This window comes from Leopardus geoffroyi, chromosome B4 (genome assembly GCF_018350155.1).
Source record: "Leopardus geoffroyi isolate Oge1 chromosome B4, O.geoffroyi_Oge1_pat1.0, whole genome shotgun sequence".
Taxonomy (NCBI): Eukaryota; Metazoa; Chordata; class Mammalia; order Carnivora; family Felidae; genus Leopardus; species Leopardus geoffroyi.
In genome coordinates this window covers 40,250,581-40,372,476 of record NC_059341.1, presented here as the reverse complement: position 1 = coordinate 40,372,476, position 121,896 = coordinate 40,250,581, and the positions used below count along the sequence as shown (strand labels likewise).

The 121,896-nt window shown below is 45.1% G+C and overlaps 1 protein-coding gene and 1 long non-coding RNA gene across 5 annotated transcripts; one reads left to right on the top strand and one right to left on the bottom strand.

Annotated features, from left to right (window-relative positions):
- Window positions 1-8,777: 8,777 nt before the first annotated feature.
- On the bottom strand, window positions 8,778-76,488 carry NTF3 (neurotrophin 3). Its single transcript, XM_045463049.1, has 2 exons — window positions 76,149-76,488; window positions 8,778-9,891 (listed from the first exon to the last, which is right to left on the bottom strand). Exons 1-2 carry the CDS (start codon window positions 76,164-76,166, stop codon window positions 9,097-9,099), a joined length of 813 nt encoding a protein of 270 aa, XP_045319005.1. The 5' UTR covers window positions 76,167-76,488; the 3' UTR covers window positions 8,778-9,096.
- Window positions 74,743-85,947, top strand: LOC123590169. Of its 4 annotated transcripts, none has more exons than XR_006708640.1 (7): window positions 74,743-75,439; window positions 76,190-76,362; window positions 76,782-77,040; window positions 77,818-77,952; window positions 82,451-82,508; window positions 83,007-83,093; window positions 85,218-85,947. It is a non-coding gene; the product is annotated as an uncharacterized LOC123590169 (long non-coding RNA). The 4 variants fall into 4 exon arrangements; XR_006708639.1 differs by having other exon boundaries at window positions 78,609-82,508; XR_006708641.1 differs by lacking the exon at window positions 77,818-77,952 and adding an exon at window positions 77,675-77,745.
- The last annotated feature ends 35,949 nt before the right edge of the window (window positions 85,948-121,896 follow it).

Here is a 121,896-nt window from a genome sequence, read left to right as displayed (position 1 = left end):
CCCCAGGACTTTCAGCATCTGGAAGGGAACCAGAGGGCCCTCCCTGGCGGCAGGAGGGAGTGACTGAGTCTTGTTTCTCTGGAATGGAACAGGTTTGACAGGGTGAAAAGTCCCTCAGAGCGAGGGGAGGCTGAAGAAGACCCTCTGGCGAAAAGCAACACTATGCAAACAGGAGAATGGGGTGCCTAAGGTCTCTGATAAAAAACTTTGCCCAGAGATGATTCATTCATTGGGCCCTGTTTGCACTTCTATTGCCAAAGCCTGACTTTTGACTTTTGGTTACAGATTCTCTGCTTCAATTAGGGCCACTAATTGCTTGGATCTAGGAAATGTGCTTGGCTTCCCTGAGGTATACCAACGTTTGAGGCTTGAAGTTCAAGCAGCAAGCCTTTTTTTTTTTTTTTTTTTTTAATTTTTTTTTTCAACGTTTATTTATTTTTGGGACAGAGAGAGACGGAGCATGAACGGGGGAGGGGCAGAGAGAGAGAGAGAGGGAGACACAGAATCGGAAACAGGCTCCAGGCTCTGAGCCATCAGCCCAGAGCCCGGCGCGGGGCTCGAACTCCCAGACCGCGAGATCGTGACCTGGCTGAAGTCGGACGCTTAACCGACTGCGCCACCCAGGCGCCCCAAGCCTTTTTTAATCATGACAATGCATGGCGTGTGAGACCACCATCCCCCTGCCCCACCTGCTCCCTGTTCATTCCTATCCTTTGCCTGTTTTGTGTTTCTTCTTAGCAGTTACCACTGCCTGGAACAATTTTATATACATATTTGCTTATTTCTTTGTCTTTTTTCTCTGTCACACCCTCCAGACAAGGAAGCTCCACTAAGGTATGGGCGTCATCTGCCTGTTTGTCATTATACTAATCAATGCCCAGGAGGAGAGCTGGCATGTTGGTAGGTTTTTATGAAAACCTGTTGACTGGATGTGTGCTTGAATGGTTGAATGACTGCTCAACCGGTACCTGATTGTGCTTTATTTAAAAAGTATTGGGGCGCCTGGGTGGCTCATTCAGTTGAACTTCCTTCCAACTCTTGATTTTGGCTCAGGTCATGATCCTGGGGTCATGGGATCGAGCCCTACATTGGGTTCCTCGCTGAGCGTGGAGCCTGCTTGAAATTTTCTCTCTCTCCTTCCTCTCTCCCTCTCCCCTGCTTATGCTCTCTCTCCCTAAAATAAAACTAAAAAAAAAAAAAAAAAAAATTTAAGAAGTGTAAACATAGCCCTGGTTCATGCCCTTGTGTTTTGCTTCCCTTAATTTATATTTAAAAGTTGTTTTCTTCCAACTCGGGTTCTCATCCCAACATTTCCACCAATGGAATAATGGAGTCTCAAAGCTTAGGACTGAAAAAGACATTATGATTGCAGAATATTGGATATTAATAAATTTAGAACTTTTGCCTCCCAAACATATTTTCCTAACTCATCATCAACATCTAAATGACTGAAGAGCAATACCATCATCCATACTAATCCACTCTCCCTTAGGTTTGACTGAAATCCTTCTTCCTGTTGTGATCCCAGTTTATGAAGGGGACTCCTTTATTCGTTTGTACTATAAATATTGATTGAATGCCTACTGAGAGCATAGTGCCCAACGTTTGGGATAGGCTGTAAAACCAGTTTGGTATCTACCTACAGAGATTACAGCCAAATGGGCAACATATCCAACAAGTGATCACATAAATAACTATGTAGCTCATTTTGGTTGTGCTATGTGGTAGGGGATAAAATTCCGGGTGCTATGGGAACATAAAACGGTGGGGAGGGCTGGGTGATGAACTCAGGAGAAGATTTCAGGAAAGGTCCCACAGGGAAAAGGAATTTACAAACTGAGATCTGAAGACTGAGCGAGAGTGAATCAGACCGAGGGAGGGGAGAACAAAAGAAGAGCATTCAAGGCAGAAGGAATGACATGTCTGCACCTCCAGAGCAGAGGGTGTTTGGCTCCTTCCAGGATTTTCCTAATAGTGAGAGAAATCTTTTATTTTCCTGATTGACCAAGAGGCTTTCAAGGAGGCATGTTAACAATTGGTAGAGGTCCTGGCCCAGAAAATAAAACCACAATAAGTCCTCTTTTGACAGAACCTTTAGATTTCAGCTTCCCAAGATCGGACTTCTCCCTTTAAAACGTACCCTGAATTGTCTGTGATGGTAGTATCCTCAAGCTGATTGCCAAGACATATCTCCAGGGAGTGACACAGCCCTGGGCCTCAGCATGTTCATTTGCTTCTCCGCAGTCATCTCCAATATGTCTGTCCAGCTTTCAAATTGATAAAGAAGGCAGGTGGAATAGAACACATGCAATGGAGCCTTGACCATAGATCCCCAGAAGAATTCAGATTCCACACCCTGATTTGCTGATGCACTTCATCCCATCCACAGAGCTTTGACTAGACCCATTTACAAATGGCTCATCTATGCTGGATTATTCCTCAATAAGTAAGAATTGTTCTTTTATAACCCCAAACATATGGCTATCTTGAAAATCAACTGTCTGTTGGCTTTCTCGATCTTGATGTCCCATGGCCCCCTCAAACTCACTGTCTATCATTCCTGCCATCAAACCCACATATCTTGCTGTCCTCTTGAATTTAGAACCACAATGCCTTGAGAACATTGTGGTCATCTTCCTTAACACCTTCCTCTCTCACCTTCCACATCCATAGGTTACCAAATCTTACTGATGGCCTTTCAAAAATGTTTCTCCAACCTGATGTTTCTCTCCAGTCCTACTGCCTTCTCCTTAGCCTGGGTTATTTATTTGCTGATCTTCCAGCTAGCACTCTATCAACCTATCTCCAGTCTGTCAGTCATATGCCACCAAATCATCTTCTTGAAAAAAAAAAAAAGCTGAAAAAGCCCTTATTGACTCCTCATTGCTTAGCAAACCAGTGATTCTCAAAGTGTGCAGCACCATCACCTGGAAACTTGTTAGAAATGCAAATTCTCAGGCTCAACCCCAGAGCTAAGGAATCAGAAACTCAGGTGACAGGACCTAGCAGTCAGTCCTAAGAAGACTTCTTGGTGATTATTCTGGGGCTAAAGTTGGGGGTACCCAAGTAATCAGATACAAATTTCATAGCCTTTCACACATGGCTTTGAGTTATTTGGTCCCAGCTTCTCCTTCCAACTTCCTATAGTCCTGAAAATTCTTGTTACCCCAAGTTATTTACTTTTCTCTATGTAGGTCAGACCCCTTCACCATCACATACTTTTGTAGGCTATTCTTCTGTCTGGAATATCCTTCTTCTCATTATTCCTGGTCAAACTCCTACTCATTCCTAAGAGCCAGCACAGAGGTCACCTCCTCAGTGAAGCCTTCCTCAATGGTCCCAAGCTACACTTAGTTGCCGATTTTCTGGGCTCTTGTAGCCCTTTTGTTGACAATTTAGTTAGAGATGTATCTGTGGATGTGGCTTTCAACATAGGGAATGGATTTCAATCAGATAATTAGAGGAGGTGCTTATGGAAAAGATGTGGAAATGATAAAGGCCAGTCAATGCTGCCATGCCTTAAGGTCCCATCCTTTCCACTCACGGCTCTTCTGGGAAGGATGACATCTCTTGTGCTGAGTCCATATGGTTGGATAGGGTGCACGACATCTCATAGAAATTCCATAAATTAAAAAGAAAAAGACTGAATGAACAAAAGAATTTTGCCTTGGAAGGGAGGATGAGAGTTTCTAACTGAATTTGAAATTCCTGTCCCCAGAGAAATAATACAGCAATGCTGATCTTTATACTTCACGGGGAAGCTGCAACCACCTTCTCCCTAGCACAGTTGATTGTTAAGCGGCTGGATGGGGGAGGGAAAGTGTGGGGTAGGAGGGCCACTCATGTTCCCCAATCTACTGAAATTCTCTGCTGCTGAGAGCTGCTGCAGGAGTCTGGCAGCTCCTTCAGGTGGAGCGATTGTTGGGGATCTCCGCTGTACTTTAGCCCTTCAATCTCCCCTGTGTGCCAAGCACATGCCATCCTCTTCACGCCCCCCACCTCATTGCGATTGAGCCATCAGGGTCCCTTGAAGCACTCAGCATCTTCTCCATTACTGTGTTACTCAGTTAAAAGCCTTGTGCCTCCAAACTACACAGACCTCTGGGGTGCCTATCTGGGTACTTTTCCTTACTAGCTGTTCAGCCTTGGGCAAGTGATAACTTTTTTTTAACCAGTGTTCTCAACTGCACAAAAGAGTTAAAACTCCCAGGTGCACACGGTGCCTTACACAGAAAGATCAGCCAGTAAATGATCACCATTACTATTATTTATTCTTTGGTCCTTATCTTCCACCCACTAAGCCTCGTACCAGCTTCCAGCGTTTTCCTACCAAATCAGAAAGCCCACGATTCCAGATCCTTCTGTTTTGGCTGTGGAGGATGCCTGATGCCTTTTCTGTCTGTAAATCCTCAACCCTGATCAGCCTGTTTTCTAGCCCCAAGAATGTTCATTTTCCATATGCTCCCCAGCTGGCTACCAGCTCAGTCTCCTAAAGGTTAAACTTGTGTTCCAGGGCATTCTTTTCCAGCATTACCTTCCCTTAAAAAAATGCAATACATCAGTGGTTAGGATATCAAAGCAGCTACACACACACACACACACACACACGCAAATGAATGCATGCACACACGCCCATCCACCTCCATGCATCTCCTTGTGAAAAACCATCTAACTCTTTAGGCTGTATTTCACAATTTCCCAGTAAACTTTTATGCTTTCTTGCCACAGAGACCTCTATTATTGACAGGCAATGTCATTAACTGAACTCTGTAACAACTCTGCCAAACTCCTCAGTGATAGCCAGCTTCTAGAAAAGGCTTCTGATATCTCTTTGCCTTCTACTTCCTTGTCTGCACCCCTGGCTCCCACCACAGGCATGTCTGTGCTTGTTTCATTGGCCTTCTGTATACTGTAGCCAAATATAGGCCAGGACTGAAGGAAACAAATCCACTGCCCCTCAGAGTACTTCTGACCTGCTCGGTGGTTCTGCTCTTCTCAGTTGGGCCAGCCTCCATCTGGAACCAAAGACCCAGGGGTTCCAGTCAACACTGAGGTGCCTGCATTGCAGCTTGTTGTGAACATGTGTGCCTTTTGAGACATCCATTCACCCGGTGTAACTTGAGAAGGTATGTGTAAGGAGTCTGGGTCTCCTTAGATTTGGGGGTTAGTCTGAAGAAGGTCCCAGTTGAGGGACCTTTCTGATTCTAGCCTGCAGTGGCTGTGGCTTGTCCTGGGTTTGTGGAACCCCGAGCACATTCAAGGACCTTGGACCAGGGTTGAGGACAGTGTCGGGGGCAGAGGCACGGGTGGGGTTAGAGTGGAAGGAGGGACCGCTGTAGGCTATTGGCTATTCTCCAGGCTTCAGAGCACCCTCCCTGGGGTTGAGCAGAGCTGGAGTTCTGGGAGGCAAAGCCAAGCCTAATCGAGGACCCAGCATTGGATTTGCACACCCAGGGCCGTCAGAGCTTGAAGTCTGGGGGATGTGTCTTCCTGGTGAAGCCAAACAAATCTCTAGGTAGCCATAAACTGACTACACAGATTTCATTTCTGAACACATGTTCAAAGGTGATAAAATAAATGCAGATGGTTCCTCCAAGCCTCAGTGGAGCGTTTTTACATTGACTAAATAAACTAAAAAGCACACATGAACACATATAGGGGAAAGGGAACAACAAAGAAATCCTCAAAAATGCCAACCCTCATTGGGTACAAGTGTAAAGGAGATGTAGCAAGAACAAGGCTATCTCAAGAATTTGCGAGAAGGAACAAAATACACACTCGTGCACATCGGAAAAGCACATAGTTGCTAGTAGTTCCACTGAGGAGGGTTAGGAATACCTTTCTTGGTTTGTCAACTGAGGATTCAAGTCCAGTTAGGAAGACTGGGCCAGGGGAACTAGGTAAATGTTACCCTGAAGACTGCCTCCTGGGAGTTGGTGATTAACATACTTTAATCAGGGTCAATCCTCCACTGTGAAGTTTAGAAATTCCTACCAGAATTCCAGAATGAGGACTCCTGCAAATCCCTCAATTGCTAATCATCATCATTGTCATCATCAGTAACACTCAGAGGGACTTACAAGCTAAGAACTGGATGATTTGATTACATTGTGAAACAATCTTATGAAGTAGGCTCTATCCTCATTTTATAGACCAAGAAACAACGGTTCAGAGAGGTTAAGCAACATGCTCAAGTTCACACAGCCTGTAGATGGAGGTAGCCTGTAGACTTATGAGAGGGCAGAGAGAAGCCCCCACCAATGGCCAACAGAGCTTCTCACCGTTGCCATCATTAAGAAAGTGAGGAGTGTCCAGTCTGGTCACAGGTCTCTGTGCAGGAGAATCTCATGATGCTGAAAGGCCCCATCAGGACAGGTGAGTTATCCATGGACATGTAGATGCTGGCAACAAAGCTCAGCCAGAGCCTGTTTCCTCCTATTCAGTGAAGTTTGTCACACTGAATCACACCTCCTTGTGTCATGAAGCTCCAATAGGAAACCAGGCAAAAAGGGAAGATGAAGGTGAGTGTAGAGTTTTCCTGGAGCCAGACACCAGCCCGCCAAGTCTCCTCAATCACAGCGATGAGTTTAACTTTGGAGCTATCTCAATGGCAAGTATTGACGCTGGATAGAGACGTGCCTCCTGGGAACCCTGAGGAAAGCTCCACCCTGGGCCCACAAGCCCAACATGTTGACTTCGGCAGCACTTGAATGCCCTCTTGTGCCAAAAAAGTTACTGGAACCAGGTAATGCTTCATTACTCTGCCACCCAGCACAGGGGAGGCAGAGCCGTTCCAATGGCCTGAAGGCTGGAGTCCTTTCTGGAAGGTTTTCATCTCATCCTCAGGTTCGCTCTCTCGCCAGAGCTGCCCTTAGCCCAGAAGCACACTGCTTCAGACTTGCTCTCGACGTGCAGGCAAACTCCTTCCGCTAGGGATCTATTGTTTAGGGATGGTGCCTTCCCAGACTGGGGTCTCTGTCACCCAAGCCCATCTCCCCAGGTGGCCAGGCCCTCTAGACAGGCTCTACACCGACTTGGAATAGCAGTTCTAGAAAAGGAGCATTAGTTCCAGCCTGAGAACTGGGCTTGGCTCAATCATAAGACAGCCACTACTCTCAACTGGTTGGTTGTGTTCTTCCTCATGAAGCAGGAGCTACAAAAGGTTTCCACGCAGGCAAATAAGCTCTCCTTTTACCTAGGGCTGTAATGTTCATTCTGAAATGGAAAGTGTTGCACAGAAGGCAGGGGCCAAGGAAGCTTAGAGAAGAGGAAACAAGACTGTGTCTTCATTCAAGCTTGGATTTACCTCTTCACTCTGCCACCTGCCTGCTCAATGACTGTGGGCAAGTTAAACCCTCAAGTCTCAGTGTCCTCATCTGTAAACTGGAGGTTGTAATGCCTACCTCAAAGGGCTTGTGACAATGAAGGATGGCAGTGTTTGCAAGTGCTTAGCAGAAGGTGGGCACAAGGCAAATTCCTCATGTCCTGCCTTCATATTTTAGGCATCCAGAACCAAGTGTAGTATAATGATGCTCTTAACCAAAGCCACTGCAATTTGTTGAATCTGTTTCAAGAGGCTCATGCCACATAAAGAACATATATTTTATTAGGCATGTGTTAGAGAAATCTTGGGGCCTGGGCTGCTCTAGACAGAGTACACGCAGGCCCTGAAGGCAGGGCAATGGAGGAAAGGCACAGGACTGGGCTCCAGAGCGGGAGAGTGGGTATTTGTGCCTCAGACAAGATGGGAGATGAGTCTTTGGGCTCTAGCACCAGGGGGAAGGTCTGCTTCCCAGTGGGGAAGGGCTTGGGAGAACGAACTGGGGGAACTCCTTAGGCTTGCCTTTGCGAACTGGTGTGGCTATCACCATGGCAATCTCTTTGGGACTCAGTAGCACCTTCCTTCCATCTCAGAATGATGAATCCACCAAAAAATGTTACAGAGGGATACAAGAGCTAAGAAAGAAGAGGAAGGGAAGGAAGATGGAACTATGTCGAATGCCTACCCTATGCTAGGAAGTCTAGTCTATAGTGGTTATTTAGCTGACCCTTCATGATAACCCTGTGAGTTGGCAAGAATCCCCATGTGGGGACCTTCTGACCCTAGGAAACAGAGGCTCGAAGAGGCTTCAAAGCCTTGCCCCCAGTCACAAGGAAGTGAGGACCTAGGATTTGAACCCAGGTCTGACTCCAAAGTGCAACCATCTTCTAATTCCTCATGCAGCTCTGGGAGGGGTCCCGATAGGAGTGGGGAGGCCATGTGCTCAGAGGATCTCTGATGAGGAAGGAAGTTTGCTGCCGTGTGTAGATTATCCATGATCCACTTCAGCTTGCTTTTGGGTAACCGTACAATTATTCTGTTACAAACAGTTAAAACATTTTTTCCTATATGCCTAAAAGGATGAAAACCACTTACAGAAAGCAAAACAAAAGGCAAAGCCAAAAACCAAAAAAGAATCCAACCCTTAACCCCAAACCCCAAAACAACAAATGTGCTGAAAAGAAACTTCCAAAACTAAAATTGCCAGGTTTGTTATTATTGTTCTGGGGCCGTAATGTTGGAGCAGATCATGATTTTAATTGGCAAAAGTGACAGCAGAGAAAGGAGAGAGCAAGTCCTTGATGGTGAACTTGCTGGCCAGAAGTAAGTGTGGAGCCCAAAGCTGCCGGGTATCATTTAAACGGACGTGGTAACAGTGCGTTTAATGAACTAATCAAACATGAAGTATACCAGAAGGGGGGACATCACTGCGTCTACACACAACTCTGACAGCATCTGATTTTAACAAGTTTACTAAAACGACAGTCATGGCCTTGACAATACTGAATGCAGAATACTGGTGTACACAGATTTTACAGAGCGGCAGAACGGCTCCTGAGAGCCGGGTCACAAAATAAGGTTTAACAGATGGGAGAGGCCTGAGGGAAGGCAAGCACACTGATTTTATTGAGAAAAAAGCTTATATACTGTAGGGTTGCTGAAGTTTAATAAATAAAGGTCAACTTATAATATATAAAAACAATATAAACATTTATATGCTACATGCATATCATATAATTTAAAGTAATAATTTATATATGGGGAGAGATGCCAATTTATGTTCTTCCAATTTTTCTCGACAAGGCACACACACAGGAGGTGTCTATCCGTATCCATCGCCAGCCTACAAGTTTATTGTTTTCTGACGTCAGTGCGCGGACGTAGGTTTGGGACGTTTTGCACTGAGAGTTCCAGTGTTTATCGTCAATCCCCCTGCAACCGTTTTTGACAGGCCTGGCTTCTTTACATCTCGTCTCATAAAAATATTGTTTGACGGGAGAGTTGCCGGTTTTGATCTCCCCCAGCACCGTGACCTGGTGTCCCCGAATGTCGATGGCCGAGGACTTGTCGGTTACCCACAGGCTCTCGCTGTCGCATACCGAGTACTCACCTCGGTGACTCTTGTGCTCTGCATACCTCTTCCTCCGCGACGTTCTGTTGGCCGCCACGGGGTTGCCCACGTAATCCTCCATGAGATACAAGGGAGGGGGCTCCAAGGGGGTGCTGTCACTCAGCAGGACCCGGGGCGAGCTGTAGCGTCTCTGTTGCCGCAGGAGTTCTGTGTCCATTGCAGTCACTGGCTGGAACTCCGACTTGGCGGGCTCTCCCTGCTCCGGCTTTCGGGGGGCTTCTGCTTTGGGCAGGGTGCTCTGGTAGTTTTCCTTAACGTCCACCATCTGCTTGGAGAGCTTGTTTTTCAAAATATCTGCCTGGATCAGCTTAATAATCAGGGAATTTAGCGAGTCTTCAGGCAAACTCCTTTGATCCATGTTGTTACCTTGGATGCCACGGAGATACGCGAGAAATATCACATAAAACAAGATGGACATCACCTTGTTCACCTGTAAGATCTGAAAAGGAAACGCAGGTGTTAGTAGCAGGCTGTGGCAGCTGAATCCATGTCATTCTGGGTTGAGTAACCCTGTGAGAGAGCAAGCAAGAGCAGGGTGTCACCTTCCAGAGTCCTCTCTGATGTCAGGGACCAGGGCTGTCAATTTCTCTCCTTGGGAAATACCATCTCAATAGGAGTCCTCTGAATCTTTAAAGTACCTTTTTCTCTTAGACCTCTCAAATCTTCCCTCCAGCATTGTGGCTGTGTGATAGGGAAAGAAGTGTGTGTGTGTGTGTGTGTGTGTGTGTTGTGCAGGTGAGAGACAGAGAGGGCAAAATAACTTTTTTTAAACCAAATACATGAGTGGTGAGATCTACAGTACACAAGAGTCAGGGCTCTCCCCAGGACCCATGTTCCTAGGAGCCTCAAAGGCAGAGGGAGGATGAGGTGAGCACTTTGGACTTCTGTCTCTGCTCTCAGAAATCCCCGACGGCATCTGCGTTTGATGTGTGCTCTATCTGCAGCCGTCTCTTCTGTGTGGACGACATCCTGCTACTTCTTTAAACATCACTTGAGGGGTGCCTGGGTGGCTCAGTTGGTTGAGTGTCTGACTTCAGCTCAGGTCATAATCTCACCATTCATGGGTTCGAGCCCCGCATCGGGCTCTGTGCTGACAGCTCGGAGCCTGAAGCCTGCTTTGGATTCTATGTCTCCCTCTCTCTCTGATCCTCCCCCATTCACGTTCTGTCTCTCTCTCTCTCAAAATAATAAATAAACATTAAAAAAAAATTTAAGTATCACTTGAGCCTGAAAAGACCAGAGTCCAATGTACCTTGGCAAATTATGAAGAAATTGAATCTAAAAATTATAAAGGTGTGTTTACATTCTTTTAGCAACAGGAGCAGACTTGCAATTGTCTCAAGGAACAGAGCTCTACTGCCCTCCCCCACACCTGATGAAGCTTCTGGGTCTCTCAAAGAAATACCTGAGGATGGGGTCAGGTCAGCTGCCTGCATGATGTAGCCTCAGAGATGGGCTCCTCCCTCGCCAGGCCATGTCTGGTGGACCTGTTCTCTTGACCTTGTAATGAACTTGTGGGCTGCTCCCCACTCTGTGAGAAGGCCTAGCCAAGCTCTCCAGTGGACATGCTTCACCAGGGTGCCCAACTGCTTCACAGAGAACCCCCCTCCCCGCAAACCCTTCACAAAGGGGAGGTCCTGCCAGAGCGCTGCTTGTAGGAGATGGAGACAGAACAACAACCAGCTCAAGTTAATGGGCTGGACTTGCCCTGAACAGCAAGATTCCCTGTGGATTCACTTTGTTTGTTTGTTTGGCCTTTTAAGTTTCTAGTACAAAATGTTTCCTTTGGTGGCTGTGTCTTAATTTTGCTATCTCCTTGTTGAAGTGGCATTTTAATCCATCCACACTCTCCTTCTGTTGCCACAGCAGAACCTCTAGACGTGGTTTCTGTCGGGTCCTTATGGAATTATAGGGCTGGCCTCAAGATACCTTTCTGGCTGGTTCTCTCTCACTAGAGCAAAGCCCAGCTTTTACGAAGGTCGGTGCTGCAAGGAGGCGCTTCAGGTGGGGAGGGCTGGCTACAGGAGTGATCTCCACCTGTACTCCATGATCCACAGCACTGCCCTGAGGTTTCCATCCCTTAGTTACCATCACTACCACCTCACTGGCCTCCAGGGCTTCGCAGTTTCCTCTTTAAGGCTCTAAGCATGGAAAATAAAAAAACCTTCCCTCGGTTCACCTTTGGTATTTGCAGAAAGACTTTACTAAATCCAGGGGGAAAATAGAAGGGAAATAAACAAGAGCGGCACAAGAAACAGAAGCAGCCCTGCTTACCAAGTACCCATGCCCGAGCTTGCCCACGCTAACTAGCTCCCGGGACTTCCAGACGCAGCCTCTTTCCCGTCTTGTCTGAAGCACTGCTCTCTCGTTCCCAAAGGCCAACAACGCTGCAAGCACTTCCCTCCAACTTCCTCCTCCTGGCCCTTGGCCCACCTCTTTGATAAGGGGACCATCTTCTTTCCATGGGAACCACTCTTTTGGGACAAATGACTCCTTCAAGGTCAAAGCCAAAAGAAGGATTCTAGCTTTGCTGCCCACCCCTAGAGACTGTCCCAGGAATTGTATTATCCTAGGAAAGTGGTTCCCACAGGATAACTGCTCTCCCTCCCACTCTGCGTATCACTGACATTTCCTTCAATACTGCAGGCTTGACAAATTGAAACTTGAGCCCAGAATGAATGGCATACGTGTAGCTAGAATTGCACGCTCATTCCCCACCCCCAAAATGGAATACAGCTGCAATAAAATAATTGGGGACTAAGAGTCTATCGAAAAACAATTTATGAAATCCTCTCAAGGCCCAGCCACTGTAAGCTAAGAATACATAGGATACCTGCTCGTGGGGAAATAGATCAAGTAGGGTCAGTGAGAGAGATCCTAGGGACAAGGAGAGTAGATGTGTAGATTAGCAAGGTAATTTACAAGGGGGAACGGACAGGAAGCAAAGTGGATGGTGCCAGTGGATGGCCTTGAGATACAAAAGGAAGAATCTTTATGGGGCTTGAACACGGAAACAAAAGGTTGTAGGAGTAGAAGAGAGATATAAAGCAAGCATTTAATCCAAGTCCTGCATTTTATAGATGAGGAAAACTTAATTGCAGTTGAAAGAGGAAGAGAAATGCACAGGGTAGAGGGATCCCCTGCACTCCTGGCCAGGTGGCCCTTTTGGTCAGATTACAGCTGGGCTCACGCTCCCAGGACCCAGCCTTGTTTGCTCTTCCAAAAGCTGCCAGGACAAGCTCTAGGAGCCGTGTGCACGTGTCGTTCCTCTCCCCTGGCACACATTCATCACCTCTCCTGTTGAAGTTATTCTCATTCTTCAGTGCCCAGTTGGAAAGCTAACTTCTCCACAAGCCTCCCTCCCCCACCCCAAAGTAGTAACCACCACTTTCTTTGCAATCTCTCAGTGTGTTTTCCAATTGGCTGTAGTACGAGGTATCACAGGCCTCAGGGCACTCCATGCTTTCCTCACAAGATTCCCTCTTTTCCAAGGCCAGGAGCCCTTTCCTGTCTGTGCCTCTCCCCTGCAACCTCTCCATGGTGAATACGAGGTGGACGTCTGGGTGCAGTGAGCCAGGAATGGAAGTGAGGGTGGCTGAAGTCAGGACAGCTACCTAAGTTGCAAAGCCTTGTGTGAAAATAATGGTGGCAGGAGGTGTGACTGTATGTGAGCAAACCCTCCCAGCCCTCAGGTGTGTGCTCCATGGTCCCACCAGACTTCACATATAAAACACAGATTTGAAGATAAAATTCTTAAGAACTTCAAAATGGTAACCATAGAGCATTAAACCGTGAGTGTGGGGTCCCCTTCTTGAGTGCAGGACCTTGTGCTATGGCACTTGCTGCACACCCAAGAAGCCAGCCCTGGCTGCAGAGATTGTTTGAAGGTAAGAGTAGCCATCCATTTTTGGTCAGGAGGGACGGGCAGAGCCCAGTCCACCAAGGACTGCATGGGAGGGTGTCCTCCTGTTCAGAGCTGTGGACGAGGGCTATAACGTCAGCTGCAATCTGGCTGGGAGAGCCTGGGGTTGTGCAGAGTGAAAAGGCCCTCATGACTACCTGTTTTCCTTCCCTGGGCAGTGACAACCAAGGAAAGTGGGAATTAAATGGGGGCAATGGGAGAAGTCAGGATCATCAGGAAGGAATATTTTATCACTGATATGGCTAAAAATCACCAAAGCATGCTGACCATAAAAAGCAGACCGACTTTTAGTTGATCTTATTACTATTTTTAGGTTCTCTCCTGACAATACTCACTGCTGTACCTGGGTGGACCTGCTCCTACCACCCCTACCTTGTTTGGCATTGCCTCTGGGAGCCCAGGGCATGGGGGGACGGGGTTAGAACACAGGTCTCCTGACTCTTTTAGACAACTCTGGCTCTCTCTCAAGTCCCAAGCACAGAAACTCAGCACAGAAAAATTAGGCCATCATGGGTGGGGGTGGGGGTGAGACAAAAAAAAAAAAAGTGCTAATATAACAAAGCTTCCAAATGCCTCTCAGCATCAGTCCTACCTCTTTCTGGAGCTCCACTGTTTCTTACCATCAAATCCAAAACCTTATGATGATACCTGGGAATACGCAGTGGGCGGAAATCATCTGCAGGCTGGTCAGTGTTTCTAAGGCACTTGCAAGGCTGCATTAAAAACCCAGGAGGAGGGGCACCTGGGTGGCTCAGTCGGTTAAGCGTCCGACTTCGGCTCAGGTCACGATCTCGCGGTCCGCGAGTTCGAGCCCCGCGTCGGGCTCTGGGCTGATGGCTCAGAGCCTGGAGCTTGCTTCCAATTCTGTGTCTCCCTCTCTCTCTGCCCCTCCCCCGTTCATGCTGTGTCTCTCTCTGTCTCAAAAATAAATAAACGTTAAAAAAAAATTAAAAAAAAAACAAAAAACAAACCCAGCAGGGTGGGGCACCTGGGTGGCTCAGTCAGTCAAGCATCCGACTTTGGCTCAGGTCATGATCTCACAGTCCATGAGTTCAAGCCCCATGTCAGGCTCTGTGCTGTCAGCCTGTGCTCCAGCCTGTGTCTGGAGCCTGCTTCAGATTCTGTGTCTCCCTCTCTCTCTGTCCCTCCCCTGCTCATGCTCTCTCTCTCCCTCTCAAAAAATAAACATTAAAAAAAGATTTAAAAAACCCAGCAGGGTGCCTGTGGCCTCCACCTTGATAATCTGCTTGTAGATTTTCTGTAGAGGGCAAGTCTAAGAATGGTGCTAATAGAACTCTCTAAAACACAGATGTTTGAAGGAAACTGAGGCGTGGTGTGGGGTGGAGGGTGTCTTCTAAGGTTCGACGCCTCAGTTAACAGTAAAGAGTGACAGAGGACACCTGGTTCCTAAGCTCAATAAAGATCATGTGGCTCGTGCATAGTCAACATTATTGTGAGAGGTACATAATGAAATCTGTATGAAAGCACTGAGCACAGTATCTGGCATGTTGCGGTACACTGGAAATGTTATTGGGACATGAACTTGCATTATCTGTGGCAGCAGAGTCGCTGCATGCCTGTCCTCGAGGCACACATACAAGGTACCGAGCAGCTGGAGTCAGGAATTCCTTTTCCACAGACAACCCACAGCAATTTGCACCAACACAGAGCTCTCTCTCAAAAGCCACCACTAGCAAGTGCTTGGATCTCAGACCAGCCACACTCGTGGTGGGAGAAGAAAAGATTATTGCGAGTTGGAAGCACAGAGAATAGGAAAATCACAAAAGCAAACAGGTATGGGAAGCTGGGAAGTGGTGTTTCTGAATAAGCCAGGGGCAAGAAGGGCCTGAATCTGAGCTCTGGCTCCTTCTGGTCACCAGAGCCTGCATTTTCCACCCCATCTTCTGGGGTGGGCTTTCCCCAGAAGACGAGTTCTCTGGAGTGGGGAGTGAGAAAAGGAAGGCAGCGCCAGCTTGACCCAGGCATGGCACGTCAGTGAATTTTTCAATTTAGAAGGATCTCTATGCTCCTTCTCTTTCGGTCAAGTATCCAAGTATCCTAGTGTGTTATCATCATCCGTATGTTCCTCTTGGTGAAGGGCCCATGTCCCCTTCATGTACACATGCCTGCTGCCTAGCACAGGGGTGGACCACTGCAGAGTCCCCATGTCTCCTTAGTGAATGAATGCCTACCACAATCAAGACCTGCCCAACACACTGCTTAGTGGCCTGAGATCCTGTATGGGCTTCTGCCAAGCCTGGTCTGGAAGCCACTCAACTCGGCCTTCTTTTCCCAAAGAAAATACAAGGCCTGGCTCTGAAGTAGGCCATGGTCCCCAGGCTCTTCTTGGCTATAATTGGAAAAAGACCTGTTAAAGACCTCAGTAAAACCCCCTTCCTACACTCTCCCCAGTGCCCATTTCCCCTGCTCAGAGTTTTCCAAGATCCTGACCAACTAGCAGATGCTATTTTCCTCACTTAGAAATGCTTTCCCACATATGGTGTTTTCTCAGTCCCCGGAGCAACATTCCTACAAGGTTTCACCATCCCTCAAAATACTCAAAAGAGAGCAATTTCTGATTCCTCCTTTCTGGCTCAGTTTACAACACACACAGAGGGTTTTTGGGCAAAGCAGCACAAATGGAAAAGAGAGCTGGGTAGAGAGCCAGGGTGGGACAGGACCTGAGCCCACAGCCAGTCATGTCTGTCATACACAAACACCTGGGGGCGCTCTCCTTTGAGCTCCAATTTCCCTCTCCAGGACTAGCTTCCCAGCACCTGCGCCTCCCCCTGAGCCAGAACCTAGAGACCTTGCTTGCTGCACATGTGTGGAGTACATTGTTAGCCTGGATGGAATGGGAGCATCAGGAACAAAAATGCTACGTGCCAGGGGCTGACATACATTAAATCTTTAATCTCAGTAACAGCTCCTCTGAGGTATGGATGAACGTTCCCCATTTCAAATGGGGGAGATTGAGGCACAAGACGGTGAGTAACCAGCTAATAAGCGGCAGAGCCAGGATTTGATCACAGTCTGGCTCTGAAATCGATGCTGTCAAAGATTACGCCATGTGGTCCGTCCGTCCCCGGCCTCAAACATTCCAGAGAGTTTATTTCCAGAGGAAGTTCAAGGTCCACGGCTGGGCAGAGTTTCCAGGTGTTTGAGGACACTGTTCCTATTTCTTCCTCCCCATATTCGCCATGAAAGTGTTCACCATGAAAGTAAGCAAACTCTGTCCTGCTGGGGCCTGATGCCCTCCAAGGTCAGTCCCTCTGAGGGTCACCCGTCGCTGCAGAGGCCGCGTGCTATAGTGGACAGGGCACCAAACATACCATCTCAAGTCCTGGCTTTGGTGCCAGCACTGGAAACCAGGATGACTTACAAACAAGGCATAGAGGCTATGTTCTAGCTGTTCTCCAGGAGGAGGCATGAGATCAAATGTGGAGGCACTTTTTAATTTGCCAAGTTTTTAATATGCAAATTAAAGAGATTTCATTATTTTTGGTACAGCCACATCCTCTGGAGGCAAATGCATTTCTCTGGCTGGGTTAACAAGGACACTGTCCAGCTGTATCCAAAAGGGTTTAATTCTTTGGAGAATTTCTGAAGCTATGACATGGTCTCTGACTAATACTAAGGGCTCAAAAGACTCCATCCTGCCAGATAACCCTAATATCTTGTTCAGGGACTGGAAAGGGGGAGAGGTGGGAAAGCGATAGATTTAAAGTAGAATGACAAAAGGGAAAGGAATGTGGTAAAAATATTAAACTAAGGCCATATAAAAGACTGGCGAAGCTTGCTCCCCATATCTTAATTACAAAATTAATTCAAATTGGCTTTGTTCTGAACCCAGGTCCTGGGGCCTGAAAATTAGTCAGTGGGGCCACATGAAGATGTTCTGACCCATGACAAGGCTTGTTGCTGGAAGAGACAGCAAGAAAGAGAGAGAGAGAGGGAGAGAGGGAGAAAGGAAGAGGGAGAGGGAGCGAGGGAGAAAGGGAGAGGGAGAGAGAGAGAGAGAGAGAGATCCTGGTGGAGCCTCTGCTGGGGATTGGTCTGGTTTTGGTTAATCTCTTTATTAATGATCCGGAAGCAGGAGAGAGGAAAAAGTGGCAGATTAATTAAAATGCACAGATGACGCTCAAAGGGAAGGTGCTGCAAACAGCGGTGAGGACAGACCAATTATTCCCCAGCACCCATGGGGGTTGGCAACCTGGAAATAGCATGATGAGATTCAAACTAGAAACACGTAGGTTAACTCACTGGGGGCAAGATGAATCCAAAACCAACAAGGGAGGGAAATGTTTGTAAAGGGATGAAGGGAAGGAGTGACTTGGAATGGCTACAAGGAGCAAATGAGAAATGAACTCACATGACCAGGGCTGTGTGGGTTTCCACAGCACTGTCTTCTCCTATAGCCCTGTGTTCTTTTCTAAATCTCGCGTCATACATTCTAAGCTCGCCTCTGCAGTGGCAGCAACTCTTCTGTTCCCTGTCTCATGAAGCATAAAGAATACATAAATTGAGCCTTAGAGAGGGCAAGAAATGGAGCCAAGATCAGAGAGCAAGTGGATGGCTGTTCACAAAAGATGCTGATGAGCATGCTCTGGCTTCCCCCAAACCAGAAGTGATCAGGGACCCAAGGAAGGAAGACACACCTCTCCTTGCTTCATTTGACAGGCCCGGTCCCTAGGCAGACCCACACCTACACAGTCAGAACAGGTGAGAGCAGGGGGAGGGATCTGGATTGCTCTCTTGTTCCTCTTGTTAGAACTTACTCAAACTCAGGGTTCTGAACTTGCCTGACTTGGACAACACTTGCCCCGAGATCTGGGACAGGACAAGGTCCTCAACTTTCAGGAGATGCTGGCTCCCAGGGGCAACAGGGCACACAGTCATCAGGGAAGGCACATCCCAGGATGAAACAAAACAAAATAGAGAACTTCAAAAGTCTACTCACCTCCCTCGGAAAGGAATCTCTGACACTGGTCCCTCTTGGAGGCCAGTAAATGAGGAAGAGAGACTCTTGAACTGACAAGGAGCCCATATTCAAAACCCAAGCCCAATGCCCTGAGATGGAAGTTGAAAGCTGTGAGTTTGCTTTTGCACAGCTGTTGGAAGAGGAATTTGACATTATTCAAAGCATACCCTCTCCTGTGGCCCCAAGGCAGTGAAAGACGGAAGGTATGGCACATGTCAAAACAATGTGCATCAGCAGCTCCAAGAGCAAGGTAGTACAGTTATTCCCCAGGCCAAGGAACCCTCTGGCGTGGCCCCCATCTTGGCAAAGAGATCTGAAAGGAGCCTGGTATGCCAACACAAGCCCCAGGAAATCCAGATTTTCTTTATCCTTTGCAGACGACAGACTCTCATTTCATGGCCAAAGGGTGGACAAGGAAGGATCTGCAGAGAAAATCTGAGTCAATCCAGCTACTAGTTATAATGGCATGTGTTTACAAATTTAGTTTTCTTTGTTCTGGACACTAACAACCCCCCACCAGTGTACATAAAAGTGTGCATATATGGGCTCATGTGTGTGGGGGGCATGCTGCAGCCCCCTTAAGATGAGGATGGGGTACAGCCAGGCTATTTCTAAATGACTGTATCATTTAATATTCTAAGACATTTTGGTTTTGCTTTCTGCATCTGAGGAAACTCCATTTTCCAAGTGTAAAAACACGCAAGAGAAGGTTGCTTCAGTTACACAGACAGTTGGGGGTACAGCTGGCATTAAACTCTCAGCATCAGAGAATAATGGTCCAAGTCAACTTTTTGTTTTAGATTTATGCCTTGTGTTTGAATTGGGTTGATGTGTCAAGCATCTGCATTACCTGCAAAGTGCTATACAGCTGAAAGGTAATATTATTACAAGGTAGGGACTGCTGAGTGATCTTTAATAGTGAAAATAGATGATGACAATGATGATGATAAATTACTTATCTTGTCCACCTGGCCAAGAATGAGTCTCAAAATGGCAGAAAAAGAAGTTGGCTTCATCTTGAGTGCTGGAAGCTAAGGGAAATCCCAAAGCACGACTTCCATTCACACTCCGGATGCCTCTTCCAAACCAAGACCGCAGCTGACTTGGCAATACCCAAACCTTTGTGCATCAACCAGGGCAGCGGCAGCAAGACCGGGATCAACCCAAACCATAATGGTTTGGCCCCATGAGGACTTGGCAGCAGTGTGGTCAGATGGCAGCCTTTCTCCTCCAGGCTTGGCAATAGGGCTTGTGTCAAACATAGCCTATGTCTCCCCCTCAGCCTCTCTGCTGGCCCCACGGCCAACCTCCTTTCATGAGAATAAGGGATTGGCAAATAGTCTGTGGCCATCTTTGGTCTGGATCCCCTCTCCAGGAAACTCACGGCTGAAGACTGAGTGCCACGGCTTCTGCCTACTTTCTGGGCACCTCTTCCCTCTGCTCACCCTGGCTGCCATCGTTCACCTGAACACCCTGGCAGACCAGGAAACCGAGGCAGGAGAGATGTCTATGTGATTTCCTGGACCTCTGCTTGCCCCCTCGTGAAAGGCTACGGGATGTGCACACAGTAAGAAAATCAATCTTCCACCAAAGCTGGAGTGTGCGGTAGGCACTTTGTAAACATTACAGCTCCAATCCCAAACAGTCTACTGACTCTCTTTCTGGGCAGCTGGGTGAGACTGAAAACCAACCCAGAGCTTGTCCTCTGAAAGCAATTTTGGCACCAACACTCTGAACCCGAAGCTGTCTTTGATCACAGACACAGTCGTAATAATCGCTTGTAATAACAGCTAGCATTACTGAGCCGCGCCATATGCTAGGGACTTTGTGGGACACTTTACATGGATTATCTCAATTAATCTTCACAGAGACGATTATTATCCCCACTTTTCAGTTGAGGAAACTGAGGCTCAGAAGGATTAAGTCATTTTGTCTGGGATCACATATCAACTGAGAGGCAGAGCCAGGATGCAAACCCCTGTCGGTGTGACCCCACAAGCCTTACTTGTAGCCAGTACTGCATAATGCCTCCCAATTCATTCCAGAGAGTCTAAGGCACCTGCCACTTGCTTGCAGTGAACCAGGCAGTGAGTGCCACACTGATATATTAATGCTCCTTTCCTTTTTAGAGAAAGGGACATCCAGGACAGGGCCTCCGGAATGTAAAGAGTACATTTCACAGTCTAAGCCTGGTGTCACCAATTCACAGTGGCTGAAAAATATATCTATGGCATGTGTGGCTAACGGGCTCATTTATACACTCCCTGGCTTCCCAATATGTAAAACACTTCTTCCCTCCTTCCTTATTTGATGGTAAAGAAGACCAAAAACCCAGGGATTTCTTTGGAAAATTGCTGGATTTTCGAAGGTGAGACAGATTCCGATTCTATGGTTTTCTTTGTAGTATATTTGTGGTTGGCAAGCAAAAATAAAATAACGTGGACTCCTGGCACATTTCCTGCTCTGATTCATGAATAAAACCCAACTCTGCCACTCATGAGCTTTGTGGCAACGGGAGAATCATTGCTCGTCTTTGGGTCTGAATTCCTGATGATATTTCTCCACAGGGTGCTGCTGGTATTTGGGCAGGATAGTTATTCATTATTCAGTCTTGTCCCCCACACATGAAGCTCTGGTCCCCATCTACTAAATACCAATCATGTCCCCCAGTCATGGTGACAACTGAAAAAATGTACTCACACTTTCTGAATACCATCTGGGGAGGCTGTATCCCTCTCGGTTAAGAATCACATAACATAATGCTGGTAGACTAAAGCAGTGGTTCTTAACCATTTTTGGATCATTGACCCTTTTTAGAATGTGCTAAAAGCTAAAGCATCTTTCCCCTGAAAAACATGTTCACATAAAAGAACAACTTTTCAGAAAACTTTCAAGGCATTTCAGACTCCCTGAAGTCTAACCCAGAGGTCCACAGACCCTAGGTGAAGAATTATCAAACTAAAGGGTTTTAAAGCTTCTTTTGAGCTGGAGTCCTCCATTCTTCTATTATCCTCTGCCAACCCTGAGCCTCATTACTGGTCTCATTTTCTGGTCCTCCCCATTCTATGGAGCCAGCACCAGCATCCTAATCCACTAGGATTCTCATAGCATGGGAAGATTATGGCAGGAAAGTGATCTGCCCCAAACGGAACAACAAAATTAGTGGAAGAGCCAGAAATAGAACCCAGCTCTCCATGGGGCACCTGGGTGGCTCAGTCAGTTAAGCATCTGACTCTTGGTTTCAGCTAGGGTCATGATCTCACGGTTCGTGGGTTTGAGTTCTACGCTGACAGTGCACAGCCTGCTTGGGATCCTCTGTCTCCCCATCTCTGTCTGCCCCTCCCCCATTCCCTCTCTCTTTCTCTCAAAATCAATTTAAAAAAAAAACTTAAAAAAATAAAGTTTAAAAAGGAAAAAAAAAGAACCCAGCTCTCCAGAGGACCAGCCATGTGTTGCTCATCAGGAACCAGCACAGGACAATATATTTAAGAACACAAGGAGGGGTCCTGTCCACAAGGCTCACTGACAGCAGGGCATACTTGAGGGGGCAGAGGGGTCCCGTGTGAGCCTGACCAGCATGGCACCTTTAACAATACAATGTGGGTGGTCTGAGGTGCTCATAGCCTGACCTAGCCAATGAGGTAGCCCATGGAAGCAGAATCTTTCTCTTCTTCTTCCTTTTACAAATATCTGGGTAGCATCAGCACCATCCTCCATGTGATATCCACATTCCTCAAGGGCTTTAGGATTTCGTGCATTTTCCTTCCCGTGTGTGATCCTGTCATTACTCTGCATGACCTCACCCCCATGCTGATGGCTTTTCCATCCCTTTGGTGTCCCTGTTCCTCAATGTCCTTAAGACCAATGCTCTCCATTATGTTTGAAAACTTCATTGTTTCTGGAGAGCCTCTCTGGATTCTAACTGTCATTACGCTTCTCAGGATGCTATTGAGTGTGGCTGCACATTCTCAGAGGAAAAGCTGGAGGTCAGAGGACTGCAGGCCAGTCACAGAACCCTGGACGATGGAGACAGTGGAGACACCCTGGAAGCTTGAGAGGGGATGTTTAAGCACAAATAGAGGCTCTCTTGATACATCAGGTATCAAAAATGGTTCAATCTACAAAGAGGGTCTAGCTGGAAAATACACTGGGACCAGATAACATAGACAAGTATGTTGCTAGTTTAAAACACAGCTGCCCATTTTTGACACTCCTATCTAGAGGTGGTATCTGTGTGCCCTCGTATGTGGGTGGCCTGTGGCTGCTTGACCAATATAGTAAAGCATAAGTAATGTTATATGACTTCCAAGGCTGTAAGAGGCCATGCAGCGTCCACCTGTTGCTGGAGCCCTGAGCTACTGCATGAGTCATCTGGCAGGTCGCAAGGCCACCATGCTGGAGAGGCTCCCCTCGATGGTCTTCTGTCTGGCCCTGCCAGGGCACTAGCCTTGCAAGTAAAACTGACCTAAATAATCCAGACCAGCCCATCACCCAAATGAATACCACCAAGTGACCTCTGTTAAGGCCACATGGCACAGAAATATCACCCAGCCCAGCAGTCCCCAAATTCCTGACCCACAAAGTCACGAGAAATGAAAAAATGGCTGCATTTTATGCCACTAAGTTTGGGGTGGTTTGCTACATAGCGAAAATAAGCAAACACCCAGAGCTAGAAAAACTATACAGGATTAAATGTGTCATTTGTTAGTTTCAATGATGACATTTCATGAAATTTGCCCGGAAGCGTCTGAGTAAACTCCTGGAGGACAGATCTAAAATGAATCTCTAGGACCACTGTTGGCATATTGCTGATGACTTGAGGCTGGAATTGTGAACAGGAGCCTTGGAGCCACCGATCACCTGAAGGCATGCTTGAGCCCAGGTGCTGAAATCCCGAAGGGTCTGACTGCAACGTGCCAAAGCAGGGGAGTGAAGCCACCCTCTACTCTTTGAGGCTTCAGGGTGTATGTGTGTGTATGTGTGTGTGCGTGCGTGCACGGGCACATGTGTGTACATGTGTGCCTGTGTGTGTGTGTGTGTGTGTGTGTGAGAAAGACAGAGAAAGAGAAGGAGGGAGGAATGGAGAGAGGGAAGGAGGGAGGGACACAGAGACAGAGAGGTAGACAAGGTTTTCCTGAATGGGAGTTTTCGACTGAGTCAAAGGCCGCTGGATGGGTGGCCTTTTTCCTGGCCAGGGAAAAACAGAAGCGGGAATGAACATCCTCTCCAAAGCCACCACCACTGTAACCCCAGAGGATGTGTGCACTTAGATCCATGTTAGAAACTGCTCTACCCTGCCACTGTCCCCCAGATATCCTGCACCAGCTTACACTTTCTTCCCACCCACCAGGGAAATGGCGGGCAGGTAGCCACAGACCAGGTACTACAGGAAAGCACGAAGGCAGGAGAGCTCAGGTTCAAAAGGAGCTTCTGGCGATGGTGTGGAGGCCCAAAAAATAGGCCATAATCATTCAGGCCACTTGTACCTTGTTCCAAGAATGGGTAGGGGCAATGCCAGCAGCCCTTGGTCTTTAGAGGTGGGGAAGAAGAGGAATTCCAATCAAAGCATGTGCTGTTAGGAAACAGGCCAGGCAGCGTGCAAGCGCACATGCGTGTGTGTGTGTGTGTGTGAATGTGTCCGCATGCCTGTGTGAGCATCTATGTTATGTCTGTGTGTGTATGCCTGGGTGTATGTATCTGTGAGTGTGTGTGTGTGTGTGTCCGTGTGTGGTGTGTGCATCTGCTCTGAGTGTATAGTGTGTATGTGTGAATATCTGTGCGTGGGTGTGTAGTGTGTCTACATGTGCATGCCTATGTGAAAACTTGTATGTTTGTGTGAGTGTGTGGTGTGTACATCTGTGTGTGAGTTAAGTGTATGTGCACACTTGGTGTGTGTGTCTATGTGTCTGTGTGAATATCTGTGTGGTGTGTATGTCTGTGTCTGCATGTGAGTGTGTGGTAGGTATGCATGTGTGTGACTGAATATTTGTGTGAGTGTGTGCTTGTGGTGTGAGTGTGTACGTGTGCTGTGTGTCTGGGTGCTTGTGGGAATGTCTGTGTGTGTGTGGTGCGCACATCTGCGTGGACATCTGTGTGTGAATGTGTATGAATGTGTGTGTGTGTGTGTGTGTGCACGTTTACATGTCTGTGTGAAAATCTGTGTGGTATGTATGTCCATGTGTCTGCATGTGAGTGTGTGGTATGTATGTGTGTATCTGATTATGTGACTACTTGTTTAAGTGTGTGCATTGGTGTGTGTCTCTGTGTTTGTGGGAATGTGTGTGAGTGTGTAGTGTGCGTGTCTGTGTGGGTATCTATGAGTGTGTCTGCATGTGAGTGTGTGGTGTGTGTGTGTGTGAATGTGGGGTGTGTGTGTGTGTGTGCGCGCGTGCACAGTACGCTGGGAGAGCGAAGCCAAGAAGGGGAGAAAACCCAAGGGTTAAGAGGACTCCAAAGACGTGGCCCCCTGCTCCAGCTTCCCACGTAGTCACTGTGGGACCTTGGACAAGCCTTTTTTCCCCACCTTCCAAGCACTGGTCTGCTCTTCTACAGAGTGAAGGGATCAGAACAAATCATCCTAAGATCATTCCACTATCAGGGTGCCCCCCGACAGGGGTTTAAAGCAAGGCTCTGGGCTGACACTCTCTTTCTGGCCCCCGTGGACACAGAGGATCAAGGGGTGGCCCCAGGGGTCTTCCATAACTCTGCGCCCCACCACACACCCACCAGCTCTGCTCATTTAAGGAGTAAGGCACATGGCTCCAGTGGCCTTCTCTGGTCCCTGTGAATTGGAAACATGTAAGGACAGGCAGGGGAGAAGCCCAAGAGATAGAAAGAGAAAAACTCTGGGTCAAGTTTGCATTTCTCATTATTTCTCCAACCCTTCTCAAATTCCTTTTGTTTAGAAACCTCCTTGAGTTTCTGAGGGCTTCCCCCTCCCCCATCCCACCCCTGAAAAACTCTAGGAGCTCCTCCAGCCTGTAACCCTTCCCGATAACACGTTCCATATGTCGGTCACTCTCTGCATGAAACGTCTGCACTCCCTTTTCTGGTCACATCATCCGTGGGCTCCCTGCACTGCCTCTCCCGAGAACAGCCCATCAAGCCCCTCTCAGGCTGGCTATTCAAGAAGCATGGGTTTGGGTCAGGCTGGCGCGCTCTGTGCTTTTCATCCCGGGGCCAGTTCCTGCTTAGGATTCTTGCAGGTTTGCCTCCTGAGCTCCTCTGCCCCAGCCCGCCACGCCCGCCGCCACCGCCAGCTGTAGGGAGACCCTCCTTTAAGCACTGGGGCTAATTGAGCAGTGCTCTGACTGAGCTTGCCACATTATTTGCTTAGAGCGTGCTTTTATAGCAAGGCAACACAGCATTCTATTGTCTTCTCTCCCCAGCCCGGCTCCCCCCTCCTCCCGTGGCTAGCCACCATGGTAAATAAAGGCTGAAGAGATTTTTCCAACATAACTTCCAATGCTCCTCATGGAGATACAGGCAGCCCTTCCATCCGTCCTCACCCACCCTTACCTCATGCACCCCAACCCCTCACACCAGCCCCTTTGTGACTTTCTGATGCATCTTCTGATAATTGGGCTTGACTTAAAAAATGGCTTCACACTAGTTTTTGTGGGTTTCCCAAAAGACAGAAAGTAGGTTTCCATAGCTCTGGAGGGGTTGAGTTGGAAGGTCTGAAGACCTCAAACTGGTCAAGGGAGCCTTGGAACTGTGCATAGTTCCTCTTCCTCAAAAGCGTATTTGTACTTAATGGCTTCATCCCTACAGGTGCTCTGGAGAGCAAGTAGAGGCCACCTCGAGACAGGCAGTGAGGCAACCCCTTGACCTAAGAGGTGCAAGCAGGGGCAAGTGGGGGAAACATGAGACCCCAGGGGCTAGAAAGAAGGCTTGGGGCTTTCCAGAACAGACACATGGATCCAAGGCAGACAAACACATCTGGGGACATGGCAGAACCATCAACTCTCTTACAGGAAGGAAGGATGATACACTGAGCACCTGTTATAAGCCAAGGGCTGAATTTAAAACTTCTATCCTACTGTCTTTAGGCTTTTTTTGGTTTAGATGGAGTTAGCAAAATTAAAAGAGAGGGTATTTCTATTTTAAAGCTGAGACTTTGAGGGCATAGAGGTGGTGAGTGATGGGCTCAAAGTTGTCATGGCTGGAAGTAAAACTATAATCAGAATTCCGGCTCCCTGACTCTTGGTCCTGCACTCTTCCTAAAAGACAACCTTCTCTATTACCAAAGTCTTCAAGAGTCCATAGGGCATACCACATGCCTGTGATCCCCCAGGGAGCAGAGATCCTTCATCTGTCTGTGAACTCTGGGAGAGCCCCTCTAGTACGAAATGCAGACCTCACTTTTCTCTAGGCTCACTGGATCCTGGATGCACCAGCTTATACGAAGTGGGTCATTTCTGAAGCTGGGCCCCCTCTGCTGCAAGCCGCAAGAGCATCCTTCTGTCCAAGCAGATGGATGGGACCTGCCATTGGCCCAAGTTTTGTGCCCACTTTTTTATAAGCCACCCCTACCCCCACCCTCCCCAACCTGCCTCTCTTCAGTGGGAAGATGGACTGCATTCTGCAGATCAAACAATAGTTTAAGCAGAAATGTGTGTTAAAAGCAATCTTTCTCCACAATACCTGTATTAAGAAAACGACAACAATGAAGGAAAACATGTCTGACGATGGGTTTGGATGATGCGTGGTGGCTAATGAGACAGCTGAACTAATATAATTGGGGGACCGACTTCAGAAGCTCCAATCACGCTTGATGGGTTTGGCAAGGGACGCTGTAATTTGGTGCTAATGAATGGATTAATACGGAGGGTAAGCTGGAACCCAAGAATGTGCAGGAATGTGTCCTGACACTGTGCTGGGCATGCCGTGGTAGGGCCAACAGGGACCCGATGAACTGAGGCAGAAAAGGTCATAGATCTCATTATAGGCAGTCATTTCTGGCCAACCGACTAGCTCTTCCGCCACTGGACCAGCTCACAAAACACTAGAGCCATCTATTTCAGGGAGATCTATTTCAGTTTACTAGAAAGCATGCTGTAGTGAGTTTCCAGGCATGCAGTCTAAATGCCCAGATTAACTGGATTTAATAGCGCCGATGGCAAAAAAGTTTTCCTTCCAGACCTGAGGCTCTGTGATTCTATGTTGATGTTGTGAAGGCACAACACTTCACCACAGGGAGGCTGATGGGGCCACACAGATGTGTGGGAGCAGTGAGTGACTTCCACCCCAGTGTGGGTGAGTCATGGTTGGAGGGAGGGGGTCACTGCAGACTGCGGTCAAACAGAAGGGTCTGGAAATAAACTGGCATTGACTCAGGATGTGGAACTTTTGATCCTATAACATGATACATTTTAATTCCCCTTGGTGATGTTAATAATGTAGTTGGCTAGTGCCACACTAACAGAATTTATGAAGCGCCACTCATCCAGGAAAAGGAAGAAGTAATGACCTCAGTTTGTACCCTACTTATGCTTCTGAAAAGGTTGAATGCAAATCAAAGTTTTGTGAACTGAATTATATTTTAAAGAACACTAGAAGGGCTTACAACAAAAAAAAGCTTATTGTGGATTCCCATGGAAAACAGTAAAACATCATTCTTCAATTAAAAAGAATGTATATATTAGACTAGTTTCAGCTTTAAGCAAAGTAAATCTTTTAATGTAGAGCAACTGTGCTGTAAATATGTTAGAATTTCACAATGAACACATATGCTTTGAGATTCAATTCTTTACCAAGGCAATACGACCTATTTATTTGATGAGCTCTTCAACTATCTGGGTGCCCTGTTAACATGCCCTATTTCCTATGGCTTCTTCTCCAGGAAACTAGAAATCTGGAAGAAGGAAAGAGGCATGAGAACTTCTTGAAATCTGGAAGAAGGAAAGAGGCATGAGAACTTCTTGCTGGAAGTTCCCATTTTTTTCCACTCTTGGGTGTTAAACAATGTCAGCTTAAGTTCCCATAATAAACCACACTTCAGTCTCCTCAAAGGTCCCAATAAGGAAAGGAACAGAAGAAAAAAAGGGCAAGCAAAAATCATGCACTCTATTTAGTGAAGGTTCCAGAATAATTAGAATGTCAATAATGATCATAGTCAACCTCACGGAGGTTGACTCTATGCCAGGAATAGGGCAACACACTCTATAGTCATAATTGATTTAATTCTACAATAACACTCCAAGGAAGGCCCTCTGGTTCACAGTCTCTTCTCTGAAACCCTGTATTTTACTGTATATCATCTAATACTCTCAATGGACCTGGGGCAGTACCCCATGATTAAACAAACTAAGATTTTCACTGCAAAATTATAAATGCTCATTGAAGGGAGTGTCCATTCAGGTTGTATTTTGTAGCCAAGTGAATCTGCTGTAATCTCAAGAAATGACACTGGGTTTTGGAGCTTTTTGGGGTTTGGATTTATAAAAAAGAGCCTGGGGGGCATTTACTGGGCTCCCTCTTTCATAAGTAAGAAACCACTCCCAAGAGAAAGTAGCTTGCCTGAGATCACACCACGGCCATACCACATAGTTAAGTAGGCTCTGAAGATGAGTAGCAGACCTGCATTTCGAACCCAGGCATGTCTGACACCAAAATCCGTGTTCTTAAACATGAGGCCATGCTGGTGGTGCTTCTCGGTTAGGTCCTGAGAGAATGGAGACTCCCTACAATGGTTTTTTGAGAAGACAAAATTAAACTATGATTGCATACACCCTTTCTTATGTTTAAAGAATTTTTTCCTTAAATACATTTCTGTAGAGAGAATCTTTTTCTTTATAAAATAAGAGCATATTGAAGAATATTCTAAAAATGCAAAAGTATATAAAGACATCTATCAGCTCCCACAAGTATCATTATGGAATATTTGTGTCCAGCCTTTTTTAAACACATGCAAAGTGTTCCTCTGCAGTACATGGTGGAGAATGTTTAATATACATCATCCTGTGACTTTCTGACTTAATCTTATAATTGAAGCATTTTCCCATCATATTAAAATTCCACACAAACAAAATTTTGATGGCTACATAATATTCCATCATCGGAATGTGTTGTAATTTACTGGATTACACCCTTTTGTGGGAAATTTATTGTTTCCAATTCTCCGCCCTCATAAATAAAGCTGCAGTAAACGTCTCCATGCGCAGAGCTGACTGCTGGTGTGAGTTAGTGCCTCGCACGTGGCCTCAGCCATTCCCTCACCCTCAGGCACATCTGTCTTACACAGCAGGGCTCCGGGCTCAGGTGGACTGGAGCCTCCCTCCTCCCTGCCAGCGGCCAGGCTGCTGGGAAGCAGGAACCCCACGTGTGCGCTGCCTGCTGCCCAGCAAATTCACCTTCCCAGGTTTAGCTCGGCCCTTGCTGTGGATCAACAACACACCGCTGTTCTTTCCAGGTCCTCGGGATGGCTTTTTCAAAACTACACTGGTCCCCTGAGGTCCCTTAGAACACTGAAAACCTTGCCTCCTACTGCACCAAAAAAAAAAAAAAAAAAAAAGAGTCCTTCAGACAGGAATTCCTTAACTCCCTACCCGCCAGACTCTGCTCCAATGCACACGGTTTAAGGGACTGGTTCTGTACCCCTCAAACCCACTGCACTCCCGAAAGTGATAGGGGGTGCTATTGACCACATGGGTGGGGTAGGGCCTGCCCTGCATCAGCCATCATTTCCTCGGAGTGGCCAGTCATCCCTGTCACAGCCCCCTCTAACAGGACCTATGGTGACATGCTGGTCCCACTCCCTCCCATTTTCTCGGGAGCCTCATTCCATCTGGGCCTCCACCTGGGCCCTATCCTCAAGCTGTCCTTTCCCCACCATGGTTTCCTCCCTCAGTACACAGCGTCTACCTGTTGCCAACCTTAAAAAAAAAGAAAGAAAATAGTTGTCCTCCTCCCAGCCCAGCTTCGCAGAAGAGCACCTGCCATTTCATCCAGGTCCATTTCCTCAGCCCCCTCGCAACAGACAGGATCCCCACCTTCCATCACCATCATCGGGGCGCCAGTCCTACCAGGACACCCCTGACCACCTTACTGAAATCGGACAGAGCCTGCAGTCCTTCCTGAATCTGTCCATCTCCCTCCTTCCTCTACTGTGACAGCACTCTCACAGTTTTGTCCAATTGCCACCAGTACGTACCTTCTTACGCATTCAGTGCTGTCTCCCCAAATCCTCTGTGTTCTCATCTGTGCTTGCGATGGTGCAATTGTGCACACCTGTCCACGTGTGGGTAACCCCCAAATCCCCACCTCCGGCACAGACCTCAGTCCTAGACTCCACGCCTGTGGATGCAACTGCCCACTGGACATCTCCACTTGACTGTTTCCGAGGCATCTCCAGGGAGATATGTCCCCAAATGACTTCACCACCTTCCTCGAAACGCTGCTTCTCGGGCCTTCTGTGCTAGCTCTCCGGCAAGGGCACCAGCATTCACCACATTATCATGCTTGAGTCTTCACTCTTCCCTGCCCCCCACATCACTGATCTTTAATTCCAGGTGATTCTGCCTCCTCTGTTTCTCCAAGTACATACCCCTTTCCTGCTAGCCCACTCCTCTATGGACTGAGCTACTTCTCTTGCCTAGGTGACTTCAATGGAATCTTAGGTGGTCTCTGAGCCCCTACTTTTGTCTTCTCCCAGACTTCCTGGAATTTCTTGTCCACACTGGAAGGGAATGAGCTTTCTCGAGTTAAGCCTTACTGGGTTACTCCCCAGCTGCAAAAATTTGTTCTTTACTAAAACCTTCAGGATAAAGCCCAAATCCCTTGCCCAGGCACGGGGCCCTTCCCAGTGATTCCTGGCTGACTCCTTTCTTGGCCTCATCTCTCACTGTTCTTCCCTTACTCTATGCACGCTACCCACAGGGAGGGGCTTCAGTTCTGTAAACACACCCTATGCCTTCTCACCTCTGCATGGACTCTCTTGTCTCCCCTCATTTCCTATTTGTCTGTCTGCCCCTGTTCTTATTGACCCCCCCGATGACTTCCCCTCTGCACTTCCCACAGTCCTGTATAACCATGCTTTCACTGTCTGTCTTTCCCAGCAGACCAAAAGCTCTCTTTCCATGTCTGATGTCCCTAGCACCTACAGTGGTACCTAGTTCGTGGTAAGTACTGTATAAAGGGTTCTAGAAACAAGAAGTCCCTGGAACCAAAATATGAACCTCTTAGGAAGCATGACCATTTATGCTTTTTCCCTGGTGTAGTTATTATTAGGCTCTCTCTTTCATGCTCACTCTTCTCCAAAAGCCCTTGATATGGGCTACTTGCACCACTGATTGATTGATTGAGTGAGTGTGTGCTTGTGCACACTAGTGAGGAAGGGGCAGAGAGAGAGAGAGGGAGCGAGAATCCTAAGCAGGCTCCATGCTCAGTGCAGAGCCCAACGTGGGGCTTGATCTCACAACTGTGAGATCATGATCTGAGCCAAAATCAAGAGTTGGACGTTCAATTGACTGAGCCACCCAGCCACCCCTAACAGCACCCTTTAAAGACACTTGTTCAGAGGCAAGACCAGGAAGGTGGATGGGTCAATCAGTTGAGGATGCTCATGTGATGGCTGGGAGGAGTTTCTGGATGTACTGGGAGACGGTGCCTGATGTGGGTGATCTCTCATACAAAACTGTGTGTCAGCGACTGCCAAAAAAAGATTCAGATGCCAAAAAAGAAAAATAAAAAATTCAATTCTAGTAGCCCCAGCTTACTGCCCAGGAGCAGCATGGTTACCTCTTATTAGGAGAGAGAAGCAAGGTGGAAGGCAGCTGTCTGGGGTGTGGAGAAGGACACTTGCACTAAGCGGGAAGGAACTTGCCCCAAAGTCCAAAGCCCCTCTGGACCTGAGGCTCCTTTCCCTCCCTCTCTACCTGCTAGTAGACCATGATGCTTGCAGCAGGGCTTCCTGGTCCTGTAGCCCTGGCATAGCCACAGGATCAGATTGGGGATTCCTAGGGATGGGAGGGAATGCACAGGACCGGAGAACCTGCAAATAAAAGCAAGTCCAATAGGACTTGCAAATGTGAGATTACAGCTGGGCCAAAATGCCCCGTTAGCCACTGCTGTGATGGTCTAGTCCAGGCTGGGGCAAGGCCCCAAGAAGACCACTTACCAGGTCAAGGGGCCCGTGTGGCTCTAGGTGACTACTGGGTGTCAGTGGTCCTGAGGGCAGTGCCCACATTTCAAGCATCTCGGCAGCCTCAGCGCCTAGCACCGTGCCTGGTGCAACATGAACAACACAATTCTGTGTATGGATCATACAGGATTTACTCTCAGGAGAGACACAAGGATCTGGGAAGAGCCGATCAGGGTAAAGGTAAAGAAAAAGAAGGCCGAAATCCCTCATGGTGGCAAAAGAAGGCTCGGGCTCGTGTCTTTAGCAAGACCACTTAGGGGAGAGAAGGCTGGTTTTGAAATGAGTAAATGTTGGAACCCTACAAGTAAACCTCAGAAAGGGACCAAAGGAAAATAAGGCTCGGGGGTTTTTTTCCCCTTAAGTTCACTGAATAATAGCTCTTGGAGTAAACTGATACAGATATCAACAGAGAAATCTGAGGTCACTGATACTCTAGAGCAGAAAGCAAAAGGTTAGCTCTCAGACTAGCTCCTGGCAGTGGTGGTCTCTGACCTTGCCACTTCCCTTAGAAATACCCTCCCAGGAACCTTGGACCCAGGGGGGAACAGGTGCACACAAGAAGAGATCAGGGAAGGTGGTGATGCCAGCCTTGAAAAATTGCCCAATCGCCTGGCATCATGGGAGATCAGTGCCTCCTCACCCCCACTCCCAGGCTGGTTCAAATCATAGCAACAAAAAACTGACCAGAACAAGGGACAGAGTAAGTAACTACTGAGGGTGGTGGCAGTGGTGGATCCCAAATGTCATAATGCCTAAGTTATACACTGTTCTGTGTGTTTTCAAACTGATTGGTACAGTAGTTCAGTGAGATAGGAGGACCAATACTCTTTTCATTTTAAACCTAAGCAAACCGAATTGCAGGAAGGTTAAATGAATCATCCAACGGCAAACAGCCAGGAAGCAACACAACTAGGATCAGATCCCCCAACCCCAGACTCGTGTTTTTCCCTAAATACTCACGTACGCTACATGCCTAATCACGCTTTCCCTTCCCACTGCACAGCGCCCAACCTGCTTTTCACCAGTGCAGTCCTAGAATTCTTACCCATTCCATGAAGATTTTTCAAATTATTCTCATGAATAAAAAAAAAATAATAATAAAAACTCGAAACTTCTGAGAGCCTTATTATGTATAGATGGCAACCTTACTGCTAGCTGAATAACATACCTCTCGCCAGGTGATACTTCCTCGATAAGACCTCAGATATCACATTTGTCAAAATGAAACCAGGTGAAAATTGACAGTAGGCAAACAAAGGTCTCAGGGCCCCCAGGTTGGTTTTCTGCCTTGTACATAATATATTCCTGCATCAGACTTATAGGGGTTGTGCCGTGCACCGGGGAGCTCATTCCCTGTCTCCTTGCGCTACAACCACCCCTCAAGACAAAACCTCCAGGACGCTGAACCCTACTTTCTAACTGCCACTGGGAAGCAGAGACTTCCCTGCCAAGACATCTATCTGTCCCTGAATTCTGTAGAGGTCCAGAAATCTCTCCCCAGTGAACAAATTCAGATCTGTGCAGAGAGCCTACTCACTCTCCAATGCCTTTTCAAGTAGATTTCTTACCATTCTTCACCACCATCCCTGTCCCCCCCCCCCCCGACTCCTTTCTGTGTCACCAAGAACAGCTCCCTAAGAGAATGGCCACAGCGAGAGATGGGCACAGTAAGGGTCATGCTCGAGCTGACCCTTCTGAAAGGCCTCTAGGAAGGGCCATGGCTTCCCCTTGGCTGTCCGTGCCCCTGCGGTCTACCCAGAAGCTTCTTACCACAAAGTTAGTCCCTTCTCTTTCCGCATGTGCTGGGTGGAAATGGAGCATCAAGATCCTGCTTTGATATTTCAGCATTAATTTAAAATTTCAAGATACTATTGCATTAGAGTTTTCCTAACCCACATAGTGCTTCTGTGTTACAGACGAGGAAACTAAGGCCTGATGAGGAAAGTGACATATTTAAAGTTACTCCCTGGTTGATGACATAAGGGGAAGTAGGAATCCAGGTGCGCTGACCCCCTTGTGAATTGCTGTTTCCAAAGGCAGTCTGTTCTGCATTAATAGCCCATGAAACAGTCTATAAAAGCCAGAGGAATTTTTAATGCTACAAAAGACCTTAAAGTCAGTAAATCCACCTTCCTCAACACAAAGTATACTGTGGAAGAATAAACTATTGAAAGCTTCAATTGCAAGACCCAGTAACAGAACAGGAGAGAGGAGACCAGTCATGGAGGAAATGAATTAAAACTTGTGTTGCCAAATAGAAGCATGGGGAAGGGAAGCAGCTCAAAGCAGGTGTTGACAACATGCCCAGCTTTTGTGAAAATCAGCACTTGGAAGACACACATTTTGTATTTCAAAATAACAGCCCTTATCAGATGTCACCTGGGCTGCACACTGCTTTTCCAGTCAGTGTGTGTTTTACTGAAAAGCCGCCCCGGGGCTGGGTGGCATGTCCTGAGGATGCATTTGGATTCTGTAAGTGTCTTCGGGTCTTTGGGTCTCTGCTGGCTCTGCTGGCTGGTACGGATGGACAAAGGCAGGGGAACCCATTATGTCACCCCCAAGTCCCCTTTCTCTAGTCCCCACTGCACCAGGACCCAGGGGAAGGCAGGGGCATGCCTGTCCGGGATAGGAGGAGGAGGGCACAGCCCCTGCCCTGTAGCTGAGGGAGGATGGGTAGTGGAGGAGATTTACCCATGGGAACTGCACACACCGACCGTCCACTCTGGTTACAGAGGGTCTCTAGGCACAATGCCGCCAGAACACAGATGTCCCCGCTTCCACTTGGGCATCCAGACCATGACACAGGATTTAAGAATAGACTTCAGGGCAAGGGGGTGTTTCCTGCTGCAAAACCTAGATGTGCTGGACATTCCCTCCTGAAGCCTGTGGTAGTTAATCCAGCTTCCTGCTCTTGGTGGAAGATAAGAAAGGGCTCTTGTCTCCGTATCAGAGAAGGGGAAGAATCCCAACCGTAGATTTCCTCCCCACACAAACCTGTCCACCAGAAGCCCCTCTTAAAATGAACTCATGAACAACTAATAGTGCAAAAGGGAAATGGGGTTCCTCTCATTCTTTTTTTTTTTTAATGTAGGGAATCTCACTAAATCAAAGACATGCGTAATTAAAAAAGAACAATGGAGGCCACGAGTCAAAATTTATCTCACAAAAATTAAATGTTAAAAAATGCATGGTTCAAAATTATTTTTCTATTATGTTGGAACGTTTTGCTTTGGACAGAGACACACTTTCACCAAGATTTGTGACCTTCTGGAAAGGCTTGGCCACTGTTCCCACATTTTGCCTTACTGGTCAGGGTTAGTTCTGGATTCATGATAAAATCCCACCCAATTCTATGTTCATCCACAGCCTATAGTTAAGCAAAGATGAGGGAGCTTCCCCATTATGCTGCACACTGCAAGATGGTGAAGCCTAGGCAATGTCCAGTGCCCTCTGTTGTGGTGCCTCCCAGTATAGTTCTCTGCCTGTCTCTAGGACTCTACTTACCCTAGCTCTCCCTGTCCCCCCCAGCTACGCTCCAAAGAGCAGGTGTAAGCTTTGTTCAGCCCCCCCACCAGAAGTCTCCTCTCTTCCCCTGCTGTTTGGGAAAGTGGCTCTGTAGTCACCATCCTCGGACTCCTCCAGCTGTGGCTCTGAATATTGTAAAGTTAATTTTCAGAATTCACAAAACACTTTCCTCTCTTCAGTGCCTGGCTCTGGAAATTAGAGACATGACTTGCCAGAATCGATTCTGCAATTTAATTGACTTCCCTGTTCTAGATGGTGTCCACCCTCCCCAATGAGGTGATGAGTGTTAATGACCCCACAGGTTGCTGGGGTGGGGGGTGGGGTCTTCACTATCACTGGGAACATTGTCCTGCTTTGCTATATCTGCATAACCAGGCAGCATAATTACTGGGCTAGTAGAATTCAGTATGTGATGCATGTACCAAGATTCTACCACTAAGCTTCCATTTCTGACGTCATATCCATGCTGTGACAGACACTTCTAGGGCCTCCTTGTGCCAGAGCTTCCCCAGCACCTCATATCCTTTTTACCAGACAAAAGAAGGGACCTGTAACAGGTGGTGAATGAAAGCTGTGAAAACACTCCTAGTAGTGGGGATGCATGGAGACGCAAACCACCCACCTCACTCTTCACTACCCTGGTACGTGGATGAGATTTGGGGCTGGGGATGAAGGAAGTCAGCCTTCAGTTGATTACTCATTTTTGGCCCAGATTTAGATACCTCTTCTTAAAAAAAAAGTTAATGTTTATTTAGTTTTGAGTGAGAGAGAGACAGAACATGAGCAGCAGAGGGGCAGAGACACAGAGGGAGGTAGACACAGAATCTGAAGCAAGCTCATGTCAGAACAGAGCCCAATGCGGGGCTCAAAGTCACCAACCTTGAGATCATGACCTGAGCCAAAGTCAGACACTCAACCCTTGAGCCACCCAGGCGCCTGGATAGCTCTTCTTAAAAAGTAAAAAGAGCCCATGGGATTCTCAAAAGGAACCCAGTTTAGGTGATATGCATTAAGACACTGATTTGGAGAAAGATGAAAAGAAATTAAAGGCATGATGGAAAATGTATCGCTCCTTCAATCTATAATACACATACATTACATGTAATATATACACATATATATGCATTTAAGTGTGTATATATAAAACAGCCCGAGAGGTGGAGGACACAGCGTGAATTACACGGACAAATCAAGGCAGAGTTGATATCACGAAACAGACTGTGATTATGTTGATTGAAACCAGGTTTAAAGAGCCAGGGGAATTTGTTTGGGAACACAGAACAGGACCAAAATATTCCCTGGGAGAGGAAATCTCATCAGAGGAGAACCACGGGGGGTGGGGGCAGTGGGGGAGGCGGGGGTTGAAGCGGGTGCAGCGGAGAGATGGCCGAGTCTGGGGAAGTGGGAGGAAAAAAGATTCCTCTGTCCACTTGCAAGGGGTGTGCGAAGTCTACAGCTTGAAAAATCCAGGGGAGAGGATGGTGGGACAAAGGGGAATCTGGGCAGGGAGGGTGGAGAACAGGAAAGGCAGCCAATAAGCACGGGCCCCTCTATCCCTCTGCGGCTGCGTCTGACTGCTGGGAAATAAATCCACTGCGATGTGGTAACTTAACAGTGAAACATACCTCATTTCTAATTGTCGGAATTCAGGGATGGACGTTCATCATGGTTAGGTTTGAAAGAAGCAAGATTAATGGACAGGTCTAGCAGGATGAATCAAAAGAATCTTTTTAGGTGCAACCATTTGAGGAGGGGGGAGAGGTGGGAAGTAGAAGAATCTGGCATTTGGCCAATCCCTTGGAGAAGAAAATGGCAAATTCAGAATTCTTACCTTCTAGGCCGGTCAAAGCCACTCACAGCTGCAGGTGGCCGCAGCCTGACTAGATGACAACCTCTCAGATACATGACAACAGGAGGTCATGCTCCCCTGGGTGGGGGGAGGGGGAGTGTCTTCCTAAACACATGCTTTGAAATGATGGCGGCATTTAAAAAACAGTCATCACAGAAGACGAGGATTTTAGCGCTTAGAGGAGCAGAGAGGTCATCATCTAACTCCTCAGCCTTTATTTTACAGCTGAAGAAACCAAGGCCCAAGGAACCAAGGTGAGCTGGCCCAAAGTCACAGCCACTTAACGGTCCAGCTGGCACTGGGTTCTGTGTAACCAATTAAATGTAAGTTTGTACCAATTCTTTTTTAGTTTTTTTCCCTTTCTTTTTTAAAAAAATTTTTAATGTTTATTAATTTTTGAGAGACACAGAGAGAGTGCAAGCAGGGGTGGGACAGAGAGAGAGGGAGACACAGAATCCAAAGCAGGCTCCAGGCTCTGAGCTGTCAGCACAGAGCCTGATGTGGGGCTTGAACTCACAAACTGTGAGATCATGACGAAGTCAGATGCTTAACCAACTGAGCCACCCAGGAGCACCCCCCACTTTTTTCCCTTTCAAGTTGTGTCCTGCTTTTATGACAAAATTGTAACCTTCATCAGATCAATTAAATCATAGAGAGGACACCCAAGGGAATCTGGCTTAATAATAGGTTAAGTTAAATACAGAACAGAAATAAGCACCACACTAAATCCTTCTTCTTCCCAGGCACTGGGATGTGTACATTTGGGAGGACAAAATTCTGCTCTTTGAATGCAGTCACTGATAATAGGAAGGACAGAGGAGAAGTTCTGGTGAAGATCACATAACCCAAATCCCAGAACCAGCTCTTCCTAATTTCCTTCCAATGCTCCCAGAGAGCCTGGTAAGTCCTTACTCTTCAAGGTCATGGAAGAAAATTGTAGAGGTGGTATGTTCCTGCTGCTCCCGTTCTCTGCCTCACTTCCCTAAACAAAACTAACAAGTACAGAGAGTTCAGGTTCCCCAAGTCGGTCCCAGGGCAGACGGCTGCCAGTCCTCCTGGGAAATCCCAACCTACAGCATTTCTCGCCTTGTTCATTCTAAAGTGGAGGAATTTTTATTTTCAAGTTCGAACAGGAGACTCTACCCAGGGGGAAAGAAAAGGCAAATAACATTTCAGTGAGTAGGCAGTACTTTCTGGATATATTTCTCTACCACATTTGAGCAGATTCAGAGTTTTCATTTCCCCTCTTATCCTTTTCCCTGGACTCCCCTCCAGCATGTATGTGTGCACACGCATGTCACTTCTGGAATGATTTGATGCTTAGGAAAGTCTGGATCAAAAGGAGAATTTGTCAGAAGAATTATGAGGGAACAAGAAGTTGTCATAAAAGACACCCTTGGGGCTGGCAGAATATTCTTCTGGCCTTATTCTTGCAGGCTGGTTTTAGAACTCAGCCGCATAAGAAGGGACAGCCCCATTCTGCTGTCCCAGACTGGGAGCTGCCCTCACCATGGTGCATCCCACCACTGGCCACAGCGGAACAGAGCTGGCCCTTCAGGAGGGACACCGAGAGGTGCCGGAGCTGGCTTCCCAGACATGAAAAGCTCCAGTACCGACCTGTGCCCGTGGCAGGATAGAGGCATCTGCAGACTGGAGCATGGGCCTAACCATTCCCTCAGGCCCAGCTTCTGGCTTCCTTGGCCTGGTGGAACTTACAACTCCCAGCGATCTTCAGAGAGGCTGAGCAACAAATGGTATGAGGATGGCTGAGTCAGAGGACCTGCTTTTCAGTCTGGGCTCTCCCACACATCGAAATTGGGTGGTCTTGACTGACTCCTGTCACCTCTCTGAGCCTCAACAAGTTTTTCTGTGGCAATGCTTCATAAGTGGCCACAGGTGCTGGTATGAGATGAATACCAACCTTTCCCGGAGATGCTACTGCTGTGGTGCCCTTGTTGGAGCAGCTTAGTAGGTTCCCTGGACTGGGGCTCCGGAGATGCAGTGCCACCACATGAACCACACAGTAGGTGGCTCTGATACAAGAGGGCCGGCTGGAAAGTCAGATAGACCCACAGTGGAAGGCCTGCCCTGCCATCTCTTAGCCATCTGTGCCTGTGTCACACAACGTCTGTAAGCCTCAGTTGTCCCAGCTGTAAAACCAGGCTAGTGCTGCCTACCTTGCAGAGCAGTGAAGAGGAATAAATGAGGCATTTCATGGCACACTGCATTCAATAGATACTAGTTCCATTCACTTAGGGAAAGTACCAGCTTTGACCTTAATCCTCCCACTGGTAAGCTTCTGGGTAATAAACTCAGAATACTTTCTGCCTCAGGTGAATTCTGTGCAGAGGAAACACCATAGCACATGTCATGGTGCCACCACCTTAGGAAGCAGATCTAAAGAGCTGTCATTCTCAGCAGCAAGGGGTCATTCTAGATCAAAGCTGTGGCAGATGCCCTGCTCTGGGCGACAGACTGCAGCCAGTCCTCTGCCACCTTGAGTCTGGCTCTCCATGCAGCTGTCCCCAATGACCCCAGTCCACACTGGCCCCTCCCAGCTCCAGAATGCACCTCTGAAGGGGGAAGGAGATGCTTCTCACTTAGCATGGAGTGCGGAGCAGCACCGAACTGAGGGCAGGAGTTATGCTCCGAGTGACAGACCTCACACTTGCTACTTCTGTAGGTTGTGTGCACTGATTCACCTTTCTGAGCCACATCTGGAAAAAAGAGATGATGGCACCTGACCTGTCCACTATAGGGGCCTCTTTCCAGTGTCAGTACATATAACATGACTCTCAAATGAAAGCTCAAGAGAACGGTTGGTGCAGATGCCAATGATAACATTTCCCAGGTGAGTGGCTTGCCTTCCGGAGGTTGTAAGCTAGGCAGGCCCTCAGAGGTGGAAGTCTTCCCATGTTCTAGCTTACACCCTCCATCTGCAGCCCCCACCCCAGAACACAGATGCCTATGTCAAGCACACAAGAGAAAGAAATGGATATTGAATTCAAATAAATGCACAGGGTACAACATGGTCATTCTGAGTAGTGATAATTGAGAATCGTCCTTAGATTGGAGCTCTCTAAACTTGGCCCAGAGTCACAATCATCTGGGAGAGGTTGATGTTACAGATTCTCAGGCCCCAGTCTGGGCTTACTTTATCAACATACCAAGGAATGGGGCCCAGGAACCCACATTTCAAATAAATCCTCTGCAGTGGCTCTAATAAGCATCAGGTCTGGGGACCACTACTCCTTCCATGTCTGCCTGTCTGCCTCAACATTGGTGGGAATCTCTACCCTACACGACCCCAGCACCACACCCCACACAGGAACTGGTCAAAGAGCACTTACTGGATGGCGATGAAATTCCAAGTAGTGGCCCTGCAAATACAGAGCCCACTGGAACCTCCCAGGTGAGAAGACGGGCGAACTGTCTACCAGTGCCAGGGCAGGAAACAAAGCGTGGCTTAGGCCAAGCCTAGATCGCGGCCTCTACCTTCTACTTTCATGTGGAGACAGATACCACGTGGCAAATAAATAAACAAATTCCTATCACCTCTCATCATCATCACAAAATTAAAAGGGGCCAGACCTGGAATAACCCAATTCAACCTCCTGATCTACACGTATGGCAACTGAGGTCCAGAGAGTGAAGCAGCAGCTTGGCCAAGTTCTCATAGCGAGTGGGTGCCCCAGTGGTACAGTGTAATGGGAAGAGAACTGAGCCAGCCGTCCAGTTATCCAAGCATTCCGCAGACCTGCCAAGATCCCACACTGGATCTGTTCGAGTACCTGCACGTATCAGACTTCTGCCTCTAAAATCCAACCTCCGCAAAAGAGAGCATGTTGTCTCCTAGGCCATGTCCCTTGTCTAAATCCATCCTCATAGCAACCTGTACCCATCAGGGCTCTTTATTTGTGCAGCCTCACTCTGGGGGCTCCTTCAGTCTTTCAGTCCTACTGCCTCACCCCAACCATCCCTGCCCACCCATCCAGTGCCGTAAGGCAAGACTGATCCCAAAGACTACAGTCGCTGACCTCCTCCACAAAGCCTTTTGGCATCTGCCTCCCAAGGATTTTCGATAATGTCTTTAGATTTTCTATTTTGCCCTGACCTTTGTATATTTCTTTATCCCCCACCCCCCATGACAGTTTTTAAGCTGTGTAAGGGCAGGGACAACATTTTTATGGCATTCAATAACCCCTACATTGTCTAGTACACACTTAGGTGTATTTTTTTCACTTGAACTGAATCTTGACCTGATGAAACGATCTACGTCCTGTCTCTTTCATTCCAGAAGAAAGGGCAGAAAACCCTTGACTGACCTTTGGTATGGAGCACCCATATTTGAATGGAAAGATATGGGCATCTGGGTGGTACAGTCAGTTAAGCATCGGGCTCTTGACTTCAGCTCAGGTCATGATCTCACAGTTCGTGAGTTCAAGCCCCACATCAGGCTCTGTGCTGACAGCACGGAGCCTGCTTGGGATTCTCTCTCTCCCTTTCTCTCTGCCCCTCCCCTGCTCGTGTGCTCTGTTTCTCTCTCTCAAAATAAACAAACTTAAAAACATTTTGAATGGAGGGGCGCCTGGGTGACTCAGTCAGTTAAGCATCCGACTTCAGCTCAGATCATCATCTCGCAGTTTATGAGTTTGAACCCCGCGTCAGGCTCTGTGCTGACAGCTCAGAGCCTGGAGCCTGCTTTAGAATCTGTGACTCCCTCTCTCTCTGCCCCTTCCCTGCTCACATTCTGTCTCTGTCTCTCAAAAATAAATAAATGTTAAAAAAAAATTTGAATGGAAAGATGAGTCAAAATCCAAAGAGAATTTGAAGCCACATGGAAAAGGTTTACTCAGCTTGCCTTTCTCAGTGCAGTAGGATAGGAAGTAAAACGCATGCATTACATATGACATATATATGTATGTAAACTTGAGAGGGCATTTTAAAGACGTCAATATCTCAGGATGCATAAATTTATGACAGCAAGGGCCCAATTTGCTCAAAGAATGGTCCCTGAGGTTGCTGCTCTGCAGATACTTCCTTCCCAGTCTGGAAGCAAATCTGGATTTCAGTCTGATATCATCTTACTCCTGGGGATGCCCTGCATACCACTCTGCAGTCATCTGACCTTGGAATGAGGTTAGCACAGCGACACCTCCTCCAACAAACCCTCTCCTGCCACCTTCATCCATGTCAACCAGTTGTATAAAGATCTCTACTGAGATCTCTGCTGGTGCTTTCTTCAGTCACAGGAAGATGCCTGCAGAGCCCGGTACTAACACAGGCCTGGTGACGGCACGTGGCCACGCACTCGGCGTGTCAGGTCCTGACACGTGGGTGTTAAGTGTGCCCTCCCAGGGCAACAAGGGAGCATTATATTGGCTCCTGAAAGAGAGATTTCCTGAGCCCCGTGCGTATGAAGTTAGAGTGCGGCAGATTTAGAGGGCCCAGCTGTTCTCCGTATGCCCTCCCTGAGGACACAAAAGCAGCAGCAAGGGTGGAAGAAGTACCGTTCGCTGTTCCACATGTTGGGAGGTGCACGTGGTGCCTGTGCCACTTCAAATCATGTTTGCTTATCATGTGCTGAGTGCTTACACTGGGCCAGGCGCTGTTCTAGGCCCCGCCACATACGCCATCTTATACTTTATACGTTCTCCTACTTAATCCTGACCTCAGACCTCAGTGGTGAGCATGTTTTGCTTATTATAGAGGAAGAAACTGAAGTTAGACAAACATTATTAGCAATTAATTGTTGGTAAGTTATTGGTCAGGACTAGAATTCAGATATTTTGATTCTGAGCCTAATGTTCTATTTTTTTTTTTTTAATTTTTTTTTCAATGTTTATTTTTGGGACAGAGAGAGACAGAGCATGAACGGGGGAGGGGCAGAGAGAGAGGGAGACATAGAATCAGAAACAGGCTCCAGGCTCTGAGCCATCAGCCCAGAGCCTGACGCGGGGCTCGAACTCACGGACCGCGAGATCGTGACCTGGCTGAAGTCGGACGCTTAACCGACTGCGCCACCCAGGCGCCCCCTAATGTTCTATTAAATGAGAGGTTTCAATGGGTTTCAATCTAAGTTCCAAATCCAGTTGATGGATACATATGGCTACCTAAAGGCCTGTGTAGAGGACTGAAAGACTTGGTGAAACTCAGTGGCAGCAAGTGCTATGATTGATTAGCGATGTCTGCTATGGGCAAGAGAATGATAGTAAGGAGTGCTGTGATTGATTAGTGAGGTCTGATATGAGCAAAAGTAGAGAGTGTCAGCGTGTGTGATAAATTTGTCACCCTTGCACTGAAGCATACTTCAGTGAATAACCTAGTTACCCTGATACAAAGTTTTAACACAAATCTAATTCCCCTCCACAACTTTTGAACAATTAACCATACACATACCCCTCAAACATTTTCAACATTCTTTTGATTTTCTTTTCCCAAGTCTTCCAAGTTCTCCATATTTTTAAGTTGCTAGCCCAGAAAACAAGTCTCGGATCAGCATGGCTTATGGACACAGATTTCCCTTCTAAGGGCTTCTTCCTGTAGGCTGCCCCTGTTTGACCTTCCTCATTATCTAGAAAGGCCCTTTGGGGATGGAAAACATTCTCAAAACACTGAGGGTGGCATGTTTTACATGACCCTTGACAATTGTTCCCTGGAATGACCATTACTGACTGAGGGCTACAGCTGATGGAACGTGAGGAATGGAGTCCAGGAGAGTCGGGTGTGTGAGGACATGGAAGGAGGATGGCAAGAAGGCAGGACTACACATGGGGGCCAAAAGGCAGAGCACAGGCAGCTGACCAGGCACTTTCCAAGGGCAGGCAAAATAGCACTGCCTGTTTTGAGCAGGGAGCTGAGGAGTACAAACAGCAAGGCTAATGATCAATAGCCATCCAGTCTAAAAGTGATTCACTGCCTTGTGCAGCCAACCATTGAAAAAATAAAAATAAAAAGGAGAAGGGAAGGGGAAAATGTCTCTTCTTCATTTTAGCTCCACTGTCTTAATCACTGAAGTCATTTGGACGTTGTGCTTCAGGCAGAACTGACCGCAGCTGAGAGCCTGGAGAAACCGGATCCTACCCTGGGCCCCCTTTAAAGCGATTAAACTCGTATCAGACCAGGCTGGACCCCCTGATAGCAAAGACGTCATGCTTGGAGCAGCAACCCTGGGAAATGCTCATTGGGCAAATCAAGACCTTAAAAAATAATTACAGTTCACACATCCTGAAGCAATAATGACTTCAAAACTCCCTTCACATGTGATTTATATATAAGCACATTTCCCCCTTGAACCTTCTCCCCCATTCCCATTCTGCTCACTCCACCCAAATCCAAGTGGTTAGAAAGTCAATATTCTTAGGTCCTGCTAAAAAGTCCAGATGGAGAAACCCTGGTCTGTATCAGGAGGGAAAGAACTGCTAACACCACCTGCCATTAAAATTCTTATACACCCAATTGTGCATGAATGTGAGTATGTGCATGTATTCCAAGAAGTTCAAAGGAAAAAAGAGAAAAATTAATTAAGCCTACACCTCTCTGCCAAGGAATCAAATGCTCTCTGGGGCCTGGTTTTGAGACAAAGAAATGTACTCCTGCAGGGCTGCTGGTTCTGATCCAGTTTATTGTAGAAAGAAGAGAGAATGAGGTTCAATCTGGGGTGGGGGCACTGGAGTTGACCTTGCCCTCTTTCGTTGTCCCTAAGAAGGTGTCCCGGGTTGTGAGAGGGAATGACCACTAAATGTTCAACTATTATATGCCAAGTCTGCCATGGGTAGAGGTAGAAAGGAACATATAAAGATGGAGAAATCCCTTGGGTGGTTGGCCTTGTGGTGACCAATTCTGCTTCCATGAGATCCCAAGGGGGGACTGATAAGTGGGATCAGGAAAGGGGAAATGCAAGAGGATAAGCTGGCCCCTTAGGACAAACAGCAAGTTGGAATGAGCATCTGGGATGACTAATGTCAGTTGTAAAGACGTAAACTAAGTGCTCAGACTGAGCTCCCATGCCTGTGAAGAAGACAGAACGAGAAGCCAGACACCCTGAAGAGAATGCAGATGAAGAAAGGTGTCCCCTCAAAGGCCCTACTGATGGGATCTGCTCTAGGATTGCAGCCCCTTCTGGAAAACAACCCAAAGCACCTTGATAACCTGGGTCTGGGACATCAGCTGAGCTCTGGTCTTTTCTTTCTCATATTGCAACTGCAGGTGTAAAGAAATGGAAATGAGATTTCACAGCTAGGCAAAGATCCAATCCGTATGTTCCTCCCTGAAGATAACTGAAATAGAAAACAGTCCCAATGAGGACGGAATCACTTATAACACCTCTGGGAAATAGCCTCTTGCTAAGGTGTGAAGGGCAGGAGCCAGTGCCGGGTGTCACTCTGTGGAGGTCGGGGGGGGGGGGGGGGACAGCAACATCTTTGAGAACTAAGGGCAGACAAGTCCTTAATTAAGCAGCCTGGGGGCAGGCACTGAGCCTTGAGCTTCTCAAAGCCTCCTCCTCCCCCACCAGCAAGGACTGGCTGCCTCCTGGGAGCTTCCAAGAAACTTGATGGGTGTGGTCAGTCTCCATCCTCTGACTTCATCCCATCTGAGAATCCGGAAGAGGAAGAGATGATGAACTCTAAGCACAGAAAGGAGAAAAACAGTTTGGGGGGGCGCCAAATCAGGTGTTTGCTTTGGGAGCAAGCAGAGTGCTCAGTAATGAGAAATGGGGACAGGAAGGAAATCAGCAAAGACTGAGCTACAAACTTGACTGTTAGAGTCAAACCTGGTTCCCCAGATTGAAGGCTGATGGGATTTCCCATGGCATGCCAAGAGACCACAATGAAAAGTGAGTTACCATTTTGTAAAACAGAAGAAGGGTTTGGGCATGTCCATGTGTGAGCATGATGTGTGTGTATGTGTGCGTGTGTGTGTGTGTGCATGTGTGCGCATGCATGCTTCCTTTTCCTACATCATTGGTCACAGAGAAAGATGGACCAGTTTGTCTACCTGCCAAAATCATTTCAGAGCTTGTTTCAAAGAAGGAATAAGCTCCTTGTGAGAAGGGATTAAATCTCATTCAACTTTTTACCTGGCTGTGTGGCACAGAGTAAATGTTTGCCAGAGTGAATGAGGGTTAGTCACAGTTCTGGGAATTCCTAAATCCTAGGCCCGACCTCAGATCCCATTCCAGGTTTCTGCAGGATAAATACCTTCCATTCACTCATCTATTCATTTGACAACTACATAAGTCAGGTACTGCATTAGGTGTGTTTGGAAATGATGCTATGAACAAATGGGGATAGTTCCTGCCCCCAGGAAGTCTTGAGTCTAGTAAAAAGGTGTCGAACAAGTGGTTAGAATACGAAATGCTGTTGTTAGGAAAAATACGAGAGGATGTAGCAGGGGACCCTAGCATAAGACAAGGGACTGGGGACAGACTCCCAAAGGAAGTGATGCTCAGGCTGACACCTGAAGAGTGATAAGAATCAGGCAAGAGGCACTGAGGGTAGAGAGAGATTGTTCCAGGTAAGGGGGGCAATTACCTAAATACTGAGGCTCAGAGGCAAAAAGGCACACTTGTCTTCCGAGGAACAACAAAATCCAGTATGGCTGAGGAAGAGGCGGAGGGATAGAGGAGAAGAGAGAAAAGGAGGCGAAAGAGAGGGGAAGAGAGGGAGAGGGAGAAAGGACGTATAAAGAGAAGGGAGGTTATGAATAGTCTTGAGAGTTGTGATAAGGACTCAGAAGCAATGGAGAACCAGTATAAAATTTCAAGTGGAAAAATGGCCCAATTAGCTTTGTGAAGTGTGAATAGCGAGAGATGAAAGTGGCTTTGACTAGGGCAGTGGCAGTGGAAATTAGGAGATTGGGACAAACTCGATAATTCAGAGCTTAGAATTAGGACGACGTGGAGGGTGCCTGGTCATGGGGAATGAGAGTAGGGCAAGCTGGGAATGACCCCCAGACTTCTGACTTGACCACATGCAGTAGCAGGTAGATCCATTTACTAAGCTGGAAAACAATGGAGAACATTCACTGGAGGTAGAGCAGGGTTGTAGCACATGGGAGCCCGTGCTGAATTTAAGACGCACTGAGTGTCTTAAGTAGCCTTAAGCCATTTGGGTGGCGTGTCTGCTGGACAGCTGGATACATGGGTCTGGAGCCTCAGAGAAAGTTGCCGTGTGTTTGGGAGTCAGTGTTGAGCAGACAGGAGAAGCCACTAGAATGCCTGACATTGGCTGTGGAGAGTGTGGGGGGAGAGGAAAGCCCAGGTCAGGCAGAGGAGAAAAAGTCAGCTAAGGAAAGTATCATGGGAGGACAGGATTTCAAGAAAGAAGACAGCATGGAAAAGGGCCACGCAATACGAGGCTGGCTCTCTTCACTGGGTTTAGTGACACAACGGCCACGGGCCAGAGAAGGCTCTGTGGCATGTCAGCGGTGACAGCCAGACTGCAGTGAGGTTGAGCACTGAACAGAAACCGCAGAAATGGAGACCCTACTGAAGAGCTGAGGTTGTCAAGAGGAGGAGAGAATCAAGGCATGAACTGGACTGGAGAAATCCCGCAGTGGTGAGAAGGACACTGGTAGTCTGAGGGACCCTGGGGGCCTAGCCTCTAGTTCAGAGACCCCAGGAACTTCCTGGCAATGGCACTCAATGACTAGATTAGATTGATTTCTAACTTCTGACCGTGCAGACCTCATATCCTAATATGCCATCAATTTATACAGTTCCTGGAATTCAAAACACTTCATAAATATTTTCTCTTTGTTCTCCGTACATGTAGCAAAAGTAGTGAGATGATTATTTTCTTCTTTCGCAGGTGAGCAAACCCAGGCAGACACTGCCTTGGCCTTGGGACTGTGTGTGTGGGTGGCAATGGGAAGGCCGCTCAGCAGACCCCTTCTTCCTCCCGCAACCATTTCTCCTGGACCAGTGGCTCCAGGATGCTTGGCACACTCGTGCTACTAACACAGCAGTTATTCAAGGACTCTGATAAACTTGGACCCGAATCACTTGACCTAAGGAAGCTTGCTCTGCTTCCCTGTCTATTTCAGGAAGCCTGGTGAAACTCTTGGCAAATATCAGAGCGCAGAAATGGAATCTGGTCCTCGTCATCCCATCTGGGCTGAGCTGTGGAGGGAATCTTAGACAAACCTCTCCTCCAACAGTCAGACACTTAGCTGACTAATGCCAGAGCTCTGACCCCAAAGTCAAGGCTCTAAGGGGGAGGGGTAGAGGTGGATTCCCCAGGCTCACAGCCGGGGCGGGGAGGAGGGGCACAAACGAAACAACCTAGACCACCTCTGACAGAGAGCTTTCTGAAAAGCGAGCGGCAGCCCTGCCTGAGGCAGTTGGGTCCAGTCAGCCCCAGCAGCAGGGGGATGGATTAAATAACGCTGGCAAGGTTCCACCTAGGGCTGAAGGTTCCAAAGCTCCCAGTGTTCAGTACGTTTCTACAATGAGAAAAGGAAGCTGAAGTGTGTTGCAAAATCACAAAAGTTGGAGATCATTCATTCGTTTTGCACTCATTTAATCAATGTTGATCAACCTGATTCTCTGAAAGGGCTGATACAGCCCCTCCTAAAGGGCATTTGGGACTGTGTGGAGGTGGTCCTGGTTGTCATGGTGACTGGAAGAGGAAAGATGCTAGTGGCACTTAATCACCAGGCACTGTCCTGTGCAAACTGTCCACGGCATCCCTGCTAAGAAAGCTCAATGCCCATTGCAGACCTACAGCCCACCCATTGACTGTGGACTTCCCAGGACACTGGAAGGAAGAAGCCATCAACAAGAAAACAGCTGGCCTGTCCTGCAGTGGGACCACACCCCTCCTTTTTCTCTACTCCCAGTACTGACACGCATCCTGTCTGGGGTGGGAAATTATGATCCGTGTGTGCCAGAGTTGGTTCTGTTTTCCTAGACTCTGCAGACCGTCTAATTCTTCCCACTGACCTTCATTCCTGACCCTTCTCCCTGCTCATCCCTGCCAACCACGAAAGGGGCTTCAACAGAAGGATGCACAGGGCTAGCTTCCTGCATCGACATCTGGGGGCCAGCAGCTTATTCTGTTGGGTGCCCCTAAGCGAGACACTCACTTCTCGGAGCCATCCCTAACTTCCCCTTCCCCATCTTCCATAGAAACATACACAGGATGCAGCAGGATAAATCGGATGGCATGGGCAGGGCTCGGGTCCTGTGAATACAGGGCAGTGTGTGTGTATGTGTGTGTGCGTGCACGTAAAGGAGAGCTAAACAGGTGATCATGGCCCTAAGATTCACTTAACCTATGAGGGCAGGACATCTGCAGTGGGAGCTGGAGCCAGGCCCGGCACTGCTGTCCCATCCCAGCTTTCAGGCACCTTCTTCCTTTCAGCTCCCGGCGAAAGCACGGGATAGAGCCCCGGCAGTCGCAGGCTGTGTTCAAGAAGCTTGGCATAGCCTCCCAGAGCTGACAACGATCGAAGACAGATGTGTGCAGTCAAAGAGTAATGCGAATCATGAAAAGGAGTAGCAAGCTTACATGTGGAAAGAGACAGCAGTTGTGGGGGAGGGGGGCAGAGGAGAGAAGTGGGAGCTGTTTAAAAAAGCACTGGGTGACCCTGTGGGTGGGGCAGCTCTGCTGGGAAGATACTTCCACAGGAAGAGGGGCTGGACTCTCTGCAGGGGGCCAAGAGCTCCCATTTGCTCCACCTATTAGGCTCTAATTGAGAGTTCTGTTCTGGCCAGGAAGGGGCCCTAGGGAGCAGCCATCCACCTCCCAATCTCACCCATGGAGAAACCAAGGTCCAGAGAAATTGAACGCCTAGTCTAAAGGCACACAGCCTAGTGGCAGGGCTGGGACAAGAATTCAGGCAATCTTTTGCCACCTCCTCACCAATCTGGTGCTTCACTCCCTGAACTTTCCTCTTCTCTCAACGCCTTCCACACTTACCTCCACCTTCTGCTTTCCCAGACCCCCATCACGTCCTGCTGTTCCCTACCAGCTGGCCTCCTGCTGCGCGTTCTCTATGTGGACACTAGAAACTCCCAAATTGGTGGAAGAGGGAGACAGGAGTCATGTTGAAAATAAAAATGGTTGGATTGAGACAAGGAAGGCAAGACACCTTCCTCCTTAGCTCTCAACTATTGGTGAGACAGCCAGAGACTCTGCTCAGAGGTCTTACCCCTCTTCATCTTAATCCTGAAAAGCACTGGCTGAATATTTGCACAGAGCCTACTCTTCACAGCATGAATGTGTGGAGGAGTGTGAATCCTTAACGTCCTTCCTTCCTCTTATGGGTTGAATTGTGTCCCCCCAAAGATACATTAAAGTCCTAAATTCCCAGCACCTCAGAAATACAACTGTATTTCGAAATAGGGTCTTTACAGAGGTAATCAATTTAAAATGGGGTCACTGGAGCGGGTCCTCATATAACTGGTATCCTTATAAAATTGGGAAATCTGGACACGGAGAGATCTGCACAGAGGGAAGACAAGGTGAAAACACACATGCGGAATACCCTGCAAAGATTAAGGATCTGAGTGATGCATTTACAAGCCAAGGGACACATCAAGCTACCAGAAGCTGAGGGAAAGGCACGGGACACTTCCTTCCCTAGTACCTCTAAATGGACCACGGCCCCGCCAGCACCTTGATTTTGGACTTCTGTCCTCTTGAACAGTAAGGCAATAAGTTCTTGGTTGTTTTAAGCCACCCAGGTTGTGATGTGTTGTTATGGCAACCCAAGAAAACCCATACAGTACTTCCCAGGTAGTCTTCTTCTCGGCTGCCTGCCCTACCCTAGGGCCTCACTCTACTGTCCACAACAGATAATTTAGGTTGAGTTTTTGTCAAGGTGCCACAGAACACAAGCTGAATCACATATATGTCGTGGATCCATACAGCTCCCAGAACATGTCTAGGAAACTCAAACTGATGTCCCCAACCTTCCTCCCTCTATGCAGGCACTCCAGGAAGTCCTCGGTCAACATGCCACTGCAGGTGGGCAGGCGAGAGGAGAGCTTCAGGACAGATGTCCCTGGTCTGTGGTCGGCTGGCAAAAAACCCCAAACTAGTGGGGGAGCCGGAAGAGGCATGAGGCTAGGCGAACGGGATAAGAAAATCTAACTACCCACACATCTGCTGGGAGAACAAATCCAGCTCGACACAGATCCAAGAGGTTTCTAAGTAATAGGGAGAGTGATTGTGCCATGCAATGCACAGATAGAATCAACTGGAAAAGCTGCCGGCCAGGTTCTGAAGTGGAACAGATAAACTGATAAGGAGGGCGAGCCCAAGAGGGATGGGAAGGAGAAGCATGCACACGCAGCTGGATCGGAACGTGGGGAGAAGTCCACACTCTTTAAAATAGTAGGTGACCAAGGGGAGGGGAGAGAGAAGGAAAGAAAAACACTCAAAGGGAGGAGGGAGCTGGTAACAGGGACTGGAGAGGAAGTCACCAGCAAGTCACACACAGCCGTGCGAACACGCTCCTGACAGACTTTATGAATTAAGTCAAAACCATATGGACACAGATGTTAAGAATGACAGTCTGTTTATCCATCTTAAAACTTATTTAATAAATCGCCATTTATTGAGCTTCCTGTGTGCCAGGAATTGTCTGCAGCACTTTACAAGATTCAGCTGTTTCATCCTCACACAATCTGATGAGGTAGCTCGATTATTAGCCCCATTTTACAGGAGAGGAAATTGGGGATGACAGGCGGGCAAGGTATCTTGCTCAGGTCACCCCACTAGTAAGTGATGGAGCTGGCCTGGCTCCTGCACCCCGCTTCTTTGGTGGTAGGTGAGGTGGGGACAGAAGACAAGAGGAGCAATCCAAAATTAGATTAAGACCACACATATGCCCGAAAGATCAAGCTAACGGAGCAAAGGGTAGGTGACAGTCTTTCCCATAATTCAAACTGTTCTTCACTAGTGCTGCTCCTGGGGGCAGGAGCCAGTGATGTAGGGACATGGGGCCTGGGCGAGGATCCCCTCTGCTGCTCTGTGATAGGCAACAGCTCAGATCCCTCTAGGAGCTGATAAACCTTTTAAAAATCACCACTATTTAGGGGCACCTGGGTCGCTCAGTTAAGCATCTGACTAAGCGTCTGACTTCGGCTCAGGTCATGATCTCACAGTTTGTGAGTTTGAGCCCCACATCGGGCTCTGCATGGAAAACTCAGAGCTTGGAGCCTGCTTCAGATTCTGTGTCTCCCTCTCTGTCCCTCCCCTGCTTGCAATCTCTTTCTCTCTCTCTCTCTCTCTCTCTCTCTCTCTCTCTCTCAAAAAAAAAATAAACATTAAAAAATTTTTTTTTAATCACCACCATTTAAAAAAGTTATCATCTTGGGGCACCTGGGAGGCTTAGTTGGTTGAGTGTCCACTTTGGCTCAAGTCATGATCTCATGGTTTGTGGGTTCGAGTCCCATATCAGGCTCTCTGCTGTCAGCACAGAGTCTATGTCAGATCTTCTGTCCACCCCCCCCTCTCTGCCCCTCCTCTGCTCATGCACTCTCTCTCTCTCTCAAAAATAAACAATAAAAAAATAATTTAAAAAATTTAAAAATGTTAACATCTTTAAGCTGAGAAAGATAACTTCTAGAAATCTATTCTAAGAAAATAAACAGATATGTGTATAAAAATCTACATAAAAACATAAAAATATGGTTAACTGTGGCATAAAAACAGTGGCTAAAATGAAAATACACCACAGCAATGAAATGGTTCACTTACAGTGCATGATGGACTATTATACAGGGAAAATCATCTTACAAAGGATACACAGTGCATGATGGACTATTATACAGGGAAAATCATCTTACAAAGGATACTTCAAGACATGGGGAAATACATACAATATGTAGAGGTGGCAAAATGCCACTTAAAAATAGTTTATAAGGTGTGAAGAGCTCCCTTACTAAGAAGAAGAAACATACACACAGAGATACATTAACACACACACACACACACACACACACACACACACACACACAGAAAGAACTGCAAGGGATATATACTAAAAATTGTCTTCCTCATTTATCCTAACATTTTCCTAATTCTCTGTAGTTCACATGCATTGGAACAGGTACTTATTTCACAATCAGAAGACAATGTTGTATGTTATAACTACTTCTGGGAGGGTCCCAAAGCTTTAGCTGTCATTTTTAGCTGTCTGTCTGATGAGAATTTCCACCGACCAGGTGCACCAAGGAATTCCAAGCAGCCTCAATCAACTCCATGGTACTTTTTTGGCCCTGATCTTAATTTAGAGAAAAAACAGAAATTCTGAATTAAGGAGACAATTGTTTTGTGTTTCTAATTAGATAAAAGAACTATAAATATGTTAACGATACCTGCTGATTTAATAGGGACTCAATGAAGGATCATGTTCAGGAGGTCAAGTGGGATGAGGGTGTCTATGTGGCGGGAGACTGTTGCTTACTGCATCTAGTAAATGACAGATGTGCTGTTTATTCAGCTACAATGAAAGGTGCTAGAGGGGGGGAGAACAGAAGGGAAATTATCTATAAATAAACAAGAAGGCAGTGTGATGTAGTGGCTAGGAACACAGACTCTAGAATCAGAAGAGTGATTCTAAGCTTGGTGCCACTGCTTCTGAGCCATTTAACCTTAGGTGAGTTATGTGGTAATTTCAGAAATAGTTACTGAACAACTATCATCTGCCATGTCATATTCCAGGTCTTGGAGATAGAGCAGTGAAGCAAGGATACAAAAATGCCCTGTTCCACATGGAATTTACTTATAATTTGGGAAAAAAGATAATACATTAGGGAAAGCAAGGAAAATACACAGTTTCTCAGATGATCTTAGGGGCAATGAAGAGAAACCTGTCTAAGCCTCAGCAGCCTTGTCTACAAAATGGCGTGGGGATATTCAAATAGTTATTCCATTGAGTACTTGTGAGAATTCATAAGATCACACATATGGCACTGAACACGATTCCCACTTTAATAAATATTAACAATTACCACTATTTTGAGATTAAAGGAGCCAAATTTACTCCTCTTGTCTGAGTGATGACACAGGGAATGATAAGAAATGGTTGCAACCATTCAGAAACTGCAGAAGCAAAGGGGATTCATCCCGAGCGATGGAGGAAACATTAAACCATCATCACTGTAATAGGGTCTTGAGTTTCTTAGTGACTGAAACAAAGAGCAAAATTTTTCTCACTTGGGGTTTATCCAACCCCAGAAGAAGTCAGAGGAATCCCTGATCACTTCTATCATCATTTAATACAGATAATATCTGCCCTTTGGTTTCTCCCACTTCAGGATTTAACAGAAGGCACACAACCCAGGGAACTTCACCTGCTCCCATGCTGGTCTGCCATCATTTCTTCCCCATGTCTAAGGATGGCAGAGGCCAAGAGGAAAGGAGGTCTGTTGCTCCTTTAAGTCCACGTGGCCATTTGGGAGTCATGAGATTGGTGGAACACTTCAGTGGAGTTCGTCCAAAGCCAGGTGGAGCCAGATTACAGACCACAGTACAGATTTCCATCCAGACTTTGGGAATGAGCTCCCAGAATACAGGGGTGCTTCTGATCCATGCCCCAACCACTCGGCCAATGGCCAGTGAAGAAGGAAAGAAATGGTGCCCTGGCTAGGCAAGAGGAAAAGCTTTCCAGAAGTCTATTTTATAAGCTTTGGATTCTAGCCTCCTGGAGAGGAGAAAAGTCATCAGAAGTTAGAAGAGGGCACAAAGAGATGTGTGTGTTTGTATGTACATGTCCCAGCATATGCATGTGCAAGAATGTTTTAAGTAACTAAATGCACAGCTTAAACCAGATGGATTATCCTGCAGTTTCACAGACCAGTAGCTTATTTTGGGTGGACCTCAGAGGAGCTAAGTGATTTGTTTGCACTTGACATCAGAGAGGATACTTGTTGTTAGTGCTTTTCCTCTTCTCTGTGAAGTCAGGTTTGGCAGAGCTCTGGCTCTAACTCAGGACTCAGAAGTACTAGGATTTTCCCCGAGGCCCCACTGCTATACTTATGTCCTTCCTTTCCCGGGACTGGGGTGACAACATGCACCTAGAGTGGAACACAGAGAAACACTTCAGGAACACTGAACCTCAAACACTACAACCTATAAAGCAGAACCCTGTGAGCTGGTGCATTGTGTTAAACTAGGAACAGATGAAGACCCCAGGAGGAGTTTCCAGAAAGTTCAAAGAACGCTCTAAGGGGGGAAATAATGCAAACCAAAAACAGAAAAAGGGAAGGGAAGCCATAAGGGGATGCAATAGGCCCTTTCCCCAAAACCACACTGCCCAAGAGAAAAGAAGGTACCCTGAGACACAGCTTTTATTACTGCTTTGCATAAGCTCTCTCTTTCAGGCACATTGGTCAAACCCTAAACACTCCATGCTTTTCCCCACCTCTGTGCCTCTGACTGTGCCATCCACATCTACTGCCCAGAAAATTCTCTTGCCTGATCCAGGGGTCTCCTCAATCGCCTACCAAAAGTCTTCAGAGCTCTAACTGCCCTCCGTGTGCAAAATGCCCATTGCCTTAAGCCTTTCTCTTGAGTTTTATTTAGTCGAAGATGTCTTATTTCCCTAGATGTACTATATGTTCTTAGAGGTGGGGAACCACACATTTTTGTACTGCCCACAGCACAGGACACAATACCTTACCATATCAGGCACTCAGTAGCTCACTGCCGAATGAGTGGTTTTTTTAGAATCAGAATTTATGCCCATTAGGTCACTGAGTAGAGTTCATTTTTCAGAGGAGAGAAATGAAGCATACTGAACATTCTGACTTCTTTTCTTTCTCTTGTGCTCCTGATGGTGGCACACACGGCAATTGGGCATGGAAAGCAAGCTCTTTCCTGGGGGGACTTCCAGAACCCCACAAGAACAATGGCATTGGGGCTCCGACTGTCCCTTCTTCCGTCACAGCTTTCCTCCCCTCACCCTCCACTGCTCGTCCATCAGCAAATCCTGCCAGTCCTGCTCCCAAAACAGATCCCCAATCTTCTGGCTCCCTCACATCTCACTCATGACCACCCATGTCCAGGCCACCATTCTCTTTGACCCACGGTGCTGTCATCTGATGGTCTCACGGCCTCCCCAGCCTGCCCTCCAACAAGTAGGAGAGGAACCTTTTAAAAAGGTTAGCCAGATGACATTATTCCCTGCTCCAAACTCTCCCCCAGTGGCTTTCCACCATACTTGAAGGAGAAAAAACTCTGGCTTCCCAACACATTTTCTGGGGGGGATGGGGACATCCTGGCTTCTCATTACACGCTTCAACTCATCACACAAATAAACTCAGTAAATGGCCCATGAGGTCCTACACAATCTAGCTGGCCTCTCTTGCTCTCTGTCCCAGCCACACAAACCCTTCCTGCTGTGTCTTGAACACAGCAATCCAAAATCCCCTCTCCCACTGTGTAACATCACTTTGTTTTATTGTCCATCCTGGCCCTGATCCCCATAGGAAAATGCCATTTTTCGAAGTATTTCTATGCTTGTTTGTCTCAGCATTTATGGATTGTCTCCACTGGAATGTAAGCTCTGTGAAGGCAGAGAGTTAATCTTTTCCATTCACTGATCTATCTACCACATCTGGAACAGTGCCTAGCATATAGCAGGTGCTCACTAAATATATTTGGATGGAAAAATCTTTCAGGATACTGATGTAAGAATTATTTGCCAACAGAGCTCTTCCAAATGTCAATATTAATGCCAAGAGAAATTCGTAGAGATCAGAAATTGAAAGCCATGATTTTATAGCCCTGCCAATCAGCCTGCTTTTTAAAGTTATCTAGTTGAAATTTCTCATGGAAAAAAATAGAAGGCTTTTAAAAATGACCACAAACCTTCCCACAAAGATGTGTTCAGCAAAGATAGATCCTGCAGCGCTGAAAAGAGTCTTGCCAAATTCTGTTACCCATTGTGCTGCTGTAGGTTTGCCTGGGGTTCAGTTCAGTGTAACCAACATTTCTGGAACACTGGAATTAGTCCTGGTGAATATAAAGATGATTAGAATAAGGCTGTTACCAGCAAAAAGCATACAGATACACAGGAGAGACAGACACATGAGCAACATATTTTCATGGGACATGTAGTAAGGCTGTAAATGGTAAGCCAGAGATCTGTTTTGGGCTTCAGGGAAGGTTTCCTGCATGAGCACCTGTAACAGTCTGCCAGGCAAACAAAGGTGAAAGAAATCCTAAGCTTTGGGAAAAACATAAACAAAAGTATGGCTGTGAAAACCCTGTGGAGGCAGACAGAGTATGTCATGGAGGGACAAGCAGTCGTATTCCAGGAGCTTGGACTGTATTTGGTGTGTGATGGAGAGAGCCTTCTATTGCACCTTATTTATTTAAACATACAAGTGTTAGGTGGTTTGGGGTGTGTTGATACTTCTCTTCCATAATCACCAAAATTGTCCATCAACAAAAGTCCCGGCTAATGTGGGAAACAAAGAAAAGAGAGGCAAGACAATGGCTGAGACTTCTGAAGTTCACTCAAAAGTTAATCTAACAATTAGATCAAAGGGTACAGTAAAAGAATTTCACTAATGAAATTATATATTTCTTACAAAAAGGTATGTAGCTTTATTGAAAGGATGGACAAATGGAAGCCAGATAGACAACTGTAGTTCTGAACAGAGAGGATGCAGCGTAGGTGGGCAGCCCATGAGGTTGGGTGTCAGAGATATCTTGCTTCTTTCTGATCAAGGCTCCATTGGGCAAGCCGCTTTATTTCTCTTGAGTCTCAGTTTCTCCATCTGTAAAATGGGGGAAATTACGGCTGTCTTATCGAGTTGCTATGGGGACTGAGATTGTACCTAGCACAGTGGATACCTGGTGTCATATCCCCATATGCAAATAAATCCTGAACAAAATTATCACATTAAAAACCCTCCTCAGGGATCAGAAAATGGTTATCTAATTGTCTAGGGTTTAAGGATTTGAATCTTTGCCATTTTGGAGAATCCTAAGCCCTTCATTGTTTAACCTTGTGTTCAACTTAGAAAATGCAGGGGATTAAAAGTAAAAGGTTCACATAATTGGGAACCCCATTATACAGGGAAGGTCTGCACATTTTGACTCTATGAGGAGAGTCCAGAGGATCTTCAGAGAGAAAAGCTAAGATCTGTGCTTGGGAAGGGAAGCTGAGCAGCAGACTAGCAGCCTTTCATCTGGAAGGCAAGCCCCAGGCTCCTGGTGCTGCACAGCACGTGTGAGGCACAGGGGAGGACCCACCTATCAAACCTCCCCCAGCCTTCCTAACTACAAGCAGAATTCATTTCATGCTTGTCAACTCATGTAAAGGACCTGGTTGAATTGCTACCCAAAGATAAAGACCAGGGATGGTCTTGGCATAACCAGAGGCTCAGCAAGAGTCTTGTAGGAACATGCCAACCAGTCCTTTTCTGAACAGGATGCTCCATTGTGGTCTGCTTCTTTGTCATCTGTATCAGTCTGCATTTTGTGAACTGCTTCTCTCCTCCCTGGTGCAGAGTCTCCTAAGGAGGGGCTCTGCCCTGTAATTCAGCACAGGCACTGTGTGTATAGCCCAAAAGAGACTGGCTTCTTCAGACTGTCCCTGTCTCCACTCACTTAAGAATCCTCATGTGCCTCACTGCTGTTTTCAGTTTGGACGTGATTTATTGATCATTTTAATGGATAATATGGGGAGTAAACGCTCAGTCCACAGGCCTGCACTCTGAGAACAGTTGCACCTCTGTTGAAAGGCTGGACTCCCGAAGTTATTTATGCATATATATTAAGCATTCAGAGAACTTTGAGGGGAATCCCTTTCAAGATGGCAGACTGAGTACCCACTGCAATTCTCCTCTTGTATCAAATCCACATATAGAACAGAAAATACATTAAAATAAATTTCTACCTTCCTGGGCTTGAAAACAAGCAGGGAGACTTGGCCAGAAACTGTAAGGAATCCCTTTCAAAGAAGGTAAACATTCAGGAAGCCACAGACAACTTGAGAAGTTGACACCAAGCACAGAAGCCACATGCAAGGAATATCGTAGAATCTGCCACAGAAGATAAAGTGGCAATAAGAATAAATGACCCCCTTTCTGAGGAAAGCCAGCACCATGAAAAGAAAACAGCAAACTAGTACTGGGAAAACTCAAACCCAAGGAAAGAGTTAAAAGACGAATCAAAAAACTGAGCAAGAGGCATAATTCTTTGCAATACAATTTTTCTATTTTATGTATATAAAGTAAATCAACAAAATGAATTACAGGCAAAACAAAATGCAATCAGAAAGGGACTGTGGATATTTCATAATCTTGAAACTATAAGGTGCTGCATCCACAAAATGAGATTAGGATGTTTCAAGGAGATTTTCACAATGAGAAGATAACTGAAAGGGCAGGGCCACTGCAGGAGGGAAGGTCATCCATGAGCTCTGCAACCAGACCCACACTGGTGCTGTTAAGAAACTTGTGTTTTGCAGATACAGATGTGTCCTTGTAGAGGGAGTAGAACACCAGGAAGTGGCTGGACACAAATTGGGTGACTCGCCTCGCAGAAGGAGTGGGCAACCTGTACTGAAATAAACTCAAAATTCCTAGATGACATTCTGACTGCCTGGCGCATGTCCATTCTCAACTTTGTTTCTCCAGCCGCCCTTTCACAAATGGCGGTACCCTGAGCTTAGACCCTCAGATGGCATCATCAGAAAGAGGTAAAGGAGGATTCTTTCAAGCCACAGCTGGAACATTTCTTCCATTTCTTATGGTGCCATCTAAAGGCTACCTCCCAAAGTCCCAAGGCTGCACAAACACCCCGGTGCTGCAGGTTCTTGCTCAGGAACATTGCCTGACTTGGAGGACAGCCATCTTTCAGACAGAACAATGTCCTATTAGCATAAGAATATACCTGTTTAAATCATAACAAATATTTGTAAAGTAATTTACAGCTTGCAAAACACTTTCCTGGGCATTATCTCATCTGAAATTCCGCATTAATTACGTTAAGTGGGGAGGGTGTATTATCCCAGTTTACAAAAGAGGAGACTAAGGCTCCAAGAGGTGGTGACTATTAGTGATTGACAGAAGTGGAAATAGAACTGGGTCCTCTTGCTTAAATGTTAGTTCTCAATATAGTTTGCAGTAATGAGGTTTACATTCCTTCACCATTCGCTCTAAGGCAGAAATAGCCTGAGGAGCATTTTCTCCTGAAACTCCTGTGCATAATCCTATGGGGAGGGGGAGACTGGAGGACCACTCTTATCTGCTCCTACCGTCAAATGTACTTAATATTCCTCAATACTAGTGTCAACTTTCTACTCAGTTCATGGTCCCTTATGAACACGATCTAGATTGGATTTGGGAAAACAATATAAATTGCCCAGAGTCCAGAAATAAATGCCTCAGCTCATCAATCTCCTCTCTCCTTTGAAACATTACTGTCCCTTGATTAAAAAAAAACAAAAACAAAAACAAAACACTGTTGAAGGTGATTGCTGTGCATATTTGGGGTGGGGGGATGGTGGCAGCTGCACATTGCCAAGAATGACTTCAGTTCCACACACAAGATACACAGAGAGAGAGGGCCCTGGGCTCTCTGCCTCCACTGCTCTTTGCAGGGCCTGTGTCTGGCTGTGACAGTGCAGTCCTTTAGCAGTGCCCTGTGCAGGCTGAGGCCTGTCCCCACCTCACTGCCCACTGCCGCAGATCAGGGTCACACCAATGTCTGACCTCCTTCCTTGAACCACCTTCCCAGTCTTCACATCTGGATAGCGTGGCTCACTCCACCTCATTATAGTTCCTAAACCACCCTCAGGCTACTCTGCTGTCGGGGAATCCCAAGTCCAAAATGCTTCCAGAAGCACACACTTAGCAATGGATGTTAGATGTCCAGCCCCAGCATGTCTGACAGCATACACGGTAATATCTTTTTGTAAATGAGAAACCCAGAGATTGCAATGATTCCAGATGGTCCACTTTACAATTCAGGAATATGTGGTTGGAAACGTAACTTTTTCAGACCTTATTAATTTTTTCAAACCTTGAATTTTAGCTTCCTTCTCTGACCCTCTGCAACCTGGCCCTCCTGCAAGCCCTGGCTTCCTAACAAGAAAATGTCAAGGGAGAGAACAACTATGTTCTTGGACACGGAAGCCATTGGTTAAAGCAGGGCCTCAGGCTGAGCCTCTTGGAAGCCTCATCCCAAGACTGGCACTTGGGCTGGATCCCACAGAGTGAGAGGGAAGAGAAGTGCTTACTTTCCCGATGAGCCATCAGGCAGAAATCACCAGCCCCGATCCACAGCTAAGCCTAGAGGAGGGCCTCTGAGTGGCATGCATATTCCCAGGGAGAACCAGTGCAGGAAATCTGATCATTCAGAGACCACAAACCATTTTGCATCCTAAATGCACTGTGGGAACCTGGTATAATACCTGCTCCTGAGGGCTGTTGGGGGAAACTAATGAGATGACATATACCAAAGTGCCTGTACAGAATTACTGTCCTGGGAATGTTGGCCTTTCTTTCTCCTGCTCTGCGCCATTCACCCTCAAAAACCCTTCCAGTGGATGGGGCATGGTGGTGCACTTCAGAATGTGCTGATTACCTGCGATCTGTCTCCTGATTGCCAGTTTCTGGGGCAAATGTTGGATAGGTAGGGAGTAGGAGAGCTCAGCCCAAACTCACTAAACATCCTGAACTAGGTAAGAAGTCCACACAAGCACACTAAGGGTGAGGATGGGCACAGATGGGGCAGAGTGGGCTGGTTCTGTGAGCCAGGAGTTCTCAATCTTGGCTGCATGTTGGAATCCCCTGGCAAGCATTAAAAAATACAGATGCCTCTGTCTCAACTCTAGACATTCAACTTCAACTGGCCAGAACGTCATCCAGAACAACAACCGAGCCAAAGGGAAAGGATGTGCAAAGTGAGACGAGCACAGCGAGAATGTGGGCCTGTCTCTGTTGAACAAAGCCCTTTGAGATGACACCTGAGGTTCACTTGGGCTCCCTTTGGCTTGACCAAGGGGAGTTCTTGAATTCCCACACCCCAAGCTGCTGGACAGTATGCCCAGTGTCTGTCTGGGTCACTGTCACACACACTCTCCTAATAATAAGCTGAACAATGTGACCTTGCAAGTGACTCTCTGTACAGATCCAGTGCTGAGGAAAGTTGCAAAAACCTCTTGAAAGAGGTTCTGTGGAATTTGGTATTTTTAGGAGACTTTGAAACACACACACACACACACACACACACACACACACACACACACACCCATAATAATCATGTATAGGTGGATCTGATGTTCAGGACCCAGGAACCTTGGCATCTGTTCACACTCCACCTTACACCTGTAAAAAGGTCTGCAACGCAAGCAGCCCCCTCTGGAGCAAGTCACTGTCACAGTTTCAGATTTTCTGGGGGTGCAACTCCAAAAGCCACCTTCTTTTTTGATTGTAAATGGAATCCAATTAAGATGGAAATGCATAGAGAAAGAAATGCTGCCAAGCACCCTCAACTCTGAACATTATGATCTCTTGCTTTAGTTCCTATTTCCCCACAGTCAGAGCCATGCCCATCAGTGCACTGCCCCCCATCTTCCCAGGCTGGGATCATCTCCTCCAGCCAGCATAGTCAGAGTTGCCAGGGACCAAACCAGGCTATGGCTCCTCCTCTGCATTACCATTCATTTGTTCGCTCACTCATTCATCCTTCCATCAATCCAACCAACAGTCAGGCTTTCATTGAACAGCTATATCGTAAGAGCCGTCCTCCACATTGCAGCCAGAGTGATCCTTTTTTGAAGCAAAAGCCTGACTGTGCCCTCTCCAGGGCTGACTCCAAGTCTTCAGTAGTGTCCCATGACTCTTGGGATAAAGAGTGAGCCCCTGTGGGCTCCTGCCTATTCCACACCTCTTCTACACATCATCCCACGCTGGTCTGTGCACCACCTACCCTAGCTTCTTTCAGCTCTTCTGGCCCCTGTTACTCTCCTTCTGCAGTCTTTTCCCACCTGCTTACTCACCTGGAACTCTCCTCCCCCTCATCTCCTCCTGCTTTCACAGATGCTTACAAATCACATCACAAGCCATCAGAGAGTCCCCCCACTACTTGTCTGGCTCAAACTGATGATCTCCCTCCATACTGGCTGCTCTTGGAGGAATTTTCCTTTCTATCTCTATTGTAGCCCCTGCTCACTATTTCTCTTTGGACAAGAGTCTCAGACATCCTTGTGCCTCCAGGAAAACACATGGAAAACAACCGGGATCTTTCTCCAAACCCCGAACATTTTTTTCCCTTTTTAGTAAAAAATTGGACCTTCTCGAATGGCCCTATCCTTGACTGTGCCTCTCACAAGTGGTTCCCCAAAAGACTCAGGACTTGCAGCAGACAGACGGTAACTTTATACAGCAGCCCCAAAAGGAGATGTAAATACTGAAGGGTGTGCTGGGAAGACATGTTCCCTATTCATACAAGAGCCAAAAAGTAAAAGGGAAATATCAGAGGATTACAGTGACAAGCTGAGGTCTCTCTGCCAGTAACCCAACCACATTAAGCTTGATTTCCTAGACTTGCTAATAGACCACAATCTAAAATATCTTTCTCTTATTCCCCTTACACACACACACACACACACACACACACACACACACACACACACCACAACACAAGAACATGAAATGAACTGAAGGTTTCCTTGGTGATTGTTTACATGCTAAGAAAAGAGGGAAGAAGAGTATGAGGGTGAGTGATGAAAACAACTTTTTCCCACTTTAATCCACAACCATCAAAAAGTCACAGATACTTAAAACAAAAAACAAACACATGGCTCCTTTATAAAAGCAAAGGTAGGCTGAATTCTAGTGTGAGGGAATCCCACACTCGAGCTATGACCAGTGCTAGGGTACCCACACAGTTTCGTTTGGGGGAGAGATCTTTGACTCAAGAAGATAGATTTTCAGAAGGAAGGTCCAGGACAGAGATGGAGGGGAGGAATGTGGCAGACGCCTCATGAAGCCATTCACCTCTTCACATTTGTGTTTGTGTAGGACCCAAGATTCTTCCGGGAACTTCTCTCTCTCCCACTGTGTGTGGGGCTATCAGGACAGGCAGGAACACATCTGGAGGTGCCCCTCCCTGCATGAGATCCAAGTGGGACTGTGGCATTGCTGCTTCCTGACAGGCTGGACAGCAGGGGCCACCTCTCAAAGTCATGCAAGCATGGCATGTAATATAGAGTCAGGGACGGGGTGGCCCTCAGACAGCAAGACTGGCAGCCCCAGGTCACAGCCCCTAGATCCCAGGACTCCCAGTTCAGAGCCAGGACACTAGGCACCTCCCTCAGGAGACTCTCATCGAACCCTGGAGTTGCTAACAGCAGAGCTGGTCATGCTGGTCCACATGTCTTTCCAATCACCCCAGCCTACAAGGACTCCTCCTTCCTCCAAACTCTCAAAGTCTCCGTGGCCCCTGCCACTAATGTGCCACTTCTCACACACACCCTGCACCCCTGCCCCCACCCATCTATTTCTCTGCAGTCTGTCCCAGACTCCCAAACAGACTGCAAGACTCCTGAAGACGGGGCCCTGCCTTTCACCTCGTGGTGTTCCATCTGGTTCTTGCCTAGCATGGTGGCTAAGAAGAACCAGGTAAGGCAGAAGGCCCCCCCAGAAAACAACACTTTTGTTAAGCAGGTAAGAAAAACATGGAACAGATGTGTTATGTTTTTTCTTAAAGGTCCCTCATAAATTCCCAAGAAATTACTAAATAAGGATTCACTGTCTATTCTCTTTCTCCTGGTATCTGGACCAATTAAAAACAGGATAGGAAAAAAAAATGCTGAGGAGCTCCCTGAGCAGGAGGGACTTGGAGGACAGAAGTGGACAGTAGATGGCAGTCTGTCCCTGTGGTCACAGAGACAATAACTAAGCACTGAGGCTACAGGGAGAAACAGAGAGCTAGGTTCAAGCAGATGCACCTCCCCTCTCCCCTGTCTGTGCAGACTGAAGCCAGGAGCTGGGAAATTTCTGGAAAGCACACCTGTGAGCACACACACTTACACATCTACCAAGTCCCAACACCTGTAGAACATGCACCTGCCCCATACTTTCCCCACAAAGAACCCCGGGCATGCATCCGAATGGGCTCTGAGCACCCACTGCCAGAACCATGGCCTGGCATTGGGAACTCGGGGACAAGAAAACCACTGACCTACAGGAGGGAAGGCTGTGCCTGACCGAGAAGATTCCCGATCATCATTCAGGCTAAAAAACAGCACTCCAGTCAGGAGCCCTGCACTTGATCGCCCATCTTCACACTGCTCCTCCCTGGAGCACAAGGATGTAAGCCCTCCATCTCCCTCACCAGCTCTGTATCCTCAAGGTCAGAGGTGTGGCATTCACCACATCTTCTCCAACATCTGGCACAGGGCCTGCTCCTCAGCAGCCATCAACACGATGTTTATTGAATAACCTTTCTATATGTACTTTCCAAGTGTCGAGAGATGGACTGTCCTAATTCATGGGCAATGACAGCCGACTCGTCTGTGACCAAGAGCGCAAAGTTGCAGAAGAGCTTGGCAGACTAAGACATGAGGGGAGTCTCTAAGGAGAGCAGAAACAGCCTTTCGCAGTGAGCAGGCAGGGAGCACCATGACCCCAGTCTTGGGACAGGCCAAAAGGAGACACAGAGAACACAGCTCGGGACCCTCGGCGAGGTACATCGCCTCTCTGAGCTGGCCCCTTAGCGCTGCAGTCTGGACTCACGGATGACCTCTCTTGCATTCATTCACCAACACATTTCTGTAGCAGACAGGGTTCAGGTGTTGGGGGACACAAAGATGAAAAGACCAGACCCTTTCTTCCCAGAGCTCACATTCTAGTGAAAGGTAAGAATGCAAATAAAACGCAGCCTGCTAACTGCTATAACACAGGGAGGCTGGGGAGGGAGCCACGGGGTCTCAGGAGAATACAAGGAGGCTTCCCAGAGAAGGCAAAGACGTGAGGGATGACTTCCATAGCCCTGGTGAAGAAGGAGGGGAGGGCATTCTAAAGACAGAATATATCCTCCAGGGCCGTCTCAAATTCAAGTAGAGAGTATACATCTGCCACTTGTGACATTTAAGCCACATCCCCTTAGGCATCCATCCATCCAGGTTCTTCTACTAATCCCCATTCCCACCAGAGGATGAGGTAGGAAAGGCTTTAGGGATCACTAAACCTAGTAGTCCTCAACTCTCTCACTTAACACATGAGGAAAGTGAAACCTGGTGTGACTCGGGGCCCCCTAAAATTGCACAGCTTCTGCTGGAGTAAGAGGGTGGAGTCTGGCCTTCTTGCACATAGCTCAGGATCCTTCTGATTTAGCTTACTGAATTCTGCTACCCACAAACTATTTTATCCCATATAAACCTTTCCCTATGCTCCCAACTTCCAATCCAAGATCTGCCACAAATCTGGCAAGCTTGCTTCTTCAGCACTTTATAAACATACACTCATCCATATGTTCAATAACTTATCTGGCATCACATAACTTAATTTCCTCCTCCACCCCCTCCACGTTTCTGCACATAAGTCCTCCAGGCCAGCAGGGATACCTGGAAATCCCAGGCATGGGCCACAGTGAGGCTTAGGGAGCAGCAGAATCACAATATGTGAACTGTCACAACTGGCAGGGTCCTTTGACCTTCTACAGAATCCAATTCACTCTCTTTCCAGAAAAGAAAACAGAGGCCCAAGGAAGGAGAGTGATTTTGCTCAAGGTCACGAAGCTACTTTGTGTTCTTCGCCAGGAGAGATGGGGCAAGCTGTTTCAGGCAGAAGCTAGGTGTCAGGAGAGCCAGGCTCCTTCCCAATTGTAGGGCACACTTGTTGGCAATCAGGTGATCCCCAGAGCTGCATTTTCCCGTGGAACCCAGTGGAAGCATGGGACATGCCCTATGAACAGTCAGGAACAAGTCTGCTAGATACAGTGTGGAAAGAATCCCAGACTACACATTTGAAATACATTCCCTAAGGTGTAATTTAGAGCCAGAGGGGGAGGATGTTTTTTTAATTCTAGGGTCTGAGACCTAGAAAGAGAGGGAGAGGAGGCAGTAAATTGCAAGGACCTGGCTGTCATAAATAAATAAAAATAAAAGGGCTATGTCCTCTTACTAAGAAGAAAAGCATCACCCTACATATGAAAAGCTGTTTAAAATAAAGTAGACACATATTTTTGAGCAACTACAATCTCACAGGCATCAAATTAGTGTTCTACACTTATTTGCGTATTGCAAATACCTTCAGCAATAGAACAAAGTCATTCGCATTAATTGCCTTGAATGTACTGATAGTGGTGGTGGGGAATCAGCAAAGGGAGAGGAAGAATAAGAGCCTGCAGTCACATCCTTCAGAGATAGCAACATGCACTCCAAGCACCCCTCTGGTTTACCTCCTTCTGGTACTTCCCAGAGAAGGGCATGTGGCAGGCAAGTGCCAGGGCTGGGGCTCTACAACTGCATTGCTCTGCATCAAATACAGTCTGGGGATCCCAGTCCTTAGCAGCAACCTCTGCCCCCAACCTTTCAGCAAGAAATTGACATCCACTTTGGCCCTGGTTTAAGTGGAGGGAGTTCTCCAGCCTATCAGGGAAAGCCATTTTCCAAATTCTGAAGAGCCCTCATGTTCTCCATTCTCCCTCTTTTACTTTGATTGCGTGCAACCCTCATCGCAGGACTCAAGAATGCTGGGACCTACCACCTCTCGTGGGCGTATGGATCAAAACCAGATGTCCAGATCCAATCTTACAGAGTTTACAAGGAGGCAATTGTGGCTTAAATCAATACCTCCATTCTGGAAGGGCAGATACCCTTGTCAACAGAAAGGGGAAGTAAAGAGGGAGGGCCGATGGGAGCTAAGACAGATCTAACACATGCTTGCCAGCAGGTGGCTAAAAAGCCTCAACACATGAAAATGTGTTGTCTTGCATATGAAAATGAACCTTCCAGTGGAGCAGGTCACCCTGCAGGGTGAGAAACTTCGCAGAGGGCAATCAAACAATCTCTAATCTGGATGACATCACAGAACTCAGAAAACAGAATCTGACTGGCAGGTGATGGACTTGAGATGGCCTCAGGCTTCAGGATGGAAAGCCAGCACATCAGCATCTACTTGTGTAACGGTGTAAGCATATCCCTTAACCTCATGCAACCTCAGTCTCTCCATCTGTACATGAGATCGCCCTGGACATTGAGATACTGCCATGCAATTGTTAATAATGCCTGGAACCTAGTAAGTACTCAAATATCAATCACCACCACCATCATCATCAATCATCATCAGTCATCTTTTTCTTTAAAGATTTTTTTTAAGTTGATTTATCCTGAGAGAGACAGAGATAGCATGAGTGGGGGAGGGGCAGAGAAAGAGGAAGAGAAAGAGAATCCCAAGCAGGCTGTGTTGTCATCGCAGAGCCTGAGGCCGTGGGGTTCGAACTCACAAAACCGTGAGATCATGACCTGGGCCAAAAGCAAGGGTCAAATGTTTAATCGACCGAGCCATCCAGGGGTCCCAATCATCAATCATCTTAAAGGTGGGTACTTGTCTTAGTCACAAACACTGACACCAAAAGGCACTCATGTAGAAACTGGATGATTTGCATCAGGCCTACCTGAAACCAAACCCAACCCCTCTTAGCTCTGCACATGCTGTGCAGGGTAAGCCAACTTCATGAGCATTCTTGCCAAAACAGAACACTATGGTAAATTCTTTGCATGCCTTTCCTACTTTGACTAAGCCATTCCCTAAAGATAAAAAACAGGAGTTCATTTAGGGTGTGCCAAGATGCACTCCAGGCAAGCCACTGATTGTGTTGGAGGATGGGGCCACTGTAGAATCCTAGGATGGTGGAATTGGAATGGGACTTCGAGATCTTCTAAATTAAGCCCTTCATTTACAGATGGGTGAATCAAGGCCTGGAGAGAACGCCCAGGGTCACACAACATCTGATTAGTGACAGAGCTTAGTCTCAAGCCAGATCCCCCACCTCCAAGTCAGCAGGCTTTCTGCTGCCCTGGGGCTGCTTGACATCACCTTGTTGGCCTGAGATCTTTTGAGATCAGTAAGCTACCATTTACTCCTACAGCTCTGGCCTGAAATGAACAAGACCCTTAAGACTTTCAAGAACCTTGACTGAACAAATCCATAAAAGATTTGGGTCTTTTCTAAAAATGCTGTTAAAAAGTGAGCAATCACAACAGACCACACCAAATTTCACTTCAAAATCTGCTCTTCTCCAGCTAATCACCACTTGTACTCAGAGGTTTATCCTGTGAGGATGCTGAGAGCCAGAGAGAGCCTCTGGTGGTTCCCAATTAAGGCTTCTTGAGAAGGACTGTGGCATCAATGAGGACATGAAACAGCCAATGCATTCTGATTATCCAGGGGTGCATGCACTCTCTAGCCCCTTGGTATTTTTAGGTAGAATGAAAGGCTGAGTTACAGAAAACTATCAACAACAGCAAAAAATACTTTAAAGATCTCAGGCATCTGTATGTGCTTTCATGTGTTCTAAAGTGAGTTCTCTGTACGGTTTACCTTTGTCCAGCCTTGATCTTAATAGAAATCTGTCCAGCCAAGAGTGAGGTACCATCTATACTGGCCTCATACTTCTTAAAAGTTCACACATCTTCCATCCCTGTATACAAATGATCTGAAAGAGGCAGCTACCAACTTTTCCCATCAGCTGGCCCTCTGCAAGAAGCAATATGATGATCATGTAATCTGAGCCAGGCAGCCATGTACCTACCACCCATGACATAAGCTCTGCAAACGCCTCCTGCTTACCCAGGCCCCTCCTGAGATCACATGTCCCCCAGCACGCACACATATATCCTGTGCTCTCCTCTGGCTCTGCACACGTCTGTCCATGCACAAAGTACATCCACAGACCTTATCAGCAGCACCACACGGGGCTTACACTGGTCTCCAGTAGATTTGGTCCCTCTCCAACAGACTCAATTTTAAATAAAAATAAATCTAAAACCCTGGCAACGGTCATTAGTTCAACATCTCCACTGCCAGAAACTGCCTGCCTCATTAAAGAGTAAAACAGCAGCTGGTGAGGTCTTGAGGCAGGGTGGTGGGTTTTAAAGATTTTCTGTGTCGGTCTGACTCCCCTCTCTCACTTCAGCCAACATGGGAACATGCGGATTTACATTCCCTCCAACAGGGCCAGAGCGCTGTAACTGCTCAGAAGAAGGTCTGAAGCAGCCTGGAGCAGAAGCCTCCACTCAGTTAGTTGTCTTGAATGGAGGGGAAGAGGAGAGGCCTGAACATCTGATCCATCTGGGAGAGGAATTGCAGGGATGGGAAACGTTATGTAATTAAACTCTGCTGGCCTATCCCGCCTGGGGAATGTGAGACCCATCAGCAGTGACCTCTTCCAATCAACTTAATTGGCCCAATCTCGCCAAGAAAAGCAACAGAATTGGTTTAGTGCCTCATGGAAATAGCTTAGCTCCTGACTATTTATGGCCACTGAACTCGAGGATGGGAGCCTGAGTCTGAGCCAGGAGTTGACAATGTGTGCTGACTTCTGGGAGGACCGGGAGGCTACAGTGGGTTTCCCTGCCTCTCTGTGCCCCCCACCTCTGTCTCAGGGGAAAGACGTTTTAACAACTTGCTGCATTGGGCTCACCGCACTTTACAAGCCCAAAGCCTCTTACGAGGCAGGGTCTTGCCTCCAAGGACCCGCAGTCTAGAGCAAAACAGACCTTCATTGCAACCCAGGATGGCTGGACTTTGCTCCTCTTTTATTCAAATATGCCAAGGACAATTACTATTTTCTCTGTGTTCAAAGTCACATTTATTTTCATGTCGTGGTCTACATAGCTCATGTTAAAGAACAGGAAAATGTCTCTGATAATTAATAACATCGATTTTGGGGCCACCTTTCTTCAGAATAGTTCAAGGACCTTTCATGAATACTGATTTCCAACAACTGCAATGTCGGTTAGGTTGCCTCCATTTCTTGGGTGAGTAATCTGAGGTAGTTATAGAAAGTTCTCTTTGCAAAGTACATGAGCAGTAGACATGCAGTGGGCATTAAGACTATGTTGCCAACTTGGGAAGGGGTATAGATCTCATTTTTACCATGGTCACAGACATGCTAGTGCCTGTATTCAATGAGACTTCACCTGAATAAAGCTTTGTACTCCTCCCCATACCAAGCTTTGACTGGGGGGAAAGCAGAGTGAACTTTTCTTCTCATTGAGTCATTCCTGGGATTAGAACATTTTCCCCAAAATCACACTGCTCCAAAGGGGCACAACTGAAGTAGAATCAAGGCATTCCCACCATCCTCTGAAATGTCTGCCACCAGGTCTTCTGACCAATGGTCACACCCTATTTATCAACTCTCTCTTACGCAGATGAATTTCACCTAAAAATAAGGTAGAACTTCAAAATGACACAGCTCTGATGCCATGAATTTTAAAATGTCAGGAGTCAAATAAAGTCTCCCCAATTATATGCCCTCGCATGATTAGAACCTAATAAATGAGGTTTCCTATCATCTGGTCTGGGCAAGCATGTATGTGCAATCAAAAGCACCCCCCTCCTGCTCTGTTCCAGGGACCTCACTAGCTGTCTCAGAATATGAACGCAGTCAATGTCACATTTCCCTCACCCCTCAAATGCTCCCGGAAGCCTACAGCTCTTCTTTTATCTATACCTTTTGTACTTAAAATACACATCTGAGCATCCAAGACAATTTTCATCTTTCTTCAGGCACACAGAATTCCTGCAAAAAAATATGCCCTACCCCCTCATAAGGGCCAGAACATATATTCCTTCTATCCTCTGACTCACCTTCTCTTAGTTACTTAACTTCAGCCTTAGTGTGTGTGTGTGTGTGTGTGTGTGTGTGTGTGTGTGTACATGGACACACACATACATGCACCCTGGGTTAGCTACACACTCACAGCCCAGAAAACATCAAAGATTAATAAAACACTCCCAATCCGATATGTCAAGTCTCATTCCTCATTCCTGCTAGTGAGGAAGTACTGCACATTTCCAGAAACTCAATCCTCAAATGTATCAGGACCTGCTTTCTTCCCTGGATCACAGCACCCACCCCCCATGCCCAGCCCACACCCACAATGAGGAACAGGAACACCCTTCAGCTGTATCCCCAACACACAAAACCAGACCTCATCCCTATCCTTGTGCCCCCTTTTTACAAAATCACAGATATATTTCAGGTCAGGTTCCCTTTGGCCCCTAAGATCCATAAACATCTCTAGACTGAATTATGGTTCTTGAAGAGGCCTCAACTGGCATCCAGCTCTTTTCAGTCCTCTTGGCAAAACTGCCGCAGTCAGCTGAGTCCGAGAAGGAATGTTTCCAGGGCACGGTGCCATGCCCCAGTACCCAGTAATGGGCTCAGCATCCAGTAGGCATTCCACAAAAATTAACTAATAATCAATATTAATTGGTAACAATGAATTCCTCTATTAAATAAGAAACCCATCAAATAACATAATAGAACATGCACCTCTGCCACCAGTAATGCAAAATATATTCCTCCCCTCACTCCAATTTTATGTGGACATCCTCCCTGATCATCACCTAGTGCTGACACACAGGGCTTTTCCCCTTAAATGTATACCCCTCATTCTAAGCCTTGTCCAATTCCTTCCTCTCTGAGGAGGTAGGGAGGGGGAGAAGGCAAAACCCAACCCAGCATCCTTCTCTATAAATGCCTTGTTTCTCCATAAAGAGTGCCTGAGCCCTCACTTTCCTATCCTCTACACACCCCAGTGCCATCCCAGCCACATTTCCCCATGCACACTCAAAAAGTTCACACTCTGCTCTCTGCAGATAATCTCTCCCGGCCCCCCCCCCCCCCGACTCCTTCGGTAATCCTCAGGAGCCCAACCTTCCACACACACGTCCACCTTTCGCTGCTACACACAGCCACCCTCCCACGCCACACCCACTCCATGTGTCTGTGCAGGCATGCACAAGCCATCTGTCTTCGACACACTGTACCTCTCCTCCTGCTCTGACACCCTTCACAGGCACAGATTTCTCATTAGCTACACCTATGTTCCCACATGCTCTCATCTCCTGCCAGTCACACATATGCGCATCCAACAGACTCCTCAGAAACGCACACCTCCACTGCGCACAGAGCAGGGTGGAGCTCCAGCTCTCCGGCCACCCGCAATGCACACCCTGGTGCAGAGACTTTCCAGAAACCTCCTTCCCTGACCACACAGTGCACCCAAGGGTCCCACTCTCCCTCCCTAGCAAAGCAGATCCATTCACACAGAACCCAGCCCTCCAATTCCAGCTACAATCCCGTCCTTACCAACTGCAAAATCTTATACGCTCCTTGCTGCAGGCCCGCAGACTTGCTATTTTCCTCCAACACTGTTCACAGAGCCTGCTTTCTTCTCCTCTCCCCCTCCCCACTCCCAACACCATACCCAGGTCTAAGTGTCTGAGCCCAAGGCAGAGGCGGTTGGATTTTGTCCCCTAAATTCTACCTCTCAACTTTCTTTGTGCAACATGTCAGGAAGGAATTGGGGGCGGGAGGGAGCCAGGCTGAGTATGCTGGAGAATTTCTGGGTGTAGGGAAAACGGAACCAACTGCAAAGTTCCCTCTATGTTACAACTTTCTCCCCTCCCGACATTTAGGGCAGAGGGCTTAGGTGTTTTTCTTGCTCTCAGGTCTGTCGGCTGGGAGAGGACATCTCTTTATGAAAAAGCAGGTCGTCCAGCACCTTCTCTAATAGGCTCCAGGAGTGACACCCACGTCCTTTCATGCCAAACCTCCCAGCTCCCGCCCCCTGCTCTTCGCACACATAAACAGCCCCCCAGCCCCCCTCACCCCCCCCACCCCACCCCCCCGGCGCGAGGCGCTCCAGCTCTCCTGCTCTGAGCCCAGCGCTCCGGCTGGGTCCAGGAGGCTGCCTCCACTCCGACTCTGAACCTGCCTCCCGCCGCCAGCGGTCTAAAGGAGGCGGTCCAGTTCAATGTTTCCTCCACCTGGAATGTTCCCAGACGTGGGAGGAGCCCTTACCGGTTAGCAGCCCCCACCCGGTTCGGCGCGAGGGTCTCAGTTCCGTGCATTTAAAGCGCAGCTGAGGAATGCAGCAGCTAAACTCCCCCCAAAGAAGCAGCGCCTCCTCGCCGCGCACCCACTGGCGCCCGAAAGCACGAGTCCCCTCCCCCACCCCTCCTTTCCCAAACCTTCAACTTCCAAGCGTCCCAGATTCATTTGGAGTAGGAGTAGCGCTTTGGGGCAATGGGGTAATTTGGCCCACCGGGGGTCCTTTTGACTCCGACCTAGTTCCGCCGATCCCCGGTCTCCCAGCCTTCCCACACCGCCGCCTCAAATTCCAAGAGCTGGCTCAGAGAAACGGCGAGGAATCCCCCAGGGACTGCCCGGCCAGCTTGCCCGCCGCTCCCCGCGCGGTCCCAGATGCACGGAGAACGCGCGGAGCTCCTACATCTGCGCAGAAACCCGGGGTGGGGTAGCCGCGGGGTGGGCGCTGGCCACAAGGAGTCCGGGGTGCGTGGCCGTTGCCGAGAAAAGCTTTCGGAAGAGGCAAGAGTATTCCAGCACAGGTACGCCGCGCCGGGCGAGGAGTTGCAACTCGCAAACTCGGAAGCCGGAGTCCCAGTCCGGAGCTCCGAGTCCCCTCCCCCAGCCCACGCCCGGGACCAGGGAGGGGGAGGCATGCAAGGAGCCCCGCGATGTTGGGAGCCGGGCTCCGGGCGCGTGCCGGGGAGCCGTGGTGACACGCTCGACTCTTCCCTGCGCGGGATCTGTCTGCCACCCCCTTTTGTTACAGGATGCACGGGGAGCCCCCTCTGCAGGAGCAGACGGGTGTGTTGATTGGGGGTTGGAGGGCGGTTCTGCTGAATCTCTTCGCTGCCCTTCCGTCGTCCCTATTTCCCCTCGCCTCCGCCCCCATTTCCAATCCAGGTCCCTTAAACCTGATCACTTTCCCAGATATTGGGCGGTTTCTCGGGCAGCCCAGGGACGGGAGGAGAGGTGGGGAGGAGTGTCCGTGTGTGCGTGTGTGTATGTGTGTGTGTGTGTGTGTTTGAGTGTGTGGTGGGGAGGGGGTGGTTGCGGTTGCGCCTCGGCCTGGGCAGATCCCAGCGCAAACTTCGGGGAAGGCACAAGCCCGGGAAAGTGAGCCAGAGCCGAGCGATGGAGGTGGGGGCGGGGTGCAGAGTTGGGGACCCCCGCGCTAGTCCACTGGAAAATCCCCCCTACTCAGCTTCCCACCCCTGAACGTGCCCACCCAACGTACCCGCCTCCCCTTACCGTGGCAGAAGTAACCATGGCATCCGTGTGACTGTTTCCAGGGACGTCGACATGAAGAGAAAGGTGGACGCAAACTCGGTCATTCAAAGTCTCTCCCACCCCGCCGCCTCCACTACCCAGCAGGGGGAAAAAAAGAGAAGAAGAAAGAAAGAAAGAAACGGGAAGAAAGTAGTTGCGCCGGGCTCTCTCGCGGGGCCGCGCGCGGAGCTGCTCGGTAGGGAGAGGAGCCTTCAACTCTGAGTCCCGTGAACATAATCTGCGCGGTTATAACCAGCCAACCCGGCCAGATGGCTCCGCGCTCAGCGCCTTAACCCCTTCAGCGCCGCGCCACCCGCCCCCGCGCCCGGCCGCCGCGCGCCTTGCCAGCCCAAGCCCCTGTGCCCCTCCGACTTGGGGCTAGCGTGGGGTGGGCAGTGGGGCGACGAGGTCATCTTTCCTAGCCTCTCTAAAAGAAAAACACCAAAAACTTCCAAGTTAATAGTAGGCTTCACTATCCCCCTTAGAGATCCAGGAAAAAACGAAATATTCAACTTTTCACTGTATTTTACATGTTAATGTCTTCAGCCTGTCTTATTTGTTTTTTTCTTGAGAAACTTCCTTTTGATCTTTTTTCTTTCTTTCTTTTTATTTAAGATTTTCCTCTCTAGGCAGAAGGGCCTTTCTTGCCCCTTCCCCCTGGCGGCTTGGGTCTAATGTGCAAACTCCTCCTCCAAACCTTAGACCCTTCCAGCTCTAGATCTCTCCCCACCTCCTATCAAGCCCACCCGTCACTCCTTCCCCCACCCCACAACGCGAACACGCCCAAGGACAATCACTCCCCAGCGAACTCGCTGCTCTCAGGGACCAGTACCCAGGACGCTGTGCGGGAGGTCAAGGACAGCGGAGTCAAGAGGTAGGGGGAGGCGGGGTTCAGGGGGACCTAGGAAGGGGCGGCCGCGTGTGTGTGTGTGTGTGTGTGTGTGTGTGTGTGTGTGTGTGTTTGCGAGAACGTGAACGTGGAGGAAGAGGGGAATGGATCGGAGACTCCCATTTCACCCAGCCTCCAACTTCTTCTAAGCTCCTTCCTAGGATGGGGCCCTGCAGCTGAGCACCCGCCCAGCACCCACCAGTCTGCACGCGGGGACAGCGCGGGGAAGCAGAAAAGGCAAAAGCCACAAACAAACCTCGTAGTAGCGCTTGGAAAGTTGTGACGCTCACTCCCCCACCCATAGATTATTCGAGGAAAGGATGGGAGGGAGGGGGCAAAATCTCTTATTTCGCGATAATTTTAGCTGCCCATTAGACCCCACTTGTTCTGAGATCGTTCTCTCTAAATTTACCGAGTTAAGTCATCTTGCTTTCGTCCATTTGCCATCGAGAGAAGTGAGGAGGGGGGGGGGGGTGGAGAGAGAATGTCGCTTAGGGGTCAAGGAGAAATTCAGAGCCTTGGAGCAGATTTTTGTGCTCCTGACCCCCTCCGGCTCAGCTCCCCGGGCCAGGGCGTGGCGGACTCCGTCCTTGAGCCCCCTACCACTTCCTCCCTGCAGCCTCTGCCACTCTTTGGCCCCATCTCGTGCCAGGACCTTTTGATTCACGCGCGATTGGGGGAGGGGAGCAAGTAAGTATCCCGTCTCGTCTCGTCATGCCCTGTCATTCCAAGGTGGGTAAGAAGCAACCCACTCTGTTTCAGCCGGCGTCAGGTTAAAAAAATCCAAATTCCTACGACTTGTTTGAGAATTTGTTCAAACACCGAGAAGCACGGGCACTGCGCCTACCAGATCAGGCCGAACCCGACGCAGAGCAAGGCTGCGGGGTCCGAGCGGAGGTAGGAAGGGATGGGGAGCCTGGGGGGCTGCGTACTAGATAGATTGTACCTGCCTCATCATTATCCTGGCTGCTGGAGGCTGCCACATCGAAAACGGCCAGAAGCGCCCACTGAGGCCCAGGGGCCGCACCTCCCGCAGTCCCTGGAAAGAGTGGGGTCCTCCTTCAGTGCCTCCCTCGTGCCAAAATGTTGAGGTCCTCCTCCGGACCAGATTAAGCTGCCGAGTTGTTCCCTCCACTCGGCACACACAGCACCATGAAGGTTTGGATTGGGCGTGATCTGCTGGGTTCTGGTTTTCTCCCTGAGCTCTGGCCCGCCTCCCTGCCCTCCCCCACTTCCCGCACTTCACCCCCACCTCCGCTGTCAAACGAAGGATTCAGGCCCAGTTTCAGCTCCACTGGCCAAGTTCTAGGGGCTCCTTTCTGGAGCTCCAGGTCCTCCAGTAACCCGAGGGTTGCAGGGAAAGAGGTGGTTGGCTCCTGCTGCAGCAAGGAAAGGGTTAAAAACATGTGCGGGCTGATCCGCCTGCAGCTCCTCGGTCACTGGCAGTCTGGAGGGAGGAGGGGGAGGAAGGGGGCAAACTTAAATTTGAAAAATCAGAAGAAAAAAAAAGAAGAAAAGGCAGCAGTGAGTTTAAGACCCGATTTGTTCTGCAGATGCTGTGCACGGACTGGCCGCCACACTTTGCCAGGACCTAGGCAAGCACAGGAAGAGTTTGTATTGTTTTCCAACTGGGAGTTGGGGGGGGGGGGTGGTGTCCTGCACTGGTGGGTCTGTCTTTGCTTGCAATCAACACGCCTTGTAATATGAGAGGTGACACCTTAATCTTGCCAAATATGTGTGGTGCCTTTGAGGGGGGGTGCGTAGAGGGAGGGGCTGAGGGAAGGAGAGAGGGAGAGAGAGAGAACCAGACAGAAGCAGAGGGTAAAAGATGCATTTTCCTCACTTTTTTTCCAAATGGAGAGCTACTGGTCCTTTCCTTTGTGGAAGACCTTTTTCAGAAAATCTCCCTCTAGCCGGCAAGCTGCCTTTTCCTTCACTGTTTTCCTTTCTGTTTCAGAGTAAAAGATTCTTCTCTCCTCTCTAAAGAAGACTAGGGATTGATGCCTATGTCTCTCTCTTGGCTTCCAAGAGTAGCAAGGTGATCAAAGAGGAAGGTGACTTGAAAAAGGAGTAGAAGGTGTATATTTTTAAAAAGAGTAAAAGATAATTGTATGTAATGTAGATTCATTTTGGAACTGCAGAACATTGGGACTTCTAAGCAAATCCGTTTCTCTAAATAGAGGAAAATCTTAGTGGTATAGACAGCTAAAGCAAAGAACAGAACTGGGAAGTAAGCTGATGAGTTCATGCCCCATAGACAGTGCTGGGTGTGGAAGTCCATCTAGGACTAGGTCTTTTCTGATTAGCCAGGTAATCGCTTCTCTTCAAGTTGACTCCTTGGTCATGGCCTTGACCATCCATCTGTTGACTGTATTTTTAGGTTGCTGAACTTTCTTTTTCTCCCTGAAAGTTGTTTGTGAGGGCAGGAACTAGATCCAGTGATTGAAAGCCCCCTTACAAAATCTCTCCTAAAGCAAATTTCTGGAGCATGCTTTCTGCCCACCCTTATCTTTTGCAATAGCACCACTCTGTGGTTGAAACACTGAACAGAAACAAAATGGAAATGTTGGAAAGAATTATGCCCTTACCTTGTGAGAAATAGTATTGATCTACTGGATGTTTCAGTTAAATGGATTGTGTGTTGCAGGGGCTGCTCAGCATATGACAAGGGAGGGGGTCTTGTGCAGTAGGGGAATGCAGTTAATTCGTTATGACACAGTGACCCAGGAAATGAGAGAACTGGGCCGAATGGCCTCCAAGGACCCTTCCCTCTGTGACCGCATGTGGCAAGGCAAGCTTGGTTCTTTTCCCCAGCACCATACAGCTAGCCTTGAATATTTGTCCTCTCCTATTGTGTGTGGGTTTTTTTCCTGCCTTAGATTGCTAAACTATACTCCACACCTTAGCCTATCCTAAAGTATCTGCAAGTTGCCTCTTCTGCTGCTGGAGGGCACTGTGGAGAGGTTTGCAGAATGCTTGCACCTACTTTCTCTTGCTCCACCCTGTCCATCCATCCCCACCCCCACTCACTCAGACAGCTGCTTGAGCTCCTGGAGCCCGAAAGTCTATGTTTCTGAAACAATTAAAGTGCCTGCAAAAGGTGTTTGCATAGGGATTGCGAATTTAAGGGCCCAGTAAGGCTGTGTGCTACCTTGGCTCCTGGCACTCAAAAGATTCCTGGCTGCCCACCCATTACTACACACTTGTAACTATAGCATTATTAGCCAACAGTCATGTGAGCCCATGGTGCCAATTAGCGACTCCGCCCAAATGTCCTGAAGAGTGGTGGGAGCCATTATTCTTTTTTTTTTTTTTCAAAATGGGTACAGATGTCTGTAGAAACTGAGTGACTTTATGTTCATTCAGCAAACCCAGGTCTTCCCTAAAATGTCCATCATCTTGAGGAAGTGCAGCTTTGATGCTATCAACCTTGAGCTCTCAACAGAGTAGGGAGACAGATCTAATTCTATCAGCCTCTGTGTCCCCCCACCCCCTACGTTTAATAGTTAAGGATGCTAAGGCTCTGGCTTCTCCATAAATTTCCCCAGGGAAATAAACGAACAAACAAGCAAACAAAAAACCAAACATAGTAACAGATCAGGAAGTAGAACTCATTAAAAGAGTGGGTCTTGGAATTGTACAAACCTAGATTCCATGCTCCCTTCTTCACTGGTAGCTGTGTGTCTTTGATAGGTTCCTGAACTTCTCAGAAACTGTCTGTAATTGGCAGAAACAATGCCAACCTCATAGGAGTATTATGGGGGCCACATGAACTAATTGATTTAAAATGCTGGGCACAGTCCAGCACAGTGAAGGCACCAACTCCCAATCTGATAGCCCTTCTACTGGAAACACCGCCAACCACATGGGTGGGGGATCTGAGCCTTTAGAAAAAGCTCCGGAATGTCCTCTTTGTTACTTGTAAGCTGTCTTGAAACATTTCATTAATGTAGCTTTATGGTTATATATTTTTCCCTTGGACAAAGACAGAAAGAACATAGCAGAATGAAGTAGTGGACATATTTGGAATTTAGTTTCCTAATGCGGGCCTCAGAGAGCATGAAAGACCTAGTTGAAGGATTTCAGAATCTCATCTTGTTTGTTCTTTGTCTCTAAGGCAGAACTGCCTCATCATGTAAAAGGAAATTCCACCATGTCCTTCAACTTGTAACAGATTGCCTAGTATATTATTGGTTTGTTGTTATTGCTAATTATGTTCTAGGGCTTAGATTGAACAATATGATGAATTGCATTGAATAACAATGGATCAACTCATTTTGTGAAATAGCATACATATTCATAATTATGTTTCAAGAAATTACCCATAATGATAGAGGGAAGGTATGTATTCCTACCACACAGGTGGATCTAGAAATCATAATAAAGTCTCCTATTTCACCAGTCATGACATGAATTCCTAACCACCCTATAAATTAACTTTATGCTGCACCAAACTCCACTCATATAAAAAATGACATTAAGGTTTCCTAGGTAACTAATGCACTTCCAAAGGGAATAGGCCTCAGGAGACAAAGAGGGCAGGGAAAAGGGTGGGGGGTGGGGAAGTGAAGAAAAAGAAAAAAAAGAACATTAGATTAGACTCATGTGACATAAACAAAATATTTCATGGGGAAGGACTCATAAAGTTTTATTGCCTAGGTTTGACATAGATATGGCACAGCTATTAATTCCATCTTTGGATAATAAAATACTCAATAGGCTAGCCGTCTCATTAGGGATGCCAGCATTTCATATTGGAGGTTCAGATTAACAAATGGTGAGAGAAATCAGTCTTTTTCATTTATCTGCTAAGCTGTGTCCACTCACCAGCCAGCTGTTTCTTGAGCCCTCTATGGTTGTATTTAGACATAACCAAATTTTTGATATGAACGTGAAAAATAGGACTGATTTGGATGTTTTAAAATATGCAGATGCTTTTGATCTTATAGACTGGGAGCAGGTTGAAGGGACAGGCTCCAGGTCGGGTTTCCCACCACTCCTACTCCCACCTGCTGGTCTTTTTATTGTGGCTTCCTTCTTCTGGGGAAGGGCCTGGGGGCAGAAGAACATTTGAAGGCCTAGGAGGAAATGGAAGATGGTAGGTGGAGCATAGATTTTAATTTATGCTGGAAGAATTTTGAGCAATTCTGAAAGATGGTGAAACCCAGATAATGTCTATGAGCTGGAGCCTGGAAGAATTAGAACATGAACTAGCTTTGTTGCTGCTTTGTGAGCTGGGGGACTTCACTAACCTTTCCAGTGTCTTGGTTTTACCATGTGTAAAAGGAACTTAACCTCATTTTCTTGTGTAATTGGGAATATAGATAAGAAAACAAAGAAATACGTTAATTTGAATAAAGTCGAGGGTTTTGTATTACCTGCTTTCCACCTACAGTAGCCTCAGAGTGATGTCTGTGGGTGGAGACTCCCAACTGGTTACAAGCCACATCCAGGTAATATCACTGTACAAAGTATGGCTGAGTTTCCCTGGTGGTCCATATAGTGGAAGTGTTCCTGCCCATAACCACTGGGACCGTCAGTGTTGAGTGCAGCCTGCCTTTTGCCTATTCCATGACCTGTTGGAAAATGGACACAAGATGCTGGAAAGTTGAATGTTTGCATCACACAATACCTTCCATTGAGTATTGAAGTCATTTTGGTATTTTCTCTAGTTGGGTACTTGGGGTAGGACTGAGGATTAGAAAAATCTCTGCCCACACCTTCCACTTACTACCCTTAGTAGGAACTAAGAGGTGGGGGGGAGGGGGAGGAGGAAAAGTCTGGGAAGCAAATGTATAAAAATCTAAAGGTGAAGATTTCCCAAGTGTTTAAGGCTAATGGGGACCCAGGTCTCCTTACCCTTAAATAGGAGTAAGCCAGTCTAGCTATGTGTATGACAACATATAATAACACATTCTAAGAATACTCTCTTCATACCCATCTCTCCTCAGAATTCAAGGCTGGGGGAACCTGGAAAAGGTCACTTCATCCATCCTCCTGACCTTGAGACCAGTCCTCACTCTCCACTGGCAAGTTAGGTACTGTACTCATTTTACAGGGTGGAGTGAGGGGCAGAGAAGGTTCATTCTATTACCCATGTATCCTTGAAAACATTCTCTTCACTTCAGTGGTCTAGGAAAACTGAGGAAGGGGAATTAATCATAGAGTTTTTTACTTTAAAGACCTTATGCCCAGAATTCCCACAAAACACCAAAAAGAGGTGTTAACAGTTCTTGGGGGCCAAGAAAAGCTGAGTTCAAATTAAAATAAGCTTACATACTTCTACTTTCCCCAACACACACAAACAGACAGACAGATATACCCATGCAGCCAACCCATCTGATGATTTTCTATATTTACCAGTCAGTTCACTGGCAGTTCTGCTCCTGTTCTCACCCTCAAAGCAGGCTGTCCTCAGGCCCCCTTCAGAATGCAAATAATGCTCAAGCAACAATGAGTACCCAAGCTGGGGCCTCATAGAAACATAAATGCCCAGTGCAGGAAGGCATGTTAGCAGGTAGGAACTTCTTTACAGATCATCATCATCATAATCATCATAACAATAGGTAACATTTATTGAGTGTTTACTGAATACCAGGTACTGTTAATAATATTAGCATAATATGCCAGGCACTGTTTCAAGCACTGTGTGTATGTATAAATGTATGCACACATGTGTGTTTGTGTATGCTGGTCTCAATTTAGTACTAGACCAGAGCCGGTGTTTGTGTCTCAGCTCCTATGTGATTGATCTTAGCCAAGTTAGTGTCCCTCCTAGATCTCAATTTTTTAAATCTGTAAAGTGGAAATAATATTATGTGCTCTGTAGGGTTTTTCTAAGGATTAAATGATTTATAGGTAGGTACTATTACGATTTCACTTTACAGATTTAAAAAATTGAGCCATAAAGAGTTTATATAACTTGCCCAAGTATACATAGGTAGTAAATGAGGGCCAAAACAGAGGTTTGAATCCAACTGCTTGTTACCTTTACACCATCCAACCTTGAGAGAGTGGTGTTTTAACAGATGAAGAAACCAAAGCCAAGAAGGGGACAAGCAACTTGCTTAAGAACACTGGGAGGAGCTCAGATGTGAATTGGCTCTCCTGTCTATAGTCCAAGGCTAAGACCAGCAGTAGGAAGGCTGCAATATCCAGAGTCAGTTCTCCTGGGCTCAAGGTTGTCCTGGGGTGGTGAGGGAAGGAAAAAAAATGGAGGATGAAGTCGAATAAGTTTAGGTCCATCTGTGGGTCCTTTGTGTGTCTTTCTAGGTGCAGGTAACACACATCAGAACGGTGATTTGGTACATGGAAAAAGGAATGGTTTCAGCACCTACCCGTCTCTTCAGCAGGTTCCTTTGTCAGGATACACTTGTATAATTACATGACCGCCTTGAGTCAGAGAGCTTCCACAAGAGCAGGACAAAACCACATAGTGCCAGGTTACCAAAAATTCTTCTAAGGGCGCAGGCCGTTGGCATGGCGCCAATGATTGAAAAGCTAATCAAAACTACTGTTTGCAACATCAAGATACACAGGAAAATAGTAGTGTCTCAAGTCTCTCATAAGCAATAAGTCTGTAAATGCCCACTCAGAAACTATAGAATCCTGGAGTAGAACATTATGGCCAGTTGATGTTTTATTACATATATTTCATTTGAATCCCATATAGTCACCAATTTATAGTCATGCAAATGACTTCCTCTAGCATAGACATAAACTTAAAGACCACTTAGAGCTCAGACTGAGCAGGGAAGCCAGTGTTCAAAACCTGCCTATGAATGGGCTTTGAATCTGGAGCTGCTGCCAAGATAGCAAGCATGAGGCATCAGATTTGTGTTTCACTGCTTCACCATGTCCAGCTTCTCTGCCTCCACATGAGGTTGAGAGAGTTCCACTGGTTTTTCTCCCACTCAGTAAAGGAGGCATTGCCAAAAGCTTTCAACAATGAGTCCAAAAGTTAGAAATTAGCTCCTTAGGGTGAATAGAAAGAATAACATTGAAAATGACGGACAGCAATTGTCTTTCTACCTGTATTGATCTCCTCCAATTAACTGTGGACATATTAAAAATGAAGGGAATGAAAGAAGTATACAACCGAGTTGGAAATAGCTTTCTATACATAGAAATTAATAAACCAAAACCTGTTTTTTTCCCCCCAGGGTAAGCAGGGAGTCCATGGTTCAGATGAGAATGGAATCATAATTGGCAGCAGATTCGAAGTATGAATCACTGGTCCACACTCCATATCTCAAATTGGAAAACTGGCGACAATGTCGAATCAATGAATGAATGACTTATGTTCTTTCAGATGGGAAAGTGCCTGAGATTCCTCTGATCAAATCCCCCATTTTACAGAGGAAGTTATTTAGAGGCTCATCAGTGAGAGTGTGGAAATCAAACTCTTGATTCCCAGGATGCTGTTCTTAGTCTCTTCTCTATACAACTCTCAGGAAATAAACATATCTCATGCTTTTCTTCTGGAAATGTTTTCCATTTTCCTCTAATCCGTTCCTCACCTTTTCTTCTTTCCTTTATTTCATAACTTGCCTCAACTTAGTTTAATATTTCATTTCCTTTATTTTGTTACCATTGTGCACCACTGACAAAACGAGAGAAAATTAACTTCACATGCAGAAGGAAAGCTTGCAGTAGGAACAGGAAAAGACTTTTAATCACAGGAGAGGTCAAAGGACAACTTTAATAGTGGAATAGATACTTTCCCATTGGTTAGTCCTTTCTGAAGAGAGGACTAATTAGATGAATTCTATTTTTCAATAATGTTATAGATAACCTTTTCAGACTTTTCAGAGTGAATCTTTTTTTCCCCAAATTATTCTTCTTGCTTTTTAAAGATTTCTTTCCTTTATATTAAAGATGGCAAAGGATCTATTTTGCTGTGGGATTATTTCTTTGGTAGATTAAACAATTTTTTTCTTGCAATCAAGGTATCCGTAAAACCTAGAGTCAAATTATTTACTCTCTTATATATCTCCTAATTCCTTCCTTGTAAAAGAGCTGACTGCAATATCTGTCCTTGGCATTATGGATCTCTGGAGCCTAGCAGCATCCAATAAATAAGAGCTGAAGAAGACCACATATCTACAGGGTTATGATGTAAATGAAAATGTGACTAGTCTAGAAGACTTCAAAGGGTAGAACTAGGATTGATGAGTGGAATTTACAAGGGTGCATATTTCAAGTCAGGATAAGGGTGATGATTCTTACACAGAGAATTTCCAAAAATGGAGTCAATTGCTTCATAGCTAATGAGTTTTTTTCTGTCACTGGACAAGCTCAAGCTGGGACCACCTTCAAACAATGTTGTGGAGGGGCTTCAGATTTGGATAGGTGGTTGGACAGTTAAGATCCCTTCCAAACTTGAACTATCACATCTCAGCGATCTGGTCACTTTAGCAAGTATGTATTTTGCCAAAACATGATGTATATATTAAGTTTATAGTTGATATATTAAGATTTTTTTAGTGGTACATAAGTAAACATTTTATTTTTTATTTTTTTGACTTTTTAAAAAATTTAAATCCAAGTTAGTTAATATATAGGTTAATAATGGTTTCAAGAGTAAAATTTAGTGATTTATCACTTACATATAACACTCAGTGCTCATCCCCACAAGTACCCACCTCAATGCCCATCACACATTTAGCCCATCCCCCGACCCAACACCCCTCCAGCAACCCTCAGTTTGTTCTCTGTATTCAAGAGTCTCTTATGGTTTGCCTCCCTCTCTGTTTTTACCTTATTTTTCCCTCAATAAACATTTTAAATTATAATAGTTACATTTAATTTTTTTAATGTATCAATTCAAAATTTCCTTTGAAAATACATTTACCAGGGACTTTCACTTCCATTTATAGCAGACCAAATTCTAATATACCAATCTTTCCACCAAAAATACCTAGAAAAGCTGGAAAAAATTTTTTAAAAGCCATCTGAAGGTCTTATTTATGATATGGTTGTGTAAACAGTTCTACAGATAATTATATACTGGGGACAAAAGAATAGACAAAAGCTGGCAGATTCTCAAGGGGAGTTGACATTTCAAGAAGAGAACAGGATGGAGGGAGTTTTCTGTCTTTTACAGTTTCTAGCTAGAGGGCAATTCCCAACTGGTACACATGAGGTAGCAAAAGCTTAAAGGGAGAAATAAACAATTCCCAGTGATAGCTTGAGATTTTAATACTTTCGTTTATGCATTTAGTAGAACTTACACTAATCTAAATACCAATAAAGGCAAAGATGATACTATCAATCACCTGGACTTAATTATTATTTGTAGAACACTACACCCAATAAATACAGAATAATACACATTGTGTTTCTTTTTTAGAGAGTGAGCAAGCACGTGAACGGGGGAGAGGGGCAGAGGGAGAGAGAGAGAATCTTAATCAGGCTCCACACTCAACATGGGAGCCCAACACAGGGCTCTATCCCACAACCCTGGGGTCATGACCTGAGCCAAAATCAAGAGTCAGGTGCTCAATGGACTGAGCCACCCAGGCGTCCCCAGAATACACATTCTTATCAAGTACATGGTTTGTTTACAAAGAAAGTCTATATGCTGGATAATAAAACAATCCTCATTAGATTTAAAGAACAAAACCGCACAGAGTATATTCTCTGACTACAGTGGAGTAAAACTCAAAATCAATAATAAGATACGTAGAAACCCTTAAGTAATTAGAAATTAACACACTTTTAGCTATTCCATAGGTCAAAGAAGAAATCATATGGGAAATTAGAGTATATTCTGATATCTATGGTAAAAAAATACAACATATCAAACTCTGTGGGATATGGATAAAACAGTGTTTAGAGGGAAAGTGACACACTTAAATGTTATATTAGAAAGAAAAAAGGTCTAAAAATCAATGACCAAATGTTTCATCTTAGAAATTTAGAAAGAGAAAGGGAAAGTAAGCCAAAAGCAAATAGGAAGAAGGAAATCATATAGGTAAGAGAAAAAAAGAAATGAGATAGAAATTAATAGAGCTAAAATTTGCCCTTTGAAAAGATCAACAAAATTGGTTATCTCCTAGCTAGATTGGAAATGAAAGAGAAGGAAATAACCAATATCAAGAATGAAAAGGGATTATCACTTAGATCCTACTGATATTAAATAGAAAACAAGAGACTATCATGAACAATTTCATGCAATGAATTTGACAATGTAGATGAAATGGACAAAATATTTGAGCAGGGTAAAATAGAATGTCTAAATAGCATTTTATCTATTAGAAAAATTGAATTAGTTATCATAAACCTTTCCACCAATGAAACAATAGAGAAAGATGGTTTCACTGACAAATTCCATAAAAATTTATGGAAGGAGTAGTATCAGACTTAAAACACTTCACAATTTGTTATATGTGTAATGTTAATACCGAAGTTTGATAGGGACTTTATTTATTTGTTTGTTTGTTTATTATAAGATCAATTAAATATATTTATTTATTTATTTTTAAATATGAAATTTATTGTCAAATTTGTTTCCATACAACACCGAGTGCTCATCCCAACAGGTGCCCTTCTCAATACCCATCACCCACCCTCCCCTTCCTCCCACCTCCCATCAACCCTCAATTTGTTTGCAGTTTTTAGGAGTCTCTTATGTTTTGATGTTTTGGCTCCCTCCCTCTCTACCCTTTTTTTTTTTTCTTCCCCTCCCCAATGGTCTTCTGTTAAGTTTCTCAGGATCCACATAAGAGTGAAAACATGGCATCTGTCTTTCTCTGTATGACTTATTTCACTTAGCATAACACTCTCCAGTTCCATCCACGTTGCTACAAAGGGCCATATTTCATTCTTTCTCATTGCCACGTAGTACTCCATTGTGTATATAAACCACAATTTCTTTATCCATTCATCAGTTGATGGACATTTAGGCTCTTTCCACAGTTTGGCTATTGTTGAAAGTGCTGCTATAAACACTGGGGCACAAGTGCCCCTATGCATCAGCACTCCTGTATCCTTGGGTAAATTGATAGGGACATTATTTAAAAGGAAAGAAAAGAAAGAAAGAAGAAAGAAAGAAAGAAAAAAGAAAGAAAGGAGAAAAAAGAAAAAAGTGAAGAGATAAAGAAATACTAAAGAAAGTTGTAGACGAATATCTCTTATGAACATAAATGTAAAAATTCTTAACAAAATATGAACACATAGAATGCAGTAATATATATTATCACCAAGTAGGATTTACCCTAGTAATAAAAAGTCAGAAAAACAATCAATGTAATTCACTCTGTTGATATAATAAAGAAAAATACAGTATATTTTTAATAGATTCAGGAAAAGCATTTGACAATATTAAATCCAACATCTATTTATAATCCACACACACACACACACACACACACACAGCAAACTAACAACAAAAGAGGACTTCCTTAATCTGATAAAAGGAATCTATAAAATACCAACAACTGACATAATAATGAACACATTATTTTGAACACATTTTCCTTAAGATCAGGAACAAGGCAAAGGATACAAATATCTTAGATGCCTTTCAATCGAGACTGAATAACCAAGCTTATCCAAAGTTTGTATATTCATGTAATGGAATACTCTTCAGTAACAAAATAAGAACAAATTATGGATACACAGAACAATATGAACTTCAGAAATATTATATTGAACTAAGCCTTACACAAAATCATATGCTGTATGTGCTTCCATATTTATGAAGTTTTACAATAAGCAAAAATAATCTATTGTACAAGAAAATTGTAATAGCCGTTGCCACTGGGGTGGTTGGAGTGGGAAATAACGGGAAAGAGGCATGAATGCTAGAGGTTTGGATTATACAGTGTATACATTTGTCAAAACTCCATCTGTGTTTACTTAAAACTTACAAAATTCATTTAATGTAAATTTTTGTGTCTAAAGAAAAATGTCTGTAAAGCAATATTGAACTCTAGTTAATGAAATGCATGCTGACATATTTAAAGGGAGGTGTCTCATGGCCTTAATATATTTTAAAATGCATATAAAAAGTTGAATTGATGGATGGACAGAAGGATAGATAGATGGGGATACATGAAATAAGCCAATCATGAAAAAATGTAAATAATAGAATCTGGTCTAAGGGCATGTGTCTGTTCACTGTAAAATAACATTTTCTTTATATCTGAAAATTCCCATACTAAATTATTGAGGGAAAAAATATGTTTGAAATAATTGGAAAGCTACCACAGCAGCACGAACCATGAGGGGACAAGATCTAAGAGAAAAGGGGAGCATAGAGAAGTGAAACTGGTCTTCAACTGCATTTTTCTCTAGAGCAGATGCTGATTTTAAGTGGCAGCTGAGAGAATGAAAAACTGAGGTGAACTTTCAGTAATCTCTCTAGACTTCAGAGGTAAAAATTGGAGTTCAAGAATCACTGAGAAGTGCTTTCAATTTTGATTGTTGAAAGGCTACTTCTTAAGATAAGGGGGAACCGAAAATAGAACCACTTTTGCAATGACAGAAACCCAAGTTTCAATCAGCTCAAAATAGGATTCAGATAATCTTTTCTTAGCTCAAGTGTCTAACAGAAACAAAAGAAAATCCTTACTGAAGTACACCATGCTTCAATTATATGCATAACTGTTCTTTTTACACACACCAGGAAACATGTCCAAATGAGTAAGAAACAAGAGGATAAAAATCAGACAACTGGAAGAAAACCCAAGGATATCAGTATATTGAAGTTAATAGACACAGATTTTAAAACAATGTTAAAAAATTAATAGTAAGATGAGGAATATCATGAATCTATTTAAAAGAATCAAATATAAATACTAGCACTGAAAAACACAACACAAAGTTAAGAATGCTGTTTAAATACAACTGAAGAGGAGATTAGTGTACCTCAAAAATCCAGTTAGAAGCATGGAGTGGACAAATATTAGGATTTCAAAAACATATGATAATAGAGGAGAGAGCAAATACACATATAATTGGTGCCCGAGTAGGGAGAGGAAAAGAGAATGGTGCAGAAACAATATCGACAGATATAATGGTCAAGTATTTTCAAAAGTTGATGAAAGACACCAACCACATATTCAAGAAGTTTGGCATACCTGGAATGGGGTAAATGTCAAGAAAACTGCACTGCACATCACAATAAATCTGCTGAAATCAAAGACAAGAAGAAAAACGTGAAAGTACGTACCAGAGAAAAAGACACATTATCTTCAACTGCAATAAGATTTCCCAATGACTTATCAGAAAAAACAATGAGGGTAAGAAGACAAGAAAATATCAAAATATAGAAGAAAACAACAGTGAATCTTGAATTCTTTATCCAATAAAATAGCCTTCAAAATATGTGAAGTTGTGTTCAGCTAATTAAACTTTGAGATAATTTGTTATTTAAAAATCTGTTTAAATATTAAACGGAGTTATTCTTACATAAGGAAAATGAGTTCATACAAAAGTAAGAAAATATAGGAAAGAAAACAACAAAAAGCAGTGACAGAAAAGTTAAATATGTGGCAAGTGTGAAAGAATACTAACCGTATGAAACCATAAAATATCTTACAGAATTAAATTCATGACAACCAAGCACAAGGAATAGTCAAGTTGTAAATGAGTAAAGTGTTCTAAGATCCTGGCATTCTTTAGGAAGGGATACTAGTACTAATGTGTATTAAACTCTAATAATTCAAGGTTACTTGTTGTTGTCTCTATGATAACCACAAAATGAATAACAAAAGGTTTGTTTAAGATGTTAATGTTGGGGTTGGGGAAAATAGTAGTTCCAAAGGCCAGAAAAGAGAAAAACAGCATGCTGCAGGTGAGACAGAACTAATAGTGGAGTAGTAGGGAACTGAACCCAAACACATGTTATTTGCAAAAAAAATCTTTTCATTTATTAGCAGCAAGTGATTATAATATGAAATCTAAAAAAAAAATACCATTTCAATGGAATAAAAACATTTGTATCTAAGTATAAGTCTAGGGACAGATGTATAACAGCTTTATATAGAGAAATACAAAACATTATTGACAGAAATTAAGGAAGGTTTATAAGAAAGGATGTACCATGTTCATAAGTTAGAAGACTCAATACTATAAAGATGTCAATTCTTCTCAAACTGGTTTATTCATTTGATATAATCCCAAACAAAATAAAAAGAAAGTGTGTGTATGTGTCTGTGTGTGTGTAAACTGATGAACTGATTCTCAAGTTTATATTTTAAAATTTTCTGTAAACCACCAAGTTGAGCCAAATCGGTCTTAAAGAACAGCAAAGTTAATGACTTATATACTACCTAATATCCTGGGTCATTATGAAGTTACAGTACTTAAGACATTGTGGTATTTGCACAAGAACATAACTAATACATTGGGATGCCTGGGTGGTTCAGTCATTAAGCATCCAACTTCAGCTGAGGTCATGATCTCACTGTGAGTCTGAGCCCCACGTCAGGCTCTGTGCTGAAAGTTGGATCCTGAAGTCTGGAGCCTACTTTGGATTCTGTCTCCCTCTCTCTCTGCTCCTCCCCCACTCACACTCTGTCTCTATCTCTGTCTCTCTCTCTCTCTCAAAAATGAATAAACATTAAATTTTTTTTTAATAAAAGTAAAAAAAAAAAACATACTAATATGTTAATGGACTGGCATAAGGAATGCAGCAGCAGATACAGAGTATATGATCACCCATGGCACTGAAAGACATGGAGAAAGAATAATTTAAAAAAATAAATTGTGTTGGATGAATGAGATATTCACATGAAAAAATATGAATCTTGCCTCTATTTCATACTATATACAAAAATCAACTATAGTTGAATAGCAAACCTAAATGTGAAAGGTAAAATTATAAAGCATATAGAATATATCATGAAAAATTTTTCATGGCCCTAAGATAGGAAAAGATTTCTTAAGACATAAAAAAAAAACACTAATCACAAAGGAAAAGATTAATAAATTGGACTATATTAAATTTAAGGTTTCTCTAAAGGTACCATTAAAAAGTCAAAGGACAAGTCAGAGAAGATTTTTACAACACTTATCAGGAAGAAAGGACTTATGCCCAGAACATATAAATAACTAGTACAAATAAATTAGAAAAAGTAAGGCAATACAATAGAAAAATGGTTAAAGGCTTGAACTTGAAAACACTTCATTAAATAGAATATCTAAATGCAAAGTTGTACAATCTCCTTAGTCAAAATGGGAATGCAAATTAAAACCACAAAGCAATACCACCACATTCAATCCATAATGGCTAAAAACCAAAACCAAACCAAAACAAACAAAAAACAAAAACAAAAATGAAACAAAAAAACAAAATAAAACTGGCAATACCAAATGTTGGTAAAGCTGTAAAGCAACTAGAAGTGTCACATACTGCTAGTGGGAATATAAGTTGGTACAATTATTTTAGAAAACTGTTTTATCAGTACTTATTAAAGGTGAACATACACTTATCTTTGGCCCAGCAATTCCACTACAAAATATATACTTAACAGAAATATGTTATGCTTCTGCACCAAAAGACTTGCAAAATGTTTGTAGTAGCAATATTTTGGGAACAACGTAGATGCCCCTCAACTGTATGTGGGATATTCATAGAATGGAATATTCTATAGGAAAGAAAAATTACGAATTATTGCTACATGTAACAAACATAGATAAATCTAACTTCCAATATATTGAACAACAACAACAACGAAAAACAAACAAACAAACAAACAAACAAACAAGGGGCACCTGGGTGGCTTAGTTGGTTAAGTGTCTGACTCTTGGTTTTGGCTCAGGTCATGGTCTCCTGGTATCTGGGTTCCAGACCCTTAACCAGTTCTGTACTGACAGCATGGAGCCTACTTAGGATTCTCTGTTTTCCCATTTTTCTACCCCTTCCCCTCCTCTCAAAAGTAAATAAATAAACATTTTAGAAAGGCAGACAAAAAAGCTTACATAGTATCATAATTTCATTTTTAATAAGTTTCTAAAAGAAGCCAAACTAAGTTGTGGTTTTTGAAGGTAGGATAGTGATTGCCTTTGAGGAGAAGACAAGTGTCATGCTTAAGAAAGAGGCAGGATGAGGTGTGACTGAGTGGCTCAGTGGGTTAAGTGTCTGACTTCGGCCCAGGTTATGATCTCACAGTTTGTGAGTCTGAGTCCCAAGCTGGGCTCTGTGTTGACAGCTCAGAGCCTGGAGCCTGCTTCATATTCTGTGTTTTTTCCTCTCTCTCTGCCCCTTGCCTGCTCACATACTGTCTCTCTCTCTCTCAAAATTAAATAAACATAAAAAAATTTAAAAAATAAAAAGAAAGAGGCAGGAGGAGGGCTTCTGGAGTGTTGGTGGTCATTTCTTGATTTGGATGACAGTTACACAAAAGCATTTACTTTCCAAAAATTTATCAGGTTATATATTTATAACTGGAGAACTTCTCTACATGAATATTGTACTTCAGTATTTTTGTAGAAAAAGAAAAACATCTAAGTAAAATAAATTAATTAATCAATTTAAAGAAAAATAGTAAGTTTATAATAGTTTCAGTAATATGCATTATGGGAAAAACATGTGGTTAGTGTAAGATGAAAGTTTAGGAAATATTGGGCTTGTAGTAACTTATGTTCTACATTTTTCATTTTTGGGCTATCTTTCTGTCTCTAATTAGGCTGAAGACAAAGAGAAGGTCTGTCTTGACTTTTTAGATATTTCCTACCCTTCACCCTCCTGCTGCCTGTGGGGCCATGTCACACTTTTAGATCTCATCTGTCTAATCCCTTGAATTTTACAAAGGTACTAAGCAACAGGGGAAGTTTCAAATGATGTAACATGCCTTCAGTGTCTAAGTGCAGACTTCATTCCACTCGAATTCCAGTAAAGCTTGGTGATTTTAGTGTATACACCACCCTACATCTGTGAAATCCCTTCATCAGTTTCTCTTGGATGGCCTCCATTCTAAAATGGGCTAATATGTGTGAGACAGCAGAGGATAATTAAAAAGAGAATAGGAAAGAGAAGGAAAGGAGAGGTGAGGAGAGGAGAGGAGAAAGGAGGAGAGGAGAGGAGAGAGAGAAAAAAAGGAAAGGAAAGGAAAGGAAAGGAAAGAAAAGAGAAAAGAAAAGAAAAGAAAAGAAGAAAAGAAAAGAAAAGAAAAACAGGTCCCACAAAGTCACAGGGTCTGCATTGCCTCAGCGTTCAACTGCTTCAGGAAAGGGATCAAGAGGGAAGACGTGATCTCAAGGTATTGTGCATCTCAGACACAGGGTGTTATTATTTATCACACAGTAGGCAGATTGCTTTAACATGTGAAAGAAAAGGTAAAGTTAACTATCCTGAGAAGACCTGTAATAGGTCCCTCATGGGGCTTGTACTCAAAAAATATTGGTTGAACTAAATTCATGCAAAGTCATGGTCTCCAGAAGGCCTCTGTCAAAAAGTATAAATTGAGGGGCATAGTTCGTTTGTGCTCATTAGCAATGAGCTAGATCAGGTACAGAAGGCACATTCTGTTGGAAAGAAGTAGTTAGCCCTATTGGGGTGGCAGCCTGGTTGGTGTACTTTAGAAGCCATAAGTGAATGGGAGAGATAGTTTTGTCTAGTGGTTAAAAACTCAAATTCTAGAGCCACTCTCTTTGGATTCAAATCATCTCTAAATTTAGAAAAATTACCAAGCTTTTTGTGCCTGAGTTTCCACATCTCTCAAATCAAAATAATGCCTGAGTGGAAGGAATGACAGGAAACAAGTTATGAGGACCATTCTAAGGAACATCTATGAGTTGTTTGCTTCTATTTGGGCTCCTTACTTACAGTGCCCTTTCATAAAATTACTTAGTCTTGTTACTGTTTTGCCAAAATCAGTTGCACCATTAATAACTGTTTCCTCCATCTGATATGCCAATTAGTGTTTAGAAAAGTGATCCAGTATAATTGAAAGGACATTAGATTAGGATTGTTTTGAATTTGCATCAGGGATCTACCACATAATACTCATTAAGCCACTGTCCCCCTGAGAGATTCACTTTTTATCTGCAAGATGAGGGGCTGCACTAGACAATTTCTAAACTTGTTCCCCGTTATAAAATTTTACAATCCATTTAAACTTGCCAATTAGGTTCAGGCTCTGAGCTAATGGAAGTGTTCAAGATACACCATGACTAGGTGATGTTGTCAACCGACTTCTTGAGACACCTTTCCCATTCCTCATCCTGTGGTCTTGGGTGAATAACTAGAGTCTTCTGTTCTCCTTGATAAATAGATAATGGGGAAGGTTTTCTTGTGTGTGTGTGTGTATGGAGTACTAAATAGATTCCAAATCTATTTGCAGCCTCCATGGGAGAAGAGACAGAGAAAGAGGTTACCCAGTAACTTTTTAAACTCAAATCTTCGGCTTCACTAAACTACACATTAGCATATGAAATGAATAGGCATTTACAATCATTGATAATTGTTTATAATATTTGAGATATCATGAAAAATGGATCAGATACTGGAAACAGGCAGATATTTTTGTTTTTAATATAGGAGACAAAGATGACCTTAAGACACTATAGATTAAATTGAACATTCTAGGGTGCCTGGGTGGCTCAGTCAGTTAAGCGTCCTGCTCTTGATTTTGGCTCAGTTCATGATCTCAGGGTCGTGAGATAGAGCCCTGAATTGACTCCATGCTGAGCATGGAGCCTGCTTAAGTTTCTCTCTCCCTCTGTCCCTCTCCTCTGCTCATGCATGCTCTCTCTAAGAAAGAAAGAAAGAAAGAAAGAAAGAAAGAAAGAAAGAGAAAGAACCGAATATTCTGAAATGAGTCTCTTGTAGGCAGCTTGCATATGGTTCTTGTTTTTTAATGCATTCTAACACCTTATGTCTTTTGATTGGAGCATTTAGACCATTTAGAAAAGATGACTAAATAGATGGCTTTGAGTCCTTAGACTAGAAGATGACAGTCTCTAGGATCTAGAAAGGATTCACTGAAAACTTGCCATAGAAGCTGATCAGTCACCAGGGAGTCTAGCTTTCTCAGTGGGTTGAGGTCCACCTGTAGTCAGGACTCAAAAGACATAAACAAAGAGCTGGGTCCACGTTCTGTACTTCTCATCAATAACTTGGAAGAAGATAAGATTTCAAGCTTTCCAAATTTATGGATTAGTTTGATCTTGGAAATATTTGTTAATATGATGAACAGCAGAAATAACATTCAAAAGTATTTTGAAAATTGTAATATTGGGTAAAAACTGGCAATATCAAATTAAAAATGAAATAAAAGGACAAAAAGATTTAAGGCCTACATTTAGATGCAAAGGAAATCTTGCCAGGATAAGAGTTTGGCCATCTGACTTGACACTGAGTAGTTCATGTGGAAGAGAGCAGGAGGTTCAGTAGAACATGGACCGAACCACGATGGCAATAATACAGTCTTAGGCTGCATGCATCCAATGACCTTTAGATTCCTGAAGGGAGCTAATTCCCTACATTTGGAGATGTAGGCGAAGTCAGACTGGCAGAGGCCTTTGGTACCCAAAGTCTCTTATAACTGATTAGTTGATTGTCCTTGTGAGCCTCAGTGCAATTTCATCTTGGTGTCTTCTAGCTCCACGTGCAAGGAATTTCATTTTCTCTCCACTGGATAGTTTATCTTGTGCATGATTATGTCCAGAGCACCAGCCCGTTAGGATGACAAATAAACTCCACTGAAATCTCCCCAACTTATCGAATAGTTCCTTTTAAAAGCATTCTAGCAGCAGCTCAAAAAAGCTTTTGGAGGCAAGGTGCTTTATCACTCAGAGAATATGCTCAAGGGTCTTTTCCACAAGATGAAGCCAGGTTCCTATAGGAAGTTGCAGCCTGGAGCCTGACAGCATCAAGAAGGCAGAATCACAGTTTATCAAGTGAGAGAGGCTAATGGTTAAGAGCTGAGCTGTGCGGGTCAAATCCAGGTACAAGACCAAACCCCTGCTGTGAGACCTTGGGAAATTCTCTGAGCTTTTCTATGCTTCTGTGGTCTTGTTTGAAAAATAGAGAGGATGATGATAATAGTACATACTTAACAGGAGTGTAAATGAGCATTCAATGAGCTAATATATTAAAGAGCTTGGAAACAGCTGTGTGACCTTGGACAAATTACTTGATATTTCTGAGCTTTGTTTTTCTCGTCTCTTAAGTGGGGATGATAATATTACCCACTTACAAAACTTCCATGAAACTCAAGATTATGTACAATGTCTTTTTCATAGCATCTGGGGCTATAACCTAGACAGATACTAACCAGAGGGAACCATACAATTTCTCTAGTCCTTTGATGCATAACCTATTCCAAAATGATGACCCTGGTCTGAGGTCAAGTAATAAAGGCAGTTGCTAACTGCCTTACTTGTTTCCATTTCTCCTCCTTACATGCCTTTCTGCCTCACTACAGTGCCCAAGTCCAGTACATTTTGGATAAGAGATAGTTAATAAATGTTTGGGTGATTAACGGATCATCTGTCAGTTCTATGTCCTTTTGTATTGTTTGAGTGAATGGTCATTTTAAGTGACTGAGCTAAAATATCAGGATATGATTAGAATAAAACATTCTTATATTTAAATAGGTCTTAACCCAGGGAATAATTAATGTAGAAATTCCAGATACCCATACATGCCAATGAACTACATATTTGGATCCAGCATCTTCAATGTACATCATGATATGCTTTGTCTGAGGACAGAAATCACACAGGTGTGGTTCTTCCTCTGTGGTCAATTAAGTATATGTTATAAGGCATTTTGATTCATTTGTATCTGCCCGGTCCCTATCAGACAGCAAGAAACTTCTCTGGACTATGTCATGTTCACCTTTGTACCACCAGTGTCTATCATTAGTTTGACATATACTAAGTGTTTGACAAATGTTGAGTGAAGGAATAAAAAGCTAAAAGAAAAAAATTCCAATCATATGGCCCTCTTGAAACAGGAAAGTGTACATCTTGCATCTGCAGAAGGCAAGTTTTTATTCCCCTTGGTGGAGAAGCCTCATCTGATCCAGTGGGAGGGACCTACCTTGACTCACCTCTCAGACGAAATGTCTCCAGCACTATTTTCAGGACTTGGCCTTGACATTTAGAATTGGACACACCAGGCAGCCAGCAGAAGGCACACATTTCTCTTCCAAAAATACTATACTGGGAAAGAGGAAATATATCTTACTTTTCTAAGAAGTAATTTAATTATCCAACAGCTAACATGACCATGGAGACTCCCCACATAGCTTTTGGGAGACTCTGATCTCATTCCTTTCTCCCTTCAGTGTGGCTTTGGTTCAAGTACAAGGTAAACCAATGGCACTGTGTCTGGAGGCTTTACAAATAAGGTGCTTACCTTCTCTGGCTAGTGACCTTTCCCCGAATCTGACCTCATTGGCATTTGTCTGTTCTTACAGATTAAAAAAAAAACATTGCCTAGAATCTTTTGAGGGGGGAGATTCCATACCTTTGTAATGAGGGCAACCTTGACCCTCACCTGTATGACTTACTTACTCACAGAAGCACTGGAAAATGTCTTAAAGCATTGCAGTCCCTTCCTAAGTGGGGTCCCTCTTTGCATCTCTCCCCACTCTGGTCTTTCTTCCTGCTGTTGCTTCAGTAATATCTCTAAAAAACCTAGAGATTCAAGTCAAAATATTCTGCCTTGTCCAAGTTGCAACCCTACTGTTGAGCCTACAGGGTAAAATTGAGATCCGTAACCTAAATTCCCAGTCCTTTTCCTGCTAGGCCTTTCCTGCCTTACAGATTTTCTGTCTTATCTCCTAACCTTCCCCAGGAGATACCATCCTATACATCCTACTCTTTCAATAGGAGCTGTCATGATAGTGCTTTTGCATCTTCTGTCCCCTCTGCCTGGAATTACTTTGCATATTCAATCTCTACTGGGATAAGAAGCAGCTTGAAGTTGTGGAGAATTCCCTATCCCCTAGAAGAGCAAACTTACATGAAGGGACCTACTCTGGCCAAAAGACACATTTCATCTGTTGGTCCTTTATAAAAATGGAAGATTTTTGGGGTTCTTGGGTGGCTCAGTTGGTTAAGCATCTGACTTCGGCTCAGGTCATGATCTTGCCGTTTGTGAGTACGAGCCCTGCATCGGGCTCCGTGTTGACAGCTCAGAGCCTGGAGCCTGCTTCAGATTCTGTGTCTCCCTCTCTCTCTGACCCTCCCCAGCTTGCACTCTGCCTCTTTCTCAAAAATAAACAAACATTAAAAAAGGGGGAGTGAGAAAAAAAAATTGAAGCTTTTTTTTTCTTGTGGGTTGGCCTAATATATATGTTTTCTTAAGAGTATAGGGAGCTGCCTTGCTATTGTGGGCTGAACTGTGTGTCCCTCAATATCATTGGTTGAAACTCCAACTCCCAAAACCTCAAAATGGGACTATATTTGGAGATAGGGACTTTAAGAGGTAATTAAGTTAAAATGAGGCATTAGGGTGGCTCCTAATCCAGTCTGACTGGTGTCCTGCTAAGAAGAGGAAATTTGGACACACACAGAGACACCAGGAGAGCATGCACATGGAAGAAGGCCACGTGAGGACACAGTGAGAAGATGGCCATCTGCGATTCAAGGAGACAGGCTTCAGGAGAAACCAACCTGCTGACACCTGCATCTTAATCTTGGAGCTTCCAGAACCGTGAGAAAATACATTTCTGTTGTTTAGGCCACTGAATGTGTGATATTTTCTTATGGCAGCCCAAGCAGACTAATATGCTTGTAACAAGAAGGGTTTTCTTAATAATCTCTGGATTCTTTAAATTCTTAGTACTTAGAGCTTCTTGGAAAATAGAAGATAATTAATAAATGTATATCAAATGACAAAAAGAATCTAGGATTGGCATCACCCAGGAGGGATTGGATGTAAGCAGCATGTTCTGAGGGAAAGGACACACCCAGCCACAGAGAGACCTGGGGAATTTGTAGGAGTTGAGGGCATTAATAAAAACATGAGGGGATTTAGGTACTGCTGCTCACTCCCACATCAACAGCCAGGCACATGCCACCCTCTGAAGACATCTCTTTCTTCCTGAAGGCCTTCACATTACTTTGACATGACAGTGAGTTTCAAGATTCTTGGCTTAGTTTTCATTTATTATAAGGACATAAGAGGTCTCCTTTTTTCCATGTCAAAATTTATTAGTATAACCTCCACCCCACATAGTGCCTTCCACCTCTTAAAAATAGGACATTCCTCTTTAGTGAAATAACATGCCAGCAACAAAGACAAATGGAGAGCAGTAAGAAAAAGAACTAGGGAGGCTGTGAATTGCTTTCTTTCTTTCCCATACAAATATAGCAAGAGAATGTCCAAATGCATTATAGTGCTTTGGGGAAAGATCTCAGCCCATTTATAGGGGAATAGTGAGGACTCTGGTTTTTACTGAGCCAACTTCTACTTGAGGGAAAATTGACGTTGGAGCCAAGTTATACCCAGAGCGACCTTTTCCCTGTCTTCCTCCTCAAACTACATCTCCAGACTGTCTTCTGGGATTAACTTTCCTGTGTCATCCTACCTATTACAATGTTTCTTTTCCTCTGTGTGGATCCCCCATGCACTTGCATAGTCCTGTTGCATAAATCCAACTTATATTTGTTAGTATACATTTTTTTTTGAGAGAGTGAGAGATTGCACAGGTGCATGAGCAGGGGAGAGGGACAGAGGGCAGGGGGAGGGAGAGAGAGAGAGAAAGAGGTAGAGAGAGAGAGAGAGAGAGAGAGAGAGAATCTTAAGCAGACTCCTTGCCTAGCACAGAGCCCAATGCAGGTCTCTATCTCATGACTGTGAGATCATGACCTGGGCCGAAGTCAGGAGGTGGATGGTTAACCAACTGAGCCCCCAGGCACCCAAGTATACTTTTTAAAAATCAATTTTATAAAGCTTTTGTTTCAAGGTGTGACTGCCTGGCTTAGTGTCTGATGCCTATTTGCTTTGCAAATGTTTGCTTACTATCTGAAAGAACAGATGAGATTAAGCTTGTCTCCCTAGGTAGGGAAATCTACACCCTAATACATAAACACACACACACACACACACACACACACACAAATAATTCCCCATTCTACACCCTTTTCTTGGTAGACCACCAGCCTCAATGAACTGTCAAATTTTCACCTGCCTGACGGGGTATCTTTGCCCACATTTGCCTTTAACAGGGCCTCATGCCCTGGACTGCTAATTCTTCATCAGTCCTATCAGAACTGCCCAGTCTCAGCTCTTGTCATGTCAGTCGCAGCTATTCCAGAAAAATATTTATTAGCCCAATGAAGTTAATGGTGTCATGTCAAATATTGCCAGAAGGCCAATGGGTTAAAGATTATTTTAAGGGAAAGGGCCTCCTTAGATTACATCACAAATGTTTGCTGTATTTTAAACTGGCTCTACTTGATGCCTTGGGGCTATAGACAGTCTGCTGCAGAATTTCTACCTTGATAAGCATTTGGAGAGAAGCCTGATTAGACTTAAGTCTTTAATATGGTAAAGGGAACATCTCAACACTTTGAAAAACATGTTCTATTATGGCTCTATGCAGTTTTAACGTTTGCATATGGGCCAATCTGATCATTTCATATTCAGTCAATAACTCATTTCTATTCTGATTTCCAGTTTCTCAGTGTGCAACTCTGCAAAGGAGCAAGACTGTGCCTCCACTTCTCCTTCAGGGTGTAGAGACTAATGATCTCAACCCCATATAAGCCCTCCAGAGTTGGAGACAGCTGGTCCTCTAAAGTAAATTGGACAGTACAGCTGATGAATGAGGCAGCGTTAATTAATGAACCTAGAATAAATGGCTTATGGTAATTCCTTCATTCAGCATATATTTACTCACAAAACAGCTTTGTTTTGATTTTTCTCAAGGAGACTCTGACATCTCCTTGGAGGTATAGAAAAGTCAAAATCTGTTATTTTCAGAAAGAAAGGGCGAGGGAAGAAAGAATAAAATTTATGTTCCCAGTTTGAAGTCCTCTAAGCCAGAGCGTACCATATGTGATAAAACATAGGTATTAATAGTCCACTTCTCCTCATCACTTTCTTATGTGGACCCAAGGAATCCCTGTTAGTCCTGAGCCCATCCATTAGCAACGCTAATGCACTGATTCCTCCAATTCCTCCAAATTTGTAGTTGTCCCAGGCATTCATGTAGAATGGATTTTTTAAAAAATCTAGCTTCATAAAGGAGTGCAAGGAGAAAGGATTTAATATTATAAGGAGGCTTTTCCCATTCTGGCAATGTGGGAACCATTGGCTTTGTTAAAAGCTCGGGTTTCATAATTAGTAAGAAAGACCTGTGCTTCAATTTTCTAGTTTGAGCAAATCAGCTCACCTCTCTAAGCCCTGCTGTCTTCATCAGTGAAGTGGGGATAACTACACCTACCTCAAAGAGGTGTGTGTACATATGCGTTTTGGGTCAAAAAGAGAAAATGTCTATGAGGTGCTTCTCACTGTATGTGGAACATAGTAGGTTTTTAATAACTTTTAACTACAAATGTCTTCCAAGTTTCAACCCTGAGAATTGAATGAAGCCACATTCACTTCTCCTTCTTTGCATCATGCCTGCCTCTTCAGCTCTGAAAGTTCTTCCCTCCCCATGGACCTGAAGGGTGGTTTAGGCAGAGTTATGGGAGCCCCCAGTGCCCATTCTGTGCCCCAATTGGCACCCTCGTCATCTCAGAAGGCTTCATTGAAAAAGATTCCTATCTCAATTCCTTTTCTCTCTCTCTCTCTCTCTCTCTCTCTCTCTCTCTCCACACACACCCACCCACCCACCCACACACACACACTCACCCTGGGATGGGTTCTCAAAGAGGCTTCCCAAAGCTCCTATGCAGTCTCTAGTATGCTGTGAAAAACTGTTCAGTGTCAGCTGAAGGTCAAGGTTTCCATAGCCTTATGTAATTAAAATATGGTTGTGGAGATATAAAAAATGAATCAAAGAATCAATGCGCTTCCTTGCACCAAATGGAAAAGAAGCCCTTAGTCGAGAAGGAGTGAAGGGGAGTCCAGGCCTGTTCTCTACATCGCTGAACTTCTTTGCTTCATGCTTAAAAAGAACTCAGAGGAAACTCTGGAGGACTGCATAATCCAGCCACGGGCAACTGTGCACGAACCTCCCAATATCCAGCAATTTCCCAGGCTCTCCAGTGAGGGCCTGCTTGGTTTTCACTAATTTAATCAGCTGTGCAAAGGAAACAGAGGGGTTGCATTTGGCTCTGGGGAATTTTCATTACGCTGTATTATTAGAAGGGAACACTACCTTATGGAATAATATCAGGGAGAGTCTCATGTAACATCAGACCTAGAAGTGTCCTTGGAGACAATCCAGTTCAAACCCAGACTTTAAAGAACAGGAAGCTAAGGCTCAGAGTGAGAAAGTGCCTTGCTCAAAGCGAAGCGGGAACTGTAGTCGGTGACAGATCTCAAGCAACAACCCGGGTTTCTAGGTCACGTTGCTGCTTTATCTGTTTCGTTCTGGCATAACAATTCCATGAACTTTGGAATCCAGTATGCTGAGGTTTGTATTCATCATTTATTTTTAAACATTGGGGATTCTCATCATTCTTATTTCAGTTACTACTACTTGAGGGAAGGACACATTGAAAAATAGGGATGAGTGAATATAGTCACTGAATGCTGCTTTCAGCTTGCTGTCTGGCTACCTGCATTGGCTTAAATGAACTACACAGTGGACAATTATTGGCTTCATTTGCTTCCAGGCAGCCAGTGTTTCTTCCCCCAGTTCCTGGGAAAGCAGGCAGTCCCTTCTTTCTCTTCCTCGCTGTGCTTCCTGTAGATTAAGGGCTCAGTGACATCTTGCCGAAAGAAAGGAGAAATGGATAAATGAGCAAGTGAATGAGTTGGTTCCCATCTGTTGGAATTCCATTCTTTTTACCCTTACTCTCTGGTGTCCTTGTTGTTTTTTCCGCAGTGTCTAGAATCACAGATTTTTAGAACTAGAAAGAAAAGTCTAGGTGAATAGATCTAACCCAGTCACTTTCCAGAATGGGGTTTGGAGAGAGTATGTACTTGGTCAAGGGTCACAGAGTGACTCTGTGTCAGGACTGGGACTGGATTGCAGCTTTTGTGACTCTTGGTCCAGGAGCTAAGTTTTCCTGTCACTCTATTCCTTCTATTCTCATGTCCTCCCCCAGAACATCCCATACCTTGGCTAGGAACCTAGAAAATGTGTTCCAAGAGCCACCTCAAAAGCTCATGATATGATGTGTCCCAGGGTGGCATTCTCATTAAGAAAGAGCCCACATAGCTGGAATAATGGCAAGCATGCAAAGCATGGCTAATCCCCTGTACTGAAGGATAAACATCCACTTTCCCTCTAACCAGAAGGACCAGTTTAGCTCAGCTGAGACCCATTTGTGAAAGTGGTGCTCCCCCAGGCTTTCTGAGGTCTGGGGCCAAGAAAGGGGGTGGCAAGAATCTTCATCATTTCTCACCATGGATTATTATTCTCTAGACTATTCTTCTTTCATATGATGCTCACAAATCTCTGAGGCTGGTAGGAGTAATATAATACCCATCCTTAAGGACGTGGACACGAAGCCTCAGAAATTAGAGTGACTTGGCCAATGTCTTGCAGTTGCTACTGCAGAGTGAGGCCTCAGGTGCCTGGTGGTGGATTTAGGATGAGACATTAAAGTGGGTGGATATTCCTTAGTCTCTAAGGCTGACCTCAGCAAGAATAGCCATTACTTTCCATATCACATTCCTTGGCATCACAGCTCAAGAGAGAGAATGTGACTGAAAAAATTGTGAATCTCAGTGCAGATGTTCTGTTTTCTCCCTAAGACTTTCAATGAGAGCAATGTAATTAGGGCACTTGCTATAAGAAGGCAACTTGAAAATGCAGCCCCTTTCACTAAGAAGTTTTCTTCTATTTCATAACAGTCTGAGGTGAGCGGCTCAGACTGGTAGGGAAGCTTCACTCCTCAAGGTTGCACAGGGACTTAGGTTTCCCTTGTATTGTGGCTGTGCTGTTGCCTATGGTGTTGTCTTCCTTTGCATGATAGAAACTGGGTCTTGACCAAGTCTCTCTTCCAGGCTATGGGAAAGGTAATGAAAAGAAGTGAGGACAAGCATTTGTCTCTAAGCAAGTGGCATGGAATTTGTGCCGTTTTATTATTGGTAAGAACTTATGGCATAAGGCTACTTCCATCTGCAAAATCTTGGGAAATATATCTTGTAAATGGGTGGGTGTGTGTCCAGCTAATTTGTGTGTGTGTGTGTGTGTGTGTGTGTGTGTGTGTGTGTGTTGGGGTGTGGTTCCATTACTAAAAGAAATAAGGGAGGTGTGCCTGGGTGGTTCAGTCGGTTAAGTGACCCACTCTTGATTTCTGCTCAGGTCATGACCTCATGGTTCATGAGATGGAGCCCCGCCTTGGGCTCTGCACTGACAGCATGGAGCCTGCTTGGGATTCTTTCTCTCTCTCTCTCTCTCTCTCTCTCTCTCTCTGTCTCTCTCTCTCTGCCCCGCCCCCACTCTGTCTCAAAATAAATAAATAAACATAAAAAAAAGAAAGAAAGGAAAAAGATACCAGGGACAGTTAGCGGTCTCTGGCACAGTGGCTGAAAGATCAGGCACTTCTCTGAGACTTACTGGTAATAAGAAAAATAAGACTACTGCACCTTTACTGACTACATACTGAAGGCCAATGAGTAGGTTAAATAGTTTATGTATGTTGTCTTATTTAATGCTCAGAATAACCCGGTACCTACTAAGAAAATATCCACTCACCACTGTTCTTCAACTGTTAACTATGCTTAATGTAAAAGCAATCCAAAGTGGCATTTGCAAATGGTTCATTCATTCATTCAGAAAGTAAAAAAAAAAAATATTGAACACTTTCTCGGTAGCAGGTTCTAGGCTTATCTTTGCTTATTTGATGCTGAGCAAAGCAGACATGGTATCTGTCTGTAAGGAGTTTATAACTAAATAAGGAGATGGGCATTAACTATGTAAAAGCAGCAACAACAAGTAATAATTCTACAACTACAAGTTGTGGGAGGTGCTGTAAAAAATGCCATGAGAGAAAACAGTGGGAGGAGGCATTTACTCTAGACTGAGTGACTTGGAAGGCTTAGAAGAAAAAGTAACATCTCAGCTGTACTATGAAATATGGACAGGAGGCATGGCAGGAGTGGGGGTGGATGTCTCCAGGGAGAGAGGACAGCCTGTGCAAAGACCTTCAGGCAGGAGGGAACTTGGTCTGTTTAAGGTCTAGGCAGGAGACCAGCTTAGCTGAAGCTTAGTGAGGGGGAAGAGCCAGTAGGAGATGAGGGTGTTCCAGAAGGCCCAGGGCGGGCCACACAGGGCCTTGAAGACTGTATTAAGACAAATTTTCATCTGGTACCAATGGGATGTTTTCAGGAGTGAAAGCATTGATTTATGTTGTATTAAGATCTCTCTTGCTGATATATGGAGAATGGAGAGGGAAGAAGCAAGAGTGGAAAAGGAGAAAAATTAGGAAGCTATTGCAGTAGTTCAGGTAAGCAATGATGGGGGCCTGGGCTAGGGGTGGATAATGGAGGTGGAAAGGATCACGTGCGCTTGGGGTCTGTTTTGGGTTGAGTGATGGATTGGATTGGATATGGTGGAGGGGTGTGGCCCTGAGTGAAGTTAAGGAAGAATGGCTCTCCTGGGTTTCTGGGTGAGGGATGTGGTAGATGGCAAAGATGGTGGTGAGCTGGTGATAAGCAAGGTGGGCTGAGTACACTTCTGGAAAGTCTAGCGGCTAAGGGACTACAAAATTAGGTTAGTCCTGTTCTGGGTGAATGCTATACATGTGTGTCACAAATGTGCATTGATAATTACCAAATGAGGAGCTCTTTGGGAGCTATAGTCAGTTCACCAGATCAGTCTGGGGTGCTGTGGGCAGAGCTTCTTAAACTGTCTGTCAAGGGCCATCCCTAAATCATGGGGGAGAGCAATAGTGCACCCCAGGATCCAACGCTCCAAAAAAAACAAGTTGGAATTATTTTGTCTTCTGCTTTATCATAAAAGCTAATGTGAAAAAAAATTTCCATTCCATAATACATATGCATATATATAATATATGTATATAAATGTAAATAAAGTATCTTGAAAACATTTATAAATATATTGATACATATATATCTTGTATCTGTGTATATATGATGTACTCATATTAATATAAATTATATCTCAAATTGCTTATAATGAAGTGAAATTGACAATCCAGGAAGAAGGGTTTCATTTACACTGAGGTTTCCTGTACCTCCTGGCATAAAGCCTGGCATTCCCAAGGGGTATGTACCCCCTTTTTGAGGAATATGATTGTCAATGAATGCAAATTAGGATAGAAATTGGTAGATCTGACTCCAGGGTCATCTTCAGTCTTGAGTGAGATGGTTTTCCCATTCCTGAGATGGTGATAATACTGTCCATCTACCCAGCCTACAGTGGCTGACTGACTCCAAAGTGCCACATACACATGGCATGGCATTGTACTGATCCTCTGAGCAGCATTGTCTGTCTTGACAAGGGTTGCTGTGCCTTTCTGTTCCTAAGCTGTCTGCTGTGTAAAGACCAAATTAAGCTGAGCAGTAATAGCAACTATGATAATACACTATACTTCTGGAACTGACCCAGGGCACACACCACAGATAAACACACACACACACAGGCTTCTTGTTTGAGGAGGAAGTACCTCCCCAGTCCTGGGCTCATTTCACAGAAGGGAGATTGGGAGGCCTGGCTGGGAGGTGACCTTCATTAGCTCTGAACCTGTGCTTCCTCCTCTTTCTTTCTCCCCTTGGAGATTTATTTATTCATTTGCTTTGGCGTAGTTAATGGGGACTCAGGTTGGGAATGGCGGGTGGCCAGTAGACTGCTGCGGGTGGTGGAGGATGTTATATATTGCTTCCTGAAAGGTGACATCTGGGGGCGGAAGGGCGACATCTGGGGGAGGGCAGGGCAGGAGGAAGGGAGGGAGTGAGAAGGGAGGAGATGGGGCGGCTGAGGTCTGCTCTAATTGAATACCTAGTGAACAAGATGGATGATGTCCCCCAGGGAGCAATTAGAAAAGAAGTAGCAGGAAGAAAGCAGAAGGAAAATGCTGGATGGGGAAGGAGAAAAAGAGTCACAGAGAGATGAGGCCCAGTGGCGGCCAAATCTCAGAATAAGGTGGATAAACCAGGCAACCAAGATGGGGATGGGGTGGAGGGTGGAGGCAACATCCAACAGCAAGCACACCAGAGGGCAGGAGCAGCTGGGTGTGATTTGAGAGAGGTCTTCTTGTCTCTGCTTTGCATCTCATATCTCCATGTTTGATGATGCATGGAATTCATTATTTAGCTTCAGGGTTTTGAGTCCCCTGTGGGAGGCAATATTTTAAGCTGTTGTTATTGTTTTACACCACAGTGTGAATGAGCTGTGTGGTGGTGGGGGTGTTTAGGAGCAAGTGAACACCTGGGATGGGGAGAAAGCAAGTGAGGGATAGGAGAGGAGGTGTGAGGAGGAGCGGATGGGACCCAGGATGAAGAAACACCAGTTTTGTCTCCCTATCACCCTAATCCTAGTGCTCCACAGCTGAATCTGGATGGCTCTGTGCTCTGCTGCAGAAACACTGAGGAAGTGACATGGGGGTGGGGGTGACACGGGGAGGTGAACAGGTGGAGCTGGGACAGGGTAGGGAGGAGGGCAAGGGAACATGTGTAAATATTGGGAAGACATAGGTGGAAACCTGGTTCAAGAAAAGTAAGTGTCAAAAGCAGAGGCTCTTAAGGAGAAGCTAATGGACAAGAGATTTTGGAAGGATGGTGGGTGGGTGGCACAATGTGAAGGATCTTAAATATACACTATGGAGTTTGGACTTGACTTTATAGATCACCAGAAAGAACACTCAGAGCTTTCTGAGCACAGAGAAGAGAAGAAGAAGTTGAGAGGGAGGAAAACCAGCACTCTGACCTTCTCTTAATAACACCCTGGGAAGGGAGGTCTTACCTCTGCTTTCTGTGGATGAGGAGCCTATGACCTGAGAGGCTGCACAACTGGCTCAAGAACCTTGCACTGAAAAGCAGCAGAGTCAAGATTCAAACTCAGGTCTGATTCCTAGATCTGTGTCTTTCTTTGACAACACGTTGGAGTGTGTTAGTAAGACTGAAATTTTCTGCCAATGTGTCATGTTTTCTTAGTGAGTGTATGAGCTCTAAGGCTGCCAAAAAGAATGACCACAGGCTCAGAGGCTTATGACAACAGAAATTTATTCTCTTTAGGTTCCAAAGGCCAGAAGTGTGAAATCAAGCTTCCCTCTGATGGTTGCAGAGGAGAATCCTTTCTTGCTTCCTCCAGTTTCCAGTGGCTCCAGGCATTTGTTGGTGTGGACAACACCACTTCAGTCTATGCCTCTGTCTTCACACAGCCACACCTGTGTCTCTCTGCTCCTTCTCATCTCTTATGAGGACACATGTTATTGGAATGAGGGCCTATCTTAATCCAGGATGATCTTGCCCTCAGATCTTCCACCTTATTACATCTGTGAAGATCCTTTCTCCAAATAAGGTCACACTCATGTTCTAGGTGGATGTATCTTTAGGGGGCCACTACTCAACCCATTGCATGAGTGTGTGAGGACTATAGAGACTAGGGCTCTGGGATGTGCTTTTTCCCTTTTCCCCTCAGAATCAAACTGGTGTGGGTATGACCTCCTATAGTTTTACCCTCATTGGTCTTGTTTTCTTCTCAGAACAGCCCAGCCAAGAAAGGAGAAGGGAGACATGGTGCTTGCCCTCTGTGTAGATGGGGAAACAAGGCCCAAACTCAGAAAAGCTACCCTGTGAGTCCACAGTCAGGCTGGAACTAGTCCCAGCTGGTGGTGGGGCGAGGGAGGGGGCCAATTTCTTTACCGACAGAAACAGCTCCTGGTTCCAGACCATCTGAAATAATAGTGGCATCTCCTCTCCTGACTGTCAAGACCAATTTCTTATCACCACAATTTGAGCCTGAGCCCTGTGGTAAGAGACTCTTAGCTAAAAAGACCCTTAGTAATGGCTGAAAGTGAAGGAAGTTTTTAAAAACTTTGGCCATTAAGGGAATTGGTCAATGGCTTTCAGAGAGCTAAGGGGGCACCTTTCCTCTATTTCAGGTATTCCTGGCTGGCTGGTGCAATGGCTATAGGTGCCCGGGGCTGCTCTTTGCTGGCTACCTGAAGGGCTCACCACCAAGCCCTAAAGGCGGCAATGGGTTACATTTGTGAATGACCCACGCAGGCCCTGTGCCCTGGGTTCTGACACTGCCCTTGGCATGGCTGCAGGAGAGGAGGTGCTTTGAAAGCCCTGGGCAGTGGTCACTGAGTGGGCCTGGGGGATACGACAAGGAGCATGCTTTAACACGAATGTGTTTTATGTGTCAGGAGAGGGATTCCAGGAGTATTTCAGAGGCCCCTCAGTATCCACATCAGGTGTTGAGCCAGCCCCACTCCTCTGCTTCCCTGTGCTGGGACCCAGATGTCTGACATGTGTTTGCTGGGAAGGAGAGTGGGAGAGAAGAGCAGGGAAGGGGAATGGGGGAAGGAGAAAAGGGAAAGGGAGAATGGAAGAGAAATTGGTAGGGGAGTAAGGACTGGAGAAAGAGAAAGATAAACAAAATGAAGGGAAAAGAGAGAAAAGCTGATTGGATGTTGTGTAAGGGGAAACTAAGGTGACTCTTGACTGATTTATTCATATGAATGGGTAGCCTCTGATCATTACATGTCACTGCCTGGATGCTCTTTGAAGCCTTGCACTGAAAAATGTTGGATGCTCCCAGCCGTATCACTCCAAGAAGAAGAAGAAGGAAAAGGAGAAAAACATTCACCTAAGTTTTTATTTTTGCATGATAACTTTTTAAAAACAGCAAATATGATTTTATGATACTTTAGAATAGCAAATATTATCTTATTCCAAAAACTACATTGTTGATGACCTTCCTTTGCTAATGTCCCAAGAGCAGGCTTAAAGCTATGCTTATCAGGTAGAGCTCAATAAACAGATAAGCATCTGCAAAACAAAATGACATCATCATGAGAGTCCTTATATTTGTTTGGTAGTTCAAAATGTACAAAGCTATTTCCCATATACTGTATTTGTGGCTCCTATGAGAAAAGAAAGAAAAGTTTTTTCATTTTTAATTGGGAGAATGTACAGTTAAACAAAAATGAATCCTAGAGTCTCACCATCCAACTCTTCCAACTCCTTAGGTTTTTCTCCAGGATGCTGATAATTATGCAGATGTGAGGATGGTTATGTAACATGAAGAAGAACATTCTACTTCAAAGTTGTCCAAGAATGGAAGTTGTTAGCATCAGGAAGAAGCGAGTAGCTCTTTAGTAGAAGATATTGTGATTCCAGCTGCACCCCCACCCACCCAGCTTAACATATATCTACCTTCTAACCCCCAGTACCTATGAATGTGCCTTACTTGGAAATAGGGTCTTTGTAGATGAAATTAAGTTAAGGATCTGGAGATGAGATCATCCTGGTCTCAGGGAAGGCCCTATATCCAATGAGTGGTGTCCTTATAAGAGGAAGGAGAGAAAGATTTGACACATAAACACAGAGAGTTGTATAGATGTCTCCCAAAAAATCTGAGGATCAGAAAAGCAGGTTGTTGGCCAGGCAACTTTTATCTAGTCCTCAGATTTTATGACTCAGAGCATTTTAGTCAACTGCATTAGGTATTTACAATTTAGTGTTTTGCTTGTATGTTCAATATAATTTTATATGAATTTTGTTTGTGTACAATTTCATATTTTTACCTGTAATAGCTATATGCCATCAAATGAATATATCACAATTACCTGGCTCCTCTCTAACTGTTATGTGAATTGTTAGAGTGGTTTTTACTATTATATATAATGCTGCCACAGAACTGAGTTCTTATGCAGCCATCTTTCTTTTGATATCCCATGATGGTGCTTCTCAGCTGGGGTGAGGTCTCCCTAGAAACATTCATGTCTGGAGTGTCTGGAGACTTTGGCTGTCACAAGTTATTGGCCAGATTTACTACTGGCATCTAGTGGGCAGAGGTCAGGGATGCTGTTAAGTGTCCTACAATGCACAAGATATTCCCAACAAATACTCCTCAGTCCAAAATGCCAGTAGTGATAAGATTGGGAAAACATGCCTTAGGATAAAATCTTCAGAGTGGCATCAATCAGTCCTTGTGTTTGACTCTTAATATATGTTGGAGGAATATAAGCACCATGTTTAGAGAGCAGGTTCAGAGAGGTAAAGAGATTTGGGCCACAGTCCATGGTTACCAGTGGCTGAGCCAGGGCCACAACTTTGGTGCACACTTCAGGCCAGAGCTGTCACTGTCCTGGCCCAGCTGTGAATCCTCCACAGTCTAATGCCAGGAAAGCATCCGACAAGCTGTCTCAGGACCAAGAGCCAGTGAAAGATAAACACATGCAGCCTTTGGAGCTGAGGCTTTTGATGATATTGGGGGAACAAGTTTACTCCTCCTCTAAACAGAACACCAATTACTGCTGTGTCAGGAAGACCTCCCTAAATACTATGGCCACCTTGCCCTGCTGCACTATAAGCACCTCTCATTGCCTGCACTGATCACAAAAGCACTTTAACATGTCTCGCACATGGTAGGCCCTTAATCGATGCTTGAAAATGTCTGGATGATGATCAATTTAATAGCTTTCTGTGAACCATCCTGGGTACACAATTATTAGTCTCAAATGGTTACTGTGGGAAAAGACATGCTTTTTGAAACGTGGAATGGTGGTAGAGCCTCTGAATGCTTCATTCCTGAAACTCAGGGGATGCTTGCTTTCCTTCAGATGGTGGGGGAGCCCATTCCATCAATACTCTCGGAGCACGATCTGGAGTGGAGACACCTCCATGTCATATCTGGGGAGCTTGTTAAGAATGCAGAAAGCTACTTTATAGGTTTAAAATCCATCACCTCCCTGAAGCCCAGAGCCATGTTTATATGTAAATAGTTGAAGTGAGGCTCCCCTTCCCCCACCACCATCCTGGAAGGAGCTTGGGTGTTCAAGAGAATTGATTGGGCAAAACATGATTCTTTGTCAGCAAATGGGATGAAACTGTAATAAAGCACACAGCAGAGAATGGGCAAATACTGCGTCAGCATAATAAGGTGAGGGTTATTATCTTGCAAGAAATAAAATTAAAGTAAAAGGAATACAAATTTCTCATGAAGAGTCTTCAGACATGAGCCTTCAGAATGACATTGATCCTCATGATATAGTATAAGGTGCTGGTTCCAGATCCTTTATGGGGTAAAACAGTCACAGTCCAGAGTAAAACTCCGTTGTCCTCATTTCTTTCCCCCAAGCATAGTCCAGAGCTCCTTCCCTGCTCCACCCCTTCTAGCTGTTGGAAACCAGAACATGCTCCTCTGTTTTATTGGGATTAAGTAGAGGTTTCAGGCACAGGAAGACTGAAGAGATGGAGATCCCATTACTCTATTGGGAGAGTGACACAGCCTGGGCTAGGGAAGGGGAAGGGACACCAAAGCAGAAGATCTTAAAGGAAAAGAGTGCCATAGGTCCCAGAGATCACAAGAAGACACAGACATGCACATGTGGGGCTGTCTTCCTCAGGTGGGAGAGGACTGAGTAGTAAGGCCATGAGCTAATGCCCAATTCTCATTTCCCACCCCTTCCCCTCAGGCTGAATGTGATCAGATCCCTTCAGTGGGAGCTGCTTCGTTGGCACCCAGCATGTGTTCAGGTGGAAGAAGGCAAGAAAGAGAAAGAAGGAAAATCTCCATACCACCCTACCCTCAAGGTTGGAACAGGTATAAGCCACATTGCTTTATGGATTATTGAGTGACAATAAGTACCCTCCGATGGTGACCCAGCTGAAGAAGGGTAAATAAAATTCCCCTTCATTAGCGTCAGTGTCTGTGGGACAGTAAACAAGTGTCCTCTATGCAAGTTCTATTCAGACAAGAAAATTGAGAACCGAAAGGGTTGGTTAGCATCATGGTAAAATAGCACGTTGCAGGCTCTTCCCCATCTGTGACTGTCTCTGTGTCCCTGTGAGGAGAGACAGAACCCACCTGTATGGTCTCTGGGGACCAGCAGTGTCAGGCAGGGGACACAGTTGTCCATAAAGCCAAAGGGGAGGGCATGGTGTCCCAATCTGTATACCACATGAAGCCAGTGAATCCCAGTGTGTGATCATAGCACTTAACTTCTCCCTTCCATGCTGCAGTGGAACTGAGTGAGGCTCTCAAAAGAGCTTCAAGAGAGTCTCTGAAAGGCATTGCTCATTTCAGAGGGCACATTACCTCCCCGAAGGACAGTTTGGTTGCAGCGGAGCAGTAAAAGTGTGTAAAGTGTGTTGCACATAGAAAGTCCCTATTGTCTGATACACAGTGGAACAAGTGGCCTGGACTCCTTCCAGAGAGATCCTTCATATTTTTAAAGGAACAAAAATATCTTTCATGTGGCAAAAATCACAATCCTCTCCTTATCCATCAAAGCCCAATGAAAACTTAACCTCTTTCTTTCTGGTTTATTTATTTTTAAAGAAGTGAACATATTGGCATAGCCCTTTTTTTTCTTTCCTTCTTTCCCTCACTTCTTGCCAATTTTGTTTAAAGTAGTGCAGGCTGAAAGGTGGGTGTGGAGAAGGGGTGGCCATGGTAATAAGGATAGACTGTAAGTAATAGTCAAACATTCAACACATATGTAGTTATGCATGCACTCAACAAATAAAAATATTTTTTTTATTCACCCAACATATACTTATTGAGCACCTATCACGTTGGTACTATGAAGAATAAGCAAAATGAATAAGCAGGTCTAGTTAACATGGCAAAATGTGTATGCTAATTACTGCAATATGAAAGTCAGTGCTTTATGATATACGTATATCATATATATACATATATACGTATATCATATGTATATCATATAAAATGGTATACGATTTGAGAGAAAACTTTCAGCTCAAAAGATCATGGAAGGCTCAGGGGAATCTGAAGATGACATTTTTGTTGGGCCCAAAGAATATACAGGATTGAGGCATGAGTAGGTGGGAAGTTGTAGAGATTACCGACAAGTGAACCTGCATAAACTACAAGATGGCAACACAGAATTATGGGTTAAATACTGAAGATGGTAAATCATACAGGTTGGATGAAGTTTGGATAAAGTGCATGATGAAAAGTAGTGGAAACTATGTTTGGAAAGATATGTTGGTATCAGATGGTGGACTATATCTGGTGGATTACGCTGGCTGCCTAGGAGTGGAATATAATGAGAGCGGTCCTTCACCCACACTCACAGACAGGTGCATGGAACTGAGGCAGGAATAGCAGTTACAAGGCTATAGCAGTGGCCCAGAAGAAAGGTGATGAAGACCTGAACTGTAACAATGAGTTGGGATGGAGAGGTTAAACCATGGAGGTTGAATTGACAGGATTTATAATTGATCATTTATCAAGCCAAAGGAGAAAGCAAAGTTCAAGATGGCTTGAAGGTTTCCAGATTGTGAAGTCCAAATCAGGGTGACCTATTAAAAGGAACTGGAAAGAAAAGAAAAGTAGCTGACTCTTGAGGGAAGATCAGAAATTCAGTTTTGGAAACAAGCACTGTGTCACTCTACTGGGATATCTATGTGTAGATGTGTATCAGCTCTTTTTCTGCAAATGCACGGTTGCAGTTTCAAAGTTGGGAGCTTTCAGAAGAAAGGTTATAATTAGTGCAGTGAAGCTGGCTAAGATTGTCACCAACACATCTGGATGAAAAAGAGGAGAAGAATGGGCCAGAGGAGAGAGGAGAGGAGAGGTAAAATCTTTGGATAAGCTGTGGGTTAAAAAAAAGACAAAAAAAAAAAAAGACATTGGAGAGATAAGAAAACAGAGGAGGTGGGGGAAGAGGAAGAGGGGGAGGAAGAGTGTTCAAGAGGAGTAATTTGAGAAGCTGGTAGATAAAAAAAAAAGAGTACTACAGTTTCTTGGGAGTTGAATCAGACATTATTAGGTTTGCTGTATGAAATGGAAAATCAAAATAACAATGGTTTAAAATTTTAGAGATTTGGGGTTTATTCCACATAGAATAAATCTTAAGTAATCAACTAGCTGGCATGACTCCTCCATGATGTCATCAAGGACCCTGACATTCTATGCGTCTGCTCCATGACCTTTGGTGAATGTCTTCCTTATTAAAGTTTGTCTTACAGTCCAAATGGCTGCTGGAGCTCCAGCCATCATATCCACACTGCAATAAGTGGAAGAAGGGGGAGAAGGCAAAAATGCTTGTGTCTCCTTTTTGCACTACTCTTTAGATGATCTCCTGTAAGTCCTATCAGACAGCTTCTGTATCCCTATTATTGGCTGCATTGAGTGGCAATAGGACTGGGAAATGTGCTATTTGCATTGTTGCCCAGAATAAAATGTGAGTCTATTCGTAAGTAAAAGGGGAAACAGATACTGGATAAGTAATTAGTAGGGAACCCTACCATAGAAGCCAAAGGTAGAAAATGTTTCATGTAGGAAAGTAGAGCCAATAGCAGTAGTTTTAAAAATGTGGTCACCAAAACAGTTGCTTCAGCATCACTTGTGAACTTGTTAGAAATGCAGGCCCTTAGGCCCTACCTTTGACCTATTGAACTAGAAACTTTGAGAGTGGGACCCAGCAATCCATGGTTTTTTTTTTTCAAGGAAGAAAAAGCAAATTATTTATTGCTTTCCTGTATCCCTTCATTTTCTTACAGTTAATGTGTTACTTTTATAAGGAAAATCACTTATAATTTCAAAAGAAATACAAAGAATAAAGTTAACATTATGTAGATATTTTTCTTTAAAAGGCAGTGAAACCTGATCTGGAAAGCTCTATGAGGAACAAAATGGAAGGTCAAAGGGAAATGTATCAATTAGATCTTAACATTGTGGGTTTGCAATTCAGCCATCATCCTCTCTTCAATCAAGAACAAGTGTTATGTGCTAGGCTGCTTCAACTTTATGAGTGTTTTCAGGACACGCAGCAACAGAATTTACCTCAGCTGCTTTATGAGAAGGTGAGAATGGTTTTTATTCTATTTATAGAGTTGACCATTTAATATTGAAAGAGAAAATAAGTCGTGCAGAGCAAGCTATCACAGGCCCAAAATCAAGAGTCAGATGCTCAACAAACTGAGCCACCCAGGTGCCCCTAGTCCTGCCCTGTCTTAATTACTACATTTAATTGTTAAATTATAATGCAGTGCAATCCATGGGTTTTAACAAGCCCTCCAGGTGATATCTGATGCTCCCTAAAATTTGAGAACTACCAATCAATAGGTTTAAATGCTGCCATTTATCTCAAATGGTTTGCTTCAATTATCATGGGTCAGGCAGAGTATCAGGTCCCTTCATCTATATTATATCATTCAATAGATGGTTTAGTTAAGGGACCATATGAACAAATAATAATAATTAAAATTACACCAAAATGATTAAGTGTTTCTTTGGTCTTATTATAGCCCAATGAAATCCTTCTGAACATTCCTTTTTATTTTACAGGATTAAGCAATTATGTGACCATTAAATGATTATGTGACCATTTTGTTTATCTGCATTTTTAGATTAAGAGAGTTTTGACATGAATGAGTTCCCAACTTCTGTGAATATATCTGGTCACATGTACAGTGTGAGGGAATGTTCTAAGAGAAAACACACAATTATGTGCTACTAACTGCGGAAAGAAAGAGACACACTGAATAATCTTATAACCGTCTGGTGATATAACCATGGGCACTTCTCCTGTAACTTCTAGTAAGAGCTGTGAACAGATAGAAGTAGACTGAAGTAGACTGCTTACAGTTTTTCTTAGTTCATATTTCCCCTACAAAAAGACCAATAAATAGGCAAATGATCCCAAAGATTGTTAGGAAACTGAGGTAGGAAAGATCATCGTTCCAGATAATCTTATTACTGGATGATCAGCCAGAAAGTTACCGATATCCTATTCTCATTCATTCATTCATCCATTCATTTAAGCAACATTTTTAAAGTGCCTACCACATCAGGTATGGTACTGAGCGTGGGATACAAAGACAAGTCAGATCAGTGTCTGCTCTTGAGGAGTGCATGTGCACTCTATAAAGAGGAGAGATGGGTGGGAAAGACATATGTCATTGAGAGTTAAGTGGTAGACATGGGTGCAAGCCTGTTTGGAGCACAAAGGCCAATTCTTTCTGGGAAGGAAAGGATCCAGGATTTTACTCTTTCAAATGGTTTCTGCTCTAGATTTGAAGTTTTACAGGGTGGGGGTAACACATTACAGAAACTCTTCCTTTCTCTTACTGCATGTCAATCAATGGGCCCTATAAACCTCTAATGATGATAGTTCTGTGGCGCTGTAGCCATTGATCCCACTGTTAGCAAAGTCTTGAATATTCAGAGCCTTCTGCTCTTGTGTGCTTACTCTAGTGTACAGACCCACATTAGTATCCAAGGGTCAAGCCTGAACCATAACCATTGTTTTCATTAGCTCTGTGTGCGTGTGTGTGTGTGTGTGTGCGTGCGCGTGTGTGCGCTCATGTGTATGTGCATACAACATCTGGAGAACATTAAGAGAGTAAAAGACCCAACCCCATCATGCTGTAACACACTATTGTTATTGAACCCAGGAATCCTATAAAAGTTGTCTTTGACTCCAGAAAGAATATATTTGTTCCTACACCTGTTGTTGGCTATTACCAAGTGATTTCCTATGGTCTTTGGTCAGATGCATTTTTCCCCCTTATTTTGACATTTTCTTCCCTAAGGTCATTCTGAATTTCTCCCAGACACGGTTCATCCACAAAACATGGTGAGACATTCCCATGACACGGAGGGGTTGGGCAGACTGCTCCCAGGAGTGGCAATCTGCACTGCTTCCAATACTCCTATTGTAAAAATGTCTGCCATGGGAACTGTACTGTAATCCAACTCACCATCCATAAGGGAATGAAAAATAAGGCCTGCAAGGTGACAAAATTGTGTTGACCACGGGACAGTAAAGAACATAGCCCTACCACAATACAGAGTGAACATTGTATGGGTAAGACAGAGATAGTGTAAGGATTTTATAACCATAGGCTAAGGAGTCTGGACGTCATGTGTCCTAACTAGCCACACAACCTTAATCATGTCCCTTACCTGGACCTAAATTTCTTCTTCTGTAAAATGAATCAGGTTGGATTAGAAGCCTCTTGTGACAGGTGATAAAGAGGAGGCACTTAAAGCAGTTCAGTGGTGTGTTGGAAAGGTCGTTAGGGAAGAGTAATCAGGACTGTAGAATGGATGGCATTTAGGAAGTATTGGATGCAGGGAATTCACCTAAGAAGTTACTCCAGTAGGCCAGCCTGCTTCCTGCTTGACACCTCGGCCCCTGACTCCTAAACCTGAAGCAACAGACACTGTGTCTCTGCTGCCACCACTGTTGTGTCCTTCCTCCATTGCTCAGAAGTCCATGGCAGGGCTAAGTGTGACTTGCTAACAGTAAGTTCCCCAAAGAGTTCAGCATTATGTCTCCTCCTGGATGGTTGTAGGATGGGTCTCAGAGGTGGTGTGTCTGCTGTCTTCCCTGCTGACTCTCAAAGAGCCAGTTAAGTACGTTCTGCAGAAGCAAGTTGCTAGCATCAGTGTGGAGGATGGACCATAGTTCTGTCATGGAACTCAGTTTCTCAAGTGCACAGGCAGCTCTACAAGAGCCAAGGGGGGGGGGGGGCGGCGGGCAACTTTCCCCTACGGAACAAGGGCTAGTTCTCTCCTCAGCCTTTGCCACTGGCACTTGCCTAACTTACTTATCATAACATCTGTGTTTGTGTAGAACTTATGCCCTCAAAGGAGGTGGGACAGATGTTGTTTTATCCATTTTATTTACAAGGAATCTGAGACTCAGTGTTGGGGTGACTGATCCAGTTTACAGAGCTCCAAAGTCAGAGCTGGAATTTCCCCTGAGTCTTCCAAATCCATTGGTTGATTCTGGTAGATGGTCTAACCGGGGGTTCCTGGGAGTCCACCCAACCCTGGAGAGATTCAGTTACTGGAGAAAGAATACTCCAACCTTTCTCCTCGTGTCCTCTTATCCTCTCTAGCCAAAACCCCCCATTTCCAGAACCCCCTAGGAAGCCTAGTGGCAAGATAGTCTGGGTGATGTGGCAGAGAAGGGCCACAGAATGTGGCTCTGGAGAGGCAAATAGAAAGCACCCAGCTCACCTGGCATCCCATGCAGATCTCTATCTCTGCACTTACCACTTGCAGCCAGTTCCCCTAAAACAGCCTCCTAAAAGCCGCCAATATTCGGTGCCTGCTGCTCTGGGGTAGAAGGTCATAACCTTCTCTGACATAACTCAGGGGATCAGTGAACTTCGGTTGATGAAAATGTCATTTTTGTTCTCACTCAACTCTGACTGAAATTTAGTGTTATTTCAGTTAGGAAATAAGTAAAAAGCCAAGGTGTACCAGTAATAACTGTGACATTGTCAGCAATAAGATATTTTTATGTATATTACAGATTTGACAGGTATCTGGAAATAGGCTTACATTCCTCTACTCCAAAATTGCAGTTATTATTAGACTTGCCTATAGATGGTGTTATTTAATGTGTTTATTAAAAAAACACATCTAGATAGGTGATGGGTACTAAGGAGGGCACTTGTGATGAGCACTGGGTGTTGTATGTAAGTGATGAATCACTGAATTCTACTCTGGAAACCAATATTGCACTGTATGTTAACTAACTAAAGTTTAAATAAATAAATAAATAAATAAATAAATAAATAAATAAGAGAAAAAAGAAGTAAAGAAAAAAAGCACATCATTGTATCACAGATTTGGTTTTTTTTTATTGTTTTTGACAACAACTGTATCTCAATAAAATTGGTATCCTTTTTAA